This window comes from Thermobia domestica, chromosome 5 (assembly GCF_964235325.1).
Source record: "Thermobia domestica chromosome 5, izTheDome1.hap1.1, whole genome shotgun sequence".
NCBI lineage: Eukaryota > Metazoa > Arthropoda > Insecta > Zygentoma > Lepismatidae > Thermobia > Thermobia domestica.
In genome coordinates, this window is record NC_137458.1 from 60,646,543 (window position 1) to 60,783,931 (window position 137,389).

A 137,389-nucleotide genomic window follows, 5' to 3' on the forward strand; every position below is an offset into this window, starting at 1 on the left:
TTTAATGAAATGTCTCATCACTTCAGGAAACACTTCACCTGTCATCCATCCAGAGCTAGTAACTAACCCCAGTGTTCCGGGAGGGGCACCGCGAATCATGTGTGGCTTGAAGGTTTTTCGAGGGAAGATCATTGCTGGTGGCAATGTATTTCCCGATGCACTTATAATACAGCATGTTGTAACCAAGACACCTCGTTCTCCACTCGCACACTTGCTCACTTGTTTCACGCCTTTCGGTGCTAAAATCTTTCTAGGTTTCTGCGCTGTTGTAGTTGAGGTTTCATCTAAATTATAGATACGAGTTCCATCAGGAAACTTCTCAGACCGAGCGTATGCATTCTCTAAATTTTCAAAGAACTTAGTAACATTATGCTTATTGAATGAAGTTGCACGCGAGATACTGCAGCCCTCAGGCTGACGAATACTTAAGTGGGGATGACGTTTTAAAAACCATTGCAACCAATCAATTCCCGATTTTTTTGTTGGTCTCCCATGAATCTGAAACGGTCTTATTATTTATTTTAGCCATTTCGTAAGCTAGTTCCCTGAAATCCTTGGTGGATTTGCCATAACACATTTTTGAGCACTGTATCATGTAATCCGCTAAAGAGATTTCTTCTGCTTCACTGAACACTTGTCTGCTATTATATTTTGGCACCATCCGAATCTCATCTTTAGGGTTTAACTGTTGCTTTTTAACATATTTTTGCAGAGTTTGAAATTTCACGTCGTATTACTCTGCTGCTTGCCGCAGAGAAAAATTCTGACCATCGACTCCAATCAACACTGCTTCTACTGCCTTTCTCATTGATTCTTCCGTAAATAATCCCTTGTTGGTTTTTCTCTTCCTTCCTCTCGACATCCTGGATCTACAAAGAAACAAATATTTAAATCTATATAATAATATTACGAATTTATTATGAGTAAAAATGTTGAAAACTTCCAACAGTTTGGCTTCATTTTATAGTTTTGTATTTTGGGATGTCTCATTGTGGTCCATACGTGCTTGTCTCATTCTGACCTGATCTGTTTCTTGACACATATTCAGTCCGATCACCTGGAAGAACATGCATTATATTAATAAAATTATACTGAGTTATAAAGAAAGATGTATGCATTTAACATTCGATTTTAACTTAACTGTATTCTTAGAGGATCACCACAAAACGATGTATTGAATAATTTGCCGTAAAATTACTTTCGATGTCAATTTCTAACACATGTGTCGTTCTGCTTACACCATAACGTACAGCCATTTGCAATATGGACTTGTGGGTAGGTTTTGTATTTATCAATTTACACTGTAGATGGCGACATAATTCATCCATGCAAACTAGAGATAACTCAAACGTCTCACTGTGGCCCACCCTCCCCTATATATATATACAGGGTGGCCCAAAAGTAGGTATACACCCCTACGTTGATCAAGTATAATATTCTAACTTATAGGTTTATTTGCTTCTGCTGTTGTGAGCTTAACATATAAGTAAAAATACATTAAGAACAAATAATAAAGAAACTATGGATAACAATAAGAAATTATATAAAATGCAGTGAGCTGATCAGTACGAGACTGTATCAAGGGCGCCGATCCTGGGGGTCGGGGGGACCCGGGCGCCCCAAAGCTCATGTCGGCCCCCCTATTGTATTTATTAATATACAATATTTGGCATAATTTGAATGCAATTTGTCTTAAAATTCTAATATATATACCTTCTGCATCCGATTGCCCCCCCCCCCCCAAATTTACAGAGAAATCGGCTCCCTTGAACTGTATACCTACTTTTGGGCCACCCATATATATATATATATATAATGTATGTGTATAATGGCTAGGTTCGTATATAAGTGAAATTCATCTCCCTGGGAAAATATTCAATTTACTCACTGATTGATTGAAAATATACTGCAAGGAAAAAGAGGAAAGTATTTCTACAGTTGATGTATGGTATTAAAACGGTACAGTTGATAAATCCTACATAGAGATGAAAAGGTTAGCTAAAGATAGTAGTGCAGCCATTGTCAAACGGTGGACATGGCGGAGCCACTGGTGTGCCAAAAAAATTTAGAACATTGAACCACAGATCCCTGTTACGGAATAAAATGCACGCTTTATATATAGAAAAGTATGATTTATATCTTTCAAAGGGTAACAACAATAAATGTTTTTCGTTATTTGATAGTCAGGTAGTTGAAGTTCCATAGATATTGTGTCTTTATAATAAAAAATACAATGTAACTTGGCGTTAGATTTTAAAAAAAGTAAATAAATAAGTAATTATAGATGTGTCGTCCATAAGATTTTAAATTATCAATTACTGCGCCAAGAACTGAAACAAGATTGAAAACGCATCATGGAAGCTTCACAATTTGCAGCAAGAACCTGCCATGATGGCAGAAGAGTTTAATATGGCAGTCTTTTCAAAAATGTGAATATTTGACATAAAATTCATGAACAACCTTAAGGTTGGAGACAGATCTCATGAACGACTGCCTTCTAACAAGACTGATAGGAAATTATATTTTCACTGAACTTTTAGCTTATGATAAAAAGTAGCCACTATTAATACTTAGAATCCTTACTGTTCCGATAGATATTAAGCATTTAATTAGAGATCAAATTGAATAGTCATTGCATGTTGGTAGCATCAGCACTGCCTTTTTTGTTTCTTTGTTTCCTTCGGGTATGACTATCCACTAATTTTGAAATAACTCCTGCTATTCATATGTTTACTAGTAACTTATATTATTTTTAGGATCATATCTTAATTTTCTGTCAGTTGCATTATTATGTAAATTTTTAGGTTATTATTGAGATATTTGGTAGTTGCGAGTTTTGAACTTGACTAATCTAAATTAAGTTTGTTAGGTCAGTTTAATAGGCCATCAATCACACTCATACCAAATTTGGTCGAAATCTGTCAACCCGTTCTTAAGAAAACGATGTTGTGTAGTGAACTTCATAAAGGGTTTGTCGACATGTTATCTCATGTTGAGTCTGACCAGGGACGAATCTAAGTGACTCCTGGCGAATTTTAAAATTAGTGCATACCGTAGAGTTTATTAAGAAGAATATAATGTGTTAATTTGGTACATTACGTTTAAAGAGTACCAAGTTCGTTTTTAAGATACTTGTTTTCTTTATTTGTAAACTCAAAGGCTACGTGGACACATCAATCACAGTATGATTTAAGCAGTTCAGTTTCTTGCGTGATGCTTATCGAATTTGTGTCACTCTGTATATACTTCGATGCCTAAAGAGTAGGATTTGTTGTTGTTTGTTAAAGTGTAATGTCCCTTCTCAGTACTGAAACTATATGAGACATGGACCTAGAGTTTAAGGTGAATACTAAAACAATATAATGGGTTCAGTTTTCAATACTGTCCTACTGAGAAGCGAACCTACGATCCAAATGCGCGCTCGGTAGTCCTAGGCCAGTGATGCGTGTTACAGTTTTTCATAGCTGCATTAAGGGCAAGCTTGGTTGGCTGAATGTACAGGATAGTGTGTCTGTACGATGGGAACTGCTTGGTCAGAGCCGAGTTCTGCGGATCAGGTTCTAACTTTGGGTATACAAGATACTTGCTGTCGCGTATACGAAGCTCAAATGTTAGATGTTTCATACAATACACCATGGTTCCAAATTCAGCGTTGGTATAGAAACGTTTTAATAATTACTAAAAAGATTGACAAATATGTTAAAAACAATGAGAGATTTCTTGCTATCCCTAGCAGTAACAAGATACTATACTACTACTATACTACTAGCAAGTTGATCAGGCTCGGTAGAGCAGCACAGAAATCTGGTGGTTTGTTTACAAAGTTCTCCGGAGCTCAATAAAAATAAGTACAGCCTTCGTATTTGTAGTTGTCATTTGTTACAGTTGTCTGTTGTATGGCTATGCGTTCATTGAACTTTAATATTTCATATTTCAAATCTTCGTATCTTGGGTAGCTAATCCGAGTTAAGTTTTTCAAGTTTTTTTTTTTTTTTTTTTTTTTTTTTTTTCTTCTCTCTGAAAAGGAAATTTCCCTGACTGTTACTACCATCGTTAGAAGTCATGAACTCTATCGAATGTACTGACTAGTTTTGAAATTCGGAGAGAGTAACACTCTTTGGTACCGACTCGAATTCTGTAAAGAGAGTAAGATTTTCTCTTATTGACGTGACTGATCTATCCGTATTTCTAAACGTAAGAAGCTTTCACACGGAACCTCCCGTTTTTTTAATGTTCAGTGCAACTTCTGCAGATTGAAGTGTTGGAAAGCAGGATTTTATTTTTATTTTTAAAAAGAAACTAGTTTGTTACTTACAATCAATATATTTATGTATTGAAATACTAGCACAGTGCTGAGTTTTTCTTTTGTAATGCTTTACCCACCGGTATACGTAAGTTACGAATAACATAATGCAGTATTATTATCATTATTTATAATACACTTCTATTATTTAATTAAAACAATGTAAACTTTCCAAAATGCATATTTATCCCTTATCCAAACCACTATCACATTTATGATAATCATAGTTATTTCATGTAATATTGTTTCATATGACACAAGTAAATTTCGCACCATTTCTGTTTGTTGTGAAATGACTGTAAACTGATAGGCAACATTAGTATTTAAAGAACTTAAATGATGATTATTACAGCTGAGAAATACACCATTGTTACGTCAAAATGGTGATTATTATAGCTGAGAAATAAGTCGTTGTTATGTCATAAGTCAGATGAAATTGCGTTAGCGTATTTCTCAGCTGTAAACAGCATGTACATGTCTCTCTTCGATTTTGTAATACTTCTTAATTTCCTGTATTCTGTGTTCTTCAAATTTTATTTTTGCATTTTGTTGTAGTTACTTTGAAAGAAAAAATTTGAAATGGCGACATTTTTACTCGGAAGTATAAACAAACACGTCGTTCTCTCTGTTAGGTGATAAATATGACTTTGAAAAGGAAAGAAAGGTAATATATTCGTTGTACATTTTACAGAGGAACAAAAAGTTATTCCTAACATACGAATCCGAATTGTATGACTCGACTTATTATTTCATCTTAGGTTATCAATATATTATGGCTATATGATTTAAGAAATTTATTGTGGTTCTGCAATTACTCTTAATAATATTTTTTTAATATATACTTGTTATATAATGAAAGAAAATGTGTGGTTGAATTACATTTTTAAGTTATTTTATGCATTTTATATATTTTTTATAAAATTGCGAATAAGAATTTTATAATTTGAGCTGTTTTTTTAATCAAAGCTTTTGCAACAAAAAATAAACTGATCTTATAAAAAGTGATCTTGTTTTATTTTTCATACCCCCGTACGTCTACATTTCTTGTTAGTAGCATCAACTGATTTAAATGTGTTCATTAATTCATCCTGTTATTTTCACCTTCTGCAAAACGAAACGAATAACATTACACTTTATCCGCATAGTTATCTGCAGGCACAAAATATCTTCTACAAGTTACGTTCGCAGTAGCGTAATATCATTCGCTACCTCCTAAGAGGTTGGAAATAGTTTCTGTTAGGGAACCTTTTACTTCAAAATTTTGGCTTCTTTCCCCCGTTTGAACATAATATGACTTTTACGCGATTAAATACGGTCGATTTGCAATACTAATCAATTCATATGTTCTAACATTAAAAACATGTTATAGTGATATTATGTATGTATTTCGCATGAAACAAGCGTTATAATCTTGCGAGATACGGTAGTACCACTACTTTGTTTGTTTTTGGTTTTCTAAAGATAATGTTTTATGTAATTTTAGGGCCCGCAGTGGCTCAGTGGTAAAACGGTCACTTTTGGTGCGTGGGTTTCCTCGGGAGTTTCCTGTTTCCTCCCACTTTATTCATTCCACCATTGCATACATTTCTCATAATCATCGTCTCCTTTAGCCTAGCCGGCATAATCGAGGGACGTAAAACCGAAAGATTTCATTTCGTTTATGAAATTTTAATGAAAGTTTTGTATCTGTACTCATTATTCACTCATTAACGACTAAATAAATGTTAGTAATCCGAATTGTTTACACGTTCTGCAATCGGAGTGGTTGGAAACTGAAAGACATTTAAAACCTCAAGAGCGAGATTCAAATAGTCTGCCCTCGAACTGTCCGTGTATGATTAAATTTGTCAGCATAAATATCCTAATAATAAAAGTCACGCTAATAGACGCTACCTCCGTTGTCACTTGTCTGTATAACCAAATCCTAGAATAACGGCATAAATATGGTATGATATTTCGGGCTGATCGGTGGGCAGACTTATATGATATAGTATTCAATTTGAGCTTTTATTTAATCACAATTTTGACCTAATGGGCCTTATGATGCAGAGTTGTTTAAGCGTATGATTAACATCATACTAAAGTGTTGACTACTGCAGGAAACATGTTAGTCGAACACTAGCATGGCACTAATCACGCATCAGAACGACTGTGCATAAAGCCCATAGTGTACAGCGAGCTGAAAGTTCGGGAGTAACAACTACTAGTATAAAGAATAGTCAAATAATGAGATTAAAACAAATACCGCCTTATGCCGAGTCGTTTTGACATATGATTAGCGTCATACTAAAGGCCTGACTACTGCACTAAACATATGTTTTTCGAACTCTTTAGTATGAGACTAATCATGCTTCAAATCGACTCTGCATAAGGCCTATATAGTTATACATATCTCAAGAATGAAGTTCTTCTGCAGGAACATAATTCCAAAATAAAATTAGCGAACTACTATAGGTTAAAAGTATCATTGAGAATGCAGTAGATGAATGAAGAACGCAATAATTATTTTTTTTATTTTTTCAATTAAAATGTTCCAGTTTTCATAAGATGTAAGAAAAAAGTGATAAATAGGCGATTTTGTATAATAAAGTAATTGATATTTGATGCTTCAATTCCTTTGTTTTATTATTTTCTTTTAATACAATTCCCATGAAAAAAAATGAGAATGGACTCGCCGTTTGCTAGAGTATGTTGATTGCCTAATTGTAATTCAATTTCTTTTTTCATCAGTTTATATGAGACGTGGATCTGTAGTTTAAAATGTTGTTCGAATTCTATCGCTGGTCCAGATATATATATATATATATATATATATATATATATATATATATATATATATATATATATATTTTCATATTTCCTTTGTTTAGTACTTCTATGCATCATTTTTCACTCTCATCAAAACTTAGCGACAATATTTTACAGTTAGAGTCTTTGTTGAGGGAGATTCGGAAGATATTTTAGAAAGGTATGTATTCCTATTAATTTTCTTTCTACTTAATTCTCCTTTTTTGTCCCCCCCCCCACTCGAAAAAAATATGCAATTTTTTCGTCTCCTTGAAGAAACTTTCTGTAATCCAGCTCGATTGGAGTCGAGAAAATGTAGTGAGGAAGGGTCTATCCGAGGGTGTCTTCCAGATGCAATGATGTAGGATTTTGCCCTTTTCATGTGGAGCGGGAATAAATTGCAATTTTATGTCACTTTTATGCATTGCAGTCTTGGAGTAAATAATATCCCAATACAACACCTTTCGATTTTGATCTTGAGCCTCCGAACAGTTTCTGGAAGAAAGCCTAGTCTAGTATGAGGGTTGACTGTGGATGATGATCTGTGCACCGAATTCAAGTCCTGGTCGCGTTTTCGCGTTAATAGTAGGTTCCATGCGCTGAAGACTTCTGCCTTACCCGAACGGTCAAATTTACATTACTTAATAACTATATATTTTATTCTTTAAATCAGCGGCGACAATTTCTGTGTTCAGGTATGTGAGTTTTCGTTGTTAGATATTTAAGCATATATATTCAGACGCTAGGTGGCCCAACACACTTCAAAGAAGACACTGGATCCTCCAGGAATTGCACTAGAGCTTTCAATGTTTCTGAAAGCAAATGAAATGGGTAAATTTTATATATCAATTTTAATCTATACATAATTTAATTATTCATTTATTTGATAACTACAATTTTATCTTAATATATATAAAAGAATGTGTCTCTGTGTGTGTGTGTCCATCACCAGATTTTCACATTAAAAGGAGTCACCACATTTTGTACACAGGTAGATTTTCACCAGATCTAATCGCGTACGAAGCCGTTTTTCTTATTTTCAAATCTGGAGAAGAAGGAATCAAAATTTATGCAACAATTATATGGTGAAGACCATAGCGGGTGTTAGGCAGACGACCGAAACGTTTTTTGTGAACGTCCAGGTTTTATATTTTTTTTAATTTTTGATTTTTTAAAAATAACTTTGTTCTAGTCGTACGAAGAACGGGCATTTCAGGTGGCCCGAGAATTGATAGAGGCAATGCCGAAGTCATTTTTAATCATTTCTTTACTTTCGAAGATTTTACGTAAATATTCTTTCCGTATGAAGAACGAGTATTTCTCCTAGTATAATAATAGTCTTATGAAAATTTCTCACTTTATTTCAGAATAATTTGAGCTTCTTTATCTATTTTTTCCTGATTATCCATTTCTGTTCTTTGTTTCTTATGGATTTTTTTAAAAAGATATTGTTTGCTTAAATGTAGTGTTTGGTATAATATTAAGCTGCTTTAAGTCACATGATTTTGCAACTGCCTCAATGTTTTAAACTCATTTTCCTTTTTTTTTTTTTTTTTAAGTATTAAAATCAGATTTTGAGTAAAAATAAGTTTTCTCTTCAGCACAAGACAATGATGATGTATGTCTCAAAATGTTATACGTTAAAAAAAGAAAGAATAGAAAAGAAATGTTTACGTTGAAGCTGTGTGAGAGCTCCAGCTACATCCTATAACATTGAGCATACGACAGGGAGCTTCCAAATGAAAATATATCTCCTATAGTCTCGTGAGGGGTCACGGTAGAGCGCTTGCCTCTGGTTCGATTACGTGGCAGACAACAGGATGTCCGCGGGTTTTCTCGAGGTAGTCACATTTTCTGCTATAATTTCATTCCATCATGAGAAAAATCAGTGTTCAACATACATCACGAAACTAACTAAATAAATAAATACTAATTGTGGATCTAATTCCGTATCAGGCTTCGCAAAGGAATCAGACGTAACAGAATGCAACCTAAAACCAAACCAAAACCTAAACGTTTGCGTTATGAAGTGAGTCCTCGTGATTGTGGTATATACCAATTAAATTTTAGGGCGGAGGGACACCGTTGTGCGTGGGTTGTAGTAGTAATTGCCCCACTTGGTCTCACTTTGGACTTTGACCCCGACCTTTGTGACATCATAGGTCAAAGGTCAATGACCTTGGCCCGGGGTCAATGACCTAGGGGTACCTAGGACCACCCCCTCTAAATTTTGGCAGGGGTACCATGGCCCACCCCCTAAATTTTGGCAGGGGTACCTAGGACCACCCCCCTTAAATTTTGGAAATTGCCAAATCTAAAAATTTGGTATGGTAGCCTAGGACCATAGTATGTACCTCTATCAGTATTGGGGGTCTATGTCGTTCCCTTTTATGGGTAAAAAATTGCCAAAAATTCAAATTTCGGAGGTTTTTGACCTAATTTATCCCCTTTGATGAGGTGTTATTACCCTATATAGTTATATGGGCGTATACAGGGGTCCATTACCTCTCATAAGACATGGGTATATTAATGCACCCATTGAAAAATTTGGGAGGGGTACCTTGGCCCACCCCTTAAATTTTGGAAATTGCCAAATCTAAAAATTTGGTATGGTAGCCTAGGACCATAGTATGTACCTCAATCAGTATTGGGTGTCTATGTCGTTCCCTTTCATGGGTAAAAAATTGCCAAAAATTCAAATTTCGGAGGTTTTTGACCTAATTTATCCCCTTTGATGAGGTGTTATTACCCTATATAGTTATATGGGCGTATACAGGGGTCCATTACCTCTCATAAGACATGGGTATATTAATGCACCCATTGAAAAATTTGGGAGGGGTACCTTGGCCCACCCCTTAAATTTTGGAAATTGCCAAATCTAAAATTTGGTATGGTAGCCTAGGACCATAGTATGTACCTCTATCAGTATTGGGTGTCTATGTCGTTCCCTTTCATGGGTAAAAAATTGCCAAAAATTGAAATTTCGGAGGTTTTTGACCTAATTTATCCCCTTGGATGAGGTGTTATTACCCTATATAGTTATATGGGCGTATACAGGGGTCCATTACCTTTTATAAGACATGGGTATATTAATGCATCCATTGAAAAATTTGGGAGGGGTACCTTGGCCCACCCCTTAAATTTTGGAAATTGCCCAATTTAAACATTTGGTATTATAGTATAGGACCCTAATATGTATTATGATAAATTTGGGTGGTCTACCTCATTCCCTTCTAGGGGTACAAAATTGCCAAACTATAAACGTAAGCAATACGTTGTACCACGTGTTTGGTTTTCGACCTAATTTATCTCCTTGGATGAGGTCCTATTACCTTATATGATTATATGGTCATGTATAGGGGTCCATTACCTATCATAAGACATAGGTACATTTGTGTTTGTTTTTTGGTCCATTTTATCCCCTTTGATGAGATCCTATGATTACAAGGGGTCCATATCCTATCATAAGACATGGGTATATTGTTGCACCCTTCTTAAATTTTGGCAATGGGGGTCCACTGAAATTGTCCAATTTAAGCATAGTACAGGACCTCAATATGTTTCGGTGGTCCTATTTTCAAATTTTTAAGTACAACCACGTGTTCGCTTACTGACTCAATTTATTCTATTTGATAAAGTTATAAGGTATGGACGGTATCTCCTTTCAATTTGGTAGCACCCTTCGGGTGTAGTACGGTCACGTGATCAATGATTTGGTTTTGATGCGCGACGAGGTCCCTGGTCAATGTTCTCTAGGAATTAGGCGGAAACTTTGAACAAGATTCTTGGCATTTAAAACTTTTTTTTTCAACTTTTCAAACTAAAAAAAAATCAAAACAAAAAATTGAAAACGAAAACTTTTAAACAAAAATCTTGAAACTAAAAAATTTTTCAAAACAAATATTTGAAACTAAAAATTTTGAAACGAAAACATTTGAAACAAAAATTTTGAAACGAAAAATTTTCAACAAAAAAAAATTTGAAACGAAAAATTTTCAAACAAAAAATTTTGAAACAATAAATTTACAAACAAAAAAATTTCAAACGAAAAAATTTGAAAAAAAATTTGAAACAAAAAATTTTCAACAAAATTTTTGAAACAAAAATTTCAAAACAAATTTGAAACGAAAAATTTTCAATTAGAATTTAAATCAAACAGTGATCAGCTTTCACGGTTAACCGTTAAACTTTATCCGGTTTTTAACTATTCGATTAACAAATAAACGGTTTTCAACTATTCGATTAACAAATAAACGGTTTTCAACTACTCGATAAACAGATGAACTGTTTCTTTCCTTTTCACACCAGTGAGTGCAAGAATTTACAATCTAAAACAAAAAGAAAATTTGTACTCTCTTTAAATACGCATCATTTTTGAAACAAGGTGTTAGTGTTCATCATGGATACACAGTGGAAACATCCATTTACCTGTATTCTCGCAGGGCCTAGTGGGTGTGGAAAAACGTATTTTGTGAAGCGATTACTGTCACATCTCCCAATCATGATCAATGCAAAATTTCGTAAGATATACTGGTATTATGCAGAATGGCAAGACGTGTATGCAACAATGCCAGTTCCAGTAGAATTTCACGAAGGACTTCCACGAATGAAAGATTTTCAGCCTCAAGATGGACCACATTTGATTATTATTGATGACCATATGCGAGAAGTGAATAGTGATATTGTTGATATGTTCACAAAAGGATCACATCATCGAAATATTAGTGTGATTTTTATAACACAAAATGTATTTCATCAAAGTAAAGCAAATAGAAATATGAGTTTAAATTGTTCGTATTTGGTGTTGTTTAAAAATCCACGTGACAAGTCACAAATCAAGCATATGAGTTATCAAATCATGCCTGAGCATCCACTGTTTCTACAAGAAAGTTATGCAGACGCAACAAGAAATCCACATGGTTATTTACTGATGGATCTTAAACAAGATACACCCGATGAAATGCGATTTCGTACAAATATTTTTCCCGACGATTTGCATCATTATGTTTACGTACCAACAAAACATGTTTAAATTATTGTGCATGTGAAAAGAATGACTTAGTCTGTCACGATGTCTCCTACAGTGAAACACGCTGATCTGCTACGTGCTCTGCACAAAGCTAAACCAAGATTGCGTAAAGCTATTATTGCCAATGCAGACGCTTCATTAATTCATAGTATTTGTGAATGTTGTTATAATATCTTAAAAGGCAATGTTCCACTGACAAGTGCGCAGAAGTCAAGATTAAAGCGTTACAAGAACACGCTCCGCTATCTCGTAGACAATACAAAATCATTGGATAAAAAGAAGAAACATTTAGCCGTACAACAAGGAGGATTCTTACCTGCATTACTTGCACCTATTGTAGGAAGTGTGTTATCCAGTATTTTGTTTAAACAATAAACATCATGGAACATAGCAAGAAGATGGTTTTAGTGCCACCAGAAATGCTTCAACGAATGCATGCATCATCATCCCGTGTGAGTGAAAATCGAGAATCTAATCTCGATCATGAAATGCAATCTATATTGAATACATCGTATCCAAGTGATGAAGAAAAATGGAATCAGTACAATAGAATATTACAGAAATATCTTTATGTGATACGTAAACAAGAAGAACCAATACCACTTACAATTACATCAATGAAACCTGATGGTGACGTCCCGAATGTTGACGATAGCACGAAACAAGAAATTTTAGCCGCAATACCACAAATGTATCGTAAGAAAGCCGAACTACTATTCCGTCGTTTAAAACAAGATGACGCAATTACGTGGGATCATAAAGGAACAGTGTACATCAACGATAATAAACTACAGGGATCCAATATTGTAGATTTAATGTGTGATGTGACTCGACCGAGGAAACATTCTAATCCTCAAGGCTGGGAATTGTTTTGCAACTACCTTGCATCGTCAAACACACCTCAAGAATTGATTGGTAATCCACGAAGATTAAACTATATTGTCAAGCATAATAGTACAACAGCATCTGAAGGATCTGTACCACCAAACCTGAATTATTTTCTTCCGGAGAAGAAGAAGAAGATGATGTTTTAGAAGTCCGACCAAAAAGAAAACGTATCATTCCACAATGGTCAACGTACAAACCATGAACAAAAAGTTGAAATCCATTTATTACAATCCAGCACATCCTGCATCATTTTCTACTGCAAAGAAATTATGGCAAGCCACAGGAAAATCTATACCTCTAGCCAAAATAAAACTTTGGTTAAACAAACAACCTACCTACACGTTACACCGTCCTGTACGTCGTCGTTTCCGTAGAGATTTTTATCTTGTCAACAATATTGATGATCAATGGGAATGTGATTTAAATGATTTACAATCACTTCAAAACTATAATGACAATTACCGCTATATTCTTACAGTGATTGATGTGTTTAGTCGGTACGGGTGGGCTGTACCACTAAAATCAAAAAGTGCCGAGGATATAGTGAATGCATTTGAAATGATTTTCCAGGAGAGGAAACCAATTGTACTACGTAGTGATCAAGGAACTGAATTTACCAACAAGACAGTACAAAAAATTCTCAGGAAACACAATGTGCAACATGTTACAACAAAGGATCCAGATATTAAAGCCAGCATCGCAGAAAGATTTAATCAGACATTGAAACATCGTATGTGGAAATACTTTACCAAATATCAAACATACAATTACATCAAAGTATTGCCTTTACTTGTAAAAGCATACAATGAAAGTCGGCATTCCAGTATTAAAATGGCACCTGCAAACGTTTCTCAGGACAATTTACTGGAGGTGTGGCATAACTTATACGACAAAAAGCTACAACGTTCAAAACAAGATACGGATTTATCTGTTGGTGATACTGTTCGTATAAGTAAAACAAAACGTATCTTTGACAAGGGTTACCTCGAGAACTGGACTTGGGAAATATTCAGAGTAAAAGCCATTGTACCAAGAAACCCACCAGTGTATCGACTAGAGGATTTAAATCATCAACTTATCGATGGTGTTTTCTACAGAGAAGAATTACAACCAGTGCCGCTCCCTTCGACGTTCCTCATCGATAAAATATTACGTACAAGAACAAAAGGTCGCAGAAAGGAGTATCTCGTCCAGTGGAAAGGATATCCTTCCTCATTCAATTCGTGGATCCCTGCAATTTCATTGAAGAAGAAGAAGAATGGAACCTGATCAAGATTTTTACGTTACACTTCCCAGTAATAGTTCCATGGATTATTTTCCAGAAAATACATTGACTTCATATATTACGAAATTACAACGACGTGTAGAGTTTCGCCAGAAATGGGATGTGGCAATTGTAGAGATTCATTATCCACATTCTTTGCTGAACATTAACAGTAAAAACAATAAAATATATTACAAATCATCAAGTAGTAATGATCAAGAACCGTGGAAGGTTGTAACGATCCCTGTACGCTATTATAACAATATACGGGATCTTATTCATGCAATTAATATACATCATAAAGAAACCAATTTATTTATATCTCATGACGCAACTAATAATATATGCCTCATAAGACATCCCAAAAAGGAAATCCATACTTCTGTACAAATTTCACCAAGTGTTAGTTTAATGCTTGGATTTGAACCAAAAAGTGATTTAAAAGATATGGAAAAGGGACAATATACACCGGATGTACGATTAGGCTTACCATCACAAATGTACGTCTATTGTGACATTATTGAATCTGTCATTGTTGGAGATACAATGGTACCCTTGCTACGAATTGTCAACATGGATCCTGTGAATCATACTTTTGGAAGTCATGCAGTGCAAATCTTTAATCCTGCACATTATGTTCCGGTGGAAAAAATGAATTTTGAGCAAATACAAATCGATATAAGGGATAGCACAGGTCATCCTATGCCATTCACCTTTGGAACGGTGTCTACAAAACTACATTTCCGTCGTCGTCGTCATGACTGATCCGTATTTGCAATACTACCAAAAACAAGCGTTATGCGGTATCGGCAACGTCTATGTGGGAAGTCCCTATCAAGCAGGACATGGCATTGGAAGTTTCCTTGGTGGCTTATTTCGTTCAGTGTTACCACTTGTGAAGCAAGGAGCTAAAACTGTGGGAAAAGAATTATTAAAATCAGGTGCCAATATGATTAATGATGTTGTGATCTCGAATCAACCGCTGGAAGAATCGTTTCATCAACGGATGCAAGAGGCAAAAACAAATTTACAAGAAAAAGCTAAAAATAAGTTGAAAACTATGCTGGGAAGTGGATATCATAAACGAAAATGGGATGACTGCTCTCAGTTTGAGGTTGACCTTCCAACGATCAACAACACCATCAATCCTACAAAGAGACGTAAATTATCACATAAGAAGAAGAAGAAATCATTGGCATCGTCACCAGATATTTTTGATTAATTCAACGATGGCTTTCTTACATCATCAATCCTGTGAATGTGTAAAAAGTGAATTGGACATTTTTTCAACGTTGCCCACGCAAACCAGTGTTCTGGACAATCGTATTATTGGCTACAAACCAATTAGTTCAATAGCTGAAAATTCACCAATAGAATTTGTAGTGAGTGGTAGCAGTGATGAATACATTGATTTGCCACAAACCTTATTGTACATCCAAGCACAAATTGTGAAACCAGATGGTTCCTCCTTCATCAATACGGATAAAGCAATTGCACCTGTCAATGATTTTCTAAATGCTATGTTTAGTGAAGTACAAATCTACTTGAACAATAAACTGATTTCATTTCCGTCACATAATCATCCATATCGTTCGTACCTGGAAAAACTGCTCAATTATAGTGATGGAGCTAAAAATACACATTTACAAACAGCAATGTGGTATCAAGATACGGCTGGTCATATGAACGCAACCACAAGTGAGAACAAAGGATTTCAACAACGCTATGAACTGACAAAACAAAGTATGAAATTCGATATGATTGGACATCTTCATTGTGACATTTTTAATCAAGATAAATTTTTAATTCATGGAGTGGAATTACGTGTGAAACTTATTCCTGCAAAACCAAACTTTTGTCTCATGGCCGGTGAAAGTGGTGTCAATGCAAAAATCAATATTCTAGATGCATCGTTGCAGGTGAAAAAAGTCAGCATCAGCCCTAGTGTTAAATTGGCACACAATAAAATTTTACAATCTACACCGGCAAAGTATCCTCTGACAAGGGTTCAAATGAAATCATTTACCATCCCGAAGGATATACAATCCAAAACTATTGATAACCTGTTTATGGGAACATTGCCAAATCGTATTATTGTAGGATTTACATCGAATGAAGCATCCAGTGGAACTATTACCACCAATCCATTTGAATTTCAACATCTAAACATTAATTTCTTTACATTGTACGTGGATGGAAAAGCTGTACCTTCAAAACCATTGCAACCCAACTTTGAAGAAAATCTCTACATTTCATCGTACCACACATTGTTCTCAGGCTCTGGCATACATTTTACCAATACTGGAAATACAATTTCAAGAGCCGACTACAAGAATGGATATACACTGTTTGTATTTGACCTAACTCCCGATTCTTCTGCTGGAGATTGTCACTATTGGAATTTACAACGACATGGCGCCATCCGATTGGAAGTTCATTTCCAAGAGAAATTAGCAGCACCTGCAAACTGTATTGTGTATGGAGAGTTTTCCTCACTCCTAGAGATCGACCACCAGCGCAACATTATCCTGGACTTTTAAATTACAAGGTACGTATACGTTATGTATCATTTCCATTCACGATGTTGAATACATTACAATTAGCGAGTGCTTTACACGGTAGTCCATTATTCAGAAATCATTTTCCCGGGGTATTTGTAAGCGATGAGTTACCCTCACGGATTTCTCTTCCTCTGGCAATCATTGTAAATACAGATCCATCCACAAAACTAGGAAGCCATTGGGTTGCAATTTATATTGATCATCGCGGTGTTGGAGAATATTTTGACAGCTATGGCCTTCCTCCTTATGTACCACAACATGTTGCATTCTTAAAACTTCATTGTATGTACTATAAATATAATAATAGCCAAATGCAAAGTCTTGGTTCATCCGTATGTGGCTATTATGCTTATTTTTATTTGTGCTGTAAAGCCCAAGGAAAATCTCTGCGTGAAATTCAATATTTGTTCACAACAGTACCCACGGTTAATGATCGTAGACTGCTGCAATATACCTTCCAGGTAATTTTATCATATTTATCATTGTAAGTGTATTTGTTTAATCATCATCTATTTCTATACTAATCATCTTTTTCCTCGTTCTTTTTTACAGAATTCACAATACGAAGCTTTGCAAACGGGTGCTATGCTGCAAAACATGGAAACAAATCATCGCAATCAAGAAGAGGAGGCGGTCTAATGAAGAAACCCAGCTCAATATACAAACATTGTCAATAAGAAAGAAAAAGAAGAAACCAGAAAAATGAATAAAATACAATTTATACTTATTTATGTGTTTTTATTGTCCATTCCATATACAACGTTATCAGATTCTCCTAAAGAACTGTGCGATATAAGACGAGAACCCTGGACAAAGTTTCCACCTAATTCCTAGAGAACATTGACCAGGGACCTCGTCGCGCATCAAAACCAAATCATTGATCACGTGACCGTACTACACCCGAAGGGTACTACCAAATTGAAAGGAGATACCGTCCATACCTTATAACTTTATCAAATAGAATAAATTGAGTCAGTAAGCGAACACGTGGTTGTACTTAAAAATTTGAAAATAGGACCACCGAAACATATTGAGGTCCTGTACTATGCTTAAATTGGACAATTTCAGTGGACCCCCATTGCCAAAATTTAAGAAGGGTGCAACAATATACCCATGTCTTATGATAGGATATGGACCCCTTGTAATCATAGGATCTCATCAAAGGGGATAAAATGGACCAAAAAACAAACACGTGGTACAACGTTTATATTTTGGCAATTTTTGTACCCCTAAAAGGGAACGATGTAGACCATCCAAATTTATCATGATACATATTGAGGACCTGTACTATAATACCAAATGTTTAAATTGGGCAATTTCCAAAATTTAAGGGGTGGGCCAAGGTACCCCTCCCGGGGTGCACCAATGTACCTATGTCTTATGATATATAATGAACCCCTATACATGACCATATAACCATATAAGGTAATAGAACCTCATCAAAGGGGGATAAAATGTACCAAATACCAAACACGTGGTTGTACTAAAATTTTGGCAATTTTGTACCCCTAAAAGGGAACGAGGTGGACCACCCAAATTTATAGTGATCTATATCAGTGTCCTATACTATAATACCAAATGTTTAAATTGGGCAATTTCCAAAATTAAAGGGGTGGGCCGAGGTACCCCTCCCGGGGTGCACAAATGTACCTATGTCTTATGATAGGTAATGGACCCCTATACATGACCATATAATCATATAAGGTAATAGGACCTCATCCAAGGAGATAAATTAGGTCGAAAACCAAACACGTGGTACAACGTATTGCTTACGTTTATAGTTTGGCAATTTTGTACCCCTAGAAGGGAATGAGGTAGACCACCCAAATTTATCATAATACATATTAGGGTCCTATACTATAATACCAAATGTTTAAATTGGGCAATTTCCAAAATTTAAGGGGTGGGCCAAGGTACCCCTCCCAAATTTTTCAATGGATGCATTAATATACCCATGTCTTATAAAAGGTAATGGACCCCTGTATACGCCCATATAACTATATAGGGTAATAACACCTCATCCAAGGGGATAAATTAGGTCAAAAACCTCCGAAATTTCAATTTTTGGCAATTTTTTACCCATGAAAGGGAACGACATAGACACCCAATACTGATAGAGGTACATACTATGGTCCTAGGCTACCATACCAAATTTTAGATTTGGCAATTTCCAAAATTTAAGGGGTGGGCCAAGGTACCCCTCCCAAATTTTTCAATGGGTGCATTAATATACCCATGTCTTATGAGAGGTAATGGACCCCTGTATACGCCCATATAACTATATAGGGTAATAACACCTCATCAAAGGGGATAAATTAGGTCAAAAACCTCCGAAATTTGAATTTTTGGCAATTTTTTACCCATGAAAGGGAACGACATAGACACCCAATACTGATAGAGGTACATACTATGGTCCTAGGCTACCATACCAAATTTTTAGATTTGGCAATTTCCAAAATTTAAGGGGTGGGCCAAGGTACCCCTCCCAAATTTTTCAATGGGTGCATTAATATACCCATGTCTTATGAGAGGTAATGGACCCCTGTATACGCCCATATAACTATATAGGGTAATAACACCTCATCAAAGGGGATAAATTAGGTCAAAAACCTCCGAAATTTGAATTTTTGGCAATTTTTTACCCATAAAAGGGAACGACATAGACCCCCAATACTGATAGAGGTACATACTATGGTCCTAGGCTACCATACCAAATTTTTAGATTTGGCAATTTCCAAAATTTAAGGGGGGTGGTCCTAGGTACCCCTGCCAAAATTTAGGGGGTGGGCCATGGTACCCCTGCCAAAATTTAGAGGGGGTGGTCCTAGGTACCCCTAGGTCATTGACCCCGGGCCAAGGTCATTGACCTTTGACCTATGACGTCACAAAGGTCGGGGTCAAAGTCCAAAGTGAGACCAAGTGGGGCAATTACTACTGTTGTACGATATTCACCCGGAAAAAGACACTAAAAGAACAAGTGAATTTAAAAAAATACCGAGTAAACAAATGACCGGGAAGCAATTTTGCAGTGTTCGTAGAATTTCGAACGAGAATGAAAAATACAAAATGTGATTGCTGAGTGTTATTTCTGATAGCATAATCCATTGACAAATAAATCCAACTTATCATAATATACTCTCTCTTGGAGAAAGTCCGCCTTATGTAGAGTCATTTTGGCGGTGATTAGCAGCATACTAAAACTCTTACTATTGGAGGAAACATGTTAGTCAACTCTTTAGTGGGGCACTAATCACACGCCAGAACGACCCTCTACAATGCCCAATTTCACTACGTCTTTACCAACTCAGTATTTATTCTATTCACAGAATTTACTTACAATAACCTGTATGTCTAGAAAGGAACTATCTTAATTCATTTTTACAATGAAGCATGTTATTTTTATATAATGTATTATATATACACTATTATATAACTACATAATAATAATAGCAATAATAATATTATTAATATTACTGTTACAATTGGAGTTAACTATGTTCGTAACTGTGATTTGGCAACTGTTGTAGTTGTGTGTGGTACTGGTAGCAGATGCAAGCTAAAGAACTAAAACAATTGAATAAAAAAAAAACAAGTCCTAAACTACAGAAGTTCTAAAATTTAAGACTTCTGTCCATATTTTCAGGACTTCTGCCGTTAAGATTTTCCGTACACCTCTCACAGAAAACACCTACCATTTTTACGAAGTTCATTTATATAGTTGTCCTGAAGTAAGGATAGTTTTATAGGTGCTTTTCTGAGAAGCGAGGAACAAGTTTGCAGTAATCATTTTTCATAATAATCAAAGCACAGAATATTAAAATTGAAAAGGAAAAAAAATGGATAAAATTGTGATGTTGAATAATGGTATTTTTCATTAATCACTGTGAATCAGGATGTTTCTTTTTATTAAAAAAAAGAAAGCGATGTGTTTGATTGAAATTTGCTGTTCGAAATGAACATAATTACATTGTGCTTTAGTGGGTATGTTATTTTTTTCATTGGTTAAATTCCAGTGTCAAAAGGAAATCATTTAATTGTGATTGAGTAAACATACTTCGCTGATAAGCAAAGAATAAAGCCTTTGATATTTCCGCCTATATGGTTGTCTTATGGATGATTCTTAACTCTTTACTTCCAAATAAGTAAGTGAGATTAGAACAATTGTACTTAAACTTCATATATTTTTGGGGTTACAAAATTACAATACACCGACTTAACAATGTTAATTTTACGGTTAAAATGACTGTATGCATATGAAAGGGAACTTCTTTAAATGACAGGATTCTAGAACAGTGGTCCACATCGTTAAGTTGTAATAAAAGTAATCAACCTAGCAACTAATCCGCCTTCATTCGCTATCTCTCACTCTGCATTACTATGTATAAATTGAAATTTGATAAAGAACGGAATCAACCTGGTTACTAATCCACCCTCATCAATGTATGAGGATCAGGTGTGCCAGGGGTTAAGTGCTTTATCGCCGACCAAATTTTAGAAAATTTACCAGGTTAATTGGAGAATTTATTTAAGTTTGTGAGGAAGAATGAGTGAAAGTGAGGTATGGGGAATAATAAAAGTTAAGAAAGTGTTTGTTTTTGAGCGGAACTGTATGTAGAGGCGGATGCACTATTTCGCGGAGAGGTACACCTGTTACGATATAGTGACACGAAAGTCAGCGTGGAAATGGCGCGTGTAAGTCAAGGGTGTGACATGTCATGTGTGGGTTATATAGAACTGTTCATAAGTAACGTGCAACAATTAACAAAGTGTTGTACACGATTTTCTTCTTAAAATTGCAAATGCTTACAAGTCTCAGTTCTGAAGGTTAGTGTCTTCGAACTCAACGGCAGTGTATTTCTACACGGTGTATAGAAGCTATATTTTATGTTAGAAGTACAGCGATGCTAGTGTGAAAACATGACAAGTGCTATTGAAATTTGTATGGATACTAAAATCCACATGTTTTCACTACCCTCGCTTATACGTATACCCACCTTCGCTGAAGCGCCTGCTTCCAAGGGCCCTCAAGCTTCGCCATATGCTGATTCAGTTAGATATTATCTGTGCTTTTTAGTGCTTACCTCGCACAGGCTGGTTTCTGCTTTTACACTAGTTTTTATACTTCTAACTTAACGTAACGTATCTAATCCCACCAGATGTAACCGAATGCAGTACATTTTTGTGCCTTTTCTCGTTTTTCAAATTAATCCGGTAATGCAGCACTAATGCCCGGACCAGTACTCTAGAACCTTCTCTCTTAGTATATAAGTTCATTCATTTCCACTGGCAGAGCATTTCTGCACAGTATAAGAAGCCAGTACTTTATGTTTATAAGGATACAAGTATCATACCATTGTAAGTGCTGTATTTCGATAAAATTAGTGAGTACATCATGCATGTTTACTTTTAGGACACCACTCGAAGTAATTGTTAAAAAATTACAATTCTTTCGCTAATTTCCTTCGTATTGTTTTCCAAAAGATGTGGACTGGGTTATATGACATCACCCCGTTTAGCATAGATAAAATTCAAGGAGGCGACCAGAAGTAATTTGTGGAAAGTTAAAATTCTTTTACAATTTGCTTTTAAATACTGTCCGGGTGCATGACATAAAAACTACACTGCAAAAAGACAAACCAACTTTTGCTGGATGGTATCTAAACGACTCGTGTCAGGGGGAAGCTGGTGGGCCCCCACTGCACGGTGCTCCGAAGGAAGCAGGCACGTCAGCGACGGTGAGTATACTCGTAAACGAGCATAGTGAAAACAAGTGGGCTTTCGCAATGATACAAGTCCCAATAGCACGTGCCATGGTTTCACACTAGTAACGCACCATTTGTAAACATTAAATAGAACTTGTATACACTATGCAGAAATACACTGCCGGTAAAAATAATGGGTTAAATTCCAAAGTTGGGCGTCCGTTTCCAGCAAAATTTTTAAAATTTACAGGAATGATATGGATAATTTGATCGTTTGTGTGCTTGATAATATATAAGAGTCTCGAAAAATCTGTTTATTTGTTATATATAAGCGGTTATAAACATGGGACTATATGGCGAGCGGAGGGAACTACTTGGCGCAAGGTAACCGAACAGTTGCATTGTGGGAAAGAAACGAACATTTATGTTATCAACATGGCGAATGTACAAGGGCAATGAACTGACAGTTTTAACATTTGTGAAGTGATACGTTGACAACGAGCAAAATCTTTTAAAAGTTTGTGAAGAGCACGTATTAATGAACCTAATAACAAATTGCAGAAAGTGTGGAAAGGAGATAACAGCGAAAAACGTGGCGAAAGCGGACGCCCAACTTCGGAATAAATGCCAAAAAATAGTATCTAATATAGTCATCTTTCATATGCACTTACTGGGAGACCCGGGTTCGATTCCCGGCGGGATCTCATGTGGTTCGGATTCCACGTTAATCAGTAGGTCCACGTCTCATATAGCCTCGCTGCTGAAAGGGACGTTAAACTCAAAATCAACTCAACTCATATGCACTCACTTATTTTATCTGAAGTAAAGCATTTGTAAACCTAAATTACAGATGTATTTCTTTGTATTATTTTATTTCTCTCCTGCAGAAAGTTTTCCGTATAATTATTTCTTTTCGTGGATAGTATTCAATTTCACCTATAAATTTTCCAAAATGTGTGCCAAACTTAGCCAGCACCGAGTACATGGCGACTATATAACATTAATTTTACCACTATTCAGCTAGTATTTTTTTTTTTTTTCCCACTATTCTTGTCTGTGTACATACACTTTGTCGCTGACGCGCCTGTGATTAGATAACATTTGTGCTTTTTAGTGGACACTAGTGATAGGTTTGTTAGTGTTTTCTGCACTATTTAGTGCATTCCGCACAATATTTTTTATGGCATTTGTCTGGATGCGTAATTATACCCCAAAGGGGTCACATCAGTTTACATGCATATTATCAATCTGTACGCAATTATTTGAGTAAGCGTCAAGAGAATAAGGATGCAGAATGTCTTATGAAATCATTGAGAGCATTAGACGGTAAGTAAACTATTATAATAGGTTAAGACCTCTTAACTAGTCAAGTAAATAAATTGGTTGTGGGTACTTCATAAATCATTAGGAAAAGTCACAGTGCACCACTGTTAGTCGTAAGTATGTAAGATCTGAAAAGTTTTGGTTGAAATAGTTAATTCAGAAATTAAGAGTAAGGTACTTATTTACGTAGGCGAAGAATATGTACCGTAGACTAGAATTGCTATGGAATTCTAATGGAAAGCTAGCTTAAAGTGAGCATCTAGCACAAGTTCGTGCATATTTTTGCACATCTTTAAGCACATACGCCCTATCGCTGACACTTCATATGTACATACTATCGTGTACATCCTTCAGCTTCGCGCTGCCCAAATTTTAAATAGAGTCATTGTTGCCCTGAAGTGACCACGTAATACAAATTGGTGGATTCTTCTTGTTGCGAATAATCGTTTTAATGGATATAAAGTTGCAGGCATATTATTAATTTGTTCGCACTTGTAAGACATATATCACGTTAATAGAAGTCTTAAATTCATTAGAAAATCGTTGATGAAAGTGTTGTAATTTTTTTCCGGTAGGGTCCCTCAGTTTTACCTGTAGCAAATAGAGTCCTGGCCTGCTCCAACAAACGAATGTAGAGAGTATGATGATACTATTTCGACGAAGAAATGTGGGTTTCACTGTTATATAAATTCGATTCCGTATTCTTAATCTGTAAGTCGGAAAAAAGGAAATGATGACAATGATATTGTTGCCGAATGCACTATTTTGTGTACCAATTATTACTGCAAATACATTTATCTTTTCCATTAAATAACTGTAGCTCCATGAGAAGTAATATTTCCGATGTGGCTTTACAGATTTACTGTTTATAAGTACAGGGTATCCTACATAAGGAATATATATATACCTTTACTAATCATAGTTCTTCGATGTGTTTTGTTGCCTTCGAAATGTGGAAGTCCGAGTACATTAATGCAGGAGAGTAGCACAGAGCGTTAGGGGTTGTGGAGGAGATACTGTTGTAAGGCTCTCTGGCTCTTTATATTTGCTGTCACTTTTAGTATTTAATACGATCCAATTATTTGTGGAATACCTTTGTAATTCTTATCTCTACAACGTTATTTGTAAGAGAAAATCAATCATTATATCCATAACTGGTATATAAACAGGGTATTTGCGTTGTTATAACAATGACAAAATAATAGAATAATATATTTTTTCTCCGTATTCTTCCAGGCTAGTGTGGGATATGGTGAATTCCTTGCCAATTGGAATGATTACGTTATATTCTTGTTCTACGAAGACTCCCGAATAATGAGAATCAGATAAATGTGTAAGGTTGAATTTTGTAAACAATTCACACACACACACAAAAAAAAAAAAAAAAAAAATCTAACAGTTTGTTTCCTGAGTGTTTCCCAGTCATTTTTTTCTTTCTTTTTTGCAGTCTGTTTGTATTTCACATGACCTGTTGGGGTCCTACTTGACTTTGTTCTTCGAAAAGGGTCGGCTCCAGTATTGTCGGAATCGAAGTTATTCACCATCTTGTGATGAAACGTCGATGGAATTTCTTGAGTACTATTGACTTAAAGAAAGGGTTCGCCTATTTCTCCGTTGTTATGACTAACAATTAGACGTCTAACATAAGACTTAGTGTTCGAAAGATTATTGTTCTTTGCTGAATGAAACTTAGTTGTACTCATATTTTTGAAAATACAGCTCACAGATGACGAGAAGAACCATAGCAGAAGTTGTGTGACGTACGTATGGGCTCGCCCACTTTTTGCACGGGTGTTACAAACGACACCACGGAATAGCACACAGATAACTACCCAGAGTAGCAGACGACATCTAAGTATAGACTACACCTCAAAAACCGAAAATGGACTTGACCGTGTCGTTGACCTTTCCCCGCTACCCCTGTTTTAGGGTTCTTCTCGTCATCTGTGAGCTGTAGATCAAATCGGGAACTGTTTGTTTTCCGGTTCATAATCGTCTGTAAAAATGGCTCGTTAAGTGTTTGAAGTGTGACCGGAATACATCTTGTAATTCAGTTGAACAACTGTCCACAGTGGCCCAGAAGTATTCGATTAACCCTTGCTAATCTTCTAGATAAATCAAGTTCCCGAAGGTTCGGCACCAATAAATATAATACGATAGTATCGTACTGTAGTTTGTTAAGTTCTATTGTTCAGGGCACGGTGACTCAGTAGTAGAACGCTCACCTCTGGTATGTTGAATTCTTAGTTCGATCCCAGCTCGCGTGAAGTGGACTTTGTGGTGGAAAAACACCGTGTGTGCTGTGAGTTTTTTCAGGGTGCTTTAATTTCTTTCATTCATTACAATCGCACATCGCCGTCTCGGTCACCCTTTCTGTACAATTCGTAAACTTAAAAAATGAAAAATCTATTTCGATAATTTAGTAATACTTAGTAACTCTAGCCTCTGTACAGATGCAAATTTAATGATACACAAAGAGAAACTACTGGAACATGAATCAAACGGGTGTCTCCAGCTTACCGTGGTTATTCATTAAGACTCGTCGTTTCGCTCTGTTATTCTTTTAGTAAGTACGAAGAATATGAAAAATGTACAAAGTGAGGCCGATAGTATTACGTACCAGGGTTGGCAAAAACCATGGTTTTTATTGAAAAAAGCAAAAAAAAAAAAAAAAAAAAAAAGTTTTTTGTTTAAACTTTCTTTTTTAAGCCAGGTTTTTTTGGTTTATATAATTTGTTCCATGTATTTATATCACATATGGACAGAAATAAGTTTGTTTCATCTTGGTGTTATTATGCAACAACCGGGTTATGCTGGAAGGGGTCACATAAGCTTAAAGCGGAGTCCAAACCCGTTTTTCGACTTACATCCGAAACAAATTGTCCTCCATTTGAACTCGAAACCGGGACGAATTGGTCACAAATGCGATACGTCTGCCGACTCACCCAAGAAAAATTCCTGATACGTTATACTGATCTTTACATACTTTTAATATAATTGTCTAACTGACAAGAGTCATTTGAGAAGGACGAAAAGATAAACAGTCGCATAAATGAAACCATTATACAGAATTATATCTGGACAATTTCAAAATATTGCAGAGTACAGAAGAACTAATTAAGTCGAAGTTAGTTCACTACGACTTTATTAGTCCAAGTTAAAGAAATACAACGACTTAATTTGCATATCAGTAAGAAAAGTGAATAAAGATAAGAATTATTTCAGTCCACTATGGCTCTGACCCATTTATACATAATAGATACTATGGATACATCTGATTTCAGTAAATGCCTCTCGTGGGGTTTGTATGACCCCCCCCCCCATAAAAAAAAGGTCTGGTACTTCGATGTATTTTTTAATAGTAAACATTATTAAAACGAAACAATATTTAGAATTTTTCTTTGATTGCAATTGCATAACAATAATAACACAACTATTTAAAAAAATCACAAAAGAAACATTCATAAACTTATAAAAAAGATTGCTTTTGTAGTATAATCTCTCTGAGTAATGAATGGGGAATTTAGGTCTGAATATAATGCGAATAATATGCGGGAGTGACACGCGATGACCCACAAATGTGTGTTCATCAAGGTTTTACGAACACTTACACTTTTACAAACATTTTTCGTTTTTTAGTTTTAACCAGTTTTTTACAGATGGTTTAAACCAGCCAACCCTGTTACGTACAAATCTTTTCTTAAAGTTACAGGTCAGAAATTTGAGTGCGCAGTTTATGACTCCATAATTGTTGCTCAGTCATATTTTAACACTGAACGAAGCGCCTTATCACTAAAAGCTCCTATCAATACGCTATTCGGTCCTCTTCCTCAGCAGCAGTCTTATCAATTCTTGAAGTCCATCTCAACCACACGGACTATACCAATAAACTCCTGTTACGTTAATGAAAGGAGAACAACCGATTTACACTTATTTTTACACACCAAATCTTCTCTAGGTGCAAATTCAGTAGCATACAAAACGTGAAAAGGTGATTGATTGGACCAGGACTTGAACTCGTAATCTCCGGCATACCGTGCCGATGCGTTAGCCACTACGCCATCCAGTCCGTTTTTCAGAACAGCCAAACACCCTCTCACTCCTGTAGTCGGTGCTCTCCACTGAGACCGCATGGCTTGTACTAGGGATGGCCAATTCCGGAAAATTTTGGACATCCCTAGCTTGTAACACAGCCTAGCTGCTGTGCTTGGAGAACCCATTGTCCATATATTGAAAACACCTTTCACAACTTAAAATTTTTTAAGGTGTCGAAATAATCATCTTTGTTCTCAACTTTCCCCATATTTATGTGAGGTGTCTTAATTGTTTTCATCCGCTCTCCTCTATCCTGAGCGTCCTTTATTTTCCATCTCTCTTCCTCAGATCATTTTGTGTCTTGTCCTTCCATCTGTCTTTTCCCCTTACTTTTGCCCAGGGTAAATTGATTTAAATCAGTCTGATTTAAATCACTTGATTTTTTAAATAAAAATCGTTGATTTAAATCAAATTCCGAAATAAATTAATTTAAAGTGACAATAAGTAAAATCCAGCCTCTGTTGTGTTATTTCAATTATGGAAGATAATCATAATACAATAAGATGCAAATGTATGTACAGCACAGTATGGAAACGAGTATTTCATGCAGAGGATGATTAGGGAAAATTCCGTTTTAAACGGGTAACGGAGGAATTCTGCTTTCTTATCTTCGTAACATAAGGTTTTTAAATCGTTAACTATTCCAACGAGAAAATCACCATGGACATTTAAGATGAAAATTCTTTTGTGTGCGCGTCTATTTGTTTGTTCCCATATAATAGGGGCGTATTTATAAAGGGGTCCGATTCCCTCTCCGAAACTTAAATCTTTTAGATTTTATAACTTTAGGCGAAATTTGCGTATTTTATATGTATTTCGTGCCGCAAGCTAGTTCTTTTTTAAAGGTATGCCTCTGCCAAATATGAGTAACTTTTGTGAAAAAAAAAAAAAATATGTTGACATACTTCGCCGTACTTTTTCCTTAGTGCTTAAGAAACATTGTTTGGGATTAGAGATGCAAAATAGCCGACTTTTTTGAATTGATGTTTTTTTTTCACATGTAAAGCCAGCTTTTTAGGGCAAAAACGGAAATTTTGGCTTTTTTCATTTTCATGATTTTTCTATATAAATAGCTTTCTTATAGTATACTCTATAGTTAAACAAGATTTCATGACCTAAATGCCATATTTCCCTCTAGAATTCACCATCATGATGGATGGACCACATGTTTCATGAATTAAACATTAAGTACGTAGTATTTAAGAGCAATTTTAGAGGCTATATAACTTTATTTTAACTTCTGAGTTATCGACATTTTTTTCTTCTTTAGATCATTTCATTTTTAGTTATTCGTGTTTTATTTCTTAGAGCTTAGTACTCTAGTTTCTAGCACATAGTTAAACTTTTGTTTTTCAATATATCCGTCAGAGCATACTTCCACATTTCTGTTATACTGTAGCTGTGTAATGATGTAGCAATAATCTTCCGGATGCAACCTTGAATACCATTTTATACAAATAATCAGTACGGATTTAGAAAAGTGTTTTGGGAGGGATTTTTCTTATTAATGGTTAGTTTTTTAAAAATGCCTGATATTCATTTGAGGGGAGCTTGAAGTTTATGCTTAAAGACATAACTAAAATTTCGTTTGTTTTAGAAATTTCGTAATTTCGGAGAGCAGGCTTCAGTTCGAATGAAACCCCAACCCTAACCCCTTTCGCAAATCCGTCATTGCTGGTAATTAGTAATTTAAAACATAAGAAATTAAATCAGCCAGGAATCACAGTACACGCACTATCTCTACATTCACAGATGGAATTAAGAAGTTTTGTCGGAATGGTCGAATGCGGGACTGAATCGGATTTCCCAATAGAAGCGGAAAAGCTAACCACTCACTCATGTTTGTTGTGCTTGACTTAAATGTATTTCGTAGTTTTTCTTTTCTTTCTTTATTTAAAAAAGAAAGGGAAAGTTCCGTAATGACATGTTGAATTCTTGTTAAAAATTCAGAAACCTTCAGAACTGTGTAAAACGTGATGGTGGTTATATATTCCAGAACCTTGAAAAAAAAAAAAGCTCAGATGAACAGTATTACGCATATAATCCACGAACAGAAAATTCAATACTTTCCTGACTCTAAACAAGCTTAAGGAACAGTCAGTGCATTACAGAATTTGGAACTTTACCGATTTTGCAGGTTCGAAGCACCTGATAGATGGTAACAGATTATTACGTATGTAATAAATTAATAGAAAATACATTTTCAACATTTCTGTTCCATTTCAAAGAAGTTTCTGTAGGGGTAGCAAAGGCGGAAGCAAGAGGTGCATTAACAAATTAGGTGATTTTTGAACGTCTCATACAAAGATTGCATTTTTTGTCAGTCTTTTAAAGTAATACGTTGAATTGTAATAAAACGACAATTATTTTTCATTGTTATTCCAGTACGAATGTTTATGAAAGTCTCGGAAGTGAGACATAATAAACTTATAGGCTATAACAGATTGACGAGGGAATGATGTTTATTTATTTATGTATTTAACAATCACCAGATGCAGCTCAGAGGCTATTTTATACTGGATATCTAACAACAACATGGAAAAGATTTGGGAATGTATCGGCCAGAGCCTGTTTTAGTAGGTACCATCCCGACTGCCTGGTAGGACTGAGGGAAACACTGGAAAACCCCAGTCAGGATGGTCGGCAGCGGAAATCGAACCCATGACCCCAAATGCGAAGCCAACGTTGTACCACTTGAGCGGGGCCGCGGTGGCTCAGTGGTAGAGCGTTCACCTCTGGTGCTTCGGGTCCCGCGTTCGATCCCAGCCCCGCCAAGTGAACTTTGTGGTGAACAAACACCGTGTGCGTGGGTTTTCTCGGGGTTCTCCCGTTTCCTCCCACTTTCTTCATTCCACCATTTCATTCATCACTCATCATCACCGTCTCCTTTAGCCTAACCGGCATAACCGTGGGACGTAAAACTCAAGGATTTCATTTCATTTTTGTACCACTTGAGCCACTTGATGTACGTAATGATAAAGAGAAGAACTTGTTATTTTTAAGAAGGCTACAGCGTCGAAACTTAAATTTGTTTTGTGTGTTTGTTCATTAAATATGTTATTATTTTGCCGATGTATTATTTGTTTGAACTCACACACATAGTACAATAAATTCTGTATGTCATATAACAGTTTTCCGTGTTTTTGTATTTCTAATTCACAATAAAAAATATTGCTTATAATGCATATGAAAGTTAAAACTTAACTGCAACTTATTATATACATGGATTAATTTTTTTGTGATTCATAATAAAAATGTGTTAAGAATTAAAATTGTTTGAAATATGTTTTCGAAATTCATGTTTATTTTCGAGGTTTTGTATTATTATCTGCATCCACTACTACTTAAATGAGTTTTTGTATTGTAGAGAAGCGAAACAAAACCCGCTTTATCAATTTAAAGCAGAATTTGAAAAAAAAAATCCCAAGCAAGAAAGCGAAGCAGAAAAAACGGGTCCCCCCCCCCAAAAAAAAGACGTTTTTTTTTCCGAACTCTTGCATCTATATTTTGGATTGAAATAAATTAACGACTGGCAATTGATTCAAAATTCAAGCCAAATACTTTCACTTAAATGGCATAATTAACATTTAATATTAATTCCTAATGTTTTATCTTCAGTTCGTGACTTGTATTACGCGAAAAGAAAGATTTGATTTAAATCAAAAAATCTATTTAAATCAAAAAAGTCAACAAAAATGATTTTTTTTTTTTTAATCATGATTTTTTCCACCCTGCTTTTGCCTGGTATTTCCAGGTTTTCTGTTCTCTTTCCCACATAGTCGTTGTTTCTTCGTTCTGCATGTCCAAACGATCTCTGTCCCCATTCTTAAAACTTTTTACTCAAGAGCCTCACCTTAATAGTGCTTATGTCGTTCCTTATTATGTTCCTCTTTGTCGCATCACACATCTATCTTAACATTCTCATCTCATCTACTTCCATCTTCTTTTCCTGGGCCCTTGTGATTGCCCACGTGTCACAACTTCCAGATGTCGAAATAATGAGCCATATTAAAATAAGTACCAAGAATATGCAAGGTTTGACTTTATTCTGTTTTATTATACTTTGTATTTTAAAAGAAATGATAACTTCAACTTTTTATAACCAGAAAAGTATCTAAAAGTGAGTACTCAAATATGTACTAGTTTCATATTTCCTTTAGCTGTACCGGAAAACACACTACTAATGTGCCGTGCTGTTCACCTGTTTCTTTCTTATCTTTTCTGATTGTATACTTAGACGACGAAGCATAAGTTCTTTTTCTTTTTATTTGGTTGTATTTATTTACTTTTTTTTTTTTTTTTTTTTATATATATAACAGGGAGATTATAAATGATTCATCGAGTTCTAAAGTGAAAATGTCGAAAACTATAAATACATTACGTTTGTGCTAATGATGAAACGAAACAACACATTTAAAAATTTAATTTCTCTTATTCATAAATTTGGCTTGTAGCGACAGATGACAGCACAGTCCTAGTTTCCAAAATGGCATATCTGCAGCAGGAAATATTGTATTTTGAAATATAAGAAGGGTGTTTTCTTTGTAGCGTCATTCCGTAGACAGTTCGCAAAGTCAGGGCACCAAAGCATACTGACATGGTATCGATAGTTTAAGGACACTGGCTGCCTGAATAAAGGCAAAACCACAGGACGAAGAACTTCCACTCCGTTGAACTGAACTAAATGACTTAGCGCTTCTCCCATGCCTTCTAGATCTTCTGATGTGACAGTTTGTGAGTTTTTCTGTAGGGGGCATATAAAGAACAGTATATGTTCCTCTACTACCAACAACTTTAGATGCAGCTCCAGGGTCGCATTTCAGCTGCATTTATAACTATAAGTAGGAATATGCTAGAGGCCCATGTGAGGCGAACTGTGTGTGTCGTGTAACGAACGAAATAAAGCCACATCGACTACGTGTGACTATTGCTTTATATATATAATACAACCTTTTCAAACTTGATTGATTTATAATTACCTGTGTTTTACTTATTTTTATTATCGTGTTTGTTTCTCCATCCCAGTTTTTTTTTTTACAACTTCCGCATTTTTAAAAAAAAAAATCACTTTTTGTATCATTATTCGCTTTTACTCATTTTGTTCCTAGTATTCCTTCATTTACAATTTTTTTGAAAAATCACTGTCCGTAGGCCACATCCTCCTTTTGTATTTAGTGCTTTCTTTCCTTTCTTGAAACTCATTCTAAATACTGAACGTGGATATTTGTTCTTGTGTTATTCAGAATGGCGAATCATTGACAAACGACCTGATGTTTTGTAATTCTCCGTTGTACTTCTCATTTTTTTCTTCTCTCTTGTTTGCACTCTCACAATGAACCTTTGTCACTTAGAAAGTAAGCGTTCCTTTTTAATGCTTTCAGTTTGTATATACAGTACCAGAGTACTATGACTGTAATCAAAGAATTGTGTCCATTTTGAAGTTCTTGAGAACTTATGCAAGTAAATGTTCATTTTTACTAGCGACTGTGAATCTTTTAAATATTTATTTTGATTTCATGTCTGCAAAGAGGCCTTTGTTCTAACCGTATATGTAGTAACATTTCAATTTTTGTTTTCAGGAGGAGCAGCCTGACTTCATACTTATCACATGGATCGGCAAGCACAATATAGGCCACCAAAATGATGAGTGTTCCCAGAATTTCGAAGCCCGGACGGCTTTTAACGCGTTACAGACATTTCTTTGTCAGTTTGTTCGTACTGCTTCTCTTGGGCATAGCGTTTATTCTTGTTCTTCCTGGAGGATTCTACGAACTTGATTACGACACACATAGGCAGCTTTCACTTGAGAATTTAGACCATATACCTGAAATTACCATTAAAGCATCATCTCCTACATCAAAGCCATGGGATCCACAGTGTACCTACTATGATTGTTTTGATGTTTATAAATGTAGGCCAGACAAGATAAAAGTGTATATATATCCGTTGAAAAAGTATGTGGATGAAAATGGTATTCCAGCTACTAGTCAGATTTCTCGAGAATTCTACTTCATTTTGAAGAGTATTAAGGAAAGTCCATATTATACTGCCAATCCAGAAGAAGCATGCATTTTCATTCCGTCGTTCGATACACTGAGTCAAAGACGTTTTCGAATTAAGGAAACATCACAAGCTCTGGCATCTTTACCTTAGTAAGTCACTTGATTTAATTAAAATGAATTATGTATATATTTTGTTTCTATTTTAGTTTCAAGATGTTTAATTCATCAAAATTTACACAATGCTGTTATATTGCTCTTAAGAAATTTACCTTTGTATATTGATTTAAAACTGAGTATTGAAAGTCAAGGACGAATTATGTTGATGTAAAATGTTTCAGTTATCAATGTAGGCAGTCAGTACTTAGATATATAATTTACAAGCTTTCTGTTCCTATAGATTGATTATTAATAATGATGTTACTTATAATACATTATCGTTGAAGGACTAATATATGGCAAGATATTTAGATTTACTGGAAGTTATAGAGTATGAAGTATTAGTGGGTATTAGTGGTCGTTTATGGTTGTAGTTTATCTTGAGAACATAATAAAAATGAAGATTATTGTTAATAGAATGGTCTGCAGTCTATGCTTTAATTAAGGTTAACATATCAAATGAAGTTTCTAGATGGGGACTTAGGTAGATTAATAACTAAATACTGTTGTGGACTAAGGTATGGTGATTAATAACTAATTTATTTGCTGCTACGACTCTTGTGTATTTTTAATTGTTCAAAAACAATTTGCGTCTTGACCATTATAAATAGTAAGCATCACTGAAACAAATTTTGAAACATAATTGAATTGAGAACTAATCAGATCGTTCATCTTTAAATTGCATTAAGGTGAAGCTTGGAAATTAGATACGCTTGTATAGAAATACGTTAGAAGATACTGATCCCAATAGTTTGATTTTATTTTCGTATGTAATTTAGAATTTAATTTTCTGTTTGTTGGTTTGTGTAGTGTTTCATAATGTTGCTCTATAGGCTGAAAAGGAATCTGAATCTAAGATTTGGCACATCAAAGGCTAGCATACTAATGTTAATGGTGTATCCCGTAAATTTCACCTTATTATAGTACAATATGTTGATCAATTCAAACTGTAGTACAATTACAGACCGAATATTTTTATTGTGAATAGTGAGTTATAATTGGATTGTTTGCTATACTTTTTATTCTGTGGTAATAACTTGATACAATGATGTATAGATCTTATGCAATATTCGATAGTATACCTACTTATTCTTTTGGGTGAATTAGTTTTGCGGCCCTTTCAGCACCGAGAGTTTTAAGGTGGAAACCGAACCTCCATAATGCATTCGAATTTTTCACTGGGAATCGAACTTGGGTCTGTGTGATCCGTGGCCTTTGCCAGAGATCCCGATGGGAGGTCATGTGGTCCACATTCCCACGTAAGGCTGTAGGGCCACGTTGTACATAGTTGTCGTGCTAAAATGAACATAAAACTCCCAATATACAAAACTAATTACTAGACCAATCTTAATGGAACTTCAGAAAGCCACGGTTGCTCAGTTGTGGGACGCTCACCTCTGGTGTGTGGGATCCCTGATTCAATCTCAGCTCGTGCCAAGTGAAATTTGTGGCGGTAGACAGACACCGTGTTTTGTTTTATTTATTTATTTATTTATTTATTTATTTATTTATTTTAAAGTTATTCCATTTCCTCCCACTTTCTTTGCACGTGTCATTCATTATCATCATCAGTGTGTCCCTTAGCCTTGGACATAACCGTGGGACGTTAAACTAGAAACGTGAAAAGATTACTATGAAATGAAAAGATGCAAGGAAGATAAAGATACTGCTGTACATGATAAATGTTGTACCGATAGTAACATATGCAGCAGAAACAGGTTAATAACCGAAAAAGACTGAAGCATGCTACAGGCGTTGGAGATGAAATTCTTAAGAGCAATTGTAGGAAAGATAAGAAGGAATAGGATAAGATATCAAATAATACGTAAAGAACTTGGGGAGGAAAGCTTAGAAAACGAATAAAGAAATCCAGAACTACAATGGTTTGGATACTTCAGAAAAATGGGGACTAACGGCAAAGAAAGGATCACGGAAGAATCAACAATGAAAAACGGTCGAGAACAAGGTTGTAAAAGATACACAAGCAAGAGGTGTGAAGTGGCAACAACTGGAAGATGAAAGATGGTGGAACGATAGAAGTTGAAGAAGGCTCGTGTATACCCAGACCCGACGGCAGCATGCTTCAACCGAAGATGGCTGAGAGAGAGAGCATTATATATAGACTCCATAGAACAAATCAGTACTACAAAAGACAAAGCAAGGCATGAAAAAATATAATAATGAATATTTTGTTCTCGCCTAATTATTTTAAATGAGTAACGATTTCTATCAAATGGGTTTAATCTGTTGTTTTATTTCTGTGGGAGGAGGGGAAATGATAAATTTGCTCAACAACTTTCATAAAACAGAATGAATGTACTGTTCGGATTGATAGAAAGTAATTTCAACACGCTTCCATTTTTCAAAAATTCATTTACAGACCGGGATAGAGGTCCGGCTTTTAATTGAATTCGAACTCGCGTCGATGAGTTTTCCTATCAAGATGCCAGTTTCCAGATTTATGTTCCAAAGCCACTTGTCCTCTTCCCTATCGAGATGTTAGATTGTTGTAGTTTTTCCAGCTGTTATCGGGCGAAGAATAGGCACTTGAACTTTTAATATTACACTATAGCATACACAGTGTATAATCGTGCATGTCCCGTGTTTGCTTTACGTTGGGGGCACCTAATTTTTGGTGTTAATCTAGCATTATGACCAATTGAGGAGCAACTTGCGTTAAGATATGGCGTAGTCCCTTGTAGGAAGTATTGTTGGAGGTTGAAGTGCTTACCACTCATCACCCAGTTTGACGTACGTCATGTGGTTGGTCGTAGCTCTTTATGGATTGTTTTACCTGAAAGTTTAGTCTACGCTATGAAAATTAAAAGAAATAAGATTTATAATTTCACTAATGTATTAACCTAGAAGACAAGTCATTGGTGTTTGGATTTTTTTTTTTTTTTTTTTTTTTAAGTCCTTAGGAAGGCATTGTATATCTATGTCGATTGCTTGGTAGTTGTGTTATGTAATTCAATACTGTAATAGTTACTCAAATAACACCGCTCTTTCGTTGTACTGTACTTATGTCTATTTATAATTGTTCCTTGCAGTTGGAATGCAGGTCACAATCATGTGATCTTTAGCATGGTATCTGAAATTGTTCCTGGATACAATTCTGTTGTAGAACTTAACCTTAGTAATGCAATGGTTGCTGGAGCAGGTTTTTCTTCGTGGACGTATCGTCCAGGTTTCGACATTTCCATTCCCATGTACACACCAGTTGTAGAACAACTTGATATGACAGCTAGCTACAAGTAAGTGTATTAACATGTTATTATTTGTATCCTGTAAAAGTGATGATGATACAGGTAATTACAAAATCACGCAATTCATGGGATTACTACAAAAGATGTTAAAAATGGTCTCACATGTGCACCCTTCTGATCATATTTTTGAATATACTCTCAAAGCATTTACATGAAGTATTGTCCACAGTTCGTTGAATGTTGGTTTGTAGTTTTTTTTTTTTTTTTTTTTTTTTTTTTTTTTTTTTTTTTTTAAAGTATTCTGATGAATTGTGAGCTGTTGACTTATAATAACCCTATAAGAAAAATTCTGACTGATGTCAGGAGATTGAGATTGGGATGACCACAGTGACTCGGAAATGATACAATGATGCACCTTTGTAACATAGATTTCGAGTACTTCATGCTTACATAAGCGATATGGGAGGTTGCACTGTCCTGTTGAAATCATGTCCTTTTCTTTAAGTCGACAGCCAGAATAGAAAGAAATTGCCTGACTAACTAAAGAAAACGTAACTGTTCGTCGTCGTGAGGGAGAAGAGAATGAACATTCTGTTTCGAGGCGTGATACATCATACATCGATCTTGTGGACGTGAATGGGAGACTCATGCAGTACATGTAGGTTGTCAGTTGACCGCAAACGCAAGTTTATGAATTTACGTACCTGTCGAGGTTAAACCAAGCCTCGTCTGACCAATACCAGTCGTCCAACTCCTTACATGTTCCATGAACTACTGACAGTACTCAACATGCTTGAGGGAATCACCTCGCACCAACTCCTGCACACCTTTGGTTTTGTACGGAAATATCTTAAATGATTTCCTCACAGCTATATGTGCTGTACTATAACACACCACACTAACTAAACAACTCGCGCAGGGCTATTCTTCATTCTGCACTGGTATCCGCCAATTTTTCCACAATGAGAACCGTCAATTTGTCACTTGGGAAGGGAGAGGGACATCTGACACACTCCCAGTTTTCTTCAATTTATTGTGCAATGATTGATGGCTGATCTATTCGGAAATGCCTTTCCGAAATTTCTTTCTGCACAACATACCACGGTAATTTCTTAACTCAAACTCCTTATGTGCTCTTCCAGAAAGAAAATCCTTTCCCCCAGTATGTATATCATGCTGCTGTGGTGCTGTACTAAAAGTTCCTTCCCTCAGTTAACACCCTCATCTTCTACATGCAACAAAAGAAAGAAGAAAAAATTAATGTTTGCGGCATGGATTGCGTGACTTCTTGATCCTCTGGTTTTGTGGGTATCCTAAAGATTATAAATCTGTAGGATCATTCTTACACTTCGAGAAGAACTGTGCATTCATCCTAAGTAAAGATGCGGCCCCAATTTATTTTAATAGATGAGAGACACACAAAAATTACTTTGTGAATATACTATCAAATTTCTCTAGAAGTAGGTTCGAAAAGTGTGAAAATATTCTCGACTTTTAGACGGTTGGATATGGACAAATAGCTAAGTTTTCTAGGTAGATAAGTGATCTCTTACTAAACATAAGTCTTAGGTTCTGTTGTATGGTATGTCAATAGCTAACAAAATTTGTCGTAAATACTACTATTAAAATAGATGGCTATACTAACTTATTCTGAGTTATCTCGAGGTTTTGAAAAAAGGATTAGGTATATTATATGTTTAGTATATCTATCATTTTAGAATTTTTCATGCAAGATATGTTAAAACAACGATATTTCAAGTAGTGATTGCTGTATTATCAGCTGGTACTTTAGAAACAATATTTACTGTTGCCACAGTGCAAGGAAAGATTGGGTTGTTTAGAAGATATGGGGTTTATTGGTATATTTCGTACATGCGACCCATATTACAGTATGAGGATTGCGTTCCGTCAAGTGCAAATGACAGAAGTAAAGTCTATAATTAAAATTTGGGAAAGATATTGAGATTCCTCTAGTTGTAGTGCTTAAAATTTTCAATGACGGAGATTCTTTGACCGTCATTAAATACATCGCCCTCCAGGTTCAAGAAATGAGTGTTTCGTAGTACCAAGTCAAAATTGCTTGTATTATTTTTGTAAATTGCAGTTTATACTGACATAGAGTATTAAACTACTAGTTGTTACGATGAGATACATATCTATTAATAGTAAATAAAAATTCTCATATGTTGAAACATCTGAAAAACAAAATCTGCGAACGGTTTCGAGGTACTGCTCACCTGTCCATCAGTGCATCTAAAGAAAATTTGATGCTACGTAAAAGACATTATATAATTCTCTTTTTGTCCATCTTGCAGAATAAAACCGATGCGTGAATGTCTAGCCTGACAGTAAGATTTCCTACTCTTCCTAACTTATGCTTAATAAAAAGTCCTTCTACATAAGACCACAAACAGTGGAACTGCGAAACATTTATCAAACTGATGATAATGTAATTATCGTCGACAATTTTTTTTTTTTTTTTTTTTTTTTTAACTTGAAATATTTATACCCACTCTGGAAGTACTTATTATATAATAAGATTTGTGAATAACAAGAACTTTTCATTATCATTATATTAGAAACAGAAGGAAATCTTACTGTCGATCTACATATTTATCGTAACATTTTTATTCCATGTACACGGTAAATAAGCAGAGAATTTCATACATCATGTCTTTTGTGTAACAAGTTTTCTTTAGATGCACTGAGGCGGAGATATGGAGTGCCTTAAAACTATTCGCAGATTTTTGTCTTTTGAGTGTTTTAAACTATGAGAACTTCTTTTTACTATTGGAGTTGAGTATTGGAGTTGATATGAGACTAATTGTGCTGAAAGTTAGTAATATACAATGGATTTATGTGGTAAATTGTTGTATAACAGACAAATACATCATTATTTTTCGTATTCTGCCTTTACTATTACTTACTGTGTAAGGTCAGAAACTTACATGCAAAACAAGTCTCTCTATTTGATGTTAAAATGTCTCCATCAGTACTTTTTCTATAATATGTTGTTCAATTACAATTTTTCTTTCCTCCTCCATAGTTTTCCTTCTGCTACTTCTTGTAACATTTTCTCAGACAATGTATTAACTAATTCAATGCCCCTTCCTATTTTTAGTTCATATTTTGTTTCCTGCTTGCTTTTTCCATCCCATCCTCATTACCTTTTCATTCTATGTAGCTAGTTTTTCTTCATTCTTCTCGACGTCCACATCTCTAAAGCTTGTAGTATTTTTTTTATTTCTTTTAGTTAGGGTCGTCCATGTTTCTGCGTGGTAGTGGGCAATACTAGACAGGGACATTTGATAAGTTTTCCTTGGAACTCTTTATTCAAAAGCTTATAAAAATACATTTAATATATGCATTATAATTTGAAAGCTAATGCAGTTTTCAAGATTTGAAACAGTTTTATTAATTAAGTAATTAATACGAGTTCCGGTTAAGCCAGCATGAGATTATTTTATACTAGAAGTATTAACACGCGGAGGAAGAAATTTTTGGAAGGAGTACTGATGGTATATTTGAAAACATTATCATTGTATTCAGTTGGTGAGATTGAGAAAAATCAGTAGAGATAGCTTGCCATGTAATCCAAACTCAGAATCTCCGAATACAAAATGAGAACGGTAACCGTAGAAAGAATATGTGATCATTAATTTTATGTGTTAATTAATATATGTGTTTGAAAACCCGCATTATATTTTAATAAAAATAACCCTTTTGTTGGAACATCCTATTCGTTAAAATAATGATAATAATATATTATTCTTCACTGTAGGACTAGTCGTCCGTGGTTGGTGGTTTCATCAGAATTAAACTTGCATCCTGAATATCTTGAGGAGCTGAGAAGTTTAGCGATCGATCATTCTGAGTTCCTTTTGTTAGAACTGTGTCATGAAGCAGCTAATTACACAGTGCGATGTCATGGAGACCAGACTGTTCGATATCCACAAATATTACAGGTTAGTAAATTTAAAGTTGTAGCAAACGAGTATGTTGTCGTGAATATATACGCAGAGTAAGTATGAAATTTTAGTCGGATAAGTTTGCAGGGTATTTACATAAATGTGTCTCAATATTTTGGGAACAGATTCCTCACATCAAAATAAGAAACAAAGTTCATATGGAGCTGTGGTCGGAAGTGCATAGTTTTGTAGTTATAGGGTGCTGAAAACGTGAAATCAGTGAACTTTAAAAGTTGATAGCTCCATTACTATGGGACCTATCGTAGTCGGGTCAAGACATTACTGAGGGACTAGTATGTGAACTATCCATATAGCCATCTTTCAGAACCTCCGATACTTGCACAATCAGTTTTAGAGAGGCTGTTTGGGAGTGCTTGATCTCCAGGGCCCGGATCTTGTTGACAAGTCAACTTTCTTCTGTTACGCATAGAAGGCAAGTTCAAGTAGAAACGTTATCCATCAACTCTAGGTTCTAAAAATAGTTTTTTAGGATCAACTTTTGGTCTCTTTTTGCTAGAGATGCAAGGGCTCGGAAAAAAAACGGCTTTTTTGGAAAAAAAAAACTCGGTTTTTTCTGCTTTGCTTTTTTGCTTGGGAAATTTTGGGCTTTTTTCAAACTTCTGCTTTAAATTGATAAAGCAGACTTTGTTTCGCTTCTCTATAACACAAAAAGTCATTTAATTAGTGGTTGATGTCGATAATAATATAAAACCTCGAAAATAAACCATGAATTTCGAAAAGATATTTCAAACAATTTTTCTTCAACATATTTACATTATGAATTCCACAGGATTAACCAATGTATATAATAAGAACTTTTTAACCTCCTATATACAAAAGTAAGCAGAGTTGGCAAGAACCATGGTTGTTTTTGAAAATGCCAAAAACCCGTTTTTGGGGGGATGTTTAAACCAGGCTTTTTTGATTTAGATTTTTTGCTTTATGTATTTATATTACATATCGACAGAAATAAGTTTGTTTCGCCTTGGTGTTATTATGCAACAGCGGGGTTATGCCGGAAGAATTTCCATAAGCTTAAAGAAGTCCGGTCAGTAAATTTCTTAAATTGAGAATCTCCCGCCCTAGCCATCGGGAAAATTCCGTCATTACTTGAAATGTAAGACAATAACGGGAAAATCCTATTATTGCTTCGCATGTAAAATTTAAAAGTCAACGTATCATAATCAAATAACCGACAAATTCTGACCAAAGCATATATTAACTAATAAATAATTAATAATCAGTACGCTAAAACTGAGGTATTAAATTACAAATTATTACGTAGATATCATTGAAAGTCCAATCCAAGCTAATGTTGGAAGCTACGAAGGTAATCGATAAATTTTGCCAATTTCTATCAATATATTTAAGCAATCTTGGCTTCTTTATAAAACAACAGGCATTTAGGCATGCAGAAATATACAATTTGGTTTCGTTTCGCATGTTTAGGCTTAACATCCTTACGAAATACCGAGATTATCAAGAAGACTTTCGCTTAAACTGACATCCGAACCGCTACTTGGTTTACGCATGAAAGAAGGGTTGTGGTTCGACCGAGAATTGAACATGGGGCACCTTGATTAAAAGGTGAAAGGGAAATAAAACTATTGCAGGTGGTTTGATATCTGGAAACGTCATCATGAAGTTCACACGATTCGCATTTTTCATTCTTTTTATTTTTTTGGTTTAAACCAGTTATTAAAAAAAGTTGGTGTAAACCAGCCAACCCGAAAAGTAACACTTCTTTTTAAAAAATACACACATAACTAGCAAAATAGTATGTAGTATTTTTACTTCAAAATATTCCATACCCTCTTTTTGAAACAAAATAAAATTAAAATAAAACATAAGAGAAATACTTAGATTTATATGATACACTTAAAGGCTGCACATCTAGAGCTTTTGGTTTTGTATACTCTTGAAATTCTACAGTTAAGTTTTATACAACCACCATCACGGTTTACCTAATGCTCAAGTTTTCTGAATTTTTAACAAGAAGGATTCAACATATCATTACGGAACTCCCCCCCCTCCCCCCCCCCCCCGAAAAAACAAGACTACGGAATATATTTAAGTTAAGCTAAATACAAATGCACAACAAACATGACTGAGTGGTTAGTTTTTGCGCTTCTATCGGTAAGTCCGGGATTCAACCAGCATTCGACCATTCTGACAAAGATTTTCTTCATTCCATCTCTGAATGTACAAATAGTGCGTGTACTGTGAGTTGGCCGACTTCCTTTCCTATTGTTTTTAAATCGTTATTACTAATTACCAGCAGTGACGGTTTTGCGAAGGTTACGGGGGCGGTCTTTCGGACTGAAGCCCGTTCCCCAAAGTTACGGAATGTCTGCAACAAACGAAATATCTATTAGTTATGCCTTTACTCATAAACTTTAAGCTCCCGTCAAATAAAAATTACGAATGTTTAGAAAAACTAAACATTAGTAAGAAAAACCCTTCCCAAAATATTTTTCTAAATCCGCCACTGATTCTCAGTATAAAATGATTTTTAAGGTTGTATCCGGAAGATTATTGCTAAACATATAAACGAAACGAAATATTAGTTATGGCTGTACTCATAAACTTCAAGCACCTCCCAAATAAAATTAGGACTTTTTAGGGAACGAAACAATCAGAAAAAACCCTCCTAAAGTACTTTTCTAAATCCGCTACTGATTATTTGTATAAATTGGTATTCAAGGTTGTGTTCGGAAAATTATTGCTAAATCACTTCACAGCTACAGTATAACAGAAATGTGGAAGTACGGCTTGACGGATATATTGAAAAACGTACGCTTTGACGGATAAATAGAAAAACGGGCAAGTTTAACTTTTGCGCTAGAAGCTAGAGTACTAAAAGCTCTTAGAAATGAAACACGGATGACAAACTATAATGATCTAGAGAAGAAAAAAATGTCGATAACTCAAACGTTGAATAGCCTCAAAAATTGTCCTCAAATACTACATTCTTCATGTTAGCTTTAATTCGTAAAACATGTGCTCCATCCATCTTGATGGTGAATTTCAGAGCGAAATATCGCATTTAGGTCATGGAATTCTTATCTAAGTATAGAATATACTATAAGAAAGCTATTTAGATAGAAAAATCATGAAAATGAAAAAAGCCAAAATTTCCAAAATTCTCGTTTTTTTCCCTAAAAAGCCGGCTTTTTATGTGAAAAAAACCATCGATTCAAAAAAGCCGGCTTTTTTGCATCTCTACTTTTTGCTGTTTTGAAATTTCAGGTCATTTTTTAATATTTTAAGGTAACTTTTAGGCCACTTATGGTCTTTTTATTCTTTTTTTCTACATAAGGAAATCTTTAAATGAACACGGTTTACGGATGTGGAAAAGACGAAGTTGAATAATCTCTTTTCTTACTTCCTGACTATTGGAGTGGAAAAACTGCATTCTTACCAAGCTAATGAAAACTAAACTGTAGCTGGTTAACGAAAGGCGGGGGTCGGCAGGTGGCCAAACAGATAGTTTTGGGTTATTGACCACAAAGAATGTGATCACGTGAATAACTAAAAATGCATTAGAAGGCGTACAAGGGCTTTAAACGTGTTTTTATCTATTATTTTCATGTAGTCTAAACTTGCTAAGTTTTATTGTTTAAGAGTGCTTCCTAGTTTCAACTCGGGAGTGAACTGACGCTTTCAATACTTACAATGCCGTACAATGGACTGATCAATGGACATAAGTGATCAGTGGACTGCAACTAACTGAAACAAACCTTTTTGAATATAAGTGAGAAATGTTAATTAAAAATCCAATGGATATTAAAAAATGTCAATATCTAATGAAATAAAAGTTTGAAAAAAACGTAAGTTTTAAGGTCAATTTTTGTGATTTTTAGGGTCATTTTACAGGAATTTTAGTGTCATTTTATAGGTCACTTTTTAAAATTTTTTAGGTCAACAAGATCCGGGCCCTGTTGATCACTCTCCAGCTACTTCTCAAAAATTATTTTTGCTGGTGCTTCTCTCCTGGGCCGCAGATCTTTGGAATTCTTATCGCCGCTACTAAGAAGGACGAATTAGGTCTAAATGAGAAATATATCTATGAAAAAATTGATCTAATTAATAATGATTAGAAAACGTCAAGTCACATACTAGTGGTTTTGTATATTGTAGAAAATCATGTTAAAACATTTTGTTTTACATAAGCTTTTTTTAAAATAAATAAATAAACCAGAATAAATGTTTCGTTTCTGCATTGCACCATTTTGCTTAAATCTTAATACACCATGTCTTCTAATGATAGATGTTCTTAAGTACAAAGCTGAGTCATAATTTGGCAATATTCTGTTACTTACTTGCTTTATATGTCCAATTTACAACACAAATTTTTAACACTCAAAAGTAGAGTCCAATGTATTGCACCGTTTAAAGTCATCTTTCGGTCAGTTCTGCGATCTCATGTCGATTCAGTTATTGTACTTCAAAGCGAATACCTTGTATACTGCAGCTTCCACCTTCTCTTGATTATTCAAGCGTCACGAGAAGCAATAGTTCGGAACAAGTAAAAATCCGAGGGCGCGAGGTCTTGAAGTATTGTATTTTTGTGCTACAGAAGAGCTTACTTTCTGTTGACAAATATTAAGGTATTTTGGCACACAATGACATACATCCGCTCCAATTGTTTGGAGCACATGTTAACTTCTATGATTGAATCGTTCACATCAAACTCTTATTAAATTCCTCCTCATAGTTCCACTAGACGCAGATCATCACCTTATTTTGTGACAGGGATAAAATTATGCCAACTGTGGAAAACTGTATCAGGGAAGAAAAAGTGTAAGCAATAAATTAAGCAATGTTCAAGATCGTATTAAATTAGGACTGGAATATTAAAATAAATGTGATTTCCGCATACCTAAAAACAATCTCAGTCATCAAATTTTCAGCAATATATGATATATTACCTTATTTTCCGCTGCTCTTTATGTCACCTAATTTTCCCTGTTTATGCTGCCTAATTTTCTATCCTCCAATTTTCTTCTAATTTCCGTTGCCCAGTTCGGAGATTAGGTGACACACACTCCGGATGCTTTTGCCGAGGTTGTAAACATTATTAAATACATTGTAAGATATTAAGCTCGCCTTTGATTGCTGTGCTGCTGATCGACGGTCCTTTCACCTTGTGCACAATAAAGGTTTCAGGATGCTTCAGAGGCATAATGGCCCAATTTTCGTAATTATATTTCATTGCTCTTTATCTTTGCTAACACCTTCAAAGCTTGAATTGCTTTGGCCACGTGACACCCGCTGCAAACATTGCTCGTATGCCAATATTGAGCTCCATCGTGGCTAAACGGTTAGCGTACGCGCCTTTGGCGTGGTAGACCCGGGGGTTCGATTACCGGCGGGAGCTCATGTGGTTCGGATTCCACGTTAATCAGTAGGCTCCACCTCATATAGCCTCACTGCTGAAAGGGACGTTAAACTCAAAATCAACTCGTATGCCAATATTGCAAAACTTAACATTCATTCTTGTATTTCGTTATGTACATTGTTATTGATGAGTTTCATGTTTTTATTTTCGTGTAGGAAGCAACATTTTGTTTGATTCTTCATGGAGCAAGATTGGGACAGAGTTTGATAACAGAGGCCCTTGCTACCGGCTGTATTCCAGTATTACGTGCGAACTCTCTTGTTCTACCATTTCAAGACATTCTGGATTGGAAGAAGTAAGTATAGTAAAGATTTTTAGTATATCTTAGTTATTAAAACACAATCAAATGAAAATGTATCTTTTCATGATCATTTCGTATGGATTTTGAATTAATTAAGAACAGGTATACATTGGGAAAACTTTTCCGAAACATTGAAGGCTTTGCTTTTCGCTTTGTTCGTAAGGTACAGAACAAAGAAAAAAATATTAAATAACACACAAAACACCTTACTTAAGATGTATTTTTTTCCTAGCTTAATAACTGGTAATGTCTGCCACTCTTTCCTCAAAGCATTTTAGAGAGGAAATCAGGTATTACAGAAGGAAAAATTAAGTAAATCACTTGCATTTGATGAAGATGAACATGTTATCATTAATCGTGGGACAATCTTAATTCTGTAGTATCAATACTCCATGTCTTTGCTGTATTAAAGTCATGCAGTGGACCTTATAAGATTGTAATGTTACTACGTCCGTCCGTTACTCCACGTGATAACTGTTGAACGAAAGCAAATTTTTAAATTCTGTTGTTTGCAATAGACAACTGGAGCGATTCTTGTCCGAGTTCATTAATGTGGGCAATCTCTTAACATCTTCATGGGTAACAGTGATACGATGTTATAGGATGCTGAATCCTAATAATGAATGATAAACGTCTTAGTCTGTGCGTCACGGTAATACTAATAATAAACAGTTACGCTAATAGATGTCGGTTTCTGCACTATCGCTAAGAAATGTCCAGGGGCATACGGTGGCTGAATGATAGAGGGCTTACCTCTGGAGCGTGTGGTCTTTGAATCGATCCCCGGCCAAGTAAGTTTATGGTGGACAACACTGTATCCGTGAATTTTGTTGGGATTCTCCCGTTTCCTCTCACATTATAATTCCACATCATGATTATCCCACCATCATTCACTTGCCTTAATCATCCACCTCCCGTAACCTAACGGGCAGAATCGTGGGACGTTAAATTTAAAAGGTTTAATTTTCATTTGTTAATAAATGTCGCTATCGAGTGTTAAACTGTACATGCAATTTGCCGATTTAAAACTACTAGTGATTGTTCTTCCAACGGCAGAAGTCATCACTTTGTTATACAGTGTTACACATTTTGAAAATTGTGTAATATAATGGGTTATTCATAAGGTTTACTATAATTATATCGCATTCCTTATTTAATTACTTTGTTCACTTCTTCTTTATGCTAATTTTAAAAAAATGAAATCCTAGGAGATGGGTGATTAATGAAGTGAATTATTGTAATAGTATTGGTGGAATGAGAATAGGGGACGAAACAGGAAGATCCCGAGAAAACTTATGGTATACAATGTTATCTGTTACGTACTTTCATGGCCAGGAAACGAATCACGAAACTTTCGCACCAGTGAGCGCTTTCTTTAAACCTCCGTCCCCCTTAAATATTATTTTAGAGATCTCCATATACTATTTATGAGTTAGCCTCAACTCAATTGTAGCTTTGTTCGAATTCTATGTAGGTTTCTTTACAGCAGTTCATAAAAGAACATACAGCTGTGCCTAAAACACATATTAACGAGTATAATGACTTAGTGTTAATAAGGGTGTTACTGTATTTACGCGATTCTAAGACACACTTTTTGTCGATTTTTTCTCCTCCAAAATCAAGATGCGTCTTATATTTGAGTTATGCAAATTTAGGCCAGATTAGATGAAGCTTTGCCAAAAATTGCTAATCCCGTTAGTCACGATTCTGTAAAGAATGTGTATTTTGTGTGTACGAACAGAATGTAGAACTAAAATCGTGCATTTTACGCGAAATGAAAACCCTTTAAAATTAGACCGCAAACCAATAGAGAATGAAAGAGATTAATCATTCTTGTAAATTTACGACAGCGGAGATTCTTTCTTTATTTTCCCATAACATTATTTATTTTCCCATGTTTATTAATTTTTTTTTCATTCTTTAAAATCAATGCAATGTAAATCTTTTTCATTTTTGCCAAGGGTGCGTCTTACATTTGAGGATTTTTTTTTTTTTTTTTCAATTTTTCCTTCAAAACATGGGGGTGCGTCTTAAATTTGAGAGCGTCGTAGATTCGCGTAAATACGGTAAGTCGATAAATTGAAGTTATGCCTTATCCTTATGCCAGTTGTAGCTTGTTAATAATCTACAACAAAATGGTTAACAACTCGAAACCTCCATAAAACGTCAATTGATGTGCTGAGGTGAGTGGTAAAGAACCGATGAACGGTCCAGAATTATAATTGATTGATAGTAAGTTCTTGTTGATTAGAATTAACTCTCCTTTTAACATTAAGGTTTTACGAGACGCAGATGGGATGTCAGTGGCTTACTTGCTTGTACCCGAACTGGAGAGAATTCTTCTGAACCAAGTTGAATTAAGCCGATACTAAAATAAATTGAACCGAGCAGGATGTTTGGCTCACTTCAGCAGAGTAAAGACGTTTGTTACCATTGGATCTACAAAGGATTTGAGATTTAAGTGTGTCTGTCAGTTATTATCTCTAGACTGAGATTCTCTTTAGAAGGGCATAGTTTCTGTATTACTTTTACTTTTGATTTTAAAGAAGTAAATAATAGTACCCATGGTAATCTTCTGCCCATTGGCCATGAACAAAACCAAGAAACTGATAATATTACCTGACTAATAAAATGAAAAAATGTAAATTGCGTAAATTATATGAAACGTTTAAAAATAAATTTTAAGAAATTATACAGTAGAATTTATAAAATTCGATCTATGTGAAAGTAGCTTATAGTAGGGTACAACCATAAATCTTTAGGTAAGCCTGTTAACGTCTAGCAACAATAGAAAGGAATGTGAGTGGTGATTGACTACCTGACTTTCTTCAGCCACTTTGTTACTGAGACGGGGATTAAAAAAAAAAAAAAAAAAAAAAAAAAAAAAAAAAAAAAAAAACCTCACCAAATTTGTTAGACAGTTACATGAATTAACACAAAGGGAAAAGGAACAAAAATTGCAAAAATTGAATACCATAACAAATCTTTGAACAAAACAGGAAAGCATTTGGACATTCATACGTATAAATGTGTACTGGAATTACAATAATACAGTAATGAAATTGTGCCAATAGTGGAGAGGACCGACTTCAAGAGTGAGAGAGTGAGTGGCTATTCTGGGAAGCGGACTGGTTAACACATCGGTACGGTATGCCGGAGGTACCGGGTTCGAGTTTCTGTCCAGTCACTTTTTCACTCTTTGTGCGTTATAGAATTCACATCTACAGAGGATTTGGTGTGTTAAAAAATAAATTGTTTCTTCTTTCATTAGAAATTATTAGAGTCTAGCTAATACCTCAGTACTAGAGTGTATTCCACCACCACATTATTTGAAAGACAGTGTTCAGATTGACAGCAGAAATAATTTAAAGATTTTATTTTCCTTTAAGGTAATTGACAAGTTGTACAGAATGTGGACATATCGGGAATCGAATTTACGGTATTCTACTGTACTTAATTTGTATCCACCATATTGGAAATGTGACTGCCTCCTGTTGACTTACCGTAGATGAAATTCGAGATCAGTCACGGTATATTCAATAGGAGTGTTGACGGAACTGTAATACTATTACGTGTAATCACAAATAGCACAACATTAATAGCGAGCCAATCGGTAAGCGTACCTATCATGCTGTTTATCCCTTACTCAAGAAATTTTATTTTTTTAAAAAAGTAAGATAAATCTACCCAGATGACTATCGTGTTTCTTTTTTCTTGGCTTCAAGGATTGTACCAAATAAGTAGAATTACTCAAATGATAATTTTTGTGACTACCAAAATAAATACATATTTATACGAGGGAGGATCAGAAACTAAGGTTATAAGGCCGATATTTCTGGAGTATCGTCTGTTATAAAGGAAGGGGAGTGTTCCGTAATTGTAATACGTGAGATTTGCAACTGTGCCGAGTTCCAGCCACCCACCACGTAGGACGCTAGTTGTAGGTAAAGAAATGGCGACTCGTTTGGAAAACTGGTCTCGCAAAGAAGTGCGCTTAGTTATTCGATTTCTGCCGAAACATGTTAGCGCGGTTGAAATTCACCAGCAGTTGGTAGAGATTTATGGAGAGACTGTAATGCCTCGTCAATCGCAGAATGGTGTCGAAAGTTTGTGGCTGGTAGAAAAAAACGTCACCGACAAGGAGCACAGTGGCCGACTCAGCACATCAACAGATTTGAACACAGTTCTTGTGGAGGAGCTAGGACAACAGGAGTCCGTCGCTTTGCTTTAAACGAGAAGGTGAAACAGTTCGTAACAACGTGGCTGAACACTTAAGGACGAGATTTTTACCAGGAGGGAATCTTCAAACTCATCCCACGATGCGGCGAGTGTCTCAGCCGATATGGAGACTATGTCGAAAAATAACCTTATTTATGTACTTCCTGTTGACTGTATTGATTGTATAAACAATATATACACGTTTCACTCTACACTTTGTAACCTTACTTTCTGATCACTCTTCGTATATAAGTGATTTGAACTAAAATATATAGTGTTTTGAAGCTTTAGTCTATGGGATCATATTTCGTTTTCATTTCATAAGTAACCTGTTATATTATAACCAGTGGCAAATATATGGTAGATCACCGTTGTTGGAATACGCATTTTAATTTAATTTCATACACTCCATATTAAAAAAAAGAAAAAAAAAACGTTTCTGTTTTTGTAGTAGTGTTCCATCCTACTGATATTGTGTAAAAGCATGTTCATCTAAAATTATACGGTTAATAAAAAAATGTTGTTGCGGCATGGAATTATTATCTGGATTTATCAAAAATAGCAATTCCTGACAACACATGCCTTCCACATTGCGAGGGAAGATTTCTTAATCTATTGGCTATTATTACAATGTGAATGCGAGGTTGTTACAGCAACCTGTTTTAACTCTCTACTTACGTCTTCAACTGTCCGAATACGAGGTGTGTTTTAATTAAGTGTAAACGTGTGTAGAATCTTAGTATTATTAATATATGTAAATCATTATTCGAGTGTTGCTCTTAAATATAATATATTACTTCTTTCTTTCTAGAGCTTCAGTTGTAATCCATGATGATGAACTGGGTGATGTTGTAGAGAAACTAAAGGAAATATCCGACGAATTTATTGTGGAGATGCAAGAACAAATTCATTGGTTGTATAAGAAGTATTTCTCCTCCATAAAGGCTATTACACGTACTACATTGGATATACTGAATGACCGAGTATTCCCGCAGAATTCACGGACGTATGAAGATTGGAATTTTCGACCGAATCCGGTAAGAAGAATTAGATTAAAGTGCATTAATCTGGTAATAAAAGTAAATGGTATCAGCAAGATAATTATATAATTGGTTCTTTTCATTGTATAGAATACTTTTAATTTTATGTTATAAACTAGTAAAATATTTGTTACGTAGCGTTAAGTTAAAAAGAATGTGGAAGGGTCGGAATCGAACCTCGCAAATGCATATACGCCTATCTACTATGCAGAAGAACATCGTAAGTAGAAAACATATATATATATATATTTTTTTTTTGACATATTTCGTGGTAGTACTGCATGAAGTATTTTAAATTAAATAATATACGTAATGATCATATTTAATTATATAGATTAAATACTTAAAGAGCACAATAAGGTCAATTTTAATAGTCATAAAATATTATAAATTTATTTTTTTAGTTATTTATATTTAGAGAAAGGAAAGGAAGATTTGGGATTTTTAATAAAAATGTAGGACTTTCAATAATTCATGTTTAAGAGTAATGCCGTTTGATCATCTCATTCTAAGGCACTATTGATGCAGAGTGCTAACTGTCACTCTGTTCAATAGATTGAAACTTAAAAAAAAAAAATTCTATTAGAACGGGGTTCGTAACCCATAGCAACTCAAAGACCAATGCGATTAATAAAATCCGAAGATTGTGGATTTCTCGAAAACAGCTATAACGGTTTTATTCATAATTACTCAACGAAACAATGGGATGCATATTAACTATTTGTAAAGAATAATACTGCTGATCTTAATGCATAACACACAATTCTTGCAGACTGTTTTCGTATATTACTCCATTATCAGTTCCGTTGTTTAGAAGCGAAAATTTATATTCGACACTGATGATAGAGTAAGTAATTCCTTTTGTATGATGATAGAGTAAGTAATATTCGAATTTGATTTTCCTTTTCAGCGGTAAGGCTATATGAGACATGAACCTATAGCGCAAGTGAAATCCGAGCCACATGTTGTGCTTTCGCCAGAAATCGGACCCCGATCATCTTCACCAAAGACGAGAATTCTAACCATTTAGTAGAGAAATCTCTTTAGTTTTGTCACAGTTGCCTACTCGAGTGAAAAGATTCCTGCGATCGTACGGTGTGGACTAACGTTGATTAAATTCGTATTGGAGTACACACACATACACACAACGAAAGGAAGCACGGCCACCACTGAGGTACTTAGAAGCACATGCCCAGGGTTTGTATTATTATTTAAGTTGTAATGGTTTTATTATACTCACGTGTCATTTCGTCAAGAGAAATGTCCATATAATATATACAATTAGTGATGCATAACATTTCCTGCTTAGGTCCCCGTAATCGCTATGTCCTATGAAGAAACGCAGCGTTTTTATGTTTTTTATTATTATTTTGGTATGTTTTTATTGGATATTGTAAGATTAGCAACTCGATTCTTCTCATTTTCATTATAAATATGTTTTGTTATTTTACAGGTTGCTATTAGATCTCCATTGTTCCTGCCGTTAACTGTACCACGATCTCAAGGTTTTACTGCTGTAGTGTTGACGTATGACAGAGTGGAAAGCCTATTTCTGCTTATCAACAAATTAGTGAAGGTTCCAAGCCTTAATAAAGTTCTCGTGGTTTGGAATAATCAGAGAAAACCACCACCTTCACGTAAGTAGATCCACGGATTTTTGCACTATATATTATGATTAATGTATTGTTTCTTTGAGTATTTGGCATATTCTTTTGTAGTACTGAATACTTAGGTAGTACAGAATGTTTTGGATTCTCCGTTTATTTAGTCATGTTCTGAGAGATGCTTGTCGTGTGGTTACCGTTCTGAAGGTACTCCCATGCGCAAAAAATATTGCGCGTATACTGTAACTCACAATTTTTCGCAATTATTCCATTTTCCATATGTTTATTGGTAAACTTCAGTTATTAGTACGGGGAGATAATAGAAAGCAATCCATCTAAGGAGATATTTCCAAAAAATATAATAAAATAATAAAAATATAAGCAAAAAACAAAATTATGTTCGGTTTTGTGTATACTGGCAATAATGTTTTCGAGGGAATTTTTGGAGTAGCACAGCATGATTGCAGAGGGAATAACAAGATTAGTAGGAGAACAGCTGAATCAAGGAACTAAAAATTGGAGCAAAATATTGCATTTATTGGCTTAAATCTAGGGTGTAAATTGTCTGCCAAATATAAATTAGCTTCTGTAAGCAAGATGTTATACGGAAAATATAAACAAAGAGAAAAACTGTTGTCTTAAGTTTGGAAGTGACATGCTCTATAGCCATGAGCATTTATTTCTTAAGAAAAAGATAGGCAACAAGAGAAAATCTGTGTGGTCAAGTGGGTAGAGTGACGGACTAGTAATTCTTATACTGTTTTGACACCAGATCGAATCCCATCCGGTCCTGTTCAAATTTTTTTCTTTTCAAAACATTGTAGAAAGTGTATAATTTTTATGTTAATAAAACTGAAACAATACAATTAGGAAATAACTTTTTGTTTCCTCTGATGACGTATTTATTTAGAATTAGTGTACTATTAGTAATACCGATTGCTTTCAGTTTATGGTGTTGTATAGCTTCCTTTATCATCCTCTTTTCTTGAAAAAAAAAAAAAAAAATTGTCTCCAATAAAGTGTGAAAAATATATATAGTCAGAAACAGACATCTTAGTATCAAACATGATTTATCGTGATGAAATAAACAAGTTTCCCGTTATTAAAAAATAAAACTATAGAAAATCATTGAATTTGGTCTTAAGGTTTTTATTATGCTATATATGTTCTTTATAAGACTATACTTTATAAGGCAAGATGAGCGATCATACCCTCAAATTTAGCTAGTGAGTGAAAGATGTTTTCGGCACAAATATTTTACAGGTTTAGGTGCATGAAACACCAATACGCCATGGTCTTGACCTTCGTTTATTTCACATTATTATCCGACATATCATAGCAGGTAAAAAGCAGCATCAATCGGCAAGAAGAACTGCAAGTTGTGGTCTTAGTCTGTTTCTGATGCTCCGGACTCGATCGCCTAGCACGCTCGTCTATACCTTGACTCATACGTCTATCATTCAGTGCAGGCACATATCCAGCTTTTCTTTTCGGAGGGGACCCGACACGAATCCTCGTAAGCACGTAATTCTAATGTTTCAAAAATATCAATAATAATAATAATAATAATAATAATAATAATAATAATAATAATAATAATAATGCAACAGTTCTGTATTTCTCTTAAACGTTTCTTACTTGTCATTTATGAACCGGTCAAACTTAATTCTAACTCACACGAAATCAAAAAATATTTTCTAGAGACATGTAAGGAAAACTGTCTGCTACGTATATCACATAATAAAAATAGCAAATGGCAATGAGTGTATCGTTCTAATACAGTAATGTTATAAACAGACCGGAAACGAAATTGTAATCCCATTTAAAAGTGTTCTTTAATTCCACCTGGTATCAATGGCATTACGGTATATTCTTACAAGTAACACTTTCCAAGTGTAACACTCCGATTTTGATAAAATTTGACAGGCAGATACTACACATAAAATAAACGAATACATGTTTTTTATTTTCTGCGGAAAAACTGTTTTACGGGGGCAAAAGCACTCACCCAAAATTTTGAAAGTTGACGCCCGAAAGACAAAAACAAGTGGACCAAAGTGTACGAAATTGTGCACAGATATGGCAGACGTAAAATGAAGGAATACGTGTTTTGTATTTTCCTGGAAAAAACGGTTAGGTGGGACGCAGACCCCTCCAAACCTTTGATCATGAAATATCAAAAGTGCTAGTAACAATATGTCTGATGTGTGTAAAGGACGAAGAATTCCGATGACACTTTGTGTATGGACAATACGCAAAAACTAAACGAATGCCTGTTTTAGGGGACAAAATCCCCCATCCAAAATGATGAAAGTTGACGCCCGAAAGGCAAGAAGAAGTGAACCGAAATGAATGAAATTGTGCATAGATATTGTAGACGAAAAATGAGGGAATATGGGTTCCGTATTTTCCTGAAAAAAAAAAAAAAAAAAAAAAAAAAAAAAAAAAAAAAAAAAAAAAAGAACCGTTTCGGTGGGACACAGACCCCCCCAAAACTTTGATCGTGAAATATCAAAAGTGCTAATAACAGTATGTCAGAAGTGCTTAAAGGACATGAAGAATTGGAACGACACATTGTGTAGGGACAATACGAAAAAAAGAAAAAAAAAAGGGTTTATTTTCTGCGAAAAATTGGTTTTAGGGGGCAGAATTCCCCACCCAAAATTTTGAAATCGTGCACAGATATTCTAGACGTAAATTGAGGTAATTGTGTTTCGTATTTTCCTGAAAAAAAGCGATTGAGTGGGGCACGGACCTTCTAAGCTGTTGATTAGGAAATATCAAAAGTGCAAATAAGTATGTATACGTCAGAAGTTCCTAAAGAGTATGGAGAATTGCAACGAAACTTCGTATAGGGACAATTTGCAAAACAATAAATGAAATGCATTTTAATTTGTATGAAAAAACAGTGTTGGGGCCTAGAGCCCCTCCAAAAAAATGTTAATATTACCGTAAAAGTGCAGGAAGGAGTGGACCGAAGCAAATGAAATTGTGTGTAGATATTGTATAGACTGTATGTAAAATAAGGACTTTCGTGTTTTAAAGATGTCCCTATCAATTTTGGCACATCAACAGCAAACAGGAAATTAATCGGCACGTGTTTTTGTTTATGCGGAAAAACATTGTAAGGCTTAAAGTTGCCTCGTGAAATACTACAAAATACGCTATACTGTTTGTGCTTGTTGTTGATCTGCCAAATTTGAAGAAATCTGATGGAGACACTTGTGAAACACGAGAGGCTTTATTTTTCATATCCAATATCTACAGACAATTTCATTCGCTTCGGTCCAATCCTTCCGACACTCAACGCCTCGGTCCACTCAAAAGGTTTTTTTCTCTTTTCAGGAAAATACGAAGCACGTATTTCCTCATCTTACCTCTACAACATTTGTGAACAATTTCACTCAGTTCGGTACATTTTTTCTTGCCTTTCTTGCGTCAAATTTCAAAATTCATGCGGGGGACCTTTTGTCCTCTAAAACCGTTTTTTCGCAGGAAATAAAAAAGCCGAATTTGTTTATTTTTTGCTTATTGTCCTAACAGAAAGTTTTGTTCCAATTCTTCATGTAAATTTAGGCACTTCTGACATACTGTTATTAGCACTTTTGATATTTCATGATCAAAGGTTTGGAGGGATCTGTGCCCCACCTAACCGTTTTTTCCAGGAAAATACAAAACACGTATTCTCTAATTTTATGTCCGCAATATCTGTTCACAATTTCGTTCACTTTGGTCCACTTGTTTTTGCCTTTCGAGCGTCAACTTTCAAATTTTGGGTGAGGGCTTTTGCCCCCTAAAACCGTTTTTCAGCAAAAAAAAATAAAAAAGCACTTATTTGTTTATTTTATGTATAGTATCTACCTGCTAAATTTTATCAAAATCGGAGTGTTACACTTGGGAAGTGTTACATGTTAGAATTATAACAACAACGCATTGTCCACAGTTTGGACACTGACAAAGTAATCTGACAAAAAAAAAAAAAAAACTGAAAAGGGAAAAAGTAAGTTTATTAAAAAGTGCTTGAGGTTTGGTAAGGGACAGCTTCCAGGACCTCACGCTGGATACGTCACTGAGTCAATGCATTATATTTGTTTCTTGCAAAGATGATAATTAGGTGCGTAATGTGTAAAATTATATCATAGTTTGACTTTTTATAGGTCTTTCCTTAACACATCCATATTATCCGGCGTTCTGCCTGCCTGTTTTATGTCGGATAAGCGAAACTCTACTGTATTTTCAGATAGCATATACACAGGAGCTAGAGGTCTGCACGGGCCGGAATTTTTAGAACGGACCCGGCCCGTCCCCTTTAATTTATAATCTATAGGCATTAGCGGATTAAGGGCGGAGCCAATGGAGCCCAGGGCCCCCAGCTCAGGGGGCCCTTTAAAATCCCTCTGTTTAATACTTACGCTCGCGGTATCGCTAGATTTAAGTCTTTGCATCAGCAGCATTTACCTGTTAATAATGAATGCAATTATTTAATTGTTAATAATGAATTTAACTAAACTAATTATTGTAAACTTGAAGCACATTCAAATATTACAGCATAGTTCTCGGTAGTTCCATAAGTAATTTCAGAGACCACGGTGTTTCAGTGGTAGAGCGTTCACCTTTGGTGCATGGAGTCCTTGGTTCGATCTATGCTCGCGCCAAGTGAACCTTGTGCTGGACAAACACTGTGTGTATGGGTTTTCTCGAGGTTCTCCCGTTTTATCCCACTTTTTTCATTCCACCATTTCATTCATTTCTTATCATCACTGTCTCCTTTAGCCTATCCGGCATAATCGTGGGACGTAAAACTTAAAAATTTCATTTCAAATCATTTCAATCAAAAAACAGTTGCAGGAAGTATGTAATTTCGAATAAAACAAACTACTATATACAATTTTGAGTATATTATTCTTTTATGAAATTCTCGCGAACCTTATTTCTAAATTGAAGGGTAAGAAGACTAAATTCATTCTCTTATTATTATAGATCCATTTCAATTAAAGCAGTTGGAATAGTTGAAAAAAAAAATTAAAAAAAAACATACCCTATATTCCAGTGTGCCACAATCGGTATAACGCGCCACACTGGTGTGTCCAGCAAAGTGAACAGTGTGACGCAAACTTTTTCCTATTATTTGCAAGAATATTTGTCGAGTTCCTGTTATTTATTATTATTATTATTATTATTATTATTATTATTAACGATTTTTCCATGGATCAGCTGTCTGTATACGGTTAAGCAACCACAAGTATCACATTGAAGGAATGAGTGTAATTATTTACTTTAATAGTAATACAAAAGTCTATTTGCTTGTATATTCTACCGGTAATAACTGCATCCGTCTAGAAAGCTAAGACTAACAACAAAGGGATACCAAGTTGTGACCACACACCGCCCCAAATCGTGGGTGCCACAAGTTCTCTTCTACGCCTTAGAACAATAAGGGCTGTAGCGTTCAGGGAGAGAGAAAAACAACTTAATTCCATTGCAGTTATATGCTTATTAAATGTTAACTTATATTTATAAATTATGTAAGTGATTGTATCGTTTTCTGTTTATTATTATTATTATTATTATTATTATTATTATTATTATTATTATTATTATTATTATTATAATAATAATAATAATAATAATAATAATAATAATAATTCTTATTATACATTTCTTAATACGTTGATTGCCATGTGTATGGAATTCCATACACACGGCTGTCCTGTACAGTAGAGCGTGATTATTTTCCATACGCAAACAATGTAGATATTCCAAGTTTGTTGTGTTCGTTCTATAGGTGTGTATGTAATTAGATACATATGGCGTAGAAATCAAAATTTAATGTCCATGCCACGTATATGAAAAACCATACACAAAGACATTTATGAATAAAGACATTGAGTTTGAGTTTAACGTCTCGTTCAGCAACGAAGCTATATGAAACGTCGGCCTACTGATTAACGTGGACTCCGAACCACGTGAGCTCTCGCCGGGAATCGAAGCCGGGTCTTCCACGCCAAAGGCGCGTACGCTAACCACTAAGAAGCTTATGAACAGAGACATTTATGAGCTAAAACAAAGGCGAAAACAAAGATGTGTGATGTGATTTTGAGTTTATCGTCCCTTTCAGCAGCGAGGCTATATGAGACGTGGACCTACTGATTAACGTGAAATCCGAACCACATGAGCTCCCGCCGGACGAAAACAAAGACCTTTGGAATTGACAATTGTTTGGACATTCCAGTCGAACCTACCTAATATTAACAACGTTTCTACGATAATTTCGTAACATTGTATTATTTCTTTTGTTGATTAGCTTGGTTAGGCTTATTTAAACACTTTCTTCTTTACACCTACGTGTCACATCTCTTGGATGAAGATACACTAGCTCTCACTGGAAATCTAATCCAGAACCAATGCACTTGAACCATTTGACCACAACAAGGCACATTTAAAAAGAAGTTTCGATTTTGTTCGGAAAATTGTGATTAGGTGTAACATTTAAAAATATATTTAAGAAAGGGTACGGAGTAAACGCACTGTACTTTCTCGCTCGAATTTTTTACACTGACTTATGTTAGGCTGTAACTATTATTGAAACATTTATTTGGGAAATTGCGAATAAAATAATGTTTTGGAAAACTTTGCTAGAAGAAACTTCAGGCCCAAAAGTAAAGTACCCATTGGTCATATTTCCGTTAGAAATAACTTGATCCATATATTAGAATTATAAAGGATATAATTGTATGTGAACTATAAGCAAAAGCGTCTGAGTAATTTCTGAGAAAATTATGCAAAAAGTCACCCCCAAGGATAAATTATCCCTTGTGGATCTTTTCAGTATAAACGAGCTACAGTATGCTATATTGTTAGTTTTTTCATAAAACATTTATTTATGAAATACGAACACAATCGCCTGAGTCGTTCTTGAGAAAATCGCAGGGTAAAACTTACTGTCAAATGTTTACCCTGTGGTTGTTAATGTAACTTAATGTTGGTATACCATTTTTAGATTTTCCGGATGAGGGAATTGTACCATATAGCTAGGTTATTTATGTAACACGTATTTATAAAATATGAACAACAAACATCTCCTGAGTTGTTTTTAGGAAGGTCATCGGGAAAAGCTTACCCCCAAAGGTAAACTCTTCTATCTGTAATTTTGACAGTATATCGAGTAATTTTTAAGCAAATCGTCGGGAAAAATTTCACTGTCAAAGTAAACTATCTCTTTTGGATTTTTCTTTTCGGAACAAGCGAGTTATACCATATTGTAAGATTATTACAGAAAATATTTTTACTGAAATTAGAACAAATTTCAGTAATAACTGAGACAATTGTCCAAAAAAAAAAATCAACCCTTGAGAAAACCACTTCTTCTGTATGTTATCGGAATAAACTATTTATGCTCTATGTTAGTTTATTAATGAAATATTTCTTTACGAAATATGAACAAAATTGCCTGAGGCGTTAATGGGAAAACCATCGGGGGAAAGCTCACCCTAAGATTAAGCTACTCCTTCCAACGAGTTGACATATTGTTAGGTAATTAATGATACGTTTATTTATGAAATGTGGTTGAGAAAATTGTGCAAAAAGAACGCATACCATACAGTAAATTACACCATATATATTTTTTTAGAAAAATTATTCATATGTGGTGGAGATTTGTTAATAAAATATATATTTATCAAAAGTAAATAAAATCGTCACAGCTTTTTTTTTATTTGAGAAAATTGAATTATTTTAAATTTTAATCCTTCAGTAAATTACCCTTGCTTTTAGGTGTCGAAGGACATAAAATTCGAAAGATATTATGTTACTAAAACGTTATGTCTAGAATTCGGTGCAGATACGTTGAACAGTATGGCCTCTATTTGAGTGCGTGTAAAAGCGTGACGAACAGAGAGACAAATAGATGGACAGACATCGAAAAATCATTTTTTTCGCTATGTAGGAGCCATGTAATTTGAATTTATTGAAATCTGGTATTCGGTTTTTATAACTATCACCACACTTTCTTTTTTCGTCGCTCGAATGTGAAAACGAATAGGCCTACACCGACACGTAATGTGATAATTTGTAATCCCAAAAATTTAATTTGTTATGTTTAATCTGTGGTTACTCTATAAAAAAAAAAAAAAAAAAAAAAAAAAATGCATGTTACATCATTTTATTATCAGTTTTTCACGCTACTGTATAATTCGGTACGATTATAGTTAATATTCATGGCATCTTTTGGAAGCATTCGCGTTCCTCACAAAGAGAGCTGTAAAATTTAGTTTTGTTTAAAGAAAGCACTCTTGATTTTTTTTTTCACACAGACTTGCATTAGTTGCACTTGTGGATATGAAACAAAAGGAGAGAGAGAGAGAGTCAATACTTTAAAGAGAAACACACACACAGAAACACTAGAACAGTTTTTTTCTTCATGACAACGAGCTATCGCTGTGACTGTGTTCCTCACGCTGTGTGTAAAGCTGCAGGTTGCTCTTGTTTTGTTTTTTCCTGTTCCTGACTCACAGACACTCGCAGTGAGTTGAAGCTGTGTAAAAACGGAGAGGGAACGGTTAAGCATACCATACCATAAACTAAAAACAATCGCTATTAGTAATAAATAGTAAGCTAATTCTGAATAAATACGTCATCAGAAAAACAAAAAGTTATTTCATTATTATATTATTTCGTTTCTTATTAACATAAAAATTATACACTTTCTACAATGTTTTGTAAAGAAAAAAAATTGAACAGGACCGGATGGGATTCGATCTGGTGTCAAAAAAGTATAAGAATTACTAGTCCGTCACTCTACCCACTTGACCACACAGATTTTCTTTTGTTGCCTATCTTTTTCTTAAGAAATAAATGCTCATGGCTATAGAGCATGTCACTTCCAAACTTAAGACAACAGTTTTTCTCTTTGTTTATATTTTCCGTATAACATCTTGCTTACAGAAGCTAATTTATATTTGGCAGACAATTTACACCCTAGATTTAAGCCAATAAATGCAATATTTTGCTCCAATTTTTAGTTCCTTGATTCAGCTGTTCTCCTACTAATCTTGTTATTCCCTCTGCAATCGTGCTGTGCTACTCCAAAAATTCCCTCGAAAACATTATTGCCAGTATACACAAAACCGAACATAATTTTGTTTTTTGCTTATATTTTTATTATTTTATTATATTTTTTGGAAATATCTCCTTAGATGGATTGCTTTCTATTATCTCCACGTACTAATAACTGAAGTTTACCAATAAACATATGGAAAATGGAATAATTGCGAAAAATTGTGAGTTACAGTATACGCGCAATATGTTTTGCGCATGGGAGTACATTTGCTTTGTCTTTTACTTTACTATTTAAGACATTATTTGTTAAGAATGTAGAATTCTCCGTCAGTAACGATGAGACGCAAGTGTGTATTTTACTCACATCTCTCGCACGAAAGAGAAGAGGACCGACCCTTAAGCAACGTAGTAGTTTTATACGTTGAGTATACTAATTTGTTTGGATAATATGTAGTGGCAACACTTTCTCACGTCAGAAGGTTGTGTATAAGATTTCCGTAGCTGATAAGGAAATGTGTGGCGATGAAGTATGGCGAGTTGTAACGGCTTTGTGTTATTCAGTCAATAGCAGCAGTAGCGTAAAATAGAGAAGGAAAATGGAAGCGCCATAACGATACGTTTCGGAAAGACGAATAACGTGGGTTGATTTAAATTGAAGTGGCACGTGAGTGATTTAAATTGAACTTCACAACAATGTTTTCAAAGACTTCATGATGACCTTTTCGCCAAAATGGAGAAACGACTTCGCGGGAAGCACTACAACACAAGAGAAACTACCGTTAGCGTACGCGCCTTTGGGGTGGTAGATCCAAGTTCGATTCTCGGCGAGAGCTGATGTAGTTCGGATCCCACGTTAAGCTGTAGGTCCACGTCCCATATAGCCTCGCTTCTGAGAGGGACGCTAATAAATGAAATGAAATCAACAAGAGAAACTTATCATCCGCGCTGTATGGCGGTCCCTGCGGTACATCGACAAAGATTGACGCGTTGACAGAGAACAACACTTTCCACCCGTGTGATGTGACAGAAGGTGATAGAGATGAGAGACAATTAGATTTGAAAAAGTGTAACAGATATTCTTCTGTACATAAAACCAGATAAGAATTATAACAACGTTGATATTGCTTTTATCCGGCCGTTGTAGATAAATAAAGTCTTTACCTTGCACTTCGGGATAACAGACCTTCATTGTCATTAGTCCTAATCCTAAAATTACAAGTGTTTGTCAAATAGCATTCGTGTACTCATATCTTTCATACTCTCCTCTTTAAAGAAAAGTTTGCGTGCTTTATATATATATATATATAAGCAGTTTTCTGAAAAGAATTAGTTTTCGAAAAATACAGTGTTATTTTCAAAAAAGGGTTTTTTACCGAATGGCTTAAACCAGTCAACCCTCTTTTTGAGAGGAGTATCATGGAAGCGTGAAGGAAAAAGAAGAAGAGAAGTGCATTTCATGGAAGAAATAGAAGGGAATGATTTTTATGCCTAAACGAAGAGGTTAGAGGGAAACCATAGATTATGAAATATTTTAAATGTGCTGCAGGTGATCTGGCAGTTACAGAATAATAATGATGTCTTTTGTGAATGTGTGTGTCAGTGTAATTTTTGCTTTTGTGCTTTTATTCTTGAGTTCAGATAAAATATACTTTATAAAAGCATGTGTATACTCACCAGTTTAGTGTAGTTTCTTACATAGGGACAATAATTTCAGCCATTTGAATGTAGCCTTCAGTAGGTCCTTCCGAATGTGTCTTCAAAGTGCTCACCACATTTCTTGGAAAGCGGCGATCCTTAGTATTTAATCCTGATTTATCATTCTAAATTTTAATTATAAGAAGATTCTGTTTAGTCTGAAGAATTATGGATCTCCTATATTCGAGCAAAATGTAGAAGTAATTATATATCGTACTTAAACAAGCAGCCTACTTCACTGTAAGAAGACCACCATATTTTGTATTCTATTTCCAAAAGCGTCAGTGATACCAAATCATATTTTCATATTAATTTTGAAATTCCTAGCGTCACTGAATTAATGTGTTGTTTATTTTCGATCGATTAGGATTAGGATTTAGATTTCTGGGCTTCCGGTATCTAAGGCCATTTAGCCTGTCACGTATGAGAGATGACGTTTCTCGGCGAGCACACCATCCAAGGAAAGGAAGGAAAGAAACAGTCTGGGACCTATAAGTTAGGTACCACCCCGGCATTTGCCTGGTGGGAATGAGGAGAAACCTCATTCAGGGTGGCTGGCCTGAAAAAGCGTTTTACACTTTTTCGACCGAGTGCTCCCACCAGGAATCGATCCCGGGATCGCTCACACTTATTTTCGATTGAAGGAGATTCAGAGGAATGTTTACGAATTGAATTATGGGATTTCGTTGTTTGTTCAAAATATCTTTGTCTAAACTCAACTTCAGTCCTTCGATCTAATAAAATATAATTCAAATACATATCTTTCCATGATAAGTTTCTTCATGTAAAATTTTCACACCTCCAATAAAATGTTTGGAATCACACAAATGCTTGGCAACATTTGCACCTTTTGTAACAGAATATTTATGTTAGTCTTACTTTAGTAAAGGACGTTGTTTGTTCGTTGTATATAATTATTTATGCATTTGTCGTGATTTTAGTGAATATAGAGTTTTTCATTGTAAACAGGAATTTTACATAATTAAATTACGGTGGTAAATCGAATTCATATATTAATGATGGTTGTCTTGAAGAAAATGTGATGAGCATTTTGGACAAAAACTACTATCTAAGAGAAACCAGGGGTAAAAATGAGGGGGAACGCATAGGAATGTTGTCCTCCTACTTCCAAAAAGTATCTATGCGTCCCCCACTTCCTAAAAAAAATACAAGGATAAAGGTAGGTAAGGGGGACGGCGTTACATCTTGCATCCCCCTACCTTTTCAGGTCCACTTTTACCCCTGGGAGAAACCTGATAAAGGGCACAGTTAAGTACCCAAAATTATTGTTTTACGTAAGAAAGTATACCTGATTGATGAGTGCTAATGGATGCTATAGAATGCATTTTCAATATTTAAAAGACAAAGGTGTCTTACTGACATCCTTGTGATAATTTTAACACAAACGGTTTCAAGACTTCTTTGGCCTCTTCTTCAGTGTGAAGTATTCCGCTACGCTACTAAACTTAAGACATGATGAAGAGATTCTTCACTGTGTGAAAACTTGTGGTCGGCAATTCAAGGACCGATCACTTTGGATTGTGATCGTCAGTTGAGTCATTTGCAGTATTGGTCATCAAATGGTAGCAGAAAAGATCCGGAACTCCAATCAGAAACAAGTGCTCATTAAGGGGTCATGTGGACATAGATTTAATAAAACCGAGGGAATCCATCATTATTGAGGACCAGTGGAATACCTGGGAGTAATCTTCAAACAACACGAGACAGAACTGGCCAGTGTCACAGTCTTTGTTTCATTAATGATCAGAGCTCTCAGCTCTTTGTGATTTTTCATATATTATAAATAACACTTTTTATAGTATTATTTCACGTAAATATTTCTCTCACCATAATATTTGTTTCCTTTTGCTGTTAATGATCATTGCGATTGTGTATGACGAACACGAAATAGTTGGCGCGAACACCTTTGCTAGCTATTGAGGCGGTGTTACCCTCATATTCACAAGAACACAACGGTTATAAGCCGATATCTCGAATAAAAGGCTGCACTTCCAAGTACTGTAGGACGTAAAAGAGAAATATTTGAATTTATTGTCCTGCATTACTTGGAAGTGTGAAATAATATTTACAGGTTTCCTTTTATTGGTTCCTGCAATAAGCATAATGGAACTTATAGTTTCATTCCAGGTGTGTGTGTATCTGGTACTTCATTTCTTGGTAGCTACCGAGCGGATCTGAACGAAATTCTATGAGCAAGTAGTCCGGCAACAGAGGCTGTGTTCCTTAGCTTTGCACGCCAGGAACTTCTGAATTTAGCTCATTGACTGGATTCCGCTTGCTCGAGACATGGGTTTTAACATCATGTCATACTACACACTGAAGTAAGTCCCAGAGAAGCTTTAAAACCGTTTATATTATATATATATATATATATATATATATATATATATATATATATATATATATATATATATATATATATATATATATATATATATATATATATATAAAGGAGGATTGTAACGCTTTAAGCCTCAAATTCAAATTTTTTACTCTGAGGCCAGCAGCGTTGACTGGCCTATTGAGTAATACGTGAAATGTGCATAACATTTATGCACATGGCCTCCAGTAGTACAAGTGTGCATAAAATATATTCTCGTAGCGCTTACAGTGTTAAGATCTTTGTCTTTTAAGTATTAAGCTATTATTTTTTAAACTAACTAAATATAATTTTGTTCTTCTTCATGATTCCAGCTTCTTTATGGCCAAAAATCAATAAGCCTTTGAAAGTTATTCAAACAAGAGAAAACAAGTTATCCAATCGATTCTATCCATACGAGGAAATAGAAACAGAAGCAATTCTAACAATTGATGATGATATTGTGATGCTAACATCTGATGAATTGGAGTTTGGATATGAGGTAAGTTTCTCTTCAATTCCTCCGAGACAAGGATTACATACTGCAAAACGAGTAAAAAAGAATAAAAGCACAAACCAACGCAGTTTGATGTTAACAGGAGCATATGTTAGAGCAACATAAAATTTTATTGGCTATAATGAAATTTAATGAGTGAGAAGCTGCGAACTTTATATTCTTCAAAATTTGGATGATTAAATTTCGCACGTATGAAAGGTATGATGTAAGAATAAAGTCAATTGTTTCCACCGTTCTTTTTGAGAGACTGTAGTTTCAACTGTTTGCATGTTCAAAATCAATCACTGAACGTATGGACCACGTTTCCAAAACTTCCACAGTATTAGTAGCGTTTAACAGAAAAGAAAATATGTCCAAATATGAGATATCTGCCATTCAATAGGTCTCATTGAGGTGAAGAAAATGATATGGGTGAGGGTAAATCCTCATGCGTAGTTTTTGAGATAATCGAAATTTTTTGTAAAGCTAAATATTGAACTTTTTTGGAAATTTTCGAATGAAACTGATACTGTAATTTACTGGATTTTTTAGTATTGATAGTGTTACATATTAAGAACAAATATAGAAATGTAGCTAGTAATTTTTATCCATTCTACTAGAAAATTGTGTTGAAAGAACAAAATTAGCAAATAATTATCTACGATATTATAATCATGGATATATATACTAGATAATATACTATACTATACTATAATATTATGATAGATAATGTAATATAATCATAGATATGGTACTAGAAAGTAATAAACAAATTATGTTAAAAGAACAATTTTGGCTAATAATTATCTATGATGTTATATCATGGATAATTATACTAGATAATATACTGTACTATAATATTGTACTAGATAATATACTATGCTATAATACGAGTATTATACTAAATAATATACTATAATCATAGATATGCTACTAGAAAGTAGTAAAAAAATTATGTTAAAAGTACCATCTTAGTTAATAGTTATTTATGATATGCACACTTGTCTATAAATTATATATTCAGACCGCTGTCTGAGGCCTTGGGTCACTAATCCATAAAAAATATTTAAAACGGTCAAGAGTAAAAATAAAAACGAGAATAAGCAGCACTGAGTACCTGCAAATAATTGGCTGTTCGTGTAACCGCTTTCCGTATTCTGTCCCACGTTGTCCTGTCGCTGAGTATTTTCCGGAGACCTGGACTTACCTGGGTAGGACGTTGAAGGACATCTCCAAAAAGGGATTACTAAATTTTCTCCGAATTACCCGCCGGTCTCAATAATAAGATGAGCATTAGGCGCCAAGAGGTTCGGATGTTTCGTCTCGAAAACCTCACGGACGATCAGACGGTCACTCAGACCACAACGCACACAAACATCATTCATACACACAACAAAAACACACTGGATTAAATGACACTATGCTTATGTATTAAAATACTATTGAAAGAAAAAAATAACGAATTAGAAAAATAATCATAACACTCAACACTGCATATGTATAATTATTTCCTTTAATAAAATCACACTTTACTTTCTCACTATACTTTAGCCCTTTGTCACTTTATATACAGAGCGTTCAAAAAGTCTATACACCTGAATTGTCACATATTCAAAGCAACGAGAAAATTATTTTACTCAAAATTTATTATATTTTATGGCATAAAAGCACTATGTACAGGACGTAGCATATACACACACATTTTCACAGCAAATGTTGGAAATGTCCCCCATGAGGCTCCAAACATGCTTGCACACGTTTCTTCTTGTTCTCAAATACTCGCACAAGTTGTTCATGTGGAATGCTATGAGCAAAATCTCGAATAACTGTTTCGAGTTCTTGTAGTGTGTAGGGGTTCCCTTTATAAACAGAATTCTTTGCATATCCCCAGAAGTAAAAAGCCGGAGGAGACAAGTCAGGAGACCGAGGTGGCCACAATCCCTTTGAAATTATTCGATCTCCAAAAACCTCTTGCAGTAATCTCATGGATTGGCGAGCTGTATGTGCTGTAGCGCCATCTTGTTGTATCCAAGCATTACGAATTTCGTCTTCCGTTAGTTCTCCCATGAACTGGTGAATAATTTCACAATAACAAGTTGAATCTATTGTTTGTCTGAAAAATATGTGGCCAACTATTCTTCTTCTGGATATTGCAATCCACACCCCTACCTTCTGGTCATGCAGAGGAACTTCATGTATGACATTTGGGTTTTCTGCACACCACAAACGTGAGTTCTGGGCATTGACGTAACCTGATAAATGGAACCAGGCCTCATCAGTAAAAAAAAAAAAAAAAAAAAAAAAAAAAAAAAAAAATCCAAAACATCGTCAGACTTGTCCATAACAAACCGTGTAAACCATTCACAATACTGCACTCGTTTTACACTGTCGGGAGGAAGTAACTGCTGCACCGCTCTCACCTTATACGGGATAAGACGCAGTTTCTTACGAACCGCCTTTTGTGCCGTACCAACACTTATTGCTTCTTCCTGGGCAAGTTTTCGAAGTGGTTTATAGAGGCTACGTTGCATTGCATCCGATATGTGTAGCATTTTTTCTTCATCGAGCACTGACGGTCTACCACTTCGATCATAGTCCATTACCGTTCCAATGTCTCTAAATTTATCGATCAGTGCCCTTACAGTGTGACGATTCGGAACAGGTGTATCCGGAAACCTAGCTGCAAACTTATCTTTGTCTGTTTGTACTCACCTTGTTCACGGAACACATGTTCAACCAGGAATATTCGTTGTTCCAAAGTTAACACCATTGTTTCAGAGACCGCTAACTAGATGCAACAATCACTTCAACGTCACTTTGCCGACTGGAATCTAAGAAAGGAACTTCACGCAAGGCGATAATATAGCAGTATTGCAAACCTTCGCATAAAATTTTATTTCATGCGACTTTGAATGCGAATTTGACTTGCCACGATTCAGGTGTATAGAGCCTTTTTGAACGCTCTGTATATTAGGATTGAAGATTAAGATAACGATTTCACTAAATACACTTTTCTCACACCATTAATGCACTTGGGGGATTAGCACTGAGGAAAAGTCGCCGGGATAATGCCACGTAGTAATATGGTTGCTGCTCCAAACAGTCCTGAAGAGTCGACACAAGTCTTCAATAAAATCACATAGTCTCCAAAGTGGAATGATAATGTTGGAGGGCGCGTTATAACTGGTACGCACAAGGTGTGTGAACATGGAATTTACTGATTGGGGGCTAACCGTAAGAAAATGTCCTTCACCGGTTAATAGCTTGTGCCCCTTAACACAACAGTATACTTGATTCCCAACGCGACGTGTGTGGTTGCTACTTCGAAACGTGGAGCAACACTCTCCGAACTTAGAGGTTCGAGATACGAGCTGCATTGGTCGAAGGATCAATGTTGGCAGTTCATTCTTAAAAGCACTCAGGTTAAATCACCTGTATGTACATGCAAATAGAACATAAAAAAGAGTTGACGTTAGTATTAGTCCACTGGCCACTACGCACGAGACATTGCGATAACTTAACCGTGAGAATGTTTAGATAACAAACTGGTAAAGCGATGTGGCTGGCGACGATTTGACGCTCGGACACCTGGTCTACTCTGATCTGCTTTAATCTACTGCAATATTTCCATAAACGATTAAGAAAGCACTTAATTCACTTCCAAATAACTGTAGAATAAATATTGTGCATATTAATAAGTCAGGGGAAAACACTGAGAAGCTTCGTTGCTCACTGAAATGTGTTCACCACAAAGCAATATTTTAAATATATATATACGAATGGACGATAGAGACTTCTTTGTTCAATTGCGTGGGAAAGAAGCAATTCCCACCGAAGAAAGAACTTATTTGCGTCGCAGAATAAAGTATAAATCAAAAAATAATTACTGTCTTTACAAAATATACAGAGCATCCACAAAAAAATAGTTCTATAACCTGGTGACGGTTATACTCGCATGACTTCTACTATAGTATCTGGATCTGAAGCATGTATAATTTTAGACAATGGTAAGCGTCTTACATAAAAATAATATCTTACCAAAGCATACATCATATACATTGTCTGATATATTTCCGAAATTGTAAAGCAGATTAAGTAGTAATAAATATTCGCTTTCCTACGATTTTATTTTTATATAAGTTATACGAACTTTGAAAGCTAGAATAAATAGCATTCATTTAATAGGGACCTGCTTTAAAAACCTTTTGTTGTCCAACTTTTTTCCCAAGTCTCGAGATGTTTCATATAAAAATAAAATTAAGGCTTTTAAAAAGTTTCACGTTTCATGGTTGTGCTCGTTAGTCCAAAGGAGACGAATGATAAATGGAAAAATTGGTGGGATAAGAATATGGGATAAAACGAAAAAAAAGAGGGCAGCGGTGGCTCAGTGGTAGAGCTTTCACCCATGGTGCCTGGAGTCCTCAGTTCGATTCCAGCTCGCGTCAAGTAAACTTTGTGGTGGACCAACACCGTGTGCGTGGGTTTTCTCGGGGTTCTCTCATTTCTTCCCATTTTCTTCATTCCACCATTTCATTCATTTCTTATCATCAGTGTCTCTTTTAATCTAGCTGACATAAGCGTGGGACGTAAAACTTAAAGATTTAAAACGGAAAAACCCACGAACACAATATTGTCCCCACACGCTCAGATTGGCGTGGGATCGTGTCATTTCGAATTTTACCGGGGGAGTAGCACAAGACCCTCCGATATAAAGTTTCACTTTTTCATTACGATATTATTTCCCATTCGTTAAAATGTATATAAACCTCAAACTCAGGGAAGGGGCAATTGTCCCTTCTGGAGTCCCAACTGACGCGCCTAGATCGAACCAGGAACCTTAGCATTATAGCCGATCCTTCTACTACTGAACCACCGTGTTCCCTCGTCCGTTTTAATCGTACTAATTTCTGATTAAGATCGTTGGACGATTATCAAAATATAAATAGTGTACTTGTAAACATCGTAAAATATTACGAAAAAAGGGAATTGTCATTACGTTTGATGAAAAATTGTAGTTCATGATCAGTCTTCATGGGTTTACTCTTAATATTGTATTTATTTGTAATGTTAACTTTTGTTGTATATACCGCAGGTATGGAGGGAATTTCCTGATAGAATCGTAGGATTCCCGTCTCGAACTCATGTCTGGGATAATACAACTCAACGATGGAAGTACGAATCAGAGTGGACGAATCAAATATCTATGGTGCTTACAGGTGCTGCATTTCATCACAAGGTTAGTCACAGAAACTGCAATTCTAATTTATCAAAATACTTCTTTTTTCATGTTTCTTTATACCACCGTCATGAAAAGTAGAGTGTAGTTATTGTAATACCATAGCCTGAAACTACCGCGTGAAAACATGATCCTGCTTCCAGTATGACACCCTTATCTGGACGCTTCTCGACTTTTCCTCTGTTTGTTATTTTTTGTTTTCTTTTGTTTTTACTTCTTACTCCGTGTCTGACAAAGCGAGTAACGAAAGTGCTTATAGTAAGTTGCGTATTCTTCACTATTTTCTGGTAAGAATCTATATATACATCATCATAATCAACCATTCTCTGTCCATTGCTAGATGATTTCTCCAGTTTTTATCCACAACCATCTGCCGTAAGCAATTCTTTTTCAGCGTTACTTCGTAGGGGGTTTGGATTTCTTCACCACGTTTCCTAAGTCCTTTCTTGTCTCTTAGTATCCAGTCAAGAATCGCTTTCGTCCATCGATCATAATTTCTTCTTACGATATGTCCAGCCCACTACTGCTTCAGTCTTTTTTTTTTTAATGATAATATCCGTCATTCTTTTTTCCTATCTTTACGGGTGATTCCTAATATACATCTTTCTATGCTTCGTTGTGTAGTCTGCAGACAGTGAATGCTTGTCCACGTCCCCAATCTCTATGTCAAAACAGGCTGGATACATTACTTGAAAATTTTACTTTGTAGACATATTCCGCTTTATGCAGAGTCGTTACGACGTATGATTAGCGTCATACTAAACCACTGACTACTGCAAGAGACTTATGTTAGTCGAATTCTTTAGTATGGCACTAATCGCGCTTCAAAACGACTATGCATAAGGCCCATTGACATTTGAGTTTTCAATATAAAGTTGTCGAATGCCTAATGACGGACAGGCGCTTGATTTTTTCTCTATTTTTCACCATTCTCCAAACGTTTGGCGTAGACCATTGAAAATTTGCATAAACGGTTTTCTTTGGCCCTCAGCTGAAAATAAGTTTTTTTTTTTTTTTCTTTTCTTCTTCGAAATGCATTCCCTAAGGAAGAAAGTGAAGCTGCTTGAAAATATTTTTCGCCATTCATCAGATTTCTGTAAACGTTAGGATAGAAAATTAAAATGTTTTGTGTAAATGTTTTTATTCAGTACGAAGTGTTACGAACTGTAACCCTACAGGGGAAGTTGGTGTTTGTTGGGAGTTAATGTAATCTACTCTTCTTCTTATACAATGTTTATTATTATTATTATTATTATCATTATTATCTGGAGAACTTTTCCTCGATAAGAATCCCTTACAGAAACATTAGGAATTTTGTTTCGTTTATGAGTAAATATTTAATTAGGTCTTCAATATATAGAAGTAAAGAAACAGCTCATAATTTTCATCCTGTTCTTGATGTATTTCATAAGAGTTCTAGGAAGGTGCGTAAATAATTATTTTTTTAATTTTTTAAATAATGTATGAAATTTCCTAGTATTTCTGTTTGTAATTGATTGTCTTTATTTATTTATTTATTTATTGTATTTTTATTAGTTACTGTGTGGATTTGTTATATAGGGTTATGGCACTATATATCGAACACTTAAGGACACTCCTATAAATATTTAATCATTATTTTCTATCGGCGAGGAACACGGCCCTGTTTCAGCGATAAAAATGCAACTGTGTTATTTATTGGTTGAAAACAACCCATTATAACAATTACAATTAACAAATTTGAAACTTGAAGAACATTTAAATAGCAAAGTTGTATTACTTCTTGTATCGAACGGGTTGTGCTATATATCGATCAACGAGGCTTTAATTATCGAACAGGATGTTTTATATATTGAACAGCGGAGTTTAAATATCGAACAGAATATTTTATTTTTAAACAAGTTCACTTTAAGGATAATATGGACATAATTTCATTGTAAACACATTGCAACAGTGGTGTAGCAGCTGCCCCGCAACCTCTGCAGTGCGGGGGCTCCGAGGTATAGGGGGCCCCGAAGTCTTGCGATGAATAAAGATTTAAAGAAGTAGAACTTCAACCTTACTTCTGTCGGCTTTACAACTAGGGCCCCTTCTCTATAATTTACGGGGTGCCCCGCAAAAGTGTGCTACGCCACTGCATTGCAATAATTCTAAAAATATAAACTAAGATAGCAAACGCAAAGAGAAATACATATTAAAATGTTCTATGCTACAAAATATTTGTTTCATATCGTCACTCTTCAGCACAGAGGAGCATCTTACGTTAATCTTGTTTGTTGCCTTTCTTCTTCTTCAGTTCTTCCCGGTATATCTTGGAAGATATTGCATACATTTTCTTCAGATTAAATTGATGGTGTTTCTCCGTGGCATCAGGTAGTTTGAGATACTCTTTGACAAATCATCACTACTACCTGAGGAAGGCGAGCATAAAATTCCGAAGCAATCTCATCTTGATGCAATAATTTTAACTTGTGAATTTTTACTCCAGTTTTCGAAATGACGGCACCTAGAAGATCCTTCTTCGGTGAAGGTGCGTACACATTTAAGCGTTCATTATTCCACGTGAATTCACAATCACTTTCTTAATCTTCGATTTCTTCTTCTGAGCTTGAATCATTTGTTGTTTAGTTTTGATCAGCAATTTAGTTTAATGTGTCTCAGTGTACCGGATTTTAACACTTTTCCAATAAGCATCCAAGTTTGAGTCACGATCACTCTGTTCTCCTTCATCTCGTCTTAGTTTGTTACGGAACATATTAAGAACACGACGATGCATGAATTCTTCCAGACCATCAAGAACGAACTTCAATTTCTGATGAGGAGTAGGGAACAGTTGTTGAGAAGATCAAGGGGTACTCTAGTCACTCTCTTGCTGTGGTTTTTCCACTGGGCTCTTCAGAATATCGGCAACACACTTTCTATAGTCCACAGCAGCAGGGCTTAATGGATAAAGACCACACTTACGAAATGCGATTTTCACAATTTCTGGTATAACGGCATCATCCCAAACTGTCTTCAATTGAAGTGCAAAATTTATCTTCGTTACCGACGCTCGGAAAATTTTGTTTTTCTCATCCTAAAGAGCATTCTTAAATGCTCGTTTCAAGGGTGAAAATACGCCTGTGTCTGCTGGTTGCAGAAGATGAGTGGCATTAGGGAAAAGACAATACACCAGTATTAGATGATCGTGACAATATCCATTGACTTGAAGTGATAGATGATTCCTGTGCACATCAAGAAAGAGAATAACAGGAAGTGTTATTTTACTCAGTCTCTAGCCACGGACTAAACCGTTGGAGGTAAGTCAAAAATGTTGAAGTCTTCATTCAGCCAGTGTCTGTTTTCTCGTAGATCCATAGCTCAGGTACATTATTCTTCATAATTTGCTTAAGTCGTATGTTGCTGTAGATGATCATGGTTTGGGCGCAACGCCCGTCAGCAAGAAACTACCAAGTACCGTTATTCCTTTTCTTTTTAGATGTTGCTGTAATTTGAAGCTGTTCTCCTCTTATACCAGGGTACTTTCCTGAAACCATGTGAAATAGAAAATTGTTTCGTCTGCGTTGAGTCCTCCTTGGATCTCCCATGATTGCACTTCATCTCTCAGATTCAAGATAGCTCGAAAGTGCAGCAAACCAGCCGCGTATTCTCTCTTCCAAAACAGCAGTCCTGCCCTTGCTAGTGGGTTCAGCCTTCTGAGACAGGCAAGGATGTCGTTCCATAAAACACCTGAACCAGATTTTCCCTGGTTTTCCATGCTTGATCGATGTGCTTCTTCCTAAAGACTGTACAATTTCCTGAACAGTGTCCAGCAAATTACTTTTCTTAAACGGAAATCCTCTCTTTGCCATGTTCATTACCCATTCAGAAATTCCCTCTTCTTCTCGTGGACTCAGGAACGGCTTCCGGCCAAGAGCAATCTTAGTCTTCTGACGCGTAGATAATTTATCACTTAAAGTTGTTATAGGAACCTGGAAGGTTCTCGATGCCTGCCTTTGGGATATCATACCGGACCTTACCTGCTGAACAGCTTGTCAAGGCAGATAGCGAATACTGGAGTGGTTTCATTTTATGACAGGTTTGATTCTCATTTTGGGGACACTTTCCTTGTTGGGGTTCTTAATTTTGCCCATTGTCAAATTCTGAAGAGTAGTTAAGGATACTCATCAAAAAAATGTAAACAATTATTTATGATTAACTTCAACTGTGCTTACTAGTCTATACATTGAGGAGAAAGCCCGGGTCAAAAGCCTGAAATAATGTGATCAGCACGACGTAAGATCTCGATTAGATAGTCTCTCTATGACGAAACATTACTAAAAATGGTAAATCTAAATATTTTTTATAACGGTTTGAACCGAAGAACTATAAGATACAAGGTGGATGGCTTACAATTCAGTGTAAAACTCGGTATTCAGTGCAAAAGAGATCAAAACTTAGTTAAATTAATATTTAAAACACCAATAGCCCCTCCAATTACAATAATGTTCGATACAAAAGAACACTTTTCCTTAAAGGAACCTCTTTTATCGAACGGCATTTCGATATTACGAAATGGGTCTCGAATACCGAACACTATTTTCTTTTCCCTTCAAATAAGATGATAGCTGAAAAGTAACATTATAACAAATAAATATACATATATTGATAGTATCACATCGTATTATTAAAAGGATATCTTATAATGATACCATCACACATGGGAAAAAGGATTATTACTGCGGTGCTGCACCTTACAAAAAATAAAGCGATTTCTCCAATCTCCCACCAAAACCACAGACTAGGAAACTTTCCCGCGTTTGCTAATATCGAAACGTATAAGCCTATAGATTTTTATAAGGCGAAGTTTGGAAGGATGTGTTCACAAATTTCAGATAGTACGCAACGTTTTTGGTTTTCTTATTTCTTAACGAAATGACTAAGGTGTTCGGTATTTAGGGGCCGTTCGATATTTACTGCCATTACCCTATATATATTGTACTAACAATTTTTAATCAATTGTGCAAACCCTATATATTTTTTAATTCTGAACATATACACATGTTTGATTTATTTTTTACGGGTGTTACAAAACAATTATTTTAGTCTTTTTTTTAACTTCATATTCAGTAATTATCTGTTTTCTTAATTCCGTATTCCTTATTGTATTTCTAATACTTGTATTTCATTTGTATCTTTATTTTATAATGTATTATCCTAGTACTATGATGTAATCAGTATTGCATGCGCATTTTTTTTCTTTTGGTGCACTAGTGGGTGTATGCTGTTGTGTTGTGGTGGTGACCAATTGTTTCTTGCTCTGTGGAGTTTGCTTTTTTTCTCTCTCACCAGAAAGAACAGCGTTTATAATGTCACAGAGTACGAAATAATGACCATTCGTCGCTTGTATTATAATAGATGTTCTTACTGTGCTAAATTAGGTAATTTCAGGAATCAGAATATCTGTCGTATGCATGTGTAACGTGAGGCAGGAATTGCGTGCTTCACATAGAAAATATTATAGAAGCACAAATGTAGATATAGTAGAAGTCAAAATAACGGCTTCAATTCTCTCGTTCCTTGCGGAGAATGTAGGCTTCATACATCTTCTAGTCTGTATCGATTTTTTTTTTTTTTTTTTTTTTTTTTTTTTTTTTTTTTTTTTTTTTAACCAAATAGATAGAGATGATAAGATTGAGTTAGACATAGCAGTACTTTGCATATTTTTGTATTACAGTATTGGAGTTACATGTATACAACAATGATGCCAGGTGATATCAAAGCATGGGTGGACGAGAACATGAATTGCGAAGATATTGCCATGAACTTCTTGGTTGCCAACATCACAGGAAAGGCTCCGATTAAGGTGAGATAAACAGTTCTTCGGTAAATAATTTAAACATTAAAAGCTAAAATATAAAATTCAAAGCTCAGTGTCCAAGACAATATGTCCCGTAGCATATAGAAGACAGCAGAGCAAATAAAAGGAGATACGTCAAGTACTAGAACAGTAAAATATAAGACTTGTATGATTAACTAGCACACATGCGTGAAAAGGTTCAAACCATTTGTCCTGTACGATAAAGTGAGTTGTTTGTCGCACCGTCCAGTTCTTAAATTCATTAATTACCATTAATTACCTTCATATTACTCTGTTTTCCAATTTTCTTAGTGCTAGTTGCATAACTGATAATAAACTTACAATCCTTAAAGAATTTTTATTGTATTACTTCTATGTAAGTGGCTATGATATATATCGATACTGTTAAAACAGCCGGTAAAGTAGACCACACTCTTTGTCGATACAACAGGGAAAAGTTCCGAAACATATCGCTAGAAGTCGATATAAGTTAGTTTTTGCTATCATGTGGCCTCAATGTTGCCAAAGTCAATGGATTTTCAAGAAAAGCAAATATTAGAGTGCTTATGTTTCGGTTAGCAGACACTTCAAATATTCACAGCAAGAAAAATAAATTTAATTACATAAAAGGCATATTAATTTAGCAGAATTCATAGTATTAAACAAGGTAATTTATTCCTAATGTTTTTGTATGCATTAATTTCGTTTTTCATTTCCGGAGGGTCGTATAATTGAATAAATACGGTATGTTCCATTGATAGTATATAATTATCACTCATCTATCGGTCCGGTACTCATCTATCGGTCTCATAGAACCTGTTCCCATGTCTCCAATGCTTCAATTATCCTACAATCTTTATCTTTATTCACGGGCCGCGGTGGCTCAGTGGTAGAGCGTTCACCTCTGGTGCTTGGGGTCCCGGGTTCGATCCCAGCCCCCGCCAAGTGAACTTTGTGGTGGACAAACACCGTGTGCGTGGGTTTTCTCGGGGTTCTCCCGTTTCCTCCCACTTTATTCATTCCACCATTCCATTCATTACTCATCATCACCGTCTCCTTTAGCCTAACCGGCATAACCGTGGGACGTAAAACTCAAAGATTTCATTTCATTTTTATCTTTATTCAGAAGTGCAAGTTAAAGTATAATTAATGTATTTTTTATTTATTTATTTATTTATTTATTTTTATTTTTATTTTTTTTTTTTTTTTTCAGGTAACTCCACGAAAGAAGTTCAAATGCCCTGAATGCACAAATACCGAAATGTTGTCAGCAGATATTAATCACATGATCGAGCGGTCGAATTGTATTGATCGCTTTGCTTCCGTGTATGGTACAATGCCTCTGCAGACGATAGAATTCCGAGCAGACCCAGTGCTTTACAAGGATATTTTCCCAGAAAAGTTAAAACGCTTTAATCAAGTCGGAAGCTTATGAGCGTTTGTAAATATGTAAATATATTTGTAACTATGTTCCCATCATTGCTGTAAACTGCTGTATATTCATGACATAATAATTAAGTACATATTCAAACAGCCAGCTTCAGTTCTTGAAATTCAAACAGAATGTAAAGAAATCAGTACTTATTATTTTGTCAGACATTTTTATCGATTACTATTGAAGAATCTCTTCGAAATTAAAATAAAATATCAACAAATGCATATGTTCCTAAGTGTGTTATGGGCTTATGATTAATTTGCTACTTTGTTTTTGTCTATCTTTTTGGAAGGAATTCAGTCCAGAAAGTAGATAGTATTTTTTTTCTAAATATAAATCTTGTTACGTATAATATTTGTGTTCCTATTTTTAGTTCACTAAATAAAAAAACTGATCCATAGTATTAAACTCAAGAAAACAAATGTTCGTAAACGAATAGACCGTAGCAATTGAAAGGTTTCGGATTCGATCTGCGTTGCTGGTTGTCCTGGCTGAAGTTCTGCTGGTCATATATGGAAGGTATTGGTACCGTGGCTGCAATGCTCACAGAACATTTCAGAAAGCTTACAATTATTATATTTTTAGCATGGTTCAAATAATTATATATTGAAAGTTATAACTTGTAATAGATAATAATCACATATAGAAAGGGTCATATTAAGGGTATCAGAAAGTTAAACTGTATGTAAAGAAACACATAAAACACATTCTGAAGTTTTAATTAGACGCGATAGAAATATGTTTCAATATATTATTTTATGTAAGCTTTAATATGAAAAGAGTTCACTGAAGAACTTCAACGTAGAATAATACAACACGAAGATAGAAATAATATAATCTGATGTACGAGCGTGTAGTTACTGTATTATCCGTCTTCTTTTAAGTGAAATTGCATTTATAGAACTCTATAAGCTGAAGATGAGAGTCCGAAACGATACTTACGCACTGCAATGTTGGGACCAGTAGACTATTAGAATCCCGGTGTCTTATTTATTTCCGAAATAATTGTGGGCGGAAGTAGTGGATAATATCATCTTAACTTTTAATTTCTCATTGTACAATACACTCTCGGTTATCCGAGGCTCCGGGTTGTCCGAGGTGGTTATTATTTATAAATATTTATTTTTATTTTCAGATTGAACGTAATAGTTAAGTGGTAAAATTCAGAATTTTATACTATAATTCATTGAATTTCATACTGTAATAACTGAATAGAAACATACAGTATTACAATTATGCTTTAATACAAAACTGTACTCAAAACTAAATTTAGTTTTACTTCATGGAAGACAAAGTTTTCTCGGCTTTGCTTGAGTCGTCTGTTGACTGCTCGACAGCGAAAAACAAACACGCATGTTCATGCAGCATCGGACCTTTCCGTTCTCACTCCACGGACCCTCGCCATCCTCGAGTCCTTTTGTGTAGTCACAGCCATCCCCTCCTCTTATACACCTGAGTGCCTGTAATTAAATTTAAATTTAATGTTCGTAAAGTTAAGTGTTGTTCATGAACAGTTCCATTCTTAAAACTGTTTTTGTTTAGAATTATTTTTCTTTAAAATCATTTTCCGATAAACTTAACACTCGATGTATTGATTCATTTACTTGTTTAGAAAGATCTACTTATACACTAACCTCAAAATGTATTTTACCTCCGTATTATCCGAGGTTTTCGTTATTCGAGGTAGCCTCGGTTCCAATGACCTTGGAAATCGGGAGTGTACTGTAACAAGTCAGAATACGTATTTTGTAATTGTGATCAGACTTGCCATATCATAAGTTTGAAAAAGACTTTTGTATTAACTCTTATCCGCAAAAATGGATTTTCCACCTATTCGTCCAATTGTATATATATATAAAATAGGTTCTAATATATCCAGAAGCTATTAGAACTGATGAATTTCTGTTTAAATTGAAATTTGAGTTCGAATGCCATTCAGATCCCTTCAGCGAAACCAGTCTGTCCTAAAAGTTTAAAACATTTCTAAATTTATGAGTAAAGGAAAGAAATAATAATAATAATAAAAACACTAATACGGAACACTAATTAATAGTTAGTAAGTGGAAATCCAATTTGTGGATGAGGAAAAACCTGTAATTAATATTGCTGTAAGTAAAGAGATAACGTGTAAAGAATGGTTATTATGTTATAGGGCTTTAACTTAACTGGTTACTAATGTGTATATGTATATTTGTTGAAAAATTAGATTTTTTATATTATATTGTATTTGCGTTGTTAATGTATAAATGTTACTATGTAATAATAATAATAAATTGTTTGTAAGTAATTATGGTATTTTTCTCTTTATTTACGAGGAATACAGTAATGTGAAAGTCGAGTTAATTTTATTTAAAAAAATGCATGGATCGATTCTTACAATGATTAATAATTGTTATTAAATTTTAATAACAATTTGGTATCTGTAAATCTTCAGATATCTTAAATAGAAAAAGAAAAAAACTATCATATTCATAAGTAGAGAAAATAACTGATTTTATGTTACACCAATTCTCCTTTAGGTGCAAGTTCAAAAATGCATAACCAACCACAATTCGAACCTAGGTCTCCAGCTTACCGTGGCAATGCTTCAATCACTACTCTACCCAGTCCGCTCCTAGAACAACCATAAATGGGAAGTGGAGTAGTTAGCCTAGTGATTATAGCATTTGCACGGTAAGTCGGAGATGCGGCTTTGTATCACGGTCGAATCATGTATATTTTCATTCTTTGTATATTACAGAAAACTAGTCATGTTTAGTACCAGGCAACTTTGAAGAACCGCAGCAGCAGAAGAGGATAAATTTTTAACATAAAGCTAAACTTTTACTGACTTAATGAAGAGTCGTTTTGACAAGTTCGGCAAAACTGTATCCAATGAGCCTTTTTCTTGGAAGCTTGTGTGCGTCGAAATTTGGCACGGGCTTCCCTATATCAAAGATAAGTTTCTTGTGAGCGGCTTCGCAGGTACTCCGGTTGACAACGCCTGCGATAGTTACAACTGCGCTGGCATTCTATGTCCACCATGGTGGAGTGCTGATGGGTGAACGACTGGTGCGAGATGTGGAAGTAGTCGACTTCGTAGATGTGACAGTTTTGCGGGCAGCGAGCACAATCGTGTTCTGAAGTGTTTCACTAAATGTTCGTCCGCTTCCGTACTGCACTCACGGAAAAGGTCTTGGAAGTGCTAGTGAAAGATACTAGGCCGGGTTGGGTAAAAGACTTTAGAAATAGAATGGGGGAGCAACAGTGCTAAGTCGCATGCAGGACGGGCGACTTGTGATGAGTGGAGAGTAAATAGAATGGGAAAGTGGTCACTTGCATAAACATAACCATGAACTCGCCAGGTATGCTGGATATACAACTCTGGACTAAGAATGGTGATATCAGGAGCACTCTGGCCTGAAGTGAAGGCAGCCTAGTCGGAGTACGGTCGTTTGCTAGTAGATAAGTACAGTGGCGTAGAGTCGTGATCAGGTCCGTATCAGCCGTGTTTGTTGCTACATTACCCCACAAAGGGCTCTTCGTGTTAGGATCTTCTCCGATGACAGTGGAGTGTGGGAAGTGGTAAAACAAACGGTTCCACTAGACGGCAGGAATAGATTCCGGGGATGAATAAACGTTAATGAAATTTATAGCTTCTAAACGTATTCCTTGTAATTGAGTGTGTGGAGACATTGGAGGTGGTATCCCAGTGAGAAGAGCGTAGGGAAGTCCTCGTCGAATCCCCAGAGCGATACCGCCGTATTGATCCTGTCGGTCTTCCTGTAGTAGACGATAACCTGGGATGCGTAGTTAGAAATGATGAAATGACCAGACTGTATGTAACGGAAGGCCGAGCAGCCACAGAAGAAGAAGATTGATCAGTGGCAATGGTAACTTCCATAGCTGGACTTGGAGGCTGATGAAATTCTGGCATAGGTAGATTCGGTATCAAGGTTTCAGGCTGAGAGCCGGATGGTGAAGTCAAAGGTGTTCCACCCGATTGGGCGGCCATATTGAATAAGTGCCCCCAAGGAGGCTAATCTATTAGCACTAAACACTACACAGAGTGAGAATAATACAAACACTAAAACACAGCACAAGAGACGGAAAGTCGGTGAGATAGGATAAATCGAAGACGATACGAGAACTGGTACCGACCGCCACCAAGTCAAATTCGTGAATCCCGTGTTAGACTTAGCGTTACATGTTCTATCTGTGTATGGCTTTGCCAAGTGTTAAATCATGCTTGACAGGTGTGTCAATTTACAGGAATCTTAAGGCTAGTCTTATATTATTCATTATTGTCAAGTCTGAAACAAGCTTGCAATCGAGTAACTAGGAAGTTTACTATAGCCTTGGTTAGGTCTGCAACCATACAAATGCAAACTTGTGCAAGTCTTCAGACTTGGCCTTGAAGTTTTGAGTAAGGCCAATAAAAGTCTAAAATGCTATTAGGGCAGTAAATGGGGTTAAAAGTGAATATTGATATTGGTGATATTTACATGTGTAAAGCAATAATAGTCAATCCTATTTTAATAATCTGAAGGAAAGTATTCCATTACTTATCTCTTGTGTTGCCAACAGCTGCGTATTGGAAAAAGTCTTGTTTTCATGTACATGTCAATGCACTAATTAAAAGCAACTGAGTGGTGCGCCACTTCGGTTTCGTGTGTAATATTCCATTTATCAGCATTGGTATTTTTCACCTTCGATTCCAATAACCGAATCTATATCGTAGGCTATTCGAACGAAATATCAAGAAAAACAAGCTACAGGATTTTAAAAGAAATAAGATTACATAAATAAAAGAAAAGAATACTAGTTACTGATAATTACCGTGTCTCCGCTCCGCCTTCACCAGCGATGAGCTTGAGAGAGGAACCAATTTCCCAGTATACCATCGCATCTTTGATAGTTAAGCTTTATGGACCAGATAATGCCGCGGACAATCTCTAGTGTTCCGGAAATGGCTGCAAAAAAGGAAACGTTCATGATTTGTTCAAAAAAAAAAAAAAAAACACGAAGAAAAAACACAACTGGGCCAGTCTGGCGTTCGCATTAAGTATCTTGTTTTCCGACACGTATTTCCATCCAAAAAGGGCGGGGCAAAATGCCATGACCATCGATATTGGAGTGTCATAAACTCACTGGTTAGATGCACTCAAAAGACGTTTATTGGTTCGAAGGTGGAAGTGTCCTGCGGAACATTGAATAACAAATTTAACAAAATTCATCGACACCAGTCACTTCTTCATGCTTCCATGGAAGAGTGTTTCCACTTTCCTTCGTTATTTTCGGGAGGACGAAGCACTAGCATATTACGGATAAAATATTCCGTTAATTGCTGGATGAACAACCTTTGGCCACTGGCTTGGACAGCGTTGTCTTTTGAATGGTTCTTCGGATTACTCGATCTCTCACCTGGAGTTTTTTCTATTGGATTTGCTTGAAACAGCTTATTTGCTCTTAGGAAATCCACGATGCACACCGTCTTCGTTATTGTATAATATACCCCCGTAATGCTCATTGGATGTATACACAGTGGATGCAATGTGGATACGACAGCATGGGGTACGGGTGTGTCTGGCGGGGGGGGGGGTATTTTGTAGGAAAGGAAATGTATGAATGTTAAAAGTGCGAGGGCTGGTCAATAAAGAATGATCATAAATGAATAAAATATAATTATCTGTACTAATCCTCCAAATGTTGATGGTCTTTTTTCAAAATAGTACCATCACATGCAATGTAGTTGTCTCAACGTTTTTGCCAGTCATCAAAGACATGCTAGAAGGAATTTTTGGACAGATCCTTCAATATCGCCTCCGCAGCTTTCACCACTGCTCCTGAAGATGCGAAACGCCGTCCCCGGAGGTGTTTCTTCAAAGTTGGAAAAAGAAAGAAATCATAAGGAACTAAATCAGGGCTATGTGAAGGATGGGGTACACACGGAACGTTGATCTTCGCAAGATAATCAACAGAATTTCTGTACTTTTCTTCGTGTGTCACTTTCATGTTCCCTTATGCGAAACTGAAACTACGTTTTCTTGAACGGCTGACGGGCGACGCACATTCCAACGTGTTCGATCTATTCGTCACTTCTCCCACTACACAGGCGTGTTTCTGTGCCTTGCCGTTATATTCACTTGATAAACACATGATCAATCAGTCTTTATTGACCCGCCTACGTATTTACATAAAGAAATAAATAAATAGGCAGAGTAATTAAATGGTATTTCTGTAGATAAATATTGTGCGATTGTAATGTCCGTGATGCGTGTCACTTTTAAACGTACAAAAAATAAGTAAAAATAAAGATATGACAATACTTAGTTAATCAAAGTAGTCTCCTACTGCGCCACACTCTTTTGGCAATCCCTCATCCAATGATTGAATTAAATGAAGAAAGACGTCAGAAGAAGGAAAGGAATGTATATGAACTGCGAATTAAGAAGAAAATCTAATACAATAGACACTAAGATAACAAGAGACCTTAAAAAGGATAGAGAAGTTTTTAGGTAAACTCAGTGGAAATAGAAAGGTAACACAAGAGAGGACTACTATCACATTACAGAAACTAACGATGGAAATTAGTCTGTAATGAGCGAAATACAGCTTGATCCAGATGGAAAGAATATTGACGAGTTGTTTGCAGTGGCGAAGCGTGCTGTAAAAAACGGAGTAGACACACACACACACACACACATATATATATATATATATATATATATATATATATATATATATATATATATATATATATATATATATATATATATATATATATATATATATATATATATATATATAGTATTTGTAAGGTATATGTTTACTCTGTTCCTTTAAGTATAAAATTTTATAATTAGTAAAATTTGGTGTATAGTAGTTTTTTTTTCCGAAGTATAGATTTCTGAACGGTACCACATTTGCTAGAAATGGGGCATTACTTCACCATACCCTCTTTAGGGATAGTCATTTCTAAATACCTTAGAAATGAGCTGTAAAGTAAACAAAAAAAAATAGAACTAAAAAATAAACACCTAACTGAATACCTTATACCAAATACCTTACAGTCTTGTAAATGAGCTCTATACCCTGTTCGTCATTTCGGCGAAAATATTAATAGTTCTTTCTTTGAACTCAGGTATCCTACAAAGCTTTCACACCAAGTTCTTTATTGTAAGTGGCCGTAATTCAGAAAGTTTGTCATGCTGTTCGTTAAGTAAGTTATTCTCTTTTCAAGGTATTCATTAAATGTTTACACAAAACTGGAGTTGATGGAATGCTCAATACCATATTTACCAGCTTTGTTGTTTCCTGATATATGCTTTGAAGTTCATTACTGAGAATATATTTCAAGTGTTCGGGAAGAGAAATGTGTTTGTTACTATCGGAAAGTTGATAAGTTCATTCTTAAGCTGATTTCAGCAAAATATATTAGGAAAGGTGAATATCAAGTCATTCAGTTTGCCGTATGGAAGAATTTGTTTATGTATATTAAATTTTCTATAATTTATTAGTTCTACAATGACCAGATTTTTGTATTTTTCAAATCTTTCATCTGCACAATTATTGAGCGAAGAATCTAATATAAATAAAATAAAGGGTTTGTTTGTGTATCTGTCTGTGTGTCTTTGTGTCTATGTGCGCCAGGCGACCAGACGAGTGGACTGAGTTAGCAAAATTTTGTCACGGATACCTCAATCCCGGCCCCAGACCAAGTCGAAGCGCTTTTTTAAAAAATTGGAACCAAGGGGGACGTTTACCGGGATGTGTAAAAGTACTTGTCACTCTCGCGAAAAATATAAAAGTGATAGAATTGCGAATCCATCTCGACTTTTCATTAGGGGGTCTTCTTTTTTTTATTCTGATGTTGAAGACACATAGAGACAAAATATATATACTGATGTTCTTCAAGGGTACGTTATAACAATTTATCATTTTATAGAGGGAGCTCGAAAGATGGTTTAAAATAAAAACAAATAAGAAATAGCGGTCTGTTTCTATGGGGGCGCAGTGGTAGAGCGTTCACATCCTGTCCCTGGTTCGATCCCAGCTCGCGCCGTGTGGACTTTGTGGTGGACAAACACCATGCTCGTGGTTTTGGGGGGGGTACTCCCGTTTCCTTCCGCTTTCTTCATTGCACCATTTCATTCATTTCTCATTATTACTGTCTCCTTTAGCCTAACCGGCATAACCATGGGACCGTAAAACTTAAAGATTTCATTTCAGCGGTCTATTTTTGTCACTTACAAAATCCAGATTTAAATAAACAAGATAGGCAACCCTGTAAACGTAGACAGAACAGCAAACGCCTTTTCGTAGGTACTACTACACAGTCTGAGTCTTTGGACTTTAACTTCTCATGTGGCTGTTTCTCCTACGCTTCTATAGGTTAATGCAAGTAAAATGGATGCAGCTGAGGAATAATGTTCATGGTTTCGTGAGACGCTTTGCTTTCTGTCTTTGATAAGGAACCATTAAAAAAAAAGGCTCAGAATAAATTATAGGAAATTTTAAGTTCAGAATCTTTCAATTACAAAATTTTAAATTAGTAATTTAGGCTTAATGGCTTAATACATATAAAATTCTAAAGGGTAGACGCTGTCTAGCCTGTCTCCCCTGTCTCCCCTCAAGCCTCGCCATTGGTTGTTTATATGACAATAAGAGTGAACCGTATATTTTAGACATTCAAACGAAAACAAAATAATCGAGAATGACAAAGGAATTTCGATTCTGATGAATAAGTTCAGAAACATAATATATAACGCAGTGGTGCCCACCCCCCCTCATGTCCATGACGCACCCCCTCAATTGTCTATCCGTAGGTGTTCTTCCATGAAAAAAATAACTTTTCGATTAATTTTTACACTCCCTCAAACATATTTATATAGATTTTTAACCCCCCCAATATTTCAATGACGCAGTTTGCGTCATAGCCCCCCCTTGTGGGCACCCCTGTATAACGAAAAAGATAAATAATATGCCCATTGAGTTCGTTAGCAATATGGAAGAAAAAGCGAAATAGGGCCTATTTGGAATTCGTAATCAAATGAAGAAAGTCGTCATAAAACTTTGTACAGCGAGTAAAGATTTTATTTGCTAAAACCATGGTTGGAAAATATATGAGGACTATAGAAGTACACTGGTGCAAATGCATTTAAGAACGGGTCTGGTCCAAACTTTCACGTGAGACGTGAGAAGAGTTTCAATACGGGAACTATGGGACATCTTAAACATGTTATACAGAGTGCTCAAACACATTCAGAATTTGCCTTAACAGCACGCGTAACTACCTCGTGCACTAATCCAAGCAACAATTCAGACGCGTAGCCGATTGTGCAGATGTATGCCTAACATGCTCTTTCGAATCCTTTATACATAAGGAACAATTAGGCAGTCGGAGTAATCCTCGATCGCAAGCGTGTTTGAATTACAAGCGTTAAAAGTTCAGAATTGAACAGATTTTGCAAAAAGTTTGAAGTACCGGTAACATTTTTTTTAGATGTATCATTTATGGCATCGGGGGGTTTTATTGGGTGTCCAACTCAGTGGTGAGGTCAAAACATACGCATTATGCAAGATAAGAGCACTTATTGGGGAGGGGTAAAGGGTAATAGGTTCTTATAACTTGCAAGTTGCCTCCTGTTTGGCACACCGGGCAGCTGAGCTGATAAAATGTATTTGCCACCCCTATTCGGCTGTATTGTCATTCGGCCGCGGTGGCTCAGTGGTAAAGCGTTCTCCTTTGCTGCAGGGGGTCCCTGGTTTGATCCCAGCTCGCACCAAATGAACTTTATGGTGGACAAACACCGTGTGCGTGGATTTCCTCGGGGTTATCCCGTTTCCCCACTTTATTTATTCCACCATTTCTTACCATCATCGTCTCCTTTAGCCAGCTGGCATAACAATGGACGTAAAATTCAAAGATTTTGTATTGCCATTCAAATATGACTTTTCTCTGTAGCCACCTTCAAATGGAAGAATGACATCTGCCTCCGAAAAGCTTCGCCAGGCGTGCGAAATTCAATGAAGAACGCCGTGGTACTCATAGTTAATCTTGTGATAATCTACATTATGATGTTCTTCCCCTTAGGTACGAATGAGACCAATATTTTCTCAAAAGGATCTGTCACCAATGTGCTGTTTTACCCAGATCAACTGTCCAGCATAAACTTGTACTGTGGCACATTACAATATACTATCACGTGTGGAAAACAAAAATCAGTCTTACTCTTAAAATGAAGTTAAACCAAATAAACTATCCACCACAAGCTGGCACTGAGAGTGAATACGAGTATCAGGATACACCAGTGATATTTATTAAGGTAACCAAAAAAGTTCTGTTGCTTTTTGTGGAAGTCTGTGTTCAATTGGCCCTCACACCGAGTGTTGAAAGCGAATGAAGATAAAGCGAAAGTCAGTTGTTCATGTGGGTATATCCAACATACTACCTGGTTGTGGCAGTTCAGTTACACCGTGAACTAGAGTAAGGACAGAGTGAACAAGGGACCTCAATAGAGCGTCATAAGGGCATATATGCTCCAGGAGTTCAAACTGGGGTCAAACGCCACTGCAGCTGGGAGGAAGATATGCCAATATACCAAGACTTTAGTGAGATGTCGTGACTCCGCGGACAGTGCAGCGGTGGTTTAATAAGTTCAAAGACGGAGATGAAACACTCGAAGACGCACCACGTGCCAGAAGACCAACATATATACTCAATGAAGATCTTCAGGCAGCAATTGAGGCGGACAGTGGCCAGACATGTAAGGAACTTGAGACTACAATTCAGTGTGAATGGAGAAACCGTTCGGCATCACCTCCATCAACTTGGGTCGATGGGTCCCACATGATTTGATTCTGGGAGAACGGACACCTGTGTTTCTTTGTTGTCTCGTCTAAGGAAGGCATTTCTGGACAGGGCGTTGACATATGTTGAGAAGTGGGTCCTGTATGAAGCTCCACGGCGCCGTCATCATTGGTTAGCACCCCATGAACCGGTTCCAAGACAGCCGAAACCAGCACTGCACCAGAAAAGGTCCTCCTATATGTTTGATAGACTGCTCGCGGCATCGCGTATCGGGAACTGCTACTAGCTGGTCAGAGCATCAATGCAAATGTGTACTGTCAGCAGTTGAGCCGTATTCAAGAAAAAATCAAAACTCTGGAGTCAGTACTTCTGAATCGCAAAGGGGCCCTTCTGTTACAACGTTAAGCCCCATGTGGCTAGGATGACCGGGACACCATTCTGCGCCTTGGATGGGAAACACTATTGCATCCGCCATACTCCCCGGACATTGCACCATCTGATTGTCACCTGTTGCACTCCTTGGACAACCACCTTAGAGGACGCCAGTTCAAATTCCTAGTAGAGGTGCAAAATGCACTTGATGCCTTCTTCGCTTCACGGCCCACCAAAATCTACCGCGATGGAATCCATGACCTTCCAGAACGTTGGCAGAAAGTCGTCAATGCTGATGGGGACTATTTTTGATCTTCCAGGTACGTTTTAGGCGACATATTGATATTCGAAGGTGGTGGGTGAAAAAGCGACAGAACTTTTTTGGTTACCTTTATAATGTGTAGTCAATCGCACGGATTGGCGATTCAAACAGCTCACGCAGCGCTCAATGGCCAGCCGCGGAACTAACATGAGCGGGACTCCGAACCCAGTCAGCCTATGCTTATGCATTGCAGAAGATGGTGTTTCAATATATCATCGCCAGCATTTTTTCCAGCGAATTGGAATGTCGATTATATTAAAAAAAAAAAAAAAAAAACTGGCCAAACTGCAGGAAATATTTGAAGATATTCAGCAACAAAATAGGCCGGAAAAAATTTGACTAATGGGAATGTCCGCTCAAAGTTGTAAACAAGGTGGCTTTTATTCTCGAGCAAACCACTGTTCACCTACATTGTCGCTAGCCGACTGCTTGTCTTTTTGGCCAGTCTCGCCCAATATCGTAAAATACTCCCTGAAGTTTGGTCACTATTTTCCAACAATCGATATTAAAATTCATTGAAAAATGAAATAAAAAATAATAAATAAAGGCTAGCGATGAGGTATTGAACCACCTTTTTCCGCAATGCATAAGCAGAAGAAGGTACGCATAGAAGCAAACTCTTTTACAAATCTGAACTTGTCACTATTTATCACAACGTCGTAACTGAGTATAATTTCATTTAGTCTTGACGTATGTCTTGGCTGCCTGGAGCGTTATATGTTCATCTTCGCGTCGAGTAATCACAATATGTGACATCTTTCTAGATCTGACGAGCATTTCTTTTAATGTTCAAAACAAAAGTCTTGTAAGCCGTAAAATCGTCCATTCCAATTGCATCAGCTTCCGTCTTTGCCCAACATTTTAGGTCCGCGTCATGCATAGGTATATCGTCTTGCCTTGTTGTTCGAAATTGTTAGACGTAAGTCTTTGCTTGTAGATGCTGATTTGTGGTCCCACCTTCTTCTGCGTATTTCAGTATCCTGTAGAGTTGTCTATTCGTCTTGATCTTGGGACTTCCGTTTGCTAAACTCGTTATACAAGTCTGAAGAAAACGAGGAACAATCTTGGTCATCGTCTTTGGGTAAATAAGACGATCATTTCCTTCATCATCTGGTAATTTCTCATCACTTTCACAAATATCTAGTGTAATGACGGTCTCAACAGTTGCTGGTGCAGATATGTCCATAAAATCCCGCAATAGCTCAACAAAATCTCTCTTCACGCGAAGCTGGTCGCTGTAACTCTTCATTAAGATGTTCGCCAAACTGTGCAGTAACTTCCTTCTGCACCTCTTGCATCATACGAAACATATTTAACTGTAGCTTGCTGTAAATACATGCGGTGGAAACAACCTTTTACACAGGCAAATGACACCGTCTTACGTACATATCTAGCACATACACTATATTACACACGCTCCACTCCACGTTTAGGTCTGTATTAACGTAGTAAGATATATCAAGCAGTACAGTTACTAACATAATGAAGCGTAAACAGAAAGCCGTAGTAGTGTTGCGCAATTCAATTCGAATAGAAAACCGAGTCAAACGCAATGTGTAAACAACCCATAGCTGTAACGGCTATTGACGATTCTCAGAGCTCGCGCAGCGGCTGAGTGACCGGCCGTGAAACTAACATGAATGGGACTCCGAACCCGCACCTTCTTACAAGACGGAAATAAGACAACTTATCTTCAAGTTCAAAGTAAAAAATAAAGTAAGTCATTCCTACATCATCATGTCTCGTATAACATCGGCCGGTAAGTTGCTCACCCCGTTATTTATTTGCCTGCAAGAACAAACAAGTTTGGGACCGAAGTGAAGGAGAAAATCCAGGAAATCTACCGCCAAGTTTGTTTGTAACCCGTAGTAAATCCGGAAAAATGACGAAGCAGCACACAACGAAATGGGTCGAAAATTGCGTGAAGTCCAGTGTTTCCATGCACGCTCTTACGTTGATGGATAGCTGGTTCGGACAAAACAAGAAATTTGTGATAGAGCGTTTTGAAGAAGAATTGGTCTAACTCTTACCTACAGATAAAGACGAAGATCCTGAAGAGTGTCAATGTGCTCTGCATACTACCCGAAACAATTGCTCTCTGCCAGCCATGCGATGTATATTTCCTTCGGTAGGGAAAATATTAATTCGTGCCGAGTATAAAATCATATAACAATAAGGAAAAACATTTCAGCGTTTTCGAAAATTCCGCTCTTAAGAGAGAAAAAACTAGAATCAATTCTACTAAAACCAAATTCCTTTCCTTTATTGGGAAAGTACCCAATGTGAGGATTCGCTTAAGTTGCAGATGTAAAATTCAGTTTATAAACTTTTAATTAACAGTAATAGATTTTTTTTTTTTAGCATTTTGAGAAACTCTGTTCTTAAGGGGGAAAGAAGGGATATAATATTGATTTTTTTTTTTTTTTTAATTCACGAAGTGTCAAATATGAAGATTTGCTTAGATTAGACCTGAAATTCTATATATAAACTCTTAAATACAAGTAATGGCACACGTGTTTCAGCATTCTTATTTTCTCTCAATACATTCACTTTACTCACCTTGGTTCTGTTTTTTCATATTACGCAAACAAGGACACCACACAGAAACACTTGAGCTAGTTAAAGAAAAATGCACATGCTTTCCAGTGGCATTCCATCCAAGGATAAGCTGAGTCTTGTAATTTGCAGTCGAACGCCAGAGACCATTCATCTATAGATACGACGAACAGATCAACACGAAGGGTTTCAAAAACTTAACGTATACGTTAGTATTAAAAGTTGAATAATATCGCTGGATTTTGAACTTTCCTGAACAATTTAAAATTTTCGGTTGCAAACAATAAGCATTGATAAATCAAATCGTAGCGACTGAACCTTCTTTCCCATTCTTAGAAAATCAACATAAAGAACAATATGATGTTACTTCTCCATGCGGAGTTTTAGGTCTAAGTCAATTTTTTCTTTACAAATGTTTACGAGATAGCAGGTAATGTCAATTTTTCATTAACAACCGCACCTGACAAGCTTTATAGTGCTAAAGGTCTCTCCCTATATATAATGTAGTGTCCATTTATTTCAACATAATGAAATACTAAACATGTAGTTTTTTTTTAATTAACATCTTTCAGTATTACTTTCTGTTTAAAAACATATATTAGAGAAATAAAAATAAAAAGAAATGAAATTTTAACACCGCACGATTATGCCCTTTAAAGGGAATGGATGGCTAATGAAAGTAACTGATTGTATTTTGTGTGTGTTCTCCCACCAAGAATCGAACCTGGGACCACATGAACATTATAGACAAGACGAGAAGGATTTGTCATTTGGTTTAATGCATATGATTTAATTTCCTACATTACGTAGCTGCGATGTACAGATAATTTCCTTACATCCATATATGATACATGAATGTTCTTTGCAATAAAATGCAAATTCTTTACTAAAAAAAAAAAAAAAAAAAAAAAAAAAAAAAAAAAAAACAGAGAGAGAGAGAAAGGGAAAGAAAAAACTTCTGGCAGACAGGATTCGAATCCACGCTACAATAATAATCTTTACGGAGTTGACGCCTACCACCAAACCACGAAACCATGACTTAGAAGTGCTGTTTGTGTATCTAGTTTCTTGGGTGATCCTGTTCCTTTCAGACTTAAATAATCCCGTATTATCTAGTATGCTAGGTATTGACTTCTATCTATCTTATATATATCGAGTGTTCTAAAAATGGCGCCCACGGACTACAGATCACTATTCTACAGGTCAAAATAAAGCGAAAAATGTTGTATAATGGAATACCTTCCGAGGCCGCCTTAAGCCGCTATGGGGAATCAAACTTTCACTATGTGGCAACGTCGCAATTAACCTGGAACCATTAGAATTGCTCTACAAATTCATCGAAGAGTTACATCGATTGCTACACTAATAAGCGATGCTAGTGTCAACGTCTATCGACTTTATCATCTGGAAAGAATCGATGGAACTTTTTGATGGATTTGTAATCTTCATTTTTTTTTTATCTGAGACGTTGCCACATGGTGCATTTCTGGCCTCCAGACGAGGAACCGAAAGGTATCCAAATGTATATATTTTTTCTTTATTTTGACTTGTAGAATAGTGCTCTGTAGTCCGTAGGCGCAATTTTAGAACCCGACATATATATCTTTTTTAATCTGTTATGATTGCATTTCATACGTCAATTGTATATTTACTTAGCGGCAACGTACAGATGATCTCTTGCTCTTGTAAGATTATACACGTTACTATTTTATTAGAATGAAGGGAAAATAAATTTTCCTGTAAGCACAAATCCGCGGGACGTAAAAATCTAGGTTCATTTTTTTAGACTTAGTCTCTAGAAAGCAGTCTAGGTTTTTGTAACCAGAACTATACAAATGTAACTTACAGTCTGGAAAAATATTAGCGGAGATGACACACCCCTAGCATTGTTTTCGAGGTCGTTGATATGCATAGTGACATTACCAATGTCGTTTAAGTTCAAGTTTCGACCTATCAGCATGAGGTGCGAGAAGGGGTGAAAATGAAATGTCCAAAATGATCAAGGTTAGCGTCGAAGCTATAGTTTTCGGAACTGGGAAATAGGCTAATCAGTTTGAAATTACTTTTGGAACGTATTACTATCAACCTCAAACTGGGTGTTACCATGCTTGTGATTAAAGGGCGTATTCTACGGATATAGCATGTTTTAAATTTAATGGCAATAGTAGAATATCTTATGATTTTTATCATTACACTTACATTGAAATGTGTATTTTAAGAAGAAAAAGGACTGAAATACTTTCCGTAGATCTATTCTTTCCGTGCGAAGAACGGGCATTTCAGCTTTTTTTTTTTTTCAAAGCTATTAGAAGAACGCTGAATTTTTGTCTAGCTCTTGTTCTATATGTTGTTTTTATTAATTTATGGATTACAGCATATTCTTATACTGAAACTTGTCTTCCTTCAGACGCTTTTATAAAATCGTATTAATTTTTTAAAGTAACATTCCATTACTGTGTATAAAGTTGATAGCCACCTTGATTATATTCGTTATTTATTGCCTATATCTGTTTGATCGAGAATGGACCGTATCTTAGTTTAAATAATGTTCTCGAAGGTGATTAGCGAATAGTTCTATCATTCCTAAGCCTTTATCACACCAGCAGTGATAAATTTCTATTTCCTTAATTTGAAATAATTTAACTGGAGTTAAAAATAGTACTGAACCATAATCTATACAAGAGAATTACTTCAGTTCTCAGCCAACTATTGATTAGCTTGTAAGGTTTATATCTCTATACATTAATTGTGTGCAAATAGTATGACAGGATCTTGATTGTTTAATTTCCCATGAAGGTTTTATTTTATTTATTATCTATCTAACATATATAGATTTCAGTATTGTACTAATCAAAATAATTACTAAACATAAATCTTACTTTAATGTAAAGCAGATACATCTTATAATAAAATATTTATATTATATAATTAGAAATGTATACATACATTATATGGTGTATAACAATATATACATTCTATTATTTCTGCAAATGCCGGCAATCGAGATCGAGAACATTGTTGAGATTCCATTATACATTGTTGAATCATTGTTTGGAATAGAACTTAAATATATTTCATTGTTATTTGACGTTAAATATGAACACCATTGAATTTTTAAATTTAAATATGTAATTATAACGTCAAAAGAAAACCTATTGTCCAGGAACTATTATATATAAAAATATTCCTCCCAGTTCCTTTCCAGGTGATAAAGTACCAAGGACCGACGAGGCGTTACCACGTTGGATAGAAACGGATATACGCTGTATTAGATAAGAAGTGGAACGAACTTCACCGGAAACACAAGGAATGCGTCTTCCTAGCTCCCTAATGAATTCGAGACTTCTTGCACCCCAAGCACCACTGGTTTCAATAGCGATTGGAGTGAAAAACTTTTCGAGAAGGTTGTATTTTCTTTGCTTTTCTGCTTCTCTGCGATTAGCAACAGCTCCAGCGTTCATTACTGACAGAGGGAGACTTGAATGAGCGTATGTATCAGCGCATGTGAAGTCCCACAATAAACATTTACCTGTCATCCATGGAACCAGTGTCATCCCATTCGGTCGCTTTCCATCAGAACGACAGCAACCAGAAGGTTCCCGTATTGAAGGAATTCCAGCTGTGTTAAGGACTCGTAGTATTACATCATTAACGGAGGAGTGTCAGGCGAATCTACCAGCGCTCTTCATGCATGAAAGGCCATGCAGGCCACGTTGGTTAACATCATCTCCACAAGCTGGACAGCGATGAGACTCACAAACAGATAAACCTAAACATAAGGCAACAGCAATTCGAAAGCTTTCATTTGACAAATGAAGGCCTAAAGACGGAGAAGGTATCGCCATCAACCATGCTCCCGCTTCGGGAGACGAGGCAGCAAGAAGCCTGGCTTTATCTTCCGGAACAACAATAGATTGTAACAAATGATTATGTAATTGACATGCAATTGGTGTATACCAAGATGACTGATAACACTTTTTGCTAATCTCCGGAAGGCTTGTATCTACTAAGCTTGCCCACTTATTAGAGCCTTCGTGAACTGAACCATCTGGGTCCAAACAAAAACCCTGCTATTAAACGCAGAGATCTGTGGTATGACGCTAAGAATGTAGGAATCGCCATATCCACAGCTCGTCGAATACCAACACCGCCCAAGCCAACAGGTAAACATGATTGTGTCGAAGAGTCGTCAGTTAATGAGCAGTTCAGAATTGATTCAAGGCCAGTTTTCAGGACAGTATCATATTTTTCCAGCATAGAACTCTCATGCCAAGATGGAGAGCATCGTAAAAAATAGGTTAAGGTTTTATTTATTATTATTTTGTATTTCTTTGATGCACTGTTGTGAAAGGGAATTTTAATTGATGTTCTTATTCCATTTTAGCACGTCTCCGTCTTCACAGCTAAATCGCACTTTAAGTTATTTTTAATCGCAACATGTCCTCTAATCCCTATTCGGCCTAAGCTCTAAACTGTGACAAAGCAACGTGAAACTAAATCTCGTTGATTTGCTGTTGGCCTACTGATGCTTGTAGTCCTCCATAATAGTTCATATGATTTGATCATTACCTTTACTATGAAGTTCCATATAAAACTGCTTCATTATTATAAATGACAAAAATAGAATACGGATTATCTAATAATACTGCAATCGAGTGTGGGTAATGAAACAATAGAAATAAATACTAAGCATGCGCAGTAACACCAACAATGGAAACCTTCACACGCAGTGGTGAAAAGCAGATAGTACTAAACGTGTTTAACAAGTTCAATGGAAAGTATCCTGTTAGCTGTGAAAAATTTATACTACCTTACGTCGGAATTTGCGGGATTATCTTGGTGGAATGTTAAGTGCGCGAAAAGAAAAACGCAAAATGGGTACTTCAGTAACATTGGAAAAGAAAAGGAAATTCGAATAATTTTTTAATAATCTTTTGAGTTTTTCTTTCTTTTCTACTGCTGCTTTAAGTATCTGGAGAACACGAGACAGTATTGTCAAAATGCACATGTGTAATTTGATCCTCCCCGTAGGGAGTGGAAGTAATACATCACTAGCCAATCGCATTTGCGACAAGCGGAAGGATACGAATATTTTGTTTATCGGAGTTTAGAGCTTATGCTGAACAGCCTTTAGTATACAAACATTGGAAATTGTAATTTTTTCTTGTTGATATTTTGAAAAGTGATTTCATATTGAAAATTAGCCACGAGCAGTTAATGTTCCAGTGTTTGATAAGGCGGTTAAAACATTAATGCACCCTCGCAGATGCAGGCTGTTTTTTATTCGAACACAAAAATTTTAAACACAGAATAAAAGGCAACAACAAAAGTGTACAGTTTATTTATTATCAATATAAATAATATTTGTGCATTACAAAGGAATTATTTATATGCATGTTCTATACACATATTACAACTATATAATGATCTTACTAAGCCAACAATGATAATATCTTTTCATAATTTAACATTTTTTTCTCTTGTAATTGAAGTTCGAAAATATCTGTACACCTGCACACTTCTGGAAAGTTTGTTTTACTAGTTTTCAATCTTAAGAGTTATTTTTGTATTGGAATTCATTATAGTATTTATCGTCTTGAAGAAAATCACTCAAATTTCAACTTAAAATGCGGATAGAATATATATAACACAATAAAAATTAATAATAGGAAAAAAGATAAAATATTTATACAGGAAAAAGTAACTTCTATACAGGTTGTTCCCACGGTCCTTCCAGTACGTCTAGATCATATTCATATTAACAAGTAACTGACCTCTTATAAGTATCGCGTACGTAGTCAAAGCACAGACAATCCTTATTCACTTACAAATTCTCAATCGCACTACTTCCACACTTTCGAAGAACAGCACCATGTTAATACTATGCCAGGAACACAACGAAGAAAATGAAGAAAAATATCAACACTGCAAATATTTTAATCATCAGCCACCGGTTTGAAGTCACAGATTGAAAATACCTTAAGATTTCACCATGAGCTGCTTCCACGTTTAATTCCGTATCCTCAATATTGGCATCAATTCTGTAAGAAAACAATAACAGACTATTACCCACAAAATTCTCACCTAGATGCTGAATTTACTGATAGGGTTATTAAAACGAGTAATGAATAATAATTAAAGAAAAGACATACGGAACTTACAGATGTATGCATAGAAAAGAGTAGTATATACCCACAATTTTACGAGACTTGTAACTGTGTATTATAGGGTGGGTCAACGTATAAACCAAGACGCTCGGCCCGTTCTAACCAAGCAGAAGAAAACTCACGCCCTTGCGCTTAAATAGTGTTTCCATCATCAGCTTTTCTTACCAGTTTGTGTGATGTCATTATGAAGTAGTTTTCCAATGATTGGTGAATTGAAAAAACTGAAAGTTCCCATAAAACTAATAGAAAATAAAGTATGAAATATTTAACCAAAATCTATGGCACTGTCGTATGAAATTAGTACGAAAGTGACAATCATTTCATAGTAATTGACAGATGTGCCTTTCTAATCTTATGTTCCCATATTGATTCTTGCAGCGAATACACGATCTTCAAGAACGGGTCATGTGGGTCAGTAGTAAAGCGTTCACCTTTTATGCGGTTAGGTCCCAGTTTGTTTCCAGTTCGCGTCAAATGGGTTTCGTGTTGGACGAACACTGTGTGTGGGTATTTTCTCGGGGTTTTCCCGTTTCGTTTGGTGTTCCTTTTTCTTCATTCCACCATTTAGCTCATTATCATCATCGTCGTCTCTTTTACCTTTGGAACATAATCGTAGGTCCTTTGGAGCATAATCTAAAAATGAATAAACGACCATGATGATAAGAGTGGATGAAGTTTAGAACTTACTAGAGTAACAATTGAACATGTTTCATTGTGCACTTATTGCGCTGCTTGTAGTAATGACACTTAAAAGTGTCATTTAAGCGTGCTTTCACTTAACTATTGTTCTGTAGTTTAAAGTATAATTAGAAACAACATATAAATTCCTCTCCGATATAAACTAGCAATGCAAAAGTAACCATTCTTCTTCTTCTTATTATTATTATTAATGATCTTTGAAATTGGTTAATTCGTGGGTACATGGTTAGCGTATGAAGTTTTAGCGCAGGCGACCCGTGTTCGATTCTCTGCGGAGCTTATCTGATTCAGCTGTAGGGCCATGGATCATATATAGCCTTGGTGCTGCAAGGGACACTAAATCAAAATCTAACCAAGCAATATTCTGAAAATATTGAAATTAATATTTTTGTATTAATAATGCGTAACTAATATCGGCACTCATGTTTTGTAAAAGTAGGACTCTTAATTATTTTTTAAAATATATTTATTTATTTATTTGAGTTTAACGTCCCTTAGCGGCACTGAAGCTACGTTAAGTTTAGATCTACAGCTGAATGTGGGATTTAGAATAGTGTGAGGCCTCTGGGAACCGAATCTGGAGCTCCGATGCCGCTCGTATGTTAACCATGTAGCCACCAGAGAACTTTTTGAAGCATGTTTCTGAATTAAAAGCAAAATCACGAATGTTATCTGTAAAGTGGAAACACTATCGTATTGAAATGGGATGGCACGACCTTCAGTCTGCTAGAAACTAAAACAGAAAATTATTATGTCTTACTACTGCGATTTTACATTCTTTTAATTAAAAGCCGGAAACTCTTCTGTAAGGTCTACATTGTCAACTGCAGCTGATCTTATGTTGCAACATCACACCACAATGAGAGCCCCTACTTGACTGAAGACCGGTTGCACTTTCTCTTACTCATCATTGTGTGTGCTCAGGAGTGTCAATCGAGCTCTATACGAGATGTGTCATGTTCGTTTGTGTGGGTAAAAGTGAGATCCGACAACACTGTAAAACTGGCAAGCTGCTTAGAGGGAAAGAAACAATACCGAACTTGGACGAGTCAGATATTTCGTAGCTTGCACTTTAATATAGTTTGTTATCATGCTTACAAGTCTAAATTCTTTACCTTTTTCAAGTCAGTTTCAAACGCAATTTTACCGGGGTAAAGCTTAAATACAAACAAAATTCAAAAAAAATTTTTCAAACAGTATTTTTGTGTTGGTATTTTTGAAACAGTGTTTAAAAAAATTTTTTCAAACAGTCAAAAAAATTTTTAACTGTTTGAAATATTTTTCAAACAGTTAAAAATTCGAGGGCACGATGACACTATAGTAGAGCTCTCATCTCTAATTCAAGAGTTCTTTGTCGACCCCAGCCCATATGAGTGTATGATGGACAGCATCGTGTCAATCAGTTTTCTTGGGCTTTTCATGTTTCCTTTCACATTCTCATTCCACTAATTCTTACATAATCACTCACTTGCATTTACCACCATCTCCTTTAGCCTCAAGGGCATAAAACTAGAAATTTCATTTCATTTCACGTTACAAACTCTATTTGATGTCATCTAAAAAGTCTATTTGACGTCACCGAAATTCCAAAAACATCCGTATTCCTCATAGTTTCTATACGTGTATGACTTTTAACGAAATGCTTTAGCTTGTTACATACGAACTCCTCAAAAAGAGATGTAGAAATATTTCGACCAAAACCGGTAAAGAAAGCTTACCTAAGTACAAGTAAATTTAGAATGATAAAGTTTTCAGCTTCCAACCAGCTCATACTCAAAATCCACCTATTTCTGCATGTTGGATAAAGTAGAAAGCACTGTTCTATTTTAAATAACATACATCCCATAGTTTCTTTAAGTCATTAAACCTACAAGTATTTTTTTGCACAGGAATGAATACGCTGAATTAGTATATTCTTATTTTTAAGCCTCTGACGTTTCTATACAAGTAGGTTGTACATAACTATAGGGTGAAAAGTGCATAACTATATATCGTTAATTTGTGAAAATAGTATAGGTGTTTTGTCAAATGTCCTGAAATGAAATATTTTGGAAATGAAACAAAATCATGCAAAATCTTAAATGGATGAAACAATCAATTCTTAACATACCAACTCCCTTATAGGGGCGAAGTCAAGTCAATGATACACAAAGAGTGAAAAAGTGAACAACTGGACCGGGACTCGAATCCCGGATCTTCGACGTAACACATCGCCATGTTGTATTTTGAGATCTTGTGTTAAACCTCATTAATCCTTGTTAAAGGTTAGTCGTATATGTAACCTAATTGTAGAAAAATTTATTCTGCATTATAAAATACTAATTGGTGAGTACCTTAGTTATACTGAAGCATGTACGTTTTCCATTCGTTCTATCAGTCAATATGTTTTCCTTCAGTTTGTTCCGATATATATATATATATACACACACGAGGGCAAGTCAAAAATTATCTACACTTTTCATTCTACAGTTTATTTACATGAAGCTAGGGTTGTACTATGCACATCATTTTTCTACGTAAGCTCCCTCCTTATCAACGCACTTGGCCCAACGGTCAACGAGCTTACGTATTCCTTCCAAATAAAAGGTTTTCGGTTGGTCGTGAAGCCACTTTTGCACCGCATTTTGCACGTCTAAATCTGAGGCAAATCAGCGACCATGCAAAGCATTCTTGAGTGGTCCAAACAAGTGTAAGTCAGATGGAGCTAGGTCTGGGCTGTAGGGAGGGTGTTCCAATAACTCAAAATTCAGCTTGATGGTTTCAATAGTGTGATGAGCCGTGTGCGGCCGTGCATTGTTATGCAACAACAAAACTTTCTTCGACAACAAACCTCGGCGTTTGTTGCGAATTGCCAGCTTCAGGTTCTTTTCCAACATTTCACTATAACTCACACTGTTGATCGTCTTTCTTTTTTCCATGAACTCTGCCATTATATGAGCCCCTGTAAGTCCCAAAACACAGTTAACATAACCTTTCCTGCGGATGGTCAGTCTTGAATTTTTTTTCTTCGTCGGAGATACAGGGTGTTTCCACTGCATACTCTGGCGCTTTGATTCTGGCTCATAGTGATAAACCCATGTTTCATCGCCGGTGACTATTCTGCTTAAAAATGCACCACCTTCGTTGTTGAAGCGAGTGAGTAAGCATTGACAAACCCCTTAACACGAGTGAGCTTGTGTTCTGAAGTGAGCTTTCTTGGTACCCACTGTGCACAGACTTTATGAAAACCGAGCTCGTCGTAAATGATTTGATGGACAGAGCCATAACTGATGTTCAAAGGAGCTGCTACCTCATCGATAGTGATTCGCCTATTCGCCAGAACCTTCTCGAGCTTGCTGAATGTTGTCATCTGTAGTGGAGGTTGATGGCCATCCTGCTCCCTCTTCATGCACTACACTTATTCAACCACTTTTAAACTTCTTGAGCCACAAAAACACAGTTTTACGTGATAGTGCACTTCTCCCATATTGCGATGATAGTCTGCGATGAATGTCTGACCCTTTGACACCCTCCGACCAGAGGAATCGTTGTTCCTCTTTGGTGCAAACTTCTAATGGAGCAGCCATGATATATCTGCAACAGATGGAAGAAAAATGGAATAATTAAGATCACACTTTTACAGCACTACCACAACAGTATAACAAAAGTGTAGATAATTTATGACTCGCCCTCGTAAATATATTTTACAAATAACTCACTCGCTCTATGGCCTATGGAATCCGGAGGTTCAATGCTGCGTTCAAAAAAGCTCTCCACCGACTTCTATTCTTAGCCAACTGGATCCAATTTCTACTTTGTACTCCTATTTCTGCGAGATCCACCTTAATATTGTCCTTCTATCTGCACCTAGGTCTTCCTAATGGTCGTTTTCCGATTGGTTTTCAAGCTAAGACTTTGAAAGCGTTAATACTTTCTTCCATCCTGTCTACATGACCGGCCCACCTGAGCCTCCTAGAATTGATGACTCTAACAATGTTGGGTAGACCGTATAAATCATGTAGTTCATCGTTATGAAGTTTCCGTCATTCCCCATTCCCGCTCCTCTTGGGTCCGAATATTCGTCTCAGGATCTTGTTCTCAAATACTTTCAGTCTATGTTCTTTTCTCAGAGTAAGCGTCCATGTTTCGCAACCATATAGAATAACAGGCATGATTATCGTTTTATATATTTTAAGCTTCAAATTTCTCGACCGAATTCGCGACAACAAGAGATTTTGAACTGAATAGTAACACAAATTCTCTGTTTAGTCGATATTTAATTTTTTCATGAATATGATTTTCATCTGTTAATACTGATCCTAGATATTTGAAACTATCCACTTTATCAAAAGTATTATTCGATATTTTAAAGCATCCGTAATTTGCCATATTACGATCACGACGAACTTCAATGTATTTAGTTTTCTCTGCATTTCTTTCTATTGTTCTTCTATCATTCCCTATGAAATTTACATCATCAGCATATGCCATAACCTGGTGAACACCATTGAAGTCTAGGCCCTGGTTGCTATCTTTGATTTTGCTTATAGCGTATTCCAGGACAAAGTTGAATAATAATGGCGACAACGCATCTCATTGTTTCAGGCCATTCTCGACGTAAAAGCTCGTGGACAAAATGTTTCCTACCCGGACTGAACTTTCGGATTTATTTAAATATAATTAATCTAATTAGCTTTTTCGGTATTCCAAATTCTGTAAGAGTGTTGTACAATGTTTCTCTCCTAACCGAGTTGTAAGCCTTTCTAAAATCAATAAATAGTTGATGTACCGGGGTACTGTATTTCCACTTCTTTTCGAGTATTTGTCCAATGGTAAATATTTGATAGTTGATCGATTTCGTCTAAATCAGCACTGATAATCCCCAATAATTTCATCTGCGTATGGGATCAGTCTTGCTAATAGAATGTTTATATTGAAAGTAATATACAAAAGTCCCACGAAATGGATTAATTTGTTGGGGAGACATATGTGAGCCACATTCAAACGTCACATGAAGTTGCAACATTTCAATATTCTTTTGAATACGTAAACAATTTTTTTTATCTGCGAAAAAGGTGTTTATTAAACGGGGTGGCGCACGAAAAATCGGTCCGGCACGCTACGAGCATATACAAAGTATAGACAAAAATACGTACAAAGTGCAAAGTTTTGGTTAGTGAAATACACTTACTTTACTTACTTACTTTATTTACTGAAGTGATCTTGTCTTGTCTTTTACAGTAGATGCTGAAAATTACTGCCTTGTGTTTCAATGCATTTTTGTGCGCGCAACTTTGCCACATCAATCGCCAAAATTTTATTACGAATATCGTCCTTCAAGTCTTCTAATGTTTTCTGGATTATTTGCGTACACCTTTAGATTACTCCACAGATAAAAGTCCAAAGTGGTCATGTCCGGCGAACGCGGCGGCCACAATCCTTCGCTGACAGTCCTTTCTTCCGTGAATATTTTATGAATTCATGGTAGTGACTCGCGTGTGAAGTGTGACAGGTCGCCCCATCCTGTTGAAAGAAGGCATAGGAACGTTCATGGACATCAACTGCGCGGAAAATTCCTCAAATATTCGAATATACACATCACTGTTTACTGTTGTTTCAAAAAATATGGGACCCACAATCCGACTTGCTGACGCAGCACACTAGACTCCTATTTTCTGATCGTTAAGAAGTTCCTCCTGAATCTTGTGGAAATTGGTTGTTGACCAGTATCTGCTGCTGTTTTGGGTGTTTTCATGTCCTGTCAGATGGAACCAGGCTTTATCACTTATAAAATACAGCATTGGGTCCAACATTCCATTATGAACCATTTCAAGTAACCACGAGCACTAATTCACACGTTTTTGCTTACCTCTCTGTTTCAGTTTTTGGGCACACGTCACTTTGTACGGCTTCATCCGTAGATCTTTTAAAATACGTTGACAAGACCTACGCGAAATGTTCACTTGTTGCGACAACGTCTGTGTTGACTTCTTTGGACTCTGAATCATTCGTGCTTGAATTTCCGCGATCTCAGCAGGTGTACGAACAAACTGAGCTCGATTCTTCTTTTCGTTCTACACTGCACCTGTAGTACGCCACTTCTTCACCAAATCCTGTATCTGCTCTTTGGAAACTTTCTTACTATTATGTTCTGCGTTTCCTTAAATGAACCGGTAGACACGTGCGCCTACACTATTGCGATTCTTTCTTGTAGAGAATACATCTTGCTGAGATTTACTTCATACGTCTTAAAGTCTTCACGGCTTTCGTACTGAAAATTGACAACACACTACACAAACATTATCGTAATAATAGACGATATCGGTTTTTTGTGCGCCACCCGGTATTATACTCGAAAAATTTCCTATAAAAATTACCATTTCTTTGAAATAAAATATCTTTGTCACAAGAGAATCTTTATTTTATAACTATTAGTGCGTCACCGAAAGTGTATGGTTGGAAAGCACAGATCTAACGGAGTGGGGTTGAAAACCGATAACATGAATAAACTCTTGATTTTTCACTAATAATAATAATAATAATAATAATAATAATAATAATAATAATAATAATAATAATAATAATAATAATAATAATAATAATAATAATAAACTGTACCTTTCTACCATTTCCTCTTGCTCTTTGACCATGTGAGCTAACTGTTGGAAAATCCCTCCTAGTTCAACTATTGTTGATTCAATATTTTGCATTGTTTCGGCACGACTCTGAAGATAATTATCCTGCAAATGAGAGTAATATTACGATCAAAATTCATATCAATTAATATGATACACAACAAATAGCGTCGTAGTGGATGATTACGTTAGGGGAATAACTATTTATTTCACTTAATTATTGAACAAACTGTACTTTTATCAAGAGATGGAGGAGGTTCTACTGTAACAAAATCAAAGGAATAGCTAATTAAAAGGATACCTTCTACATTTTGTTCAGAATTGCAATTTACCGAGTGTTCGCTGGCTTTAAAGTACTTTGATTAAAAATAGCGAAATTACTGACCCAAAATTAATTTTCAACTATTCCCCACTTCTTTATCAGATGAAATAACTACTGAATATCTATATAACTTGCAATAGTTATTCCTCTAATGTAAATAATAAAGTATAACTCTCAAACGAACGATGTCTTGGACGGAGATTACACAAATTTTAGAAATTTCCTATTATGTTCTATATATTTTCATGTCCCAATGAGGGCACAAGCTTTGATTCTTTAAAACAAAAACAAAAATTTTAGAAGTATTGATATTTTAGAAGCAGGTATTCATACTGCAAATATCAGTGGAACACAATATCTGACGAATGCTTCCCATGTTGGTATAATCTTGCTTTTTTGATTAAATGTCTGATTGTATTTATGCAGAATTGTGGTTCAGTTTCTGCAATGACGTGTCAAACAATCTTCATCTGAAGACATTTTGTTGATTGTTAATGTACATGCGAAATTGCACAATATCCGAGTGGAAGTCATACAATACCGGATCGCACAATCTCGTTGGCTAATTTTGGTAGTCACGTAATTTGAAACCTGTTCCCAAAAATTTTCCCACATTTATAGTTAAATATTTACAATAATATGGTCTTCGTTCATGTAACGATTCTTGAGGATTATTCACAATATGGATAAACTACAGCTATGAAGTTTTCAGAAAGCAGAATGCTACCTAAAATAATTAAATCGGTGCGTAATTAAAATTGTGCGCTCTCACTGGACATCCGCCAGTTATTTTTTATATTATAATTACAGATGAGAAAATTGGACTTTTTTAGCGCACTGGTTTTTCATCCACAAAAACTTAAAATAAACGAAATTTATTTATTTACTAGGATAATACCAGTTCTTCGCACGGGAAGAAAACATTTCATTTTGGACAGACTGAATTTGTAATTAAACGGCATCGGCAGTGTCACTGTTCAGCTCAGTGACCCCGAAAACTATGGATTCGACACTAATATTGGTCATCTTCGATCATTTTTATACATCTCCCTTTCCCCCAAGTCGTAGGGCTGAATTTGGATTTAAGCGGCATCGGAAGTGTCACTGAATTTCAGCGACCCCAAAAACTATGGATTTAACAGTAATATCGGTCATTTTCAACCCTAGAACGCAGAACATGGGTGAAAAATGACCCAGCAGTAATTTATATGCAATTTTTAGCCCGTAATATTTGTTGCACTGTAGTTGCTCTCCGTGACATCTTCTATTGGTTTGTTTACAACATAAAAATAATGTATTTAAGTTTTTTGGTTTGCATTTATTTTTAAGATTTTATTATATAAATTTATATACGTAGTATACGTGTCATGGGTCATTTCTGAACCGTGGTATATTTTAGTATTAGACTGGTAGTTTATATTAGTATTAGTATTAGATTAGTCTTTACTATAACAAATTAGTAGTTGTTTTACTAAAATGTAATTAGATCAGTAGTAGTATTACTACTATTAGTCTTGTACTTTGAATCAGATTTTTTTTTACGAAATATATACTCTGAACACACTAATTCTTTCGTTGTACAACAGATGGCCCTTAGTTACGATTGCTTCTTGTGAGTTTTCTAAACTGTCTACAAAAAAGTCGTGTACTAGAATACAATGATTTGTTTATATTTTAAATGTTTCATTACCATTTGTTCATTGCAAAATAAATTTTCAGCTATTTTACGCAATATTTACAATCTGCAATACATTCTCAACATGTTCTATAAAGTATTTTCTTTTTGTACTTCTTCCTTGGCAACCATAAGCATCTCTGAACATGGACTCGAGCAACTATAAGCAATTCGATAATATGCACAAAATGATCAATACCTACACTGTCAAACGACAAAGTCGTAGATGGCCTATGGTCATTTGGTTCAATATGTTAGATGTTGGAGCTCCGATTGCCTGTATTTTATTTATTGCACTACACCCAAACTATTACAAGAATGTGGTGTATCAGGAAAGATTATTTCTCACAGGTTTGTGTGACGAACTTGTCAAACCATACATCATAATCAGAAAGAATACACCTACACTTCAAAAACATGTTTGGTTGCTATGGAAAGGATTGGATTCAATTGTGTTGGGAAAGAAGGACATCAACCAGTAACGGCAAGTAAGAAAAGGAAGAGGTCCCAGAAATGTCCCATAAACAAAGAAAGTCTTCCAAAGTTTGCATAAACTGTGAAAATTGTGTGTGTGCTGAACATTCAGTACCACTTGTTTTTGTGAAGACTGCAGCGGCTAGTAAGATGCCAGTAATGTCACAGAAGGAAAGTCTTCAAAGACAGAAAGTATGAGGTGCAAAAAGTGTGTGTGTAGTGAACATTCAGCTTAATTTTTGCTTGTGAAGAATGAAACGGTCGGTAGGAAAAGGAAGAGATGCCAGAAATGTCCCACAAACAAAGACAGAAAGTCTTCCAAAGTTCGCATAAAGTATGAAAAATGTCAGTTGCATTAGTTGTTTGTGAAGACTGCAAATATTGAAAAGAAGGGCCTGCAATGTAAATACTTTGAAACTGTTTTCAGAAAAAATATTTTAGAAATTGTAAGTTTGTGGACATAAGAACTTTGAACTGATAACTACATTAGCCAACAATATTTATTTTTAATCTGTAACTTGACCCAATACTTGCTAATGTATAGTCAAAACAATACATTTTCATGTAGTATATATTATAATAATAACTCCTTGAAACAAAACAATAAAATGTATTATAAATAAAGAACTCAATCAAAAAACAATGAATTAATGAGAAAATATAAATAAAATGTCTTAAACATACCAAACACACCTATACAATTGAAATTGAGTATGGGTCAAAAAGACCCATGTTATGGAAACTACGGTACAATTCATGTCATGCGTTCTAGGGTTAAATATCTCGCTCCTCCCCTAAGTTGCACCATCAAAATGAAATGACAAAAAAACATCCCAGGACTGAAATTTGATCGAGGTCGGTCTGGTGGTTCAAGGGATATGAAGTTACAAACATAGTCACTTTCATTTTTATCTATATAGATAGATAGATATTTGCGGTTCTGCACCCACTATTCCTATCTAAAATATAATGTCACTCTCTCTACCCGTTCCCTTGCCTCATATTGTATAGACAAAATAATTGAAGCGCTTAGAGGATAAAGGTGTTATGTTACATTCTTTGAAACATTGCATTCTGACGGTTCATGCACGTGTTATACGTTAATCATGGTACGTAACACATTATTTAGTGAGTCCTCGTCCTAGTACATATATTTAGAAACGATGAAGCTGATATATTAACTGACAAAGGTGTGAAAGTCAATTTTCCCGCCATATTCAATTTGTTACATAACACCTTTATCCTCTAAGCGCTTCAATTGTAAATGCATTCAAAACTTGAGATCGCTTGGGGCACCATGTTACATTATTCAAGGAGTTAATTTTTCTCATGGGTTACTTTGGTCGGATACGAAACTATTTTAGGGGTGAGACTTAAAGAAACTCGACAGTCGAAAAATATCCCCAAATAACTTTTCAGCACCAAGACTATTTGAGGTGTGAAGATAAGCGTTTAACCAAAAACTAGAACTTTGAACACGAGCTACAAGAAAACAAAAATCTACCGAGTTTTAATAATGAAAAAGAGTGGACTGTAAATAGAGGAAATTCAATTGTGGCTGAAAGTTTCCTAACGTAAACCACTGAACTACAAAAAAAAATAGTTTCTAGTCTACAGTTTTGAAAGATCAATGCTACAACCACGTACTGTTTCATCATATATTTGTGCCTGGCTTTGCTGTTGGAGACGGTTTCCAGGCATCGCTTGATCCACATTAATTGTGACCTGTTCATCGGCCATCAATACAGAACCTTGGTGATAACCAGTCACTGCTGATGGGGGAAGAGAAGATGCAAGTGGTCCTTGGGAAAAATGATCCTGTCTATTCCGCTGCTGTCGTAGATTCTGAAAAGATAAAGAAATATATAAACATTATCTGCTTAGATCTAATTCAATTATTACCAAATAATTCTAATGGGGTTATTATTGTATTCTGACCAGAAATTTATATTAACTAGTAATTACATATTTTACTTTTTTTATATATACACAAAATACTGCGTACAAGCACGTGTAGAAGTCGATTTCCTCCAACAGAGTGCTATATTCGCAATAACTTTTGAGTAGATAGGTCGAAAAAGAAACACTTAAGATAGGTAACAGCCTAATTTTAACTATCCTGTTAACATTTATTCGTTTCGAGTTTAACTCCTATATGACAAGTTAAACGAAGCTTATTAGATGTTGATAGGGACCTGAACTACAGACCCGAAAACCAAAACTAGTTATCTTTCACCAACGACTAAAACGATAACCATCGAACGGAGTACCTAATCAACTCATTCATCTGTTGACAGAAAAATTACTTTCAAACGTGACTGTACCATCTGCGGTAAATATTAGGCCCGTATTTCGAAAGTAGCGTTTTTACGGCGTTAGAGATGGCCAGATACCTTAATGTGTGTGGTCAATATAAATACCCAGTTTTTTACCGGAGTTCGGTACCCAGGGTTTGCCTAAGTGGGCCCAGCCCGAAAAAACCCACTTTAAAACCCACCTGGGTTTTTGACCAATTTGTTAGTATATTATTGATACAACTAAGGTGATCACATTGTAAGTGATTTTTATCACATTTTAGACTTTCCTTGGGTGGATTAGAGGCTTTCACGTTAAGGTATACAACATCATTCAACATAAGACCTTTATAAAGTTCTGAATGCACTGAATGAATTGATAAAAGAAACTTACCTTAGCTTGCGATAGTTATAGAACAAATTAATGTATGAATTATGCTTATAACCTATTTAAAGTAAAATAACCAATTTTGTACTTTAGAAAATATTTTCCGTGAATAGTATGCTCGTCGACTTGGCGACACTGAGGGACATTATCACTCATACGTTTGACGGGTTTAAGGTCATAGGTGCCGGTACTAATAGTACATATGTAAATACATTAGTAAAACTATTAGTATTATTTCTCACCTTTGATGTAAAACAAACAGTTGAATTCAATCATTTGTTGCTACTCTTAAAATAAGCATTCTGTAGAATCGAAACCAGCAATAGCGTAAAAATTCTTGTCAAATTTAAGAAGCTTGGGGTTCCGACGACTATGTAACGCTTACTATTTCAAGTGCTGAGTTCAAATTTCGGCACTGGTGGAAGTTTTGATGTACACGCCGTTAAAGAAGTGCTCGGGAAATTCCCAAATTAAACTCAGAAGGATCGGAAATGAATACTTCAACAATAAAACTATTTATTTTACGCTTAAAGCCTGCCATACGGATCCCGTTTTTGAGCCCGAGTGTTCCGCGTCCCCGTCAATTTAGTCGGGACAGGGAAATGTCCCGTATTTTAACTCCGTTCCATTTCTGCTATCAATATCAGCTTATTCGAAAAGTGAAAAACAAAAAATTCTGACATTGGCTGGGAATCCTCTAATTAGTGAATGAACAGTGCGCTGTTGCATGTAACAGTTTCGAGGAAGTTATAACACCACCCTGTCCGACTTGATAGCGAGCGAAATTTGCAATGCTACTTTTTCCATTCCACTTGACGGAAACTCGGATACTCTCCGGAACATCAAAAAAAATAAATAAATAAAATAAAATAAAATAAAAATAAATAAATAAAATAATAAAAAAAGATGGCTTTGAGTGTTTCTACATTTACAAACACAGGGAAAATGACTAACCTTTTCTTCAGCAACACATTAGATAAGTTAACAAGAATTATAGTCTTTTTCAGAGGCTAGGGGCACAGAATTGTGGTTAGGTCCAGGTCTTAGAAAAATGTAAATCTGGTCCTGACAATTACACATGACACAAGGAGAAAAATCAGCTTTTCATCAGATTAAACTGACGAACGTAATTTTGGCAGATACAGTCATGTAAATAAATATTGCTAAACGCGCGAAAAATATTGAAAGTAGATTGTACCACTGATTTAAATAATTTGCATATTGTTTTCCTGTAAAGCATTTTTATAGCACATCTGAAGTTTTTAGGCATGTTCAATCTGTACAATTAATTGCAGGGTACGAACAGAGAAAAGCAGCTGTTGCTTAGTGAACTTTCGCCTATTATATTATTGAAAAAAATAAAATGAAATCTTTTAGTTTTAGTCTCACGGTTATGCGTGCTATGCTCAAGATGACGGTGATGATGAGAAATGATTGAAATGATGGAATGAAAATAGTGGGAGGAAACGTGAGAATCCCGAGAAAACCCACACAGTAGGTGTTTGTCCACCACAAAGCTCACTTGGCGCGATTTGGTATCGAACTAGGAACCCCATGCACTAGAGGTGAACGCTCTACCACTGAGCCACCACGGCCTATTATACTTTTGCCCGTAACCAGACTACAGTTCATTGCATTGTGTTGGAAAGTTGAAGAAGGGATGGATCTGAGGTGTCCCGTATTCTCATGGACAAAATATGGCAGGTTTATTTACGCTGGAAGATATTAATTTCATATAAGACATTTTAAAACATTTATTTATTTCATACAACATGAATTGTATCTTTGTTTTCAATTAATAGACCCCTTTTGGTATTCATATTTGGCGAACGTCAGTCAGGCTTCTGGATGACTTGGTCTACATTTGTTCGTTTGTCTGCCGAGCTCCTTCATGGTACGCGGTTAGTGTACGCGTCTTCGGCGTGGGACCCGGGTTTGCTTCCCGGAGGGAGCTCATGTGGTTCGGATTCCACGTTAATCAGTAGGTCCCGTCTCATATAGCCTCGCTGCTGAAAGGGACGTTAAACACAAAATCAACTCAACTCGTTTGTCTGCCTCTACCACACACACACACTACAGGGTACAACTTTCGGCCTTTTAAGTTAAAATTTTCAGAATACAAGCACGAGACACTCTAAATTTCCTGTATAGATTTTGGCACCATACCAACGTAAAATTTCAAAATGGCGGCCATTATTTCAAAACAGCGAGTATCCACGCTACAAAGCGCAATTTTCAGTCTTTTAAATTGAAATTTTGACGGTGGAAGCACGAGATATGTTAAATTTGCTGTATAGATTTTTTCGGCGATCGAATGTAAAATTTTAAAATGGCGGCCATTTTTTTCAAAACAGCATTAAGTAGAAAATTGTTGCAAGTTGTGACAATGACAATCTTGAAATATAAGTCACATTTTAACACTTTTACCCCAAAGACATTGAAATATTTCGAAAAAAAAACAATTAAACCCGAAAAAACCCAATTAAACCCGAAAATACCCATATGGGCCCAGGTGGGTTGGGGTTTTTCAAAAAAGCCCGGGTTTTTTCAAACCCTGTCGGTACCCCAAGTTTGAAGTCTTAACTGAAGTAGTTTAACACTGAAAACTCTGTGCTCCCACCGGAAACCGAAGTTGGAGCCAAAGGCAAGCGTGCAAATCATTCGACTATAGGTTAACAGCAATTCTAATTTTTAATAATCGAATCTCGAAAGAAAAAAACGTACCTTTTCACAATTTTTCAACAAATTATACGAGAACGGTATACATGCAAATTATTAACCATTGCAACATAACTTCTAGTTTTAACCAGTAACTTTACCCTTGATAAATAACAAGAAAGTTCATTACGAAGTTTCATGATACCGCATGCTTGGAATTTTAAAAAATTACACTGTCTGATAGGACTCGAAGTACGCCTCCACTTTTATGGCAACAAACTGAAAAAACATTTGTCAAGTGGACTGCGTTATTATTCTCTCAGTCTCAAAGAGATTGTCCAAAATTTCTACGAAAAATAGTAGGAGGAAAATTTTTACATAGAGGTCTTCTAACATGTGTACGAATCTTGTAGTCCTTCCCATTGATTTAATGGCTAGCGCGCGCATCTAGGTGTATGTGATTCCGTGTTCGTTTTTCGTTGGAAGAACATTAAAATGAAAATCATTATAGTGGTTAGGATTACATATTAAACTGTAGGTTTACGTCTCATATTGCCTCGGTGCAAACTACCGCTAAGGGAAGCTAACTTAACGAACAAACAATCGAACCTTGTAATATTGTGACACACAATTAGAAATTAACTCCAAACTATCTTTAAATTACCTTAACATATGAAATGTAATGATCAACATGGCTATACCCTCAGACAGGCTTAATATAATAGAAAAGCTGGCGGGATGAAGACAGAGGGAAAACGTCAATCAGATCAGTAAATAAATTTAATTAATATATAAATAATTATGGACACGGCAGTAATCACAACCTAATATACTCTGGGATCGAACCACACACCTTTCGCACCAGTGGTGAGGCTTCTACCACCGAACTATTGTGCACTCCAAATAAAAGTAGCTCCTCTTTCGAAACATGTCACGAAGGTCCAAGGGCTGTGTCTGGAGATACAGGCTTTCATGGCTTTGACACTCACAGAGGTAATGTAGTTAGCAGCAACTGCGATCCTAAAGTCAGTTTTCACGAGCAGAAAACAACTTCTCGCCATTATTATATGACGTCTTTTGAAATAAATGAATGAAAGTAAAGAAAAAGAAAAAAAAAATTACATTGAACGCTATCACTTATGCATTCTTGCACTCAAAAGTTAATGCTTTATGAATCAGATTTACTTTACCCTTTTCTTTGTACCATAATATAATGTACTACGTGAACACTCATATACACGAAACAATGACGTTGTTTTGTGTTTCAAAATGTTTGAACTTACAGATCTTATTTTGGTATGGTCATGCCAATCTAGGACAGTCAAGATTATTTTAAACATGAAAGATTTTGTAGTCTCTTACCTCAGTTCTCACTTCCAAGACTTGTTTAAATTCACTTGACATGGAAGCTAGTTTGGACTGTAGAGCTAATACCACACTCGATGAATGCGAAACTAATGACCGGCTATTAGGCGTCTGCCTCTGGCTGCGAGCCACATCTTGAAGCCTTGCAATTTGTTGGTTTAGATTATTCAAATCCTCCTTGATAATGTACGTCAATTCTTGGATTTCTGTAGGTCTGTCATTAAATAAAGACTTTTTCTTCGCCACTTAAAATTAGAATAAAAAATTATAAATACAATCAATTAATTCTAGCTACTATACATCAGCAAAAATAAAAGCAAAAGACTGAATAATCATCTGCGAGGTCACATCATATCAATCTAATATTTTTTAATCATGGTAAAAAAAAAAAAAAAAAAAAAAAAAAAAAAAAAAAAAAAAAAAATCAAGTTATAAAAACTATCAGGTCTCTGTTTACGATTTACACCTTTATGTTATTTATTTAGATATTTTGTATAGTGTATAGCGAATATTCTTAATATCTTTGAAAGTCTGTGAATCAAAGCTTGCTATCTATCGGTCCAAATAGATAGCTTCCGAAAGAAAGATGGATGTTTATCTTTTTAGCATGACTGTATGCTTACAGCCTAGGCACATCCTTTCTTAGACACACAACAAAGCTTACATTTCAGAGCAAGGTAAGTTAGAAATAACAATTAAAAAGAAATAATAATAATAATATTTCTTAGTTTGTTAGAAACCATATTGTCATGCCTTACTATTGAACGAAAAGCATTAAAAGCTATATTGCATCTCTATCTACTTTTTCAACCTTCAGCAAACTCAACATAAATTATTATACAAATATTAATTTCGAGACTAAAAGAAAGAAAGCCACACTTTGATACTTCTTGTCTATGCGTTAAAAAAAGTCTTATAACAAAATATCTCAGTATGTATATTGAATTTTTGACGTGGAGTTTTTACAACAATTAACCTCATTCAATTATAATATGCAAGAATAATTAATGTACAGAACAAATTTTTTTTCGTCCTAAATAGACGACTCCTATATTTTTGTAACGGTACAGGGAAATTTCCACGAATTTAGTGACTTAGTTTTTCAATAATAACAATTAATCAATACGATATCTGAAAAATATATGCTACTACTAGTATATATATATATTACATCTTACATACACAGTAATTTCATAAAACATACACTGGTACTATCTTCAAACTAGCAAATTAATCTACGGAAAGTCTTACTTGACATTATGAAACAAGCCTAATTTCAAAGTACTATGCCATCTTTTTACTCTAATAGATATTACAATAGATTATTTTTGAAATGAAATGAAATCTAAGTTTTACGTCCCATGGTTATGCCAGTTAGGCTAAAGGCGACGGTGATGATGAGAGATGAGTGAAATGGTGGAATGAAGAAAGTGGGAGGAAACGGGAGAACCCCGAGAAAACCCACGAGCATGGTCTTTGTCCACCACAAAGTCCACGCGGCGCGAGCTGGGATCGAACCAGGGACCCCAAGCACCGGAGGTGAACGCTCTACCACTGAGCCACCGCGCCCCCCAGATTATTTTTTAATTCTACCACTTACGGTTATACCCTTTAAACTAAGGAAACTATGAGAAATGCATTATGATAATGATCTGAACTGTGAAAGGATAATACATTACGCATATGCCCAGAGTAGGGTTTGAACTCGTGACAGACAGGATTTTTCATCACCAGGAATCCCATGGACTGCCTGACCAAGCCAGCAGACTCACAGATATTACAACTAAATGATTTTGGCTGTAACAGAACGCTCATCTCTGGTGCGTACAATCCTTGGTTCGATCCCTGAGTTCGCCAAGTGGGCTTTGTGATGGGCAAACACTGTTTGCGTGGGGTTTCTCGGAGTTCTTTCGTTCCTTCCCATTTTCTTCATTCCACCATTTCGTTTCTTATCACACACCATCTCCCTTAGCCTAGGAGGGTTACTGTGTGACATTAAAGCTCTTGATGATGATGATAATAGTAACTGAACGTTACTTACACATAGTCAGTTTCTCTAATTTCGTATAAGTGCTGCTTATGTTTTTCCCTATAGCTCTGAAAGTAAAAGAACATTGAAATAATTGCAAGAAAATAAATAACATACAGTGAGAATATTGAACAGATATATTAAAATCCACCAAAAAAAATAAGCACATAATGTAATACTGTAGAAGCAAAACACAGGAAACAGTAGAGAATTCAACACATTAATTGATATATTTGGTGCCTATCATTAGGGCGGAAGACGAAAACTCGTTACGTAAAGTTTGTATAAGAGGTTCATAATTCTGAATAAAAACACTCAGTACATCATATGTACTTGATTTCATAGTAAAAACTATTGATTTTGTCATTAATAAACGTAAATGACAATGATCACAGAATGAAGTACATACAGTACAACAGGATTTAAAAGATTTTTAACTACATTCCTCACATCTCTATAATTAACTAATATGAATAATCACTCAAGTTTGACGCATTTTAATATCTAAATATTCTCAACGATTTTTTTTTTTTTTTTATTAATCTCCGAAATTGTGTGTTTTAACTGTAACCGCTATCCCATTCTTCAGATTCTTCGTATTATTTAAAGCTCTTTAAATATAAATTTATTGACATTCAATTTGTTAAAAGTAGCATTCTTCAACCACTAAATACGCCAATAAATACAGTGTTTTTTTTTTTTCCTCAACCCTTAGAAGATATTTTTAAAGAAGTATACAGCCTATTTCGTTTTCTTGGTACACATAAAGAAGTTAAGAAGAATGATTTATAACATTAACTCAGAAATTTAACTCCACTCTTCATCTGAGCAATAACGGTAATACTACACGATGAGATATATAAGATGTGATGTAACTTTTCAATATGAATTTCGAAGCCGCAGAAGACGACACGAGGATTGTTGCAACTGTACGGAGATTTCAAAAAGTAAGATAAATTCAGGGATAAGTTCTTCTATATACTGAGAATGATATATAGTTTTTATTCTGGGTTTCTTAAGTCTCCTTTCGTGATGATGAAAACTGAATTTTGCTCCATCGCCTAGTGTGTTGCATTCTATTTCTGTCATTCCATCGTTGTTCCTGCCTGTTGATACTTAATATGTACTAAATAAATTAAATAATAAAACAAATACATACCTAGCAATCATCATAAATTCAGCATAACTTTGAAGATATTTGACTTTACGTGGATCCTTGGTTGCTACTATTTTCCCTGTTTGATGATTCTGGAGAGATCTTATCGTGTTTAAGAACTCGGGAGTTCTATCCCGTGACGTCATCATTTTTGGAGTATTTTTAGGATTACTGTAACCAAATCTTCTGTCTCCCTTTTCGTCTACCACTGTTTCAGACTCAAACACTGCTTTCCCCACATTATTATTATCAATTGAAGAAATATTCTGTGAATATCCAAAATTTTCTCTTTCAGAGTAAGCCACCCCACTTGTCACAATAAGGGGCGTTTGCTCTGATTCAGACCAGCCACGACGTCTCCTCGCTGTCATTGGATCATCCAAACTCAGTTATCATGTGGAAATCTGAAAGAAAAGACACAAAAATAAGAATAATGAAGAACTTCCTATTTATTCACAATATATTTTCTTACGGAAAACTTTCTTGCTGTTTTGGTACAAGCGATCCGATGAATGCAATGGGGAGAGTTCATGTGGTTCGGATCGCACGTAAAATTAGGTCTTTTATAACGGTACTGTAGAAAAGGGACGCTAAAGTCTAGACAAAAGGTATGAATTTGCACGCTAAATTACGAAAGAAGAGAGAGAGAGAAAAAGTGTACGCTCAAACAGAAATTTTGACAAAGATGGTTTAGATTTGAACTTCTTTCAAACATACTGCTGTCTGCTCTATCGCACCAGATGACCAGTTTCGTACCTAGAATAAACTCTCCCCTCCTTCCCCCCCACACGCTTGTCTCGGATTCCAAAAAAACATCCCATGATTAAAGTTAAATGCAATCATAAATATACAATTAAATAAAACAGAAAATCTTGCAAGAGAGACAATCATTTCCCATAATTAATTCATTTAGAGCTCAATTACGAATAACACACAATAACAAGGACTGACCACCGTATTTTCTTGTGAATCAGATTTGCTGAATTTTCGATAACTTCACTACCATCTTCTTCCGATTCTATGGCTAGAAAATGCAGGTATATAGGATTTGGTAACTTTTTAAAGTTTGTTGTGGCAACGAAAGCTACAAATGCTAAGATGAATACCTGTAATATAGACAACCGAGATATAATTATCCAAATAAAGGACACATTCATGTACTGCAACTCGTAATATTTGTGAATTAACACTGAACATGCGTGTACTTCGAATGTCTTGTATTGGATAAAAGTGATCAAAACAAGACGCGATTTGGCACTGATATTGTGTGCAGCTGGCCAGACGTTGTTGGTTAAACGGATATCTCTCCGATTCGATCAACAGCAAATCGTGCGTGCAGGATTAATTGGGCCAGATGAAAACTCGACTACAAAGTGTTAAGTATATCGAGACTGATTATGTGAAAGGTTCTGATAACATACAGAACTCGTGGCAAAGATATCATTAAAAATAATAGGCCTAATAATAAAAATTGTCATAAGGAACTGACTCAACATGCAGCGTCGAGTTGCGATTTTCAAACGTCTGATAACTGCCGCCAAAGCGGTAAAGCAAAAAAGATTCCGTTGGGAAATTAATTGAATGGTTCATGTTTAATAAGAACACCAACAGCAAATCTGTTTGTCACCATCACGGTATTACGGTGGCACATATCTAATGGGTGGAACAGGCTTGCCAACTATACGACAATTTATCGTGATATACAATAATTTAATCCTTAATGCTATATACGGTAATGCCCTTGCAATAATAGGTGAATATATTTGGTCTAGGAATTAATTCGTGCGGTTGGTACGCACACATTGAAGCTGTAGTACAAACACAAAATACATAAATACCTTAAGAAAAATATTGTCCATCGCTAGCCACCACTTTCGCCCATCTGTCAGGCAATGTACGGATTCCGTGGCGAAAGAAGTCCTCATCCTTGGAAGCGATCCAATCAGAGACCCATGTTTCGATATCTTCTGAAGAAGTAAACCGCTGTCCAATCAAATCGTTGTTCATACAATCGAACAAGTAGTAGTCCGAAGGAGCAACGTCTGGTGAATACGGCGGGTGGGGTAAAACTTCCCATCCGACATTTTCTAAATAGGTTTTGACCGGTTTTGCGACATGTGGGCGAGCGTTATCATGTTGAACAATAAGTTTATCATGTCTGTTCTCCCATTCTGGTCGTGTTCTGGCCAGAGCTTGCTTCAAACGCATTAATTGTCGTCGATAACGTTCTCCATTCATAGTTTCACCCGGTTGCGGCAGCTCATAGTACACCACACCTTTCATATCCCACCATATGCACAGCATAACCTTTGCACAGTGAATATCTCGTTTTGGTTGTGATGGACCTGGTTCACCTGGTTTCAACCAGGCCTTTTTTCGTTTAGGGTTCTCGTAATGGATCCACTTCTCATCACCCGTAATAATTCGATGCAGAAACCCCTTTCTGCTCTGTCGTTGAAGCAGCAATTCGCAAATGTTTTTTCGTCTTTCAACGTCTCTGTCTTTCAATTCATGTGGAACCCAATGTGACATCTTTTGAATCATTCCCATGGCTTTCAAGCGTTTGGAGACTGTTGTTTGATCAACGCCTAATGCTGCTGCAAGTTGTTCCTGCGTTTGACACGAATCCTGCTCGAGCAATGCTGTCAATTCTTCGTCTTGAATTTTTTTTGGCTGTCCAGCTCGCTCTTGGTCTGCCAAGCCGAAATCACCACTTCTAAACCATGCAAACCACTTCTGACACGTTCGCTCAGCTAGAGCATGGTCACCATACACTTCCACCAAAATACGATGACTTTCAGTCGCACTTTTCTGCATGTTCAAGTAATGCAGCAGGACACCCCGCAAAAACATTTTATCAGGCACAAATTGCGCCATGTTCACTTAACTACAAACTGGTGTTGTTGACGCTTTAATCCACTGCCCTATACTACGAACGATACGCGATGACAGGGGTTTGCAACACATGTGTGGATACACGGAACTGTGGGACGCTCCGTTCGTTGCGCCATCTCTTGTCCACCCGCACGAATTAATTCCTAGACCAAATACGATAATTTGTGAACGCACACTTTTTTTTGCAGTGTTTAAATGTGCAAATAAATTGTAATGTGCATTAAGTAATTATAAAACAAACACAATTCCCCCCCCCCTCACACACACACTCACAGAATGAGGTTTTTAACAGTCATTCTCGCTAAAATAAATCAATAATGATTTGAGAATTGGCAAATGGCAACCCTGCATCCATTCTTTAAATTTAATTACGTTTACGAAATGGCGAAAATATTGTTGCTGTTCAGAGTAGTATTAAAAAGATTTTTTTTTAAAAATGGGAAGTACGACAATGATGGATTTCGAAACTGAAAAAAAATCTTTCAGTTTTACATGAAGGAAATGGTGGAATGAAGAAAGTAGGAGAAAACGGGAAAATTCCGAGAAAACCCACGTACACGGTGTTTGTCCACCACAAAGCTCACTTGGTGCCAGCTGGGATTGAACCAAGGACCACATGCACCACAGGTGAACGCTCTACCACTGAGCCACGCGGCCCTTGTTCGAAACTGAAGGTTACTAGAAAAGTTTATTATATATAATTGCTATTATTAGAAGTAGTATATTTATTTCTGCAATTGTCATGTGCATAACGAATATACGATAATATTTTTTGTAGTATACGATAAATTTAAAGACGAAAATCAATAATTTTGTTTTCTGAGGTTGGCAACTCTGGGGTGGAAGTTCCTTTTTATGAAGAACATATAAGAGATTTTAACTTATATCGCTTATCAACGTTAGTATGTGACAGTGATGTTAATAATTACAGGTTCTGTCTTCGTGTCGGATTATTACAGCTCAACAGAAATTGCAGCATATGTGGAAAAAGCTATAAGTTATTATGCACAATACCAGTCTATTGGCTGAAAGTAAACTATAATCGCAAATGATCATCATACTTAAAGCAATTATTTGTTAGAAATGGAAGTTTTATTAATAAATCTAGATTGGAGGAACGTGAAATTCTTCTGTTATGTTACACGTTCACATACATGTTCTCTGGCGTCACAACATACGAAAATATTATACGTGTGTGTTCATTCAGTACTGCATAAAGCAGGAGAACTGTATGTGACTGACTAAATATTAAGACGAGAGGCTGTGGTTAGGCATTTTGTAGGTCTTATTGGTGGTCGACTGTAGAAATGGAAGGCAAGTTTGGATTGTTGGCGGTATTTGTACGGAAACCGACTTGATATATTCCTGAGTGAGTGTCCAGGTAATCAGAGAAATGCAAAACAATTATTATACATAATTTCGAGAAATGTCAATGTGAAGTGTCAACAATTATTACGGATTGTTGGAAAGGTTACTCGTTCTTAGTGGTCAATGGAAGCATTTAACTGTGAACTACTCCTGTAATTCCGTCGATCCTGTTAGTGGAGCATATGCACAAAATATTGGGAATGCTTGGTGGCATTTGAAAAGGAGTTTGAGGTGCACACATGGTCAGAAGGAATGATGCTGCAGTTTAACTATTATTTATGAAATAGGAAATTTTGCTCTGGCCATAGCATTGGAGAAAAATATACTGTAACCAGAATGAAGCATGCTGCACAATTATTATAACCAAATTAAAATCTCTGGTATTTAACTATTTCTAGTTTTCTTTTTCTTAGGTGTAAGATATTTGGTTGGATTGGATCGGAGGCTTGTTTCCTTTTAAACGTATAGTTTTGTGCAGTTTGAACTGTACGTTAATTTTCTGTCTATTTTTGCTGTAGCAAGGGGTTAGAGGGCTTTTCCCCTCATGCAAATAGTTTGTTCAGTTCTCTTTGTGGCAATCTGAAAATGTGTTGGTTCTTGCTGTAGTTTTATCTGTTATTTTATATGCAATATATTTCATATTTTGATAAATTTAGAATTGTTACGATTGTAAGTTGGTATAGCTCTAAATCTATCATTTGAAAGAAACGTTACAAACAATTGTAGAATGATTACAGTCGGAACCATCACGATATTTACAGTCGGAACCATCAACCTGGTGATATTTAACGAACTGTTCCGAGTAGTGTTGTGTCGATCATGAACGATTCGATCATTATGAACGAATCATGGCGTGAATCAAATGAATTATGATTCTTTTCACAAATGAATCTATTCTTCTAATGAATCATTTGTACTTCTCACTGAATTGTTTCCCGTGATCGAAATGAATTGAGAATCACAAACTGTCAGCTTGTGTGAGACAATTGGTGAGGTTGCTTCTGCAAATGCGCTTGCTGTTCACGGGGAGTGAAAAAGAAAGAAAACCATACGTGCGCCTTTTCTTCCTGCTTTTGTAGATGCGTGCGATTTTTTTTTCTTTCTGCGTGGTAGGGTTGTTTACTAGGAAGAAAAGAAACCGCGTTGTTAGATTACAGAATAAACTTTCTTGTTGCTTGCTTCTTGTCGTGAAGTACCGGCAGTGTTGCTCAATTAGATGTAATACGATTTCTTAGTTAATATCAACATACTCTTGATGAGCATTTATCCATTTTATTAAGATACTGTACGTGCATTGGATAAAATTATTTTCATTACTTTCAACTGCAGTAGCCAAAAAAGTCAATTTTAATGTTTTATAATCCACTCAAAGTACTATATTATATTCAATGTAAATACAGTACTTACACAGAAAAAGTGCACTGTAAATTATTTGTACTGTACATAATTGATTTTAAAAAACGTATATGTAGAAAGATGAATAAAGATTCTTTCTGGGAAGACAGTGTATTGCATCTTTCAGTAAAAACACTTGTCCACATAGACGAAGCTTAGTGGTACCTACTTTTTGCTTTATTTCTATTGAAACATACATAAAGACACAAATAGTTTTCTGAGCTTCCATGTAAACAAGATGTGGGAGGCCCGGGATCGATTCCCGGCGGAAGCTCATGTGGTTCGGATTTCATGTTAATCAGTAGGTCCACGCCTCACATAGCCTCGCTGCTGAACCGGACGTTAAACTGAAAGTCAACTCAACTGAAATTTAACTAACGGTTTTCTCTTAGAAATGTAGACAAACACTGATGATAACAGGGGTGGCCGGGGAGAATATCCGCCAGACCAAGAAGTTTCTCCCGAGGCATTTCTCAGATTGGTTTCAATTGGGGTTACCAGTATTTTCTCAAATACATGTTCATCATTGGCTTATTGAAGTAGTAGTGGCTTAGTGGTAAAACGTTCACTTCTGGTGGATGGAGTCCCTGGTTTTCTATTTGCGCCAAGTGGGATTTATGGTGGACAAACACCATATGTGTGGGTTTTCTCGGGGTTCTCTTGTTTTCGCTCACTTCCTTCATTTCACCATTTCATTCATTCTCATCATAATCGTTTCCTTTAGTCTACACGATGATAATCATGGAACGTAAAAATTTAAAATTTCATTTAACTTTGCGTTTATTCATAGTCTATTCGAGCGAAATCTTTTAAAATTATCACAATGGTACAGTATTAAATATATGTTCATGTGTAAACTACCTCTTTTTCTCTATCTCGAAGATCAGTATCTTTTCCAGTCAAGAATAAAATAGAACATATTTTAGAATATAATATAATAAAATAGAAATTTTGCAGTTTAACGTTCCATGTTTATGTCCATTAGCCTAAGGAAAACGAATGATTAAGGCAAGTAAATGACGATGGAAGAATAGTTGGAATGAGAGTGTGGAAGGAAAGGGGAGTGGGTTTACCCGATAAAACCCACGGACATGATGATGTACACCACAAACTTACTTAGCAGTGGATCAAACCAGGGACCCCGCGCAAAGGAGGCAAGAGTTTTATCAGTGAGCCACGGTGACCCCTAGGATAGAATAGAATGGACTGCGAGATAACAATTTACTTTAATTAATCATCCGCATCTTCTTTACCCTACAGGGTATAGCTCTGACTTACAACAACAAAAGAAATCCATTAACATGATGTGTACTTTACGAAGTTTATATGACCTGGGCATATAATGCCCACTAGAAATGAATATAATACTACAGACTCATTGTATAATGTTTTCTGTATTTAAAACCAAAAGCATGAATGTCGCCTATAGAGAGCTCTATATTTTTCCCCATATTAATATGCACGACAATAAGAAGTTGAAATTAAATTGTTATAACTGCTCATATCCCGCGAAAATCTTATGGAGTATATTTCAACAAAATATTTCCTCGAAAAACTGAAGTTGGTAGAAAAAACGTGGAGATTGCAACACTTTTAGTGTTCGTCTGAAGCTCTAATATGAAAGCAGGATGCAAAAATAACAACAATGGGAATAGAGCAATAGCATATTATTGAAACTTCATAATTGCACTGAAGCTTAAGAGTTCCCGAGCCACTCCACTCACCCCAATGCAACGCTGTCCGTGTCATGTGGCAAAGATGATACACGAGGTTGTACTTCCTCACAAGGAATTTAATAAGTTGCGCAGAAAAGAAGTGCAGTAGCCCAAGCGATTCATATGATCGAATAATTCCCACTCAATTCATATGATCGAATAACTCATTGCGCAAAAGAGATGCGCGGAAACCTAACTGATTCAATGAGCGAATCATTCCCAACCAATTCACTTGCGCAAAAGGTATGCGCGGACGACCAATTCATATGAACGAATTAAATGATCGAATCATTTTAGTGAATCAAAGTAAATGAATCGATTCTCCGAAATGAATTGTTTTGCCCATCACTAGTTCCGAGCAACCAGTTCCTTACGAATCAATTCATTGAACGATGCACTGAATTAAATTACTAAAGTGCAGGGTTGGCTGGTTTAAACCAAAAAACAAAAAATGTTCGTAAAAGTGTAAGTGTTTGTAAAATCTTGATGAACACATATTTGTGGGTTATCACGTTTCACTCCCGTATATTATTCGTATTATATCCAGACCTAAATTCCCCATTCATTACCCAAAAAGATTATACTACAAAAGCAACTTTTTTTTATATAAGTTTATAAATGTTTATTTTGTGATTTTTTGTAGTTATTATTGTTATGTAATTGCAATCGAAGAAAAATTCTAAATATTGTTTCGTTTCAATGTTTACTATTGATAAAATACATCGAAAATGCCGTACTTTTTGTGTGTGTGTGGGGGGGGGGGGGTCATACAGACCTCACGAGAGGCCTTTAGTGAAATAAGTATCTTTGGTATCTATTTATGTATAAATGAGTTTGAGCAAAAGTGGACTCAAATAATTCGTATCTTTATTCACTTTTCTTATTGATATGCAGATTAAGTCGGTGTATTTCTTTAATTTGGACCAATAAAAGTCGTTATTAACTAACTTGAACTAAATTAGTTCTTCTGTACTCCGTACTACTTTGAAATTGTTCATATGTAATTCTGTGTAATGGTTTCACTTGTGCAACTTTTTATCTTTTTGTCCTGAAATGACTCTTGACAGTTATATTAAGAAGCATGTAAAGATCAGTACAACGTTTTTTTTTTTTTTTTATCAGGATTTCTTCGTGAGTTAGTCGGCAGACGTATCGCATTTGTGGCCAATTAGTCCTGGTTCCGAGTTCAAATGGAGGACAATTTCTCTCGGATGTAACTCGAGAAGCGGTTTTTATTCCGCTTTAAGCTTATGTGACCCCTTCCAGCATAACTCGGTTGTCGCATAATAACATCAAGGCGAAACAAACTTATTTCTGTCCATATATGATATGAATATATAGAGCAAATTATTTAAACCATAAAAACCTGGTTTAAACCCAAAAAACCTGGTTTAAACCAAAAAAACCGGTTTATTTGTTTTTTTTAATAAAAACCATGGTTTTTGCCAACCCTGCTAAAGTGAAAACTTGCCGCTTTACTTATACACACTTTTCATTAGATCCCATCAAGCGGTAACCACAAAACGACCGAACCAGAATAGAATATCGCAAAAAAGTAGGTGAAAAAGCTGGCCCCCAAAGCTAAACAATAGCCTATCAAGCTGATACATAAAAAAATGTAGACGCCATCATGGATAATGACTACTCTTAAACTTTCCCATTACACGAATCTTAATGGTTTAAATACTTGTATTAACAATGTACCACTTTTACTTGGTACGGTGGCAGAAAAGCATTTGCTTCGTGACACAAAGAAGGGTGTGAGTCAAAAGCAGCAACAGTGAAGATTCAAAACCGACTAGTACAAAGGACGACGGCGAGGATCTCAGAGACGGGCGCTATCACTGTCTCTCTCAGTACGTTGAGGAAAGATCATGATGTAATAATTCCCTTGTGGTGGATTGCATGGTATTTTTGCTAAGATTATTTACGTTTTTTATTCATTACTTTTTTTTTTTTTTTTTTTACTTTGACGTACATTATCTACCGTAATACATTTGATCTTTTATTAGCAGTTAACAATTTTACCCGTAAATTTTCTATATATTGACCCTCATATTGTTCCACTCTACTGAACTATTATCGGATTGTATGTGAGATCAAGCATTAATTATGAGCTATAACAGATTGTCACTTTGCATGAACACTATTCACCATCCAGACTTTAGCGAAAGTTACACATTCATCAACTTTCTATCACAACAAAATATGACTTTCCGATAAATTGAAATATCGGTCTAACACACATCATTACCTGTATAGGAACACTTTGATTTCACTAGCATAAGCATATTTTACCACACTGCTGCATACTCAACAATGACAGTTTGAGATTACACGAAACAAAATTATAATCCTTGCACAACCTACGTGTCCATCTACACTACCATCATCAGAAACAGTATTGCCAGAAAAATATAAAGCTAAATTTTGGATCTAATACAAACAACGGTCGCGGTATTGTAGCCATGTTGACAGAATCATTGAAATTGTTTTATGTAGAAATTGATTGAAAAAAGATAATTAATTAAAAATTTACAGTAAAACAGTGAAAGTGAGCAAGTGGATGGCACGGATGATCCGAAATTCTGTGATAAAATTTAAACATTCAAGTGATTTTTATATTTCTATTGTGTGGAACTTATATAACAGTTTTCCTTGCTTCTTACACTATTGTGTTATGTGCAGTGGTGCTATTCAGCCGGTTCGTTGGTGCTGGTTGTTAAAATATTTGGAGTTTGCAGAACCGTTTGTTATACCAAGATAAACTTACACACACATCACCAAGCCAAGCATAAAAGAAAGAAGCCAAACAAAGTAAGTATCCGCCTTATGCTGAGTCATTTTGCCTTATCATTAGTCATACTAAAAGCCTGACTACTACAGGAAACATATTAACAACCTCCAACCGTCGTGCCTAAATTGATCCTGGAATTCACGTTGTTGACTTTTTGTATATCTCAGCTATTGGTAAAACATTGGTTTCACCCGAATTACATCGTGATCAAATTCTCAGACCAACAAATTTCTGCAAACTTGACGATTATGCCACAGTCAAAGTGTGTCAATGTTACAGCATTACAACTTGATGACAATTCATTCCTTAACCAAAACATTACAAATTACAAATCACAATAGCATACAAACTGACGACTTAGCGTCTAGCCGTAGCAAAACATAACATTCATCACATATACACATCATTGATGTGAACACATAAACACAAACACGTGTTCACATTATATGACAACATTTCAATTCTCTATTCTGATATAACATTTAATAATTAAGATGATTCCTTTCCCAAAATAAAAATAATATTAATCGTATGTATCTACATGCCCCTCCTTCAAAATGAAGGAACTACGTTCTCGAATCAATTTCTTTCCAGAAATTGACTATAAAAATAATTGACTATATTTATCTAACACCCTGTATATATATATATGCATTTAACTATTTATCATATTTTTAAAAAAAATCTTTAAAAACATCATTTATTTACATTCATTTTTGTTCTTAAAAAAATGCTTGTCGAGAGTTCTCATAAAAGTATCGGCTCCTGCCATCTGTTGAATTATATACATAACTACATGTAACTGTCTAGCACTTGCTGTGCTCTGAAATACACATACATATACGTATTGTTCTCGTTCTCGGAAACTTTCCGTTGCTTTTAGTAGCAAAGTCCAAAACAGTGTTTGTTATCTCTGCACTTGTTTCACTAGTATCAGTGTCCATATCACTGATGTTTTCAATGAATATAACACACTTTATTATACACTATTTATCTTGTTATAGTACACTAATATATTCATAAACAACGTCTCTTCTCGTTGCATGATTTTTACAACACAAAATAAAATTCGAAAAATATTAATCACTTCACTATTAGTAAGTTTCCTATCCGTAGAGTTAGCAAATCTGCGTCACTTCCTTCCGTAGATTGATGTATCAGCAAAGTTTTTGGCAATGACATTGAGAAAAGTTCCACGTATCATCCTATTTGCCGCGTCGCTTCGATAGTTACAGTTGACTATGAAGACGTGTCCGCACTTTTCGTTAAAATTTGGACAATTGTTCACAGAATGAAAACATCGCATGGTCTTACTTTTTTCACTTCTCGAGTTCGTGGATAAATGTCTATCCGTGTTTTCCGTCTCGAAATTGGATAATTCCGTGATTTTTAGTGCATCCCTCTTAGTTTTGGTGCTGTGGAACCTCTCGTGTATACCAACAGTGTCTGAGTTATTTTGTGATACCTCTGTATGCTTGTGATAGTGATCTGCATTATTTTTTGTGCAAATAGTGTGCTTTTCAGTGTGATTTTTATCTACTACTGCATATATTGGAAATAATCCATAGTTCTCTATGTTACTAATATCGTCATATACCTTATTTTTATTTTCTACACCTCCTTTCTGTTCTTTCTTTCTACTAAATTTACGTAATTTAATAACTACATATATTATAACTATAAACGTCGCTAGTACTAATACTGTTAAAGATGTTAATGCAATAGTAAGTACCATAAACTTCTTCTCCATATTGCCTGTAAACAGGGGTGCCCATCCCCCCCAAAGCTGATGGCGCACTCCCCCCCAAAACTAATCTCTTCCCTCCTCAAAACTCAAGTCCCCTAAAAACAATTCCCCAATGTAGCAGTAGTTTTTATAGTACTAGTAATTGTTATTTTTGTTGTTGTTTTTATTTTCTGTAGTAGTATTATAGAATGCTTGTAGTAGTAGTAGGGGCAGTAGTAATTATAAAAATGGCATTACTTTTATTAGTAGTCTTGGTAGTGTACAATACTAAATATGTTCTATAAGGATATTGAAGGGTATAAAAACTTCTACACACTGTGTATGGCACAGGTATTCTTTTTTTACAATTAGTAGTATTATTTTTTTCTTTACAAAATATTGATATAATTCCCTTGTACATGAAAAGTAAGACGCAAGTTACAAGTTATTGAGTTTCATACCAAAAGAAAATGTTATCCTCGAAATTAGCCTACAAAAAGAAGTGATATCCAACAAAAAACATTCCTGTTAAAGAGCCAAGTACGAGTGGCCTTAAAAAAAATTGATATCACAAAAATAGGCGCACAGTTCTGGTGGACAACAGTTACAAACACTCACTGGCTCACTTCAAATTTAGATTTGAAACTTGGCTGTTGTCTGTATCGTTACCACTAGCTCACAATTATGTCAAACTACTTTATAATTTTCAACAGACAACAGAGGCAAGTTTCAAATTTAAATTTGAAAGTGATTCCTTGATTGTTTGTAATTGTTGTTCACCAGTTCATATAGCAACTTGCGCGGTACTTCATTCATCGAGTATCGAAGCAGGGGATACGGGGGTTCACCCCGGAAAATGTTTGAAAATTAGCTTCTCAAAATCGTGTTTTAATGCTATTTCGACAGTAAAATTGCTAGTTCGAAAGTAGAGTAAAATCCCCCCCCAAATTTTTCTCAATGGCGCAGCTTGCGCCATACATCCCCCCTGTGGGCGGCCCTGCCTGTAAATATAAATAACTAGTTGTGAAATCCCGTTTTTATTTATCTTAAAACTAATATTGCTAAATCTCGGTCTATGATTCTCTTCTGTAAAAATATTACATACTTTTCCCATAGGCCTAGTTTCAATGTTCAAAAATCGTTCATTATTCTCTATAAAATGCATAATCGATGCATATTCTAAATAATGACTAGTGTTCTAATAGTTATGTAACCTATTCGGATACTAAAATGCTATCCTCGTTACATTTTAATTCGTTTGACGCCGTCTTTCTCATTTTTTTAAAGTCGTAAAGTCCTACATTTTCATGCATATTTATGTTCCTAAATACACTTTACTGTTAGTTTTACTGTTATCTGTAGGTACTATTATCTTTATTGATGTTTATTCTATCATTTTTTAACATTACAACGTTCTATGTACTTAGAAATCATTCATAAAGCATCAAAATCATTGTGAATGAGAGTAACTCGTCATAAGTAGGTGTGGCCTGTTGCTATACGGCGGCCATGTTCTTATAAGCTCCGCCCCCTAACAACGGGTTCCTCTCGCACGCGAGTGAAGCGAACGCATCCAGCGCAAGTAGTATCTTCAGCGAACTGAAATGCTACAAGCTCTTGCTTTTATCCACATGAATATTGGTTATTCATGAACTGAATACTTTAACTTATTATTATACTAATAATCCATATGCCAATTGATCATTCTATAATAATAATAAATCAATAATTTTACTCTCATTTTTAAAAAAAAACTTGAATTTAGAAAATGAATTTTCACAAAAATAACATGTTTACATACAACTTAATGATAATTATAGACATGATGCATTATGACTGTATTCTATTCTGACTATTCTCGTCTATTATCTATTATTTTCTTACTTTTCTATTCAAACTATTTACTTCCTTTAACGACTTTTTCATACTTTTTACGACTTCTCTTCTTGATTCGTAAGCTTACTGAACTAGTCTATATCACTAGCATCTACATTATCTATTATTTATCTATTTGTCTAGCTTTACTAATAGACAATTCTTTCTACTTTTTCTCTTTTCGCTTTTGTTTTCCATAGCTTTGAGCTACTGATTTCACTAATATTATGTTGTTATCTAACCTAGCTATTATCTATTTACATGCTTGTATCTATTTTTACCTATGATGATCTATTTACTATGCTTATTATCTATTGCTTCTTTTCCTACCAAAACAAAGAGTTTTGCCGTATTAGTACTGCGTAACCATTTTTATTCAACAACTTATACGTTTCACCAAATCAAATAGACCAATCCTAGTTTTGTCTAGGATGATATAACCTAGGTTTTTCAACTTGCAACTACCTCATGCTGTAGGTAAGTATTACCAATTGTTTTCATGTGCTAATTAAATATTCCTTTTCAGGTTTTTATTGCAACTTAGATTTTTTTAAAAAAAATTCCGTTCTTCTTCATATTCGAAAATGTAAAAACTTTTTTTTTCATAACCCAAGGCACATACAATATTGATTTATCTACTATGCTTACTTCATTAATACTTATTGATGATTATTATTATTATGATTGTTATTATTATTATTATTATTATTATTATTATTATTATTATTATTATTATTATTATTATTATTGATTTTGAACTTTATACTGCCGAATTGATCTATAAAGCTTACAATACAATACTAATAACAATAATGTCGTCGAAAATAAAGCTATTATTATTCCAAATATTACATATATGATATAATCTGTTTTTAGATGTAGTTCTGGGATTGACGTATCGACTTTCAATTTTAACAATTTTTCGGTTAAACTATTTAACTCTTGCGTATGCAATGTAAAATTTACTTGCCTCTCAGTCCAATTTCCAATCAATTTAATATGTTTATTTTGAATTTGAATTATCCGCTTAGTTGGAATGACCAGTTCTCCTATTATTATGTTGTCAAATTTTTCATAGTTTATGAAATTTGATTTAGATTTAGTTTGATCAAGTTTTGTTGAAGTAACTTCTTGATGTACATCCACTTTTGTCATGTACGCTTCCTTTTCAACAGAAGAATACATCACACCAGCGTGTGTATATCGGAATATCACATTCCCCAAAAATTTCTCAGAATTCTGCTGGCATCCTTCCAAAGAATTATTTAAAATAATATTATTCAGACATTTTGATTCACTATCCATAGTTATGCTTTCACAAAAATATAGAAAACTTTTAAATTCGCATTTACTTTTATCTAATGAATGATATTTACCTTCCGCCAAATAAACTGCTTCCGGTAATTCATAAAATATTCTGGTATTATTTATTAAGTAGCCCATTGATATTACGTCGTACATTATTGAAATACTAGTATCATATATTATCGGAGTTTTTAATATTAAATCAATATTATTTTCTTCGTAATGATATTTTACTAAATATATGCTAGACATTTGGTAGAACATCCCAATGTCTGACCTATAAATAGTATTTTTCAATACATCATGAAGACTAATTAACCTTTTAACATCAGCATTAGATAATATATGATATGTTAATTGATTATTTAATATGCTATTTACTATTTTATTTACTCTCTCCTGTACAAGATGAGCAAACAAATTTGCCATTATCTTGCGTTGGGATTGATGCAAATAACAGTATAGCTCTTGAATTTTATTTTTAAAATCTTGCTATACATGTTGCACTTTTACTACAATTCCATGGACTACTGCAATTTCATTATTAAACGATTCTTTTAGATTTTTAATTTCACTTGTTAATACATTTTCGTGTTTATTTAATTTATCAATAGAATGAGACAACTGTTGATTATGTATTAAGTTATATGTCGATAAACCAATAGACGATAATCCCAGTAACCACGAAAATATAAATCTTTTATTTCTATGATTATTATTACACCTAGTCTTTCCATTTTCATAGACAAAATGACACGGTAATAAATTTACTATGTTCTGTCTAAATTCTTTTTCTTTTACAGCATAGTCGTTAAGAATTTCGTATGCATCAGTACATTTATCATGTACTGGCACCGATTCTTGGAAATTCAAATGCATTTTTACAGTAGTAAACACCATATTCGTAGTATGCACAGCATATGCATTCTGCGTCAAAGCTACTCCAATTTCTGTTAATGTTATCTGTTGTTGTTCCTCCTCTGCTACGCCAATACCAATCAATAGTATTTGAAAAATGAAAATCTTGAACATGATGTTAACTGCAAACAATTAAAACTTAGAATTACTACCTGAATTTAATTTATTTAATTTAATTATTTTCTACATCTTTTATTTAGTTAATACTTATATTTTTATTTATTTAACTTACGTTGTATGTGTACCTTGGATTATTCAACAATTTAAACAAATTTACTACATATCTCTAATTTAAAAAAAAATTCTTTAATTTCCTAAACACTCTAAATTCTGTAAACAATATATTTTTACCAGTTAAGGGATTTTCAGATGGAAATCAACATTTCCTTTGATTTCGGGACACGGACTTTTGTTGATAAACAGCGGTCCATCTCGCTGTTTCACAGATAAAAACATTTTGTCTACAGATCCCTAACAAATAAACACAAACTTACATACTTACATTTATTCGTGTTTTGTCGTTGCAAAAAAAACTTTTTGTGATGTAGTCATTGAGTCTTAAAAACCTCTTGGTTTTCTACACGCGTTGTTTTTTTTTCTTTTTTTTCTTTTAGACATCGCTGTCTAAATCCGAATCATCATCTTGCCTATCCGAATCTTCATCATTCGCGCTAATAAATGGTTTTAAACGTTTTATATCAATCGTATCAATCTTCTCTTGTCCTTTCTTCGTCTCATATTTCACTTTATATGAATTGTTATTCATTTTCTGCAGTATAACTCCACGAGTGTTGAATCGTTTCCCAAAACAAGCTGGAATGCCTGCTCTCGGCATTTCCCGTATCCAAACTTTTTGACCAACGTCAAAGTTAGGTTGAGAAAACTTCTTCTCGATCTGCTTCTTTTGAGACTTAAACCGTTTTTGCAAATTTTGGTACGCTACCTTCCTTGCTTCTTTTACAGTTCTTATTCGCTCCTCATTTTCTACATACTCACAAGGAATGTCCAGATCTTGTTCCAAGAACGTTCTGGGTTCACGCCCTGTAAGCAAATAATATGGCGAGTGTTTCGTCCCGTCATGAATCTGCGTATTCATGGTAAAAACAATGCAAGGTAAGATCTCGTCCCAATTTGTGCATTCACGGTCTATATAGTGCTTCATGACCTGCTGTATAGATCCTATGGCTCTTTCAGATGTTCCGATATTATAGTGGGCATCCGTGTTAGCAAAGTTTAACCTCATACCAAAACGCTCTGCCATCTCTTCCATTACTCGGCTTCGATGTGTACTATGCCGGTCCATGGGTAGAATCTCAGGAATACCATGCTTTGTAATCAGCTCTTCAAAAATTACTTCTGCTATAATCTCTGAAGTTATAGCAGGAACTGCTTTTGCAATCACATAACGTGTAGCACTATCTACGAATACAATTACATATTTATTCCGATGATTTTTAGATCTTTTAAATGGCCCAATCTCATCCATAGTCACATGCTGGAATGGCATATAACTCGGGTATGTCTGTGAATGCAATGGTGTCCTACCA

The 137,389-nt window shown here is 35.5% G+C and overlaps 2 protein-coding genes across 3 annotated transcripts; one reads left to right on the top strand and one right to left on the bottom strand.

The window, feature by feature from the left end:
* The first annotated feature begins 20,653 nt into the window (after positions 1 to 20,653).
* Positions 20,654 to 82,252, top strand: sotv (exostosin glycosyltransferase sotv). Of its 2 annotated transcripts, none has more exons than XM_081758708.1 (11): positions 20,654 to 20,813; positions 33,532 to 34,104; positions 37,161 to 37,364; positions 41,098 to 41,281; positions 46,841 to 46,980; positions 52,016 to 52,241; positions 53,698 to 53,881; positions 67,316 to 67,482; positions 72,569 to 72,712; positions 78,408 to 78,536; positions 79,744 to 82,252. In XM_081758708.1, the coding sequence occupies exons 2-11, from the start codon at positions 33,593 to 33,595 to the stop codon at positions 79,963 to 79,965; spliced, it is 2,112 nt and encodes a 703-aa protein (XP_081614834.1). In that variant the 5' UTR covers positions 20,654 to 20,813; positions 33,532 to 33,592; the 3' UTR covers positions 79,966 to 82,252. The 2 variants fall into 2 exon arrangements, with proteins under 2 accessions (XP_081614834.1, XP_081614835.1); XM_081758709.1 differs by lacking the exon at positions 20,654 to 20,813 and adding an exon at positions 20,956 to 20,974.
* Positions 82,253 to 99,332: 17,080 nt separating this feature from the next.
* On the bottom strand, positions 99,333 to 129,634 carry Syx5 (syntaxin 5). The gene is made up of 7 exons (XM_081758710.1): positions 129,476 to 129,634; positions 119,852 to 120,252; positions 118,705 to 118,760; positions 116,661 to 116,908; positions 111,606 to 111,803; positions 107,471 to 107,592; positions 99,333 to 100,048 (listed from the first exon to the last, which is right to left on the bottom strand). The coding sequence occupies exons 2-7, from the start codon at positions 120,217 to 120,219 to the stop codon at positions 99,889 to 99,891; spliced, it is 1,152 nt and encodes a 383-aa protein (XP_081614836.1). The 5' UTR covers positions 120,220 to 120,252; positions 129,476 to 129,634; the 3' UTR covers positions 99,333 to 99,888.
* Positions 129,635 to 137,389: the final 7,755 nt, after the last annotated feature.

Excerpts from the sequence above, each read along its gene's own strand:
- sotv (XM_081758708.1), top strand. The coding sequence starts at position 33,593 with ATGATGAGTGTTCCCAGAATTTCGAAGCCCGGACGGCTTTTAACGCGT. Across the intron at positions 41,282-46,840 it reads GATATCCACAAATATTACAG|GAAGCAACATTTTGTTTGAT; the intron begins GTTAGTAAATTT and ends ATTTTCGTGTAG. Across the intron at positions 52,242-53,697 it reads GGAATTTTCGACCGAATCCG|GTTGCTATTAGATCTCCATT; the intron begins GTAAGAAGAATT and ends GTTATTTTACAG.
- Syx5 (XM_081758710.1), bottom strand. The coding sequence starts at position 120,219 with ATGACAGCGAGGAGACGTCGTGGCTGGTCTGAATCAGAGCAAACGCCC. Across the intron at positions 116,909-118,704 it reads ATTAGAGAAACTGACTATGT|TGGCGAAGAAAAAGTCTTTA; the intron begins GTAAGTAACGTT and ends TCTAATTTTAAG. Across the intron at positions 100,049-107,470 it reads CAAGAGGAAATGGTAGAAAG|AATTGATGCCAATATTGAGG; the intron begins GTACAGTTTATT and ends GTTTTCTTACAG.